The 144179-nt window shown below is 41.3% G+C and overlaps 3 protein-coding genes across 5 annotated transcripts; all 3 read right to left on the bottom strand.

Moving 5' to 3' along the window:
- Nucleotides 1-43166: 43166 nt before the first annotated feature.
- Nucleotides 43167-43733, bottom strand: LOC307069700 (intraflagellar transport-associated protein-like; the record flags this gene model as incomplete). The annotated part of the gene is made up of 1 exon (XM_079728051.1): nt 43167-43733. One exon carries the CDS (start codon nt 43731-43733, stop codon nt 43167-43169), a length of 567 nt encoding a protein of 188 aa, XP_079584177.1.
- A 7917-nt stretch (nt 43734-51650) lies between these two features.
- Nucleotides 51651-129197, bottom strand: TAF1 (TATA-box binding protein associated factor 1; the record flags this gene model as incomplete). Of its 3 annotated transcripts, XM_079726994.1 has the most annotated exons (39): nt 51651-51873; nt 54949-55126; nt 55722-55878; nt 56146-56247; nt 57059-57184; nt 60385-60501; nt 60843-60910; nt 84864-84948; nt 85027-85119; nt 86905-87027; nt 88347-88414; nt 91772-91949; nt 92242-92340; nt 92555-92663; nt 95783-95994; nt 97293-97458; nt 105168-105381; nt 107048-107226; nt 107808-107983; nt 108286-108405; nt 108584-108733; nt 113231-113311; nt 113962-114092; nt 114508-114649; nt 114818-115018; nt 116789-116893; nt 117122-117295; nt 117953-118126; nt 118244-118351; nt 118442-118569; nt 118933-119109; nt 120593-120800; nt 121154-121372; nt 121764-121982; nt 122675-122916; nt 124011-124130; nt 127678-127794; nt 127938-128052; nt 129063-129197. In XM_079726994.1, the coding sequence occupies 39 exons, from the start codon at nt 129180-129182 to the stop codon at nt 51651-51653; spliced, it is 5724 nt and encodes a 1907-aa protein (XP_079583120.1). The 3 variants fall into 3 exon arrangements, with proteins under 3 accessions (XP_079583120.1, XP_079583121.1, XP_079583122.1); XM_079726995.1 differs by lacking the exon at nt 56146-56247; XM_079726996.1 differs by lacking the exon at nt 56146-56247 and having other exon boundaries at nt 122675-122853; nt 129063-129182.
- A 6606-nt stretch (nt 129198-135803) lies between these two features.
- LOC307068908 (rho-related GTP-binding protein RhoG-like) lies at nt 135804-140824 on the bottom strand (the record flags this gene model as incomplete). Its single annotated transcript, XM_079727009.1, has 2 exons — nt 135804-136394; nt 140723-140824. The coding sequence occupies 2 exons, from the start codon at nt 140822-140824 to the stop codon at nt 135804-135806; spliced, it is 693 nt and encodes a 230-aa protein (XP_079583135.1).
- Between the last annotated feature and the right edge of the window lie 3355 nt (nt 140825-144179).

Genomic DNA, 144179 nt, shown 5'->3' with positions numbered 1-144179 from the left:
CACACTGTAAATAGAGTGAAGGCTGGGATCTAAAACATAAGCCTGGCTGTCATTCTCTTGCTTTAAATTTCATTACCTGCCACTTCCTATTTTGAAAAATGTTGCTATTACAACACGGAACCACTTGTAATTACTCCCCAGGCATGCACGCGCATACACACACACACACACAAACACACACACACACACACACCCCTTCTATCTCTTGGTTCCATGCCTTTGCTTGTGCTGTTCTCTCTAAAATGACTTTCCTTCCCCCTCTTCACTTGGCCACTACCTGCCTATCCTTTCAAATACACCAAGGGTGTGATAGGTGGTCTCTTCCTTGTTTCCATAATACCTTGTGCACACATCTATCACTGCACTTATGACAAGCCACTGTAATTGATATACACACACACACACACACACATACACACACACGTCCTCAATGCCTACCTTAGTGCTTGGCATTTGCATGCACACAAATGTTTGATAGCTGATTCATAAATTGATTGACTTAATTCAATTCAAACAACACTTCTTTGAAAATTGCTTTAAACCTTCTCATCTCCCTTCAGACCTCCCCTAAAGCAGTTAGTGGTTCCTTTCTCTGTGCACTTTGTACATTCCTCATTTTTTAAATCTAGGTAAAATTCACATAACACAAAATTAACCACTTTAAAGTGTACAATTCAGTGGCATATAGTATATTCAAAATGTTGTGTAACCATCACTTCTATCTAGTTCCAAAACATTTTCATCATCCCAGTGGGAAACCCCACACCCATTAAGCCGTCACTTCCCAGTCCTCCCGCCCGCCCCCTACCCCCCAGCCTCTGGCAACCACTAATCTTCTTTCCATCTCTATGGATTTATCTATTCTGGATATTTAATAAAAATGAAATCATACAATATATGACCTTTTATGCCTGTCTTTTTTCACATAGCATAATGTTTTCAAGCTTCATCCATGTACCATGCATCAGTACTTAATTTCTTTTTATGATTAAGTAAAATTTAATTGTATGGCTATATCACATTTTATTTATCCATTCATCCATTGATGGACAGTTCAGTTGTTTCTACTTTTTGGCTACTGTGAATAGTGCTGCTCTGAACAATTGTGTACAAGTTTTGGTTTAAATAACCGTTTTCGACTATTTTGAGTATATACCTAGGAGTGGAATTGCGGATCATACAGTAATTCTATTTTTAAAAAAGCTTTCTGAGGAACTGTCAAACTGTCTTCCATAGTGGCTGCACCATTTTACATTTCCACCAGCAATGTATGAGGGTTCCAATTTTCCCACATTCTTACCAGCACTTGTTATTTTCCTTTAAAAAAAGTATAGCCATCCTAGTGGGTGTAAAGTTGTATCTCATTGTGGGTTTGAGCTGCATTTCCCTAGTGACCAGTGATGTTGAACATCTTTTAATGTGTTTTTTGGCCATTTGTGTATCTTCTTTGGAGGAATGTCTAGTCAAGTCCTTTCTTCATTTATTTTAGTAGACAGTTTTTTTTAGTACAGTTTCAGGTTTACAGATTAGGCAGATATTACATAGAGTTCCATATACCCACCCCGCCCTCCTCTCCACCCCCATCCATTCCTACTCCTGCATGCAGTTTTCCCAATTATGAACATCCTGCAATAGTGTGATACATTTGTTACAATTAATGAACCAATATTGATACATTGTTATAAGATCTAATAGTTTATAGTTTACAGTAGGGTTCACTCTTTGTGCTGCATGTTCTATGGGCTTTGACAAATGTATGTGACACATCCACCATTACAGTATCATACAGTATTGTTTCACTGCCCTAAACCCCCCTGTGCTCCACCTATTCAACCCTCTCTCCCTTCTTCTCCAGAACCTCTGGCGACCACTGATATTTGTATTGTCTCCAGAGATACACTTTATTTTTTAGAGCAGTTTTACATTTGTAGAAAAACTAAGATGATAGTACAGAGAGTTCTCATATACCCACATCCATCCCTATTATTAACATCCTACATTAGTGTGATACATTTGTTACAATTAATGGACCAATATTGATATGTCATCATTAACCAAAGTCCACACTTTATTCAGGCTTCCTTAGGTTTTTATTGGTTTATTTACTTATTTATTTATTTATTTTTGGCTGCGTTGGGTCTTCATTGCTGCGCGGGCTTTCTCTAGTTGCGGCGGCGAGCGGGGGCTACTCTTCGTTGCAGCAGGTGGGCTTTTCATTGTGGTGGCTTCTCTTGTTGCGGAGCATGGGCTCTAGGCGCGCGGGCTTCAGTAGTTGTGGCACGTGGGCTCAGTAGTTGTGGCTCGCGGGCTCTAGAGCGTAGGCTCAGTAGTTGGGGCGCACAGGCTTAGGTGCTCCGCGGCATGTGGGATCTTCCCAGACCAGGGCTCAAACCTGTGTCCCCTGCATTGGCAGGTGGATTCATAGCCACTGTGCCACCAGGGAAGTCCCCAGACTTCCCTAGTTTTTACCTAATGTCCTTTTTCTGTTCCTGAATCCCATCCAGGATGCCACATCACATTTAGTCATCATGTCTTATCTTAGGCTCTTCTTGGTCGTGATAGTTTCTCAGACTTTTCTTGTTTTTGATGACCTTGATGGTTCTCAGAAGTGCTGGTCAACTATTTTGCAGAATGTCCCTCAATTGGTATTTTTCTGATGTTTTTCTCGTGGTTAGACTAGGATTATAGGTTTGGGGGAGAAGACTACAGAGGTAAAGTGCCATTTTCATTGCATCATAGCTGTGATACATAATATCAACACGATTTTCACTGTTGATGTTGAACTTGATCACCTGACTGAGGTAGCATTTGTCAGATTTCTCCACTATAAAGTTACTCCTTTCCCCCCTTTGCACATTGTACTCTTTGAAGGGAAGTCACTATGCATATCCAATCTTAAGAAATAGAGAGTAATGCTCCACCTCCTTGAGGGCAGAGTACCTACATAAATTATTTGAAATTCTTCTGCATGGGAGATTTGCCTCTTCTCTTCCACTTATTTACCTATTTATTCAGTCAATCGCTTATTTATGTCAGTATGGACATATATTCATTTATACTCTGCCCACTCTCACTTTTATGTTCAATCATTTTTACTTTCTTTTTATGCAGTTAACAGCAGTCTGGCATCAACCAACCAACCAACCAATAATAGTTCACTTGACAACGCTAGCACACTGTTCCTGACATTGGGAACCTTTCCTGGGACCTGAAGAATGGTTTCCTTCCAATCAGAGGCAATGATGGCCCTCTGTAAGTATGTACTGAAGTCGATCTTCCCCCTTGAGGAACAGATAAACGAGTTTGGGGAGTGCCTCCGTACACTTGTCAATGAAATGAGGACTTCCCAGACTGGATGGAGAAAATACTTTGAAGGATGTATCAGTCAGAGTTCAACCAGAGAGCCAGTAGAAGATACATATTAAGAGATTTATTGCAAGAAATAGGCTTACACAGTTGTGGGAGCTGGTTAGGCAAGTCCAAAACCTGTAGGGCAGTCCATCAAGAAGGGCAGGCCAGAACTCCTGAACAGGCTGGAGCTGCTGTTCACAGGAGGAATTTCTTCTTCATCAGGGAAGCCTCAGCTTAAGGCCTTTGAACTGACTGAATCAGGCCCACCCAGATTATCCAGGATAATCTCCCTTACTTAAAGCTAACTGCTTATGGACTTCAATCACATCTACAAAATACTTTCACAGCGATACCAAGATTAGTTCGATTCAGTAACTGGGGACTGTAGCCTAGCCAACTTGACACATCAAAAACCATCACAAAGGAGAAAGAGGAAGAGGTGAGAAGTGGAAGAGAAAAAGAAGAAGGGAAAGGAGAACAAGGAGGAGGGAGAGAAAGGGGGAGGGGAGAAAGAGGTGTAGGAAAAAGAGGAAAAGGAGAAGGAACATGCCAGGAGGTCAGCAGAGGGTTTCCATAACCAAGGTTATGACGAAAAGTAGAAAAATGTGAAAAGAAAAACAAGTTGAACCAGCCACATTACACCACTGATATGAAGCATTCTCCATGAAGGCTTTGCACAGACCCACTAGACAAGATGTTTTATCACATACTCCACAGAAGAAGAGGGAGGATTCTGCAAGTGGAAACAAAAGGAAGTGGAAACAGTTGCCCTTGGCAGCAGCAGCAGAGACTGTGGAAGTGGACGGCTTGCTGCCACAGTGTTCAAGAGATCACTGGAAAAAGCCTCCTCACGGCCAATCAAAAGTGATAGTGCCATAGTCTGATCTAGAAATTCCACTTCAAGAGATGCATTCTATATCTACTTATTCTATATATAGTCTATATATTTATTCTACATATATTCTATAAATATATGTTTGAAATGACACATGTAGAAAAATATTCACTGAAACGTTGTTTCCAACAGCAAAAAGTTGGAAGTAGCTGAAAAGTCTGCCAGTGGGAAACTGGTTAAATAAACTATGGTATAGCTAGCAGTGTAATACTACACATTTGCAAAAACAATGAGCAGCTCTCTATGGACTGACTTAGAAAGATCTTCAGGATATAGCGTGAAGTGAAAAAGGCAAGGTGCAAAACTGTGGGCATATTATGCCACAATTTGTGGTTTTTAAAAAGGAATATATGGATATAAGTGGATAAATGTATAGAATCTTTCTGGAAGAATATACAAGAAACTGATAACTGTAGTTGTCTCTAGGGAGAGCAAGTGAATTGGGGATAGAGGAAGAAGGGAAACTTACTCTTTATCACGTACATTTTGGGAGATTTTAATTCTTGTACTATACATTATATATACAAAAATTCAATATTGTATGCCAAGTAATGCTGAAAGGGGATGAGGTGCTGTCTTCCCACTGTGGATCTGGAGTATGTCATAGAATCTATCAAACTTTCTGACCTCTATCTGCTCAGAGGAGGCAAGTCACTTGCAAAGCAATTCTCTGCAGTGAGTGATGCTTGGGCAAAAGCTGAAGACCTTGGGAGCAAAAGGGGGCATTTCCATTTCTTCATCCAACTGGAAGAAGGGCTCTGGGAAGAGTGGGGAGGAGTTGACAGTGTTAGAGAAAGCAATTTGGGCTTTTGGAGCAAGCCTTAAGATATTAGAAAAACACGGTGTTCGCTACAGAGAGAGCACATTTCATGAGGGTTCGAGAGAGTATTTCCTTGGAGACATGCCAATCTGATCACATGAATTTTAAACAGAAAGCAAAGTAAGCGTTAGAAATATGTTCAAGTGAAATTAAAATCGGTTGTAATGGGGCACATTAAGAATGGTATTAAAAGAGAATGACAGGACTTCTCTGGTGGCGCAGTGGTTAAGAATCTGCCTGCCAGTGCAGGGGACAGGGGTTCGAACCCTGGTCCAGGAAGATCCCACATGCCGCGGAGCAACTAAGCCTGTGCGCCACAACTACTGAGCCTGCGCTCTAGAGCCCACGAGCCACAACTACTGAAGCCCGCACGCCTAGAGCCCATCCTCCGCAGCAAGAGAAGCCACCGCAACGAAGAGCAGCCCCCGCTCGCCCCAACTAGAGGAAGCCCACGCGGAGCAATGAAGACCCAATGCAGCCAAAGCAAAACAAAAAAAAGAATGACAGCAGAGGAGGTGTCACCACCTTTCTAAGACTGGAAAAGAGGTGAAAACTGATATTAGAGCCCCAGATGCTCTGTTTCCTCCACATACACCTGCAACCTGTTTTTGCCACCACTTGCTTTTCTCAGAGCCCTTTGCACTGTGCCTTCTGGAGCTCCTGCTCCAGGAGAAAGTAACCGCCCTACGCACTGGCTTTCTTTGCTGAGCTCTTCCTTCCAGCCCTTGTCTTAACTGATCGTGGCTTTCTCCTGAGGCTCCTGCTTTCCCTCTCCTCTCCAGAAGGAGACTGCCTCTTCTCTCACACTCTGACCACCACAAAGGTGAGGAGGAGTGGGGGGAATGAGGGAAGCTTTCTCCTTGCTCCCTGTTGCCAAGTCCACCACTCGTGGGTAAACCATTTCTGTTCCTTTGAGACTCGTGGCATCTGGATTTGTAACTGTCTACACAACCTTAAAACTATGATCCCAGCCTCCTTTATTCAGTAAGAAAGTTTGAATCTAGCTATCAGTTTTCTTTCCTACCCCATGTCATCAGCTAGACGACTCCAGAATTAATCTGGATGACCATCTGACTCCCTAGCTTCCCAATTTCTTGACTTTCTCAATTGCCTTCAAGAAAATACCCAAATTCCTTAGTATGGGGACTTCCCTGATGCTCCAGTGGTCAAGACTCCATGCTCCCAGTGCAGGGGGCCTAGATTCGATCCCTTGTTGGGGAACTAAGATCCCACATACCGCAACTACTGAGCCTGTGCGTTCTAGTGCCGCAACTAGAGAAGCCCACATACTGCAACGAAGAGCCTGTGTGCTGCAACGAAGACCCAGAGCAGCCAAAAAAAAAAAAATTCCTCAGTATGACAGACAGCATCCTTCAAATATAGTCACTGGTCTACTTTATTTTCTGGCATGGCTTCTTAGGTACTTTATATTACAGCTAGAAGAAATATTTTACGGTTCTCCAAAACCACTGTTAATTTATTCCTTCAGGCCCTTTGCCATCCTCCTCCTTCTTTCTGTAACGCCAGTTCCACCCCCACCTAGTTGGCCAGTTGAGCATCCATATGAATGACTCATTTAACAATCCAGCCTTCCAGTTCCTATTCTGCCTTTACTCCAGGAACTTTGATATCCATCCCATTTCAGCCTCCACTCACAGAGCCACATCCTGGGCTTCTTCATTGCCCAGAAAAATAGGACTTCTGAAATCTCACACCCCAGTCTCACAAAAAGCCAGAGGGGACTTCCACTTGTGGCCAAGATGGAATAATTTACCCTCCTGGCCCAAAGAACAACAACAAATGGACAGACTCTATTAAACAATAGTTTTCAGACACTGGACATCAGGTAGCACATGATAATGATCACAGAAAGAGGAGAAACAAACAAGCTGAGTGCCCTAGCTTGTCAGAAGAGAGTTTCTAGGCCACAGTGCAGAGGGGTGGAATCCAAGCAGAGCCTAGCAGCCTTTGTGAGCTGAGAAGACAGAGTTGGGAGTCCAGGAAGGCCAAGGTAGCTAAAACTCACAGGACAGAATACTAGAGAGAAGAGGGCTACACAGAGAGAAAGCTCTGGAGATATGCAGAGGATTCGCCTTGAGTCTTCCATCTGAGTACTGGTTAGTGAATACATGTAAAGAAACTACCTAAAGCTGGAGAAAGAACCACCTGAAAGGACTGGAGGGGAAAAATATTCAAAGCTTGGGATTTCCCTGGTGGTCCAGTGGGTAGGACTCCATGCTCCCAATGCTAGGGGGCCCAGGTTCAATCCCTGGTTGGGGAACTAAATCCCGTGTGCGTGCTACAACTAAGAGTCCACATGCCGCAACAGAGTAGTCCACATGCTGCAACTAAGAAGTCCGCATGCCACAACTAGGAGCCCACATGCTGCAACTAAGACCCGGCACAGCCTAAATAAATAAATAAATAAATATTTTTAAAAATATATTTAAAAAAAAGATTCAAAGCTCACACAGGGACCAGATAGTTTGCGTTCCCACAGCCTGAGTGGGAAAACTTCATAATTCACAAGACAGCGGGTAAAATACTGAGGAGGGTTTTGCCTCAGTAGTAGAGTGAAATTAGCCTGAGACTAAAAGGCTGCTTTGATTCTGGCTTTAGAAAAAAAAAGCTGAAAAGCTAGTCTCAAAAAGATCAAACTGTTTCCAAGTAACAACTTCCCAGAAAAAAGCTTTAAGTGCATCCATAGTAGTACAAAAATATCCAGCACCCAATAAGGTAAAATTCACAATGTCTGGCATCCAATATTGTTAAGATGACAATACTACCCAAGGCAATCTACAGATCAATTTAATCTGTATATTTTGCAGAAATAGAAAAACCCATCTTAAAATTCATGTGGAATCTCAAGGGGCCCCCAAAGAGCCAAAACAATCTTGAAAAAGAAGAACAAAGCTGGAGGTCTCACACTTCCTGGTTTCAAAATTTACTACAAAGCTACAGCAATCAAAACAGTGCAGTACTGGTATAAGGACAGACATGGACCAATGGAACAGAATAGAGAGCCCCAAAATAAACCCTCATATATATGGTCAGTTGATTTTTGACAAGGATGCCAAGACCATTCATTGGGAAAGGACAATCTCATTAATAAATGGTGTTGGTTCCCTCCCAGAGCTGGCTCTTCCCTGGGAGGGTGACTTCAGGGCTGGCCACACCCCTCCCCCCCATTCCCCATCCTCAGCTGAAGTTTGATGAATTGAAATTGGGCCTCTATGCTAACTGGTTTCCTTTATTCTCAATAAATGTTGGGCTTGGATTTTAAAAAAAGTGGGGCTGGGACAACTGGACATCCACATGCAAAAGAATGAAGTTATACCATTACCTTACACCATATACAAAAATTAACTCAACGTGGATCAAAGACCTAAACTCTAAAACCATTAGAAGACAACAACAACAAATTCAAAAATGGGTAAAGGGGGCTTCCCTGGTGGCGCAGTGGTTGAGAGTCCGCCTGCCGATGCAGGGGACACGGGTTCATGCCCCGGTCCGGGAAGATCCCACATGCCACGGAGCGGCTGGGCCCGTGAGCCATGGCCGCTGAGCCTGTGCATCCGGAGCCTGTGCTCCGCAATGGGAGAGGCCACAGCAGTGAGAGGCCCACGTACCGCACAAAAAAAAAAAAAATGGGTAAAGGACTTGAATAGGCGTTTCTCCAAAGAAGATATATAAATGGCCAACAAGCACATGAGATGATACTCAATAGCACTACCCATGAGAGAAATGCAAATCTAAATGACAATGAGATACCACTTCACATCCATTAGGAAGGCTATTATCAAAAAAAAAAAAAAAGGAAACTAACAAGTGTGGTCAAGAATGTGGAGAAATTAGAACCCTCGTGCATTACCGGTGGGAATGCAAAATTGTGCAACTGCTGTGGAAAACAGTTTGGCAGTTCCTCAAAAAGTTAAACATAGAATTACCATATAATCCAGCAATTCCACACCTAAGTACACACCCAAATGAATTGAAAACAGAGACTCAAATAGATACTTGTACACAAAATTATATCAGCATTATTCACGATGGCTAAAAGGTGGAAACAAATCAAGTGTCCATCAACAGATGAATGGGTAAATAATATGTGATATATACATACAATGGAATACTTTTCAGCCATAAAAAAGAATGAAAGGCTTCCCTGGTGGCGCAGTGGTTAAGAACCTGCCTGCCAACGCAGGGGACAAGGGTTCGAGCCCTGGTCCGGGAAGATACCACATGCCGCGGAGCAACTAAGCCTGTGCACCACAACTACGAGCCTGCACTCTAGAGCCCACGAGCCACAACTACTGAAGCCCGCGTGCCACAACTACTGAAGCCCGCACGCCTAGAGCCCGTGCTCTGCAACAAGAGAAGCCACCGCAATGAGAAGCCCGCGCACTGCAACCAAGAGGCGTCCCCACTCGCCGCAACTAGAGAAAGCCTGCGCACAGCAACGAAGACCCAATGCAGCCAAAAATAAAAATAAATAAAATAAATAAATTTATATTAAAAAAAGAATGAAGTTCTCATACATGATACAACATGGATAAATCTTGAAGACATTATGCCAAGTGAAAGAAGCCAATCACAGATGGACAAATACTGTATGATTCCAGTCATATGAGATACTCAGAGTAGTCAAATTCATAGAGACAGAAAGTAGAATAGAGGTTACCAGGCAAGGGGGAAGGAGGGAATAGGGGGTTATTGCTGAATGGGTACAAAGTTTCTGTTCGGGGTGATAAAGGGTACTGGAAATATTGGTGATGGATGCACAACATTGTGAATGTAGTTAATGCCAGTAAATTGTACACGTAAAAATGGTTAAAACAGCAAATTTTATGTATGCATGTTAACCACAATTAAAAAAAACACATGCCACAGCACATCATAATCACATTGTTTACAACCGGTGATGAAGAGAAAAATCTTAAAAGCAGCCAGAGAAAAAAGATATATGTTATGTATAGAGGAATAAAGATAAAAATGACAACAGGTTTCTCATGAGAAACGATGTAAACCAGAAGTCAGCTGAGCAACAAGTACTTAAAGAAAAAAAAACCTGCTAAGCTAAAATTCTATGCTCAGGGGCTATAAAAGGGTAGCATGAGCCATCCTGAGATGGAACTGCTCTGTGTTTTGACAGTGGTGGTGGTTGCACAAATCTACACATGTGATGAAACTGCACAGAACTAAAGACACACATACAAACACACAGGTTAGCATATGGAAAGCTGGTGCTATGATAAGGTCTATGAATTGTATCCATGTCAGTTTCCTGGTTGTGCAGTGCACTATAGTTATGCAAGATGTTTCCACTGGGAGAAACTGGGTGAAGGGTGTTGGGATCTCTGTATTACTTTTTTTTTTAACAACTGTCTGTGAAACTACAGTTAACTCAAATTAAGAAGTTAAAACAAAACCATACGTTTATTAAAAAATAAAACAAAGAAAGGAAAAAAAATTTAGAAAAGAAAAAAACCCAAACCATACATTTATCATCTCACTGTCTCCTATGGGTCAGGAAACTTGGCACTGCTTACCTAAGTTCTACAGGTCAGGGTCTCTCACAGGGCTTCAATCAAAGTGTCGGCCAGGACTGCATCCATCTCAAGATCTACTTTCACATTCACTCGGTGGTTGTTAGCAGGATTCAGTTCCTTGTGGGCTGTTGCACTGAGGGTCTCAGTTACTTGCCATTTTGGCCCCTCCACAAGGCAGCTCACAACATGGCAGCTGGTTTCCTTAAAGCAAGCAAGCAAGAGAGAGCAAGAGAGGGCCAGCCAGATGGAAGCCATGGTCTTTCGTAACTTAGTCTTAGAAGCAACGACCCATCACCTTTGCTGTATTCTATTTGTTAAGTCACAAGGTCCAGCCCACACTCAAGAGGAGGGGACTATACAAAGGCATGAATACCAGGAGGTGGGGATCACTGGAGGCCATCTATCTTCCACAGCAGCCAAAGAAAATACTTTAAAGGATGAATAATAAGGCCATTTGACCCACCAGATATAATTAAATGCATAGTAATTAAAAGTTTTATAGTGGTCTAGAAATAAACAGAAAGATTAAACAGAACGGAATAGAGTCCAGGAGACTCAAGCATTGCTAAGAGCAAAAAATTGGAAAATTAGATGTCTACCAGGGACTTCCCTGGCAGTCCAGTGGTTAAGACTCCACACTCTCAATGCAGGGGGCCTGGGTTTGATCCCTGGCCAGGGAACTAGATCTCACATGCATGCTGCAACTAAGAGTTCACAGGCCACAACTAAGACCCAGTGTAGCCAAATGAATAAATAAATAAATAAATAAATATTTTTTAAAAAGTGTCTATCAATAGGTTGTTAAAAAATAATGAGGCAGGGCTTCCCTGGTGGCGCAGTGGTTAAGAATCTGCCCGCAGGGGACACAGGTTCGAGCCCTGGTCTGGGAAGATCCCACATGCCATGGAGCAACGAAGCCTGTGTGCTACAACTACTGAGCCTGTGCTCTGGAGCCTGCGAGCCACAACTACTGAGCCCGCGTGCCTAGAGCCTGTGCTCTGCAACAAGAGAAGCCACCACAATGAGAAGCCCATGCACCGCAACGAAGAGTAGCCCCCACTTACCACAATTAGAGAAAGCCCGTGGGCAGCAACGAAGACCCAACACAGCCAAAGATAAATAAATAAATAAATAAATGTATAAAAAAAAATAATGAGGCAAACTGGAGAAATCTGAAAAAGATTACTGGGTTGCATCAATGTCAATATCCTGGTTATGATGTACTATACTATAGGCTTGCAAAATGTTACCATTGGGAGAAACTGGGCAAAATGTGCAAGAGATCACTGTTATTTGTTACATTTACCTCAATGAAAATGTCAATTAAGCACAGGGAGATCAGCTCGGTGCTTTGTGACCGCCTGGAGGGGTGGGATGGGGAGGGTGGGAGGGAGGGAGATGCATGAGGGAAGGGATGTGGGAACAGATGTATATGTATGACTGATTCACTTTGTTATAAAGCAGAAACTAATAAAAAAAATAAAAATAAAAAAAATAAAAAATAAAAAATTCCATCTTTAACAGCAAAAAAATAAAAAATAAAAAAGAATGAGGTGTGTGTGTGTAGAGAGACATTCACAATAATTAAGTGTAAAAAGAAATATACCTTCCATCTAACACACACACGTGTACACACACACTTCTAGATCCTCACATCCCCCTTGAGATACTGTCTCCTTTCTCTGCTCCCCTTAATAGTAAAACTCCTCAAGTATCTATACTCACTGTCTCCACTTCTCATCTCTGATTTTCTCTTAAACCAACTTTAACTAGGCTTTCACTACCACCACTCCACAGAAACTGTTCTTGTCAATAACACAATTACCTTCATTTTGTCAAATCCATTCTGCCTCAGTTCTCAGGCATCATCCTGCTGGAACTCTCAGCAGCATTTTATATAGCTGATCATGACTTACTATTTTTCTTACACTACTTTTCTTACTGAAGTATAGTTGATTTACGATGTTGTGTTAGTTTCTGGCATACAGCAATGTGATTCAGATATATATATATATGTTCTTTTCCTTATTCTTTTCCATTATGGTTTATTACAAGATATTGAATATAGTTCCCTGTACTATACAGTAGGTTATTGTTGTTTATCTATTTTACACATAGTAGTTTGTATCTGTTAATTCCAGACTCCTAATTTATCCCTCCCCCACCCTTTCCCCTTTGGTAGCCATAAGTCTGTTTTCTATGTCTGTGAGTCTATTTCTGTTTTGTAAATAAGTTCATTTGCATCATTTTTTTTAGCTTCCACATATAAGAGATATAATATGTTATTTGTCTTTCTCTGTCTGACCTACTTTACTTAGTAGGATAATCTCTAGATGACTTCCTTATTTTAAATTCTTTTTACTTGGCTTCTAGGAACTGTACTCCCATCCCTTAATTTTCTTCTTACTTCACAGTCTGTTCCTTCTTGGCTTCCTTTAATGAGTCCTCTGCATCTCCCTGGCCTCTGTATTTGTTGGAGGACCTCAAGATTCGGTCCTTTAATCTCTTCTCTTCTTTGCACTCAATTCTTAGGCCATCTCCCCTAATCCCATGGCTTTAAACACCATCTACATAGTGATGATTCCCAAATTCATATCTCTAGCCCCAACCACTCCCCTCAACTCCAGACTCATATAGCCAATTGCTTATTCAACATCTCCACTTGGTTGTCTAAATGGCACCTCAACCTAATATGTCAAAAACGGAACTCTATTTTTCCCTTCAAACCTTCTTTTCTCTCAATGTTCTCCATTTCACCAAATAGCATCTCCAGCCTTCCAGTCTCTCAGGCTTGGGAGTCATCCCTGACTCCTCTCTTTATTTCAAACCTCACATGCCATCGATCAGCAAACCCTGTTAGTTCTACCTTCAGAATACATCCCTACTTTTTTTTTTTTTTTTTTTTTTTGCGGTACGCGGGCCTCTCACTGTTGAGGCCTCTCCCGTTGCGGAGCACAGGCTCCGGACGCGCAGGCTCAGCGGCCACGGCTCACGGGCCCAGCCTCTCCGCGGCATGTGGGATCTTCCCGGACCGGGGCACGAACCCGTGTCCCCTGCATCGGCAGGCGGACTCTCAACCATTGCGCCACCAGGGAAGCCCCATCCCTACTTTTAACCACTTCTTACCATCTCTGTTACTACCAACCTTATCCAAGCCACCACCATCTCTTGCCTGGATTACTACAATCGCCTACTAATTAGTCTCCCTGCTTCCACCATTGCCCCCTAGTATTTACCACAAAGCCTAAGAGATCCCTTAAAAAACAGAAATAAAAATCATGTCACTCCAAGCCTTAAACCTTCTAATGGCTCCCCATGCCACAAGGAGTTACATAATCTGGCCCCTGGAAACCTCTCTGACCTCATTGCCTTCCACTCTCCCCTTGTTTACGCTGCAGCAGACATGATGGCCTCCTTGCTGTTCCTCTAACATGCCAAGCACCTCAACTGTCTCGGCATCCTTGTACTTGCTGTTCTCTCTGCCTGGAATGATCTTCCCCCAGATATCCACATGATTTATTTCCTCACTTCATTAAGTTCTCTGCTCAAATGTCACCCTCTCAGAAAGGCCTTCCCTGAACAGTCTAATAACTCACCCCCCCAACTCCCTCTCTATACCCTTACCTTACTTGTTTTCTCATGTACTTACCACCACCGTCCACATACAGTCATCCCTCAATATCCTCGGGGAGGCGGGGGGATTGGCTCCAGGACACCCCCCACACACACACCAAAATCCCTGGATGCTCAAGTCCCTTATTTGCATATAACCTATGCGCATCCTCCCACATACTTTATTTATTTATTATTTCTTTATTTGGCCGTGTTGGGTCTTAGTTGCGGCATATGGGATCTAGTTCCCTGACCAGGGATCGAACCCAGGCCCCCCTGCATTGGGAGTGCAGAGTCTTAGCCACTGGACCACCAGGGAAGTACCCCTCCCATATACTTTAAAGTTTATTTTGTTTTATTTTGTTCAGTGCTGTATTCCCAGCACTTAGATCACTGCCTGGCACAGAGTATTCACTCGCTCAATAAATATTTGTTGAATGAATAAATGAATTAATGATTTCTAGTTCTTAGATGAACAGTAACTACATAATTGAATAAATGTATCTCTGTACTCCAGGTCCCAGCATAGTACCCTGTACCTAGTTGGTATCAACAAATTTTTGTTGAATGAATGAAAGAAGCCTGTAAATGTGCTCCTATCTTACAAGTATTTAAAAAATCTTCTGATGATCCCATTTCTCCCTCTAGTTATTACTATTATTCTCCTTCCCTTCACAGCCTAGCTTTCTCACCTTCCAATCATTATTTCTTAGCCTAAAAATTTTTATGAAACGTATCACAAATACAAAACAATATATACATACTCTTACGATTTATTTAAATCATATATATAAATAATAAAATCATCTATGTGTGTGATGATTTAAAGAATAATAAAATGAACACTCATGTAACCCACCAATCAGCTTCAGAAACAGAACATTACCAGAGCTTCTGAAGCCCTCTGTATGCCCTTCTGTGTTGCATTCCTCTCCTTTCCCGCAACATATAACTGCCCGCAGGGATTTTGCTTTTCTTTATTGCTTTCTCACCTGTGTTTTTGAACTTTACATACATAGAATCATACCGTATGAACTTTTCTGAACTTGACCTTTCTGTAGATTGTGTTTGTGGGATTTATCCATGTTGATATTGTAGATGTAGGTATTCATTTTCACCAATGGGTAGTTTTCCATTTTATGATTATACTGCAATTCGTTGAGCCAAATGTCCTGCTGAAGGACATTTGAACTGTTTCCAGCTTTTTGCTATTAAGATCAGTGCTGCTATGAACACTCTTGAACTCTTGTACATATTTTCTGGTACATTTCTGCAAGAATCTTTCTAGTGTTCATAGCTGGGGTAGAATTGCTGAGTCAGAGAGTATGATCATGGGTACTTTTGAGTTCTTACTTGACTTCTCTGTTGCATTTTAAATACTGATTATTGGGAATTCCCTGGCGGTCCAGTGGTTAGAACTCTGTGCTTTCACTGCCAAGGGCCTGGGTTCAATCCTTGGTTGGGGAACTAAGATCCCACAAGCCTCACAGCCAGAAAAACCCAAAAAAAACATCTTCTGCTGGGAAAGAGAAAGAAAGAAAGAAAGGAAGGAAGGGAGGAAGGAAGGAAGAAAGGAAGGAAGGGAGGGAGGAAGGAAAAAAGAAAGAAGAAAGAGAAAGACTGATTATTCCTTCATTCCTCACATTCTCTTCCCCCTCTAAGTTCTGGATTACACACTTGCTGACTGTTCTTTTGCAATCACCTTGCTGACTCCCCTACCTTTGGTCACCCATTAAATGTTGGATCTTTTCCCCAGAGTTCTGCCCTTGGCCCTGATCTCATTTCCATAACTTCATCTGCCACCCATAGGCTAACGACACAACAACATGGCCTCTCTCCTAAGCTCCATTATTTCCAATTACTTCCTGAACATCTCCACTTGGATGTCTTACAGACGTCTCACCAAACATGACACAATTCCTTATCTACCTCAACCCAAAGCCTATTCCTTCTTTTAAGTTACTCCTCTATTATTCTCCACCCCCACCCCTAGCTGCCCAAGACAAAAACCTGGAAGAATTCCACTCTCCCGTTTGGTCATTATATTCCAATTTGCTTTACTCAAGTTGCAACACTTCGGTTCCTCCAATACACCAACCTCTTTTCTGCCTCAGAGCCATTGTTCTTGCTGTTCCCTCTACCTAGGATGGTCTTCCTGTGGCTCAGTGCAAGGCTAGCTCTTTCTCATCTTCAAGGCTTAGTGAAAATGTCACCTCCTCATTAGAGACTTCTGCTGTCTATCTTATCTAAAGTAGGTCCACAGCCACCCCAACCTGGCCACAATGACTAATATACCACCTTATTTTATTTCTAACAAACACAGTTTGTGTTTCTTTGTTTACTGTCTCTTTTCCACTCAGGTATAAATTTCATGAGAACAGAGATTTATTTCCATGTTTTTCACTGCTATGTCCACAGAGTCTAGAACAGGGCCTGGCACATAATAGGCACACTATAAAGATTTATTGACTGAGTCCTATAAGCCTCCTTATTTCTTGACCCTCTAACAATTAGTCACCAAGCATGGTTGAGTCTACCTCTTAAACATCTCCCAAATCTATGCCATCTACTCCAACCCGAATATCGTTGCTCTAGTTGAAGTCCACAACGCTTCTCACCTGAACAAATGCAACTGCCTTGTAACAGGTACCCTTTCCTCCAGCCTGGCCTCTTCTCTAACACATTCACTAGAGTGAAGCCAGAGTTAATCTCTTTAAAACCAAACCAAATCGAATCACATCCTTCACATTCTTCATTGTCCATCAAGATAAAGTCCAAATTCCTCACCGTGGTCTACAACCCCTTGTGGGATCTGTTTCATAATCTACTCTGCCTTCCCCACCTTTCCCCTACCCTCACTTTCCCTCCCCACAGGCCCAATGCTCCAATTCTGCTGGACTACTTGCGGCTCTGCAAACATTCGACGCTGATTCTAGGCTCTGGCTTTTGGATATGTACTATCTGTCTGGAATATCCTCACCCCAACTCACCTGCCAACCCTTCAGCAGCCATTCAAATTCAGCTCAAAGGTCTTTTGAACTGTAAAGCTTTTCTTCACCCTCATCACTGGCCCATAACTTGCAAAACTGATTACTTTTTCCTCTCAACTTTCCCTTTTCCTTTCACATGCTTCCACTGCATTGATCACACTGTACTGTACTCTTGGGTTTTGCTTCTCCTGTCAGTCTGGCTTCCTGTGATGCATCAGAGCAGATGCTGTATCATTCTTCTTTGTAACCTCAGTTGTCTCCTGTAGTAGGTGCTAGAACGGTCATTGAATGAATGAAAATAGGCAAAAACAACTTTTAAATAACATCTAAAGTTGACAATGTTGTAGTGAAATTAGTATGTTCACATAGGATGGGTACAAACTTTTGGAAAGCAATGTGACATTACATATCAAAACCCATAAATACCTTTGTAACAGATAAAAGTGGTTGCTTTGGGGAAAGTGAGTGGAGAAGAAAAGGGAAGTGTGGGTAGGGAAGTTGCTATTCATTATGAGCTCTTCTGATTTTTTGACTGTGTGCTACATAGATAGCAATTTTATAGAACTGTTTTTAACCACTGGCCTAATAATTCCACACTCACGAACTGATGCTAGAGAAACAATTCAACAGAAGTAAAAGCTATATGCGTGGGACTTCTCTGGTGGACCAGTGGTTAAGAATCCGCCTTCCAATGCAGGGGACACAGGTTCAATCCCTGGTCGGGGAACTAAGATCCCACATGCCACGGGGCAACTAAGTCCACGTGCTGCAACTACTGAGCCTGCACGCCACAACTAGAGAGCCTGTGCGCCGCAACTACTGAGCCCCCGTGCTCTGGAGCCCGCACGCCACAACTGGAGAGAAGCCCACATGCCTCAACGAAAGATCCTGTGTGCCGCAACTAAGACCCAACACAACCAATAAATAAATAAATAAATGCATACATACATATATAAAAAAGTAAAAGCTATATGTATGAAATGTTAATTGTTGAATTATCTAAAAATGGGAAATATTGGAAACAATCTAATGACATAATAATAGGGAAATGGTTAAATAAGTAATGGTAAATTCAATAAATTATTACACAGTCATTAAAAAATGGTATGTGCAAGTATGATCTAATCTTGGTATACATTATATATACACAAGTGTGTAAAGGCCTGGAAGCTAGCTATACACAAAACAAGTTAACGGTGATTTTCTTTGGTGGTGGGATTACAGGTTTGTATTTCCCTCTTTTTGTCTATCTATATTAATTTCTACAATGAACAATAATATTTAAATAATTATTATTTTTGTATTTTTTTTTAAATAGTAATTTTTAAAAGTTAAAAAAACATATTTTGTACACCATGACTGCTATCAGGTAAAATTATGCAACTACGGGAACAAAGACTGGGAGGTGATATGCAAAAATGAAAAGAGTTATTATGTTGGCATAGTAGGATTATAAATGACTTTTTTCTTGTAACAAAACTTATTTTCAACATTTTTATGATGAAAGTAATATATGTTTGTTATAGAAAATTCTCTATAGAAGAAAATTTTTTAATAAATTTCTTTTTTTTAATGAATTTTATTTATTTATTGCTGCATTGGGTCTTCGTTGCTGCACACAGGCTTTCTCTAGTTGCAGCGAGTAGGGGCTACCTTTGTTGCGGTGCACAGGCTTCTCATCGCGGTGGCTTCTCTTGTTGTGGAGCAGGGGCTCTAGGCACGCGGGCTTCAGTAGTTGTGGCATGCCAGCTCAGTAGCTGTGGCTCGTGGTCTCTCGAGCACAGGCTCAGTAGTTGCAGTGCAGTGGTTAAGAATCCGCCTGCCAATGCAGGGAACACGGGTTCGAGCCCTGGTCCGGGAAGATCCCACATGCCGTGGAGCAACTAAGCCCGCGTGCCTCAACTACTGAAGCCTGCGCGCCTAGAGCCCATGCTCCGCAACAAGAGAAGCCACCGCAATGAGAAGCCTGCACATCACAAGGAACAGTAGCCCCCGCTTGCTGCAACTAGAGAAAAGCCTGCGTGCAGCAACAAAGACCCAACGCAGCCAAAAATAAAATAAATACATTAAATTAAATAAAAAACCCATTCACTTTATAGCAGTACACCATATACACTCAATAAATATTTGTTAATCAATAAATATTAAAAAAACAAAAAACAAAAACACTGCACCACCAGGGAAGCCCAATGGAAAAATTTTAAAAATAAAATGAAAAACACTCTTCATCCCACTGTGCAGATATAAACAGTGTTACAATTTTCCTGTATTTCCTTCCAGACTTTTTCTATACTTATTTTTTTAACAAAAAATGTGGTCATACTTAATTTTGTATACTGTTTGTCTCACTTGACATTGTATCATGAGCATTGTTCCATGTCCCCTGTCCATCTTGTGGCTGTATCTTAATTTAATTCCATATTGTCGAACACTCATGGTTTCCATTTTTTTATTTTTTTGCCGTGCCACGTGGCTTGTGGGATCTCAGTTCTCTGACCAGGAAATGAACCCAGGCCACGGCAGTGAAAGCCTGGAATCCTAACCACTAGGCCACTGGGGAACTCCCTCCAATTTTTTATATTAAAAATAGAATGCTTCGATGAGTGTATTTTACATAAATCTTCATGTTCATCTCTGATTATTCCCTTAGGATAATTTTGTTTGTTTGTTTTGGTTTTTTTTGTGGTACGCGGGCCTCTCACTGTTGTGGCCTCTCCCGTCGCAGAGCACAGGCTCCGGACGCACAGGCTCAGCGGCCATGGCTCACGGGCCCAGCTGCTTCACGGCATGTGGGATCTTCCCGGACCGGGGCACGAACCCGCGTCCCCTACATCGGCAGGCGGACTCTCAACCACTATGCCACCAGGGAAGTCCCCTGTAGTTCTTCTATAGCAAAGTTGTCCCAAATTGCAATTCTCTGTTATTCCTGAATGAACCCATTTTTCTGGTAAAATAATTGGCTGTTTTATTTCTATGGTCAACACCTTCAATGGACTTTCATACAAAGCAGCCTTTCCCAACTTCCCTTTTTCCTCTGTAAAATAACATTCCTCCCCTTGGTCTCTGGAGTTGCCTATCGTTTGCTATAGTTGGCATGCCCTTAATTGCTATTCCTCTGCCATTCCTAAATAAACTCATATTGCTGGTTAAAAAAAAATGTAGGGGGCTTCCCTGGTGGCACAGTGGTTGAGAGTCCACCTGCTGATGCAGGGGACACGGGTTCGTGCCCCGGTCCGGGAAGATCCCACATGCCGCGGAGCGGCTGGGCCCGTGAGCCATGGCCGCTGAGCCTGCGTGTCTGGAGCCTGTGCTCCGCAACGGGAGAGGCCACAACAGTGAGAGGCCCGCGTACAGCAAAAAAAAAAAAAAAAAAAAAAAAAAATGTAAGGAGTCTATCAAAAGTTCATTACTTACTTTGGTGGTTTTAACTTATGTTCACAACTTCTTTGCTACTTCTTGCTCTAGGAGATGGAACTTAATTTCCCCTCATCTTGAGTGTGAACTAGATTCAGTGACTTGCTTCTAAGGAACAGTATGTGGAAAAGGAGAACTAGTAATTTTATAGTGGAGAAACCTGGCAGACAGCTCCTTAACCAAGTGATTAAGGTTAACATCAACAGTGATAAGTCATGCTGATATCCTGTGCACCACCTGGTATGATGTGAGAGAAAGGCACTTCACGCTGTGGTCTTCTTCGCCCACATGCATACCACCAGGATAATGAGAAAAATATCAGACAAACCCAAATTGAGGGCCATTCTACAAAATACTGGACCGATACTCTTCCAAAGCATCAAGGTCATGAGAGACAAGGAAAGACCAAGAAACTTTCACAGACTGGAGGAGACTAAAGAGACATAATGATTAAATGCAACATGGTATCCTGGATTGGATCCTGGAACAGAAAAAGGACGCAGGTGAAAAAACTAGTGAAATTTGAATAGAGTCTCTAGTTTGGTTAATAGAACTGTACCAATGCTAATTTCTTAGTTTTGATAAATGTACCAGATTAAGGTGTTAACATTAGGGGAAGTTAGATAAGGGTATAGGGGACCTGTCTGTACTATATTTGAAACTCCACTGTAAATCCAAAGTTCTTTCAACATAAAACTATTGAAGAAAAAAATATAATTTCTTATGTGGTAGGTACACATTTAATGGTCTTATGATTCTTTACATCTAGTACATCCATTATATTCTTTTTTAAAATTTTTTATTTTGAACAGTTTTATTTTTATTTATTTGGTTTAATTTTTATTTATTTGGCTGTGTTGGGTCTTCCTTGCTGCACGTGGGCTTTTAGTTGCAGAGAGTGGGGGCTACTCTTCATTGTGATGTGCGGGCTTCTCACTGCGGTGGCTTCTCTCATTGTGGAGCCTGTGGTAGTTGCAGCACGCAGGTGCTAGAGCACGCAAGCTTCAGTAGTTGCGGCGCGTGGGCTCTAGGGCACGTGGGCTTCAGTAGTTGTCGCTCGCGGGCTCTAGAGCGCAGGCTCAGTAGTTGTGGTGTACAGGCTTAGCTGCTCCGCAGCATGTGGTATCTTCCAGGACCAGGGATCAAACCCATGTCCCCTGTGTTGGCAGGCAGATTCTTAACCACTGCGCCACCAGGGAAGTCCCCACCCACTATGTTCTTTTTTTAAGTTTATTTTATTGAAGTATAGTTGATTTACAATGTTGTGTTAATTTCTGCTGTACAGCAAAGCAATTCAGCTATACAGATGTATACATTCTTTTTTATATTCTTTTCCATGATGGTCTATCACAGGATATTGAAGATAGTTCCCTGTGCTATACAGTAGGACCCTGTTTATCCATTCTCTATAGTTTGCATCTGCCAATCCCAAACTCCCAATCCCTCTCTCCCCTACCCCCCATTATATCCTTTTATACACATGAACTATTTTATAATTTAAAAACCAATATAGGAAAAATGTAAGGGATCTAAAACAAGCCATCTGTGGAAGGGACCTACAAAATTTTTAATACTCCAAATTCAATTAAGTTGATTTGGGGTAAGCACAGGATGGATTGTTCCAGTAGGTAAGAAGCTTTTATTTTAGCAAATATACGGGCTTTCTTTAGTTGCGTCGAGTGGGGGCTACTCTTCGTTGTGGTGCATGGGTCTCTCGTTGCAGTGGCTTCTCTTGTTGTGGAGCACAGGCTCTAGAGCGCAGGCTCAGCAGTTGTGGTGCTTGGACTTAGTTGCTCCGTGGCATGTGGAATCTTCCCAGACCAGGGCTCGAACCCGTGTCCCCTGCATTGACAGGTGGATTCTTAACCACTGTGCCACCAGGGAAGCCCTACTGAGCTCTATCTGACGAAATGGAATATTAACAGAACAAGGATAGTCTGCAAGTCATCAGATACAAGAGTCCAAGGTAGAGGCCAAAGTCATCAATATTCCCCAGCACTGTCTAGGAGGATGTTCTGGTATCAAATCCATGCCTATACAGAAGATGGGTACATGAGGTTATGACAGCTTGATCCCAGCCATTCAAATTGGCCCGTGTAACAACCAGATAATCGTGTGCCTCCTGATGTGATGCAACAGGAAGCACACACCATCAGTTATGAAACATCTTGTTCCTCCCCCTCCCTCGAAAATAAAAACATTCTGAACTTGACTCTAATCAAGCCTCCTGGTCTAACTTCCCGTTTACAGGATATACAGGGAATAGAAGACTATTGGGGATGCAGTCAGCCATACTGGGAGAAAGTCAAAGTGACCTGGTTTTCACAACAACAAATGCCACTAAAAAAAGAGAGAGAGGTGGAACTGTTAAAGATTAGAAAGGACTTAAAAGACGTGAACCAAATATAATGTTTGAATCCTGATTTCAACAAGCCAAATGTATACCTTTTTTTGAGACAATGGGGACATTTGTGTATAGATGGGGTATTAGATAGTATAAGGGGATTTTTTTTGGGGGGGCTGCGCCATGCAGTATGAGGGACCTTAGTTCCCTGACCAGGGATCGGACCCGTGCCCCCTGCAGTGGAAGCTCGGAGTCTTAACCACTAGACTGCCAGGAAAGTCCCGTGATTATTGTCATTTTTGGTATGTGATAAAGGTAGAGGAGTTTTTAAAGTTTTATCCGTAAGAGCTACATAATGAAGAATTTTCTGGCAAAATATGATCTCTGGGATTTACTTGAAAATACTACAGCACCTCTCCAAGAAAAGGGGGAGGGACAGATGAAAGAAGACTGGCAAAATGTTGATACTTGTTCAAGCTATATGAGGGGTTCATGAGGGTTCATTATACACCTCTACTTTTAAGTAAGTTTGGAATTTTCCATAGTAAAAATTTAAAGGTAAAATCCAACTTACTGCCCTGGTTCTGATTGTCTCCTCACTAAGCAACATTCTGATTACAATGTCTTCTCCTGTAGACTTGTCAACTAGCAGAGAATGTACTAATGAGCAAATATGGGTACTTGTCTATTTGTTAAATTTCTCATTGCTGATTAACAAATTAGTAAATGTTTATATATCAGTTTGCTTTAAGGTTTAGACACAGCTTCTGATTGGTGAGGCAGAGACCATGGGCTGGGATGAATGCTACCACTGGTCAACTAACTGGGTGGCCAACTGGTCTTCCCTGAGTGGACGGATTACCTCCCAACAGTTTTACATTCACTGTTTTACCAGCGTGCCGTGCTTTCCTACTTGAACTGCAACACTGGTAAATTGTGATTTAGGAACTGATGAGCTGTGGAATTAGAACAAGGAAAGAAGGTCCACCTCTCTTCTCCTACTCATTATTTGTAACAATAAAATGAGAGTTAACACATACTGAGTGCTTACTATGTGCCAGACATTATTCTAAGCACTTCACAATGTATTTTTCATTTAATCCTTACGATTATCCTACTACCCTACATTCACAGATGAGGAAACTTAACGCCCAGGGCGCTTGCCTAAAGAGCCATAGGAGTCTGACTTAAAAGGCATGTTCCTAGGCATTAGGACCTATTATCTTCATTGGAAAACACTGTCGTAAGTCATCTGGTTTATTTTGTAAATCACACACAGGAGCATCTCTGAACTGTCTCTAGGCTCTGAAGCAGCATATTACAGACTAGGCAAGTAAATATGTCCCTGGCAAAATGCACAAGGGTATCATATGTTGGAGAACAGAAGATTTTGTAATGAGTACTGGGGGGAGGGGACAGGGCAGTATAGCCTCTTTTACCTGTATATTGAGAGATTATCTTCTAAGTCTTGGGCACTACCTATGTTAAGACAGGACACCTAGGGAAAGCGCCAGGCTGTCCTCTTTACACAGCTCCCACTGAATCAAAAGCAGTTTAAGTGCTTGAAATTTTAATAATTAGAGGTTTGCATGGAAAAGCTTAGAATTTGTGTTATAAAATGAGGAGCCCTTGAAACTAGAAATTAATTGACTAAACGGGTACGTGAAATGTGTATAAATTGAATGGATGTATTACTATGTAATAACTTACTTCGAAATAATAATTTAAAAAATCATCATGCTAGGAAGGAGTCAAAGAGAACAACTTCTGATTTAGTTGCAAGAAATTTCTCGTCTTACCTTTCTAAAGAATTTATATTATATTTTCTGGCAAAAAAATTCTGCCCAGTCTGATATTTATTGCTCAGAGTTAGGAGAAGCCATACTTGCTTGGTGATCTGAGGGTTAAATCTCATAACTTACAATTTGATTCTAAAGTAAAAAAAAAAATGAAATGAGAAGCAAAACTTTTAAAACCCCAAGTTTTGGGAATTCCCTGGCTGTCCAGTGGTTAGGACTCGGCGCTTTCACTGCCTCAGCCCAAATTCAATCCCTGGTCAGGGAACTAAGATCCTGCAAGCCGCTGTGGCCAAGCTTTTATTCTAAACTTGAATTTCAGAAACACATCAAGTAACCTGGAAGAAAAGCTAAAATATTTAAATTACAAAAGTTAGTGGTGGACAAATTCTTACGCTTTTTTCATATCTGCAATAACTTGGCTATTTTACAGTACTTGGAGCTGTCTAGAGTCGTCAGATATTTGTGTTTTACTTTTATTTGACTGTGTCATAAAGAGTTGTTTATTTTAAATAAAGGAGAGTCAAGTAAACTGAAAAGTTGTTTTCTGGCCCTGCCAGAAAGGGAGATGAAGTCAATACATGGTTCTGAAGATTTCCCCTCTACCTGTGTAGATTCTCATCCATAATAGTGACTCACCAAGGCACTGATTTTCAGCCAAGGGGATAATAAAACTCTGGGTGAGAGTGGAAGCAACTCTCCATGTCGGGGGAGAAGACTAACAGGGAATGGGAGTTTGAAAACGTCTCTCAAGTAATTCTGACAAACCCTCCCTTCCTGAGGATTTCTACTTGGTCTGGAATATTTTGCAATTTCACATTAAGATCGAGGTTTCACTTTAAGGAGCTAGAATAACTTAAATTGGTCTGAATGTGTGAACTATTGTTTATTCAGAAGAGATAATAACCACAGCTAACATTTACTGGGTGTGAACCATGCGCCAGGCACTGTGCTGAGCACGTCATAGGCACTATCTCATTTAACTCTCACTACAACTCTGTCAGATAGCTGAGGAAGCAATGTTAGTTAATTGCTAGTAAGCTGTTATACATAAGTATACATGATACTTAAGCCTGTATTTCAAACCACCACACACTACACTGTTTCTAAGACACTTGGATCTGAAATGTGGGTTTTTGTTGAAAAATTTTTTTTCCTGTATGTGGGCCTCTCAATGTTGTGGCCTCTCCTGTTGCGGAGCACAGGCTCCGGACGTGCAGGCTCAACGGCCATGGCTCACGGGCCTAGCCGCTCCGCGGCATGTGGGATCTTCCCGGACCGGGACACGAACCCGTGTCCCCTGCATCGGCAGGCGGACTCTCAACCACTGCGCCACCAGGGAAGCCCCTGTTGAAATATTTTTTTCCTCACAGTCCACAAAGAGATTCTACTGGAATCTGGAGCTGGCAATCACAAGGTTGGAGAAAGTGAAACGACTGATAAATTTACCTCAAGAGAATGAAAAAGTGTTGTCCCAACTTTTCTCTCTATTGTAAATTGGCGATCGAGCCTGTAACTTGCTTATGATTTTGTCTAAAGATTTAGGAGTATTTAAATTATGCTCTATTGTTTGCAACTTAGACACCCTTGGTGAGAAAGTTACGTTAAACCTCAGACTATACTTCTTTTTAAATTACTCTCTTAACCAGGAGTCTAATAAGCACCTGATATTATATACAAACCTTATGTACACACCGCTATATTTAAAATAGATAACCAACAAAGACCTCCCGTATAGCACAGGGCACTCTGCTCAGTACTCTGTAATAGGGACTTCCCTGGTGGCACAGTGGTTAAGAATCCGCCTGCCAATACAGGGGACACGGGTTCAAGCCCTGGTCTGGGAAGTTCCCACATGCCGCAGAGCAACTCAGCCCGTGCGCCACAACTACTGAGCCTGCGCTCTAGAGCCCGCTAGCCACCACTACTGAACCGGTGTGCCACAACTACTGAACTCCGGACGCCTAGAGTCCATGCTCTGCAACAAGAGAAGCCACCGCAATGAGAAACCCGCGCACCACAATGAAGAGTGGCCCCCGCTCCGCTCGGCGCAACTAGAGAAAGCCCGCGCACAGCAACGAAGACCCAACGCAGCCAAAAAAAAAAAAGAAAAGAAAAAATAAATACTCTGTAATAACCTAAATGGGAAAATAACTTGAAAAAGAATAGATACGTGTATATGTATAACTATGTTGTACATCTGAAACGAACACAACATTGTTAATCAGCTATGCTCCACTATAAAATAAAAATTTAAAAAAAATTTTTTTTAATGAAAAAACTTGGGCTTCCCTGGTGGCGCAGTGGTTGAGAGTCCGCCTGCCGATGCAGGGGACACGGGTTCGTACCCCGGTCCGGGAAGATCCCACATGCCACGGAGCGGCTGGGACCGTGAGCCATGGCCGCTGAGCCTGCACGTCCGGAGCCTGTGCTCCGCGATGGGAGAGGCCACAATCAGTGAGAGGCCCGCGTACCGCAAAAAAAATAAAATAAAATAAAATAAAATAAAAAAACTTTATGTGTATTTATATCACAGCTTTTACTATATTTTCAAAATTGTCCATATCCCCAAACAGGGTAAGATCCATTATTTTAACCACTGTTTGATAGACTGAGAGCTGTTTGATAGAGAACAAAGGTAAAGGCTGAAAATTCCTCGTTGATAAGAAATCCATTAGTTTCAAATTTAAGTATTGAAGCCTACGAATTGTTGTAATATAATATCAGGGAAACTTCATCGAAGTGTCTAAATCAGGGATTGGGGAAGGACGGGGTGGGGGGTGGGGGGGTGGGGCAGGTCTTCCTATCACTTGGGAGGCTTTAAAAAAAACCCTCCTCCCAGACTCTGGTGACCTTCCCTACCACCAGAATCTAGAGCCACCCCGTGCCCCCTCTCCCAGAATCTAGAACATTTGTTTACTAATGAATGCTCATCTTAACTCCCAGTGTATTGGGGGAAGAAACAAAGAAACAAATAAGACTGGTTTAAACTCTTGCCTTCAGGGTCATAATATGTGCCCAGCACTATGCTGATGTTATTTTAAAAGACAGGCAGACTGTCAATATTTAGGATAAAGGAATTTAGGAAGTGAGTTGTCTAAAATAAACAGCTTCTAATATACTTTCTTCTGATACAGCTGTGAAAACTGAAGCAAAATATATCTGGCACCCTACCAACCTCCATTTTTCATTGATAAATTCTTTTTCCTTCCTAAGTATTTAACTATGTCTCTAGTTTTGGGAACTAGAGCAAATAAATGTGCTCCCAAGTTTTCCCATATAGCTGTTTCCTCCCTTTATAGTATTCCAGATTTCATAAGAAGGAAACACAGGAAAAATGAATAAATTTGTGATCATTGATATGACATACCCTTCACCTACTAAAATGTAATTTAATTCGGCTTACTCTGTTATTTGACCACTTCTTACAGTTAACTCAGTCAAATTTTTGGTTGATACAAGTTCTTATTTGTACTCTGTAAGTGAGAGAGTCACAAACACAGGATATAAGTACACATTTTTATTTTACCGTAAATCACGATGAGTGGGTATTTTTATTTTATTTTATTTTATTTATTTTTTTTTCCACAAGAGAATTTTATTTTTTTTATTTTATTAGTTTCTGCTTTATAACAAAGTGAATCAGTCATACATATACATCTGTTCCCACATCCCTTTCCTCATGCATCTCCCTCCCTCCCACCCTCCCCATCCCACCCCTCCAGGCGGTCACAAAGCAGGGAGCTGACCTCCCTGTGCTCTGCGGCTGCTTCAAGTGGGTATTTTTAAAAGTTAAAAAGCTATAATGTGCAGTTGATTGAAAACACTGCATTCTGAGACCCCAAAATGTGGAAAATCCAAACCTGTACAGGCAGTTTTAAATAAATGATTTTTAAAGTCTTACATCTATTTAAACCAACTTGCAGAATTTATAATTTATATGTAACTTAAGTTGTCAGTTTATATATGACATTTATAAATAATAGATTGAATGCATAACATTAAGGGTAACTTATTATTTTTAAAAACCTTGAATATTAAGTTATTACGAACCAAAAAGCAAAGGATAAATTTGTAATACTATATACCTGATAATTAAAATATTGTGATTCTATATTTCTTCTAAAGTACTTATGTTTACCAAAGGATTATTATGAATATTGTTGCTAGTATTATTTTAAGGACTGTCTGTATCAGAATTATAGATGTGCATGTTAAAAATGCACATTCCAAGCCCAGGAATTTAAATTTACAATAAGCAACCCCTATTCCCATTTTGATGCAATACTTGTTGAAGAACAGTGATGCCGAGCAGGAAACTCTGGGGCTCCTGGGCAGGGAGGCCTTTTTGTCCCCCATTTCTTGTAAGCAAGACTCCAGCCTCCATGACCTTCCCTGAGTTCCAAAGGGCAGACCTGAACAGTTGCTAATCAAGGGCCTGAGGCAAGACTAAAGGGACCAGAGAAGCTCAGGAGGTTAGGAGACCCTGCATACACCCTAATCTTGTCAGCAACCCCACCCTTTTGAAACTTTGCAGAAGAAAGAAGAATGCAAGACTGTTACTGCCTTGATCCTTATCACATACCTCTGACCACTACCCCTCACTATATAACCTCTCCCTATTCCCCAGTGAAGGGGGCACAGTTCTTGAGGTGCTAGCCTACTGTGTTCCCCTTTGCCTGGCAAAGAAAGCAAGCCACTCTTTCTCCTCCATAACACTGTCTCCATATTCCTGTTTGGCATTGCCGCACAGAGAGCCAAGATTTTGGCAACAAAATTGGGGGCTCGTCCAGGATTGACTCGTGGGCAGGAGGCCCCGTAGGGCCCTCGGCTTGATCTGTTGCTCAGGGATTTCTCTCCACGCCACCCTCCTCAGGGAGAGCAGAGGGTTGGAGGATTTCTCTGAGGCCAGATCGCCAGGGTTCCCCTGCCATAGGGCCCTGCCCCGATCACATCCAACCCGCCGTCTCAGCTGCAGAACTCCATGGCTGCGGCGGAGATGGGGGAGAGGTTGCCCTAGCAGCTGCCGAGGCTTTCTTTGCCTTGAGGACACCTTCCTTCTCCCTTCTCCGCATCAGCCCGGACACCTACTCTGAGAAAACATTAACTCTTGGAGGATTAGAAAGAGGGCGTTTGGTACGTCGCAACAAACCTGCCAGCAATTTGGTAAGTCCCCTGGAGTGCACACCATGGCCTTTTTGACTTTGTTCAGTTGGGGAACTTCGGTTCCAGTTTGGGGAGTGGGAGTTCTCCCTGTGAAGGGAAATTCCATTTGTAAGGCGCCGCTTCGGACAAAGGTCACAGGTCTAGTGGGACTGGGAAGTCATATGTGGGGCATTTTTGCCATTTGGTTTTTGATTTCTGGGCATCTCTTTGCTGTTTTTTTAAATTTTGAGTGTGGCTTCCAGCTGGCAAGGTTTGGGTTCCTTTGGTTACTTTGGTTTGAGCGCGCAGACATGTTACTAACTGCTCAAGCTAGAATGGGAAGCGCTTCCTCTAGGGTTCCACCCCCACCTGGGAGCCCCTTAGAACACTTTTTGAATGACTGGTCAACCTATAGCTATGATCCAATGACAAAGAAAAATGGCCTAAAAATGGGTCTCTTACAATTAGATCTTTATTGCCACAGGATGGGAAAATGGACTGAGGTTCCCTTATGTCCAGGACTTTCCCCTATAATTGAAAGCCTGAGGAATCAGAAAAACTCTCCTGGCTCAGGGAGGAAAACAAGCCTCCCCCACTTCTGCACCTTCCCTTACTCCTTCAGATTGTTCTGATAAGCCTTAGTAGACCCTGGAACGTGGAATATCGAGGTTCCCGGCTTGGCCAAAGATATCCAGCCGGTGATTATTAAGTAAAAGGGTTATATAGTATCTAAATATAAGGTACCAATTTCTGAAAAGTAGGGAAGATCCTCAAAAATTGTTTATAAATAGATTACCAAAATAGGAGGCCACTGGTCTGACTAAACTAACCATAGCTGATATTCAGAGCCTGATAGGAAGTCTGGAAGAGGCCTTCTCCCCTAAGCTAAATGAGGAAAAGTAAAACTTTCCAACATGGGTGAATGGGTATGTCAGTCCCTCAATATCATTGAGGTAGCCACCCAATTCTTTGAAAAAGAAAACAAAACTGTCCTTGTTTTACAAATGTAGTCTTTACCGGACCAGAGGTGTGGCTCCGAAAATAATCCAAAACCCACCAATCTCTTTTACCGCTCCCCAAACCTTCCGTATTTATCTTAAGAGGCTTATAAATATATATATATATATTTTTTTTTTTTTCTTTTTTCTTTTTTGCTGCACACGGGCCTCTCACTGTTGTGGCCTCTCCCGTTGCCGAGCACAGGCTCCGGACGCGGAGGCTCAGCAGCCATGGCTCACGGGCCCAGCGGCTCCGCGGCATGTGGGATCTTCCCAGACTGGGGCACGAACCCACGTCCCCTGCATCGGCAGGCAGACTCTCAACCACTGCGCCACCAGGGAAGCCCAAGAGGCTTATAAATATTAAACAAAAGGGAAACAAAGTCATCCTAGGAGGAACTTGCCTGTACCATTGAGATGCAAATGTCCTATCTGGTCTTCTCAGGAACACCTACCTCTGCCATCTTTTTAAACTGGAAATTTTAAAGAGGGTAAAGTAATTTAGAATTTGACTTGTCAAGGATAAATAGAAATCTTAAGTGTCTTTTCTTCTGTAAACACTAGTAAAAAGGGTTTAACCATCTAGATAGGTGACCTTGATGTGTTCCATCTGCTAGAAGCCCAATTTGAATCCAACCCCTTGTAACTGATGGCTTTTATGTTGTATCTGACTCAGGGCTGAAATTCGAATGGAAACTATGGGGCCTCTATGTTTGTTTGTGTGTTCGTAAGTGTCTATATGTGTGTTTTAGGTGTATGGTATTGCCAAAAATGAATTCATAAAAGAGCTCTACTTAGTTGGCTTTTTAAAAAATTAAGTGCTTATATAAATACTCAGAAATAGAAAATAATCTGGCTAGAATGAATTTCAGGTTCATGTCATCTGGAAAATATTCAGTACTAAACTGATATCTGGTATTGAAGGTGGTTTAAGCTTGTTTGTTTGATTAATATAGATATGTTAGAGTCATCAATGTCAAGTATAATACTTCTGTTGTACACCTAGGTTTACTAGAGATCAAATAAGACCTTATTCTGTATCTATTACAAATTTATCAACAAGAAAATGAACTCAATGGGAAAAAACTTTTAAGGAAAGTAAGATATGTGTTTTTAGTAAAAGAAGTTATGAAGGGCTTTCCTGGTGGCACAGTGGTTAAGAATCCACCTGCCAATGCAGGTGACACGGGTTCGAGCCCGGGTCCTGGAAGATCCCACATGCTGTGGAGCAACTAAGCCCGTGCGCCAAAAATACTGAGCCTGAGCTCTAGAGCCCTTGAGCCACAACGACTGAAGCCCGCATGCCTAGAGCCTGTGCTCCACAACAAGAGAAGCCACCACAATGAGAAGCCCACACACCTCAACGAAGAGTAGCCCCCGCTCCCACAACTACAGAAAGCCTGCACGTGGCAACGAAGACCCAACGCAGTCAAAAACAAATTAAATAAATTTTTTTAAAAAGCATTAAAAAATGTGTGAAGAATGAAAAATACTGAAAAGAATGATACATGATCAGGATTTTCTAAGACTGGACTAAATTTAGTTGGGTACATGGATTTCAATAGGAATGGGCTAGAACAAGACTGGATTTGGTTTCTCCCTCCAAAGTATTCTTTTCTTTTTTAAATCTTTATTGGAGTATAATTGCCTCACAATGGTGTGTTAGTTTCTGCTTTATAACAAAGTGAATCAGTAATACATATACATATGTTCCCATATCTCTTCCCTCTTGCGTCTCCCTCCCTCCCACCCTCCCTACCCCACCCCTCTAGGTGGTCACGAAGCACCAAGCTGATCTCCCTGTGCTATGGGCTGCTTCCCACTAGCTATCTATTTTACGTTTGGTAGTGTATATATATATGTCCATGCCTCTCTCTCGCAGCTTATCCTTCCCCCTCCCCATATTTTGTTTTTTACAGATATATGCCCAGGAGTGGAATTGCTGGGTCGTATGGTAGTTCTATTTTTAGTTTTCTGAGAAATATCCATACTGTTTTCCACAGTGGCCCTGAAACATCCCAAAGAGAGATACTAATCAGGTTCATTTGGTATGTTAAATTACATGGGAAGTATTGTCAAATGAGTAATAAATCTTCTTAGGTTATAATGTATGGTAAATGTTACTAATACAGATATTCTAGAAATTATATGGACTTCATAAAGATCTGATATGTCCTGGTAATAAAATGTTATCAGTCATAATTCTAGTTATTATCTTAAAATGTTGTATATCACAACAGTAACCAAGTTACTTTGTCAATTGCATTGTAATCAGATTTTAAACATGGCTTTTTGTTTGTTTGTTTCTTTGTTTGCTAAAGTATTTTTTTAATTAGTTTCTGCTTTATAACAAAGTGAATCAGTCATACATATACATCTGTTCCCACATCCCTTCCCTCATGCATCTCCCTCCCTCCCACCCTCCTCATCCAACCCCTCCAGGCGGTCACAAAGCACCGAGCTGATCTCCCTGTGCTATGCGGCTGCTTCCCACTATCTATCTACCTTACCTTTGGTAGTGTATATATGTCCATGCCTCTCTTTCGCTTTGTCACAGCTTACCCTTCCCCCTCCCCATATCCTCAAGTCCATTCTCTAGTGGGTCTGTGTCTTTATTCCCGTTTTACCCCTAGGTTTTTCATGACATATTTTTTTAAAATTCCATATATATGTGTTAGCATACAGTATTTGTCTTTCTCTTTCTGACTTACTTCACTCTGTAGGACAGACTCTAGGTCTATCCACCTCATTACAAATAGCTCAGTTTCGTTTCTTTTTATGGCTGAGTAATATTCCATTGTATATATGTGCCACATCTTCTTTATCCATTCATCTGATGATGGACACTTAGGTTGTTTCCAGCTCCGGGCTATTGTGAATAGAGCTGCAATGAACATTTTGGTACATGTCTCTTTTTGAATTATGGTTTTCTCAGGGTATATGCCAAGTAGTGGGATTGCTGGGTCATATGTTAGTTCTATTTTTAGTTTTTTAAGGAACCTCCATACTGTTCTCCATAGTGGCTGTACCAATTCACATTCCCACCAGCAGTGCAAGAGTGTTCCCTTTTCTCCACACCCTCTCCAGCATTTATTATTTTTTTAATTTATTTTTTATTTATTTGTTTTTTTAATTTTTTTTGCTTTATAACAAATTTAATCAGTTATACATAAACATATGTTCCCATATCCCCTCCCTTTTGCATCTCCCTCCCACCCTCCCTATCCCACCCCTCCAGGCGGTCACAGAGCACCGAGCTGATCTCCCTGTGCTATGCGGCTGCTTCCCACTAGCTATCTACCTTACCTTTGGTAGTGTATATATGTCCATGCCGCTCTTTCACTTTGTCACAGCTTCCAGCATTTATTGTTTCTAGATTTCTTGATGATGGCCATTCTGACTGGTGTGAGATGATATCTCATTGTAGTTTTGATTTGCATTTCTCTAATGATTAATGATGTTGAGCATTCTTTCATGTGTTTGTTGGCAGTCTGTATATCTTCTTTGGAGAAATGCCTATTTAAGTCTTCTGCCCATTTTTGGATTGGGTTGCTTGTTTTTTTGCTATTGAGCTGCATGAGCTGTTTATAAATTTTGGAGATTAATCCTTTGTCAGTTGCTTCATTTGCAAATATTTTCTCCCATTCTGAGGGTTGTCTTTTTGTCTTGTTTATGGTTTCCTTTGCTGTGCAAAAGCTTTGAAGTTTCATTAGGTCCCATGTGTTTATCTTTGTTTTTATTTCCATTTCTCTAGGAGGTGGGTCCAAAAGGATCTTGCTGTGATTTATGTCATAGAGTGTTCTGCCTATGTTTTCCTCTAAGAGTTTGATAGTTTCTGGCCTTACATTTAGGTCTTTAATCCATTTTGAGCTTATTTTTGTGTATGGTGTTAGGGAATGATCTAATCTCATACTTTTACATGTCCCTGTCCAGTTTTCCCAGCACCACTTATTGAAGAGGCTGTCCTTTCTCCACTGTACATTCCTGCCTCCTTTATCAAATATAAGTTGGCCATATGTGCGTGGGTTTATCTCTGGGCTTTCTATCCTGTTCCATTGATCTATCTTTCTGTTTTTATGCCAGTACCACACTGTCTTGATTACTGTAGCTTTGTAGTATAGTCTGAAGTCAGGGAGCCTGATTCCTCCAGCTCCATTTTTCGTTCTCAAGATTGCTTTGGCTATTCGGGGTCTTTTGTTTTTCCAAACAAATTTTGAAATTTTTTGTTCTAGTTCTGTGAAAAATGCCAGTGGTAGTTTGATAGGGACTGCATTGAATCTGTAGATTGCTTTGGGTAGTAGAGTCATTTTCACAATATTGATTCTTCCAATCCAGGAGCATGGTATATCTCTCCATCTATTTGTATCATCTTTCTTTCATCAGTGTCTTATAATTTTCTGCATACAGGTCCTTTGTCTCCTTAGGTAGGTTTATTCCTAGATATTTTATTCTTTTTGTTGCAGTGGTAAATGGGAGTGTTTTCTTGATTTCATTTTCAGATTTTTCATCATTAGTGTACAGGAATGCCAGAGATTTCTGTGCATTAACTTTGTATCCTGCTACTTTACCAAATTCATTGATTAGCTCTAGTAGTTTTCTGGTGGCATCTTTAGGATTCTCTACGTATAGTATCATGTCATCTGCAAACAGTGACAGCTTTACTTCTTCTTTTCCCATTTGGATTCCTTTTCTTTCTTTTTCTTCTCTGATTGCTGTGGCTAAAACTTCCAAAACTAGGTTGAATAAGAGTGGTGAGAGTGGGCAGCCTTGTCTTGTTCCTGATCTTAGTGGAAATGGTTTCAGTTTTTCACCATTGAGGACAATGTTGGCTGTGGGTTTGTCATATATGGCCTTTATTATGTGGAGGAAAGTTCCCTCTATGCCTACTTTCTGCAGGGTTTTTATCATAAATGGGTGTTGAATTTTGTCGAAAGCTTTCTCTGCATCTATTGAGATGATCATATGGTTTTTCTCCTTCAACTTGTTAATATGGTGTATCACATTGATTGATTTGCGTATACTGAAGAATCCTTGCATTCCTGGAATAAACCCCACTTGATCATGGTGTATGATCCTTTTAATGTGCTGTTGGATTCTGTTTGCTAGTATTTTGTTGAGGATTTTTGCATCTATGTTCATCAGTGATATTGGCCTGTAGTTTTCTTTCTTTGTGACATCCTTGCCTCGTTTTGGTATCAAGGTGATGGTGGCCTCGTAGAATGAGTTTGGGAGTGTTCCTTCCTCTGATATTGTTTGGAAGAGTTTGAGAAGGATGGGTGTTAGCTCTTCTCTAAATGTTTGATCGAATTCGCCTGTGAAGCCATCTGGTCCTGGGCTTTTGTTTGTTGGAAGATTTTTAATCACAGTTTCAATTTCAGTGCTTGTGATTGGTCTATTCATATTTTCTATTTCTTCCTGATTCAGTCTTGGCAGGTTGTGCATGTCTAAGAATTTGTCCATTTCTTCCAGGTTGTCCATTTTATTGGCATAGAGTTGCTTGTAGTAATCTCTCATGATCTTTTGTATTTCTGCAGTGTCAGTTGTTACTTCTCCTTTTTCATTTCTAATTCTATTGATTTGAGTCTTCTCCCTTTTTTTCTTGATGAGTCTGGCTAATGGTTTGTCAATTTTGTTTATCTTCTCAAAGAACCAGCTTTTAGTTTGGTTGATCTTTGCTATCGTTTCCTTCATTTCTTTTTCATTTATTTCTGATCTGATCTTTATGATTTCTTTCCTTCTGCTAACTTTGGGGGGTTTTTGTTCTTCTTTCTCTAATTGCTTTAGGTGCAGGGTCAGGTTGTTTACTCGAGATGTTTCCTGTTTCTTAAGGTGGGATTGTATTGCTATAAACTTCCCCCTTAGAACTGCTTTTGCTGCGTCCCATAGGTTTTGGGTCGTCGTGTCTCCATTGTCATTTGTTTCTAGGTATTTTTTAATTTCCTCTTTGATTTCTTCAATGATCACTTCGTTATTGAGTAGTGTATTGTTTAGCCTCCATGTGTTTGTATTTTTTACAGATCTTTTCCTGTAATTGATGTCTAGTCTCATAGCATTGTGGTCGGAAAAGATACTTGATACAATTTCAATTTTCTTAAATTTACCAAGGCTTGATTTGTGACCCAAGATAGGATCTATCCTGGAGAATGTTCCATGAGCACTTGAGAAAAATGTGTATTCTGTTGTTTTTGGATGGAATGTCCTATAAATATCAACTAAGTCCATCTTGTTTAATGTATCATTTAAAGCTTGTGTTTCCTTATTTCATTTCATTTTGGATGATCTGTCCATTGGTGAAAGTGGGGTGTTAAAGTCCCCTACTATGATTGTGTTACTGTCGATTTCCCCTTTTATGGCTGTTAGTATTTGCCTTATGTATTGAGGTGCTCCTATGTTGGGTGCATAAATATTTACAATTGTTATATCTTCTTCTTGGATCGATCCCTTTATCATTATGTAGTGTCCTTCTTTGTCTCTTCTAATAGTCTTTATTTTAAAGTCTATTTTGTCTAAGAATTGCTACTCCAGCTTTCTTTTGATTTCCATTTGCATGGAATATCTTTTTCCATCCCCTTACTTTCAATCTGTATGTGTCTCTAGGTCTGAAGTGGGTCTCTTGTAGACAGCATATATATGGGTCTTGTTTTTGTATCCATTCAGCCACTCTGTGTCTTTTGGTGGGAGCATTTAGTCCATTTACATTTAAGGTAATTATTGATATGTATGTTCCTATTCCCATTTCCTTAATTGCTTTGGGTTCGTTATTGTAGGTACATTCCTTCTGTTGTGTTTCTTGCCTAGAGAAGTTCCTTTAGCATTTGTTGTAAAGCTGGTTTGGTGGTGCTGAACTCTCTCAGCTTTTGCTTGTCTGTAAACGTTTTAATTTCTCCATCAAATCTGAATGAGATCCTTGCTGGGTAGAGTAATCTTGGTTGCAGGTTTCTCTCCTTCATCACTTTAGTTATGTCCTGCCACTCCCTTCTGGCTTGTAGAGTTTCTGCTGAGAGATCAGCTGTTATCCTGATGGGGATTCCCTTGTGTGTTATTTGTTGCTTTTCCCTTGCTGCTTTTAATATGATTTCTTTGTGTTTAATTTTTGACAGTTTGATTAATATGTGTCTTGGCATATTTCTCCTTGGATTTATTCTGTATGGGACTCTCTGTACCTCCTGGACTTGATTAACTATTTCCTTTCCCATATTAGGGAAGTTTTCAACTATAATCTCTTCAAATATTTTCTCAGTCCCTTTCTTTTTCTCTTCTTCTTCTGGAAGCCCTATAATTCGAATGTTGGTGCGTTTAATGTTGTCCCAGAGGTCTCTGAGACTGTCCTCTGTTCTTTTCATTCTTTTTTCTTTATTTTGCTCTGCATCACTTATTTCCACTATTTTATCTTCCACCTCACTTATCCGTTCTTCTGCCTCAGTTATTCTGCTATTGATCCCATCTAGAGTATTCTTCATTTCATTTATTGTGTTTTTAATTGATGCTTGATTCACCTTTAGTTCTTCTAGGTCCTTGTTAACTGTTTCTTGCATTTTGTCTATTCTATTTCCAAGATTTTGGATCTTGGAAATAGAATCTTGGATCAGCTTTACTATCATTATTCTGAATTCTTTTTCAGGTAGACTGCCTATTACCTCTTCATTTGTTAGGTCTGGTAGATTTTTATCTTGCTCCTTCACCTGCTGTTTTTCTGTCTTCTCATTTTGCTTATGTTACTGTGTTTGGGGTCTCCTTTTTGCAGGCTGCAGATTCGTAGTTCCCGTTGTTTTTGGTGTCTGTCCCCAGTGGCTAAGGATGTTTCAGTAGGTTGTGTAGGCTTCCTGGTGGGGGGGACTAATGCCTGTGTTCCGGTGGTTGAGGCTCGATCTTGTCTTTCTGGTGGATGGGTCCACGTCTGGTGGTGTGTTTTGGTGTGCCTGTGGCCTTACGTTTTTAGGTAGCTTCTCTGCTAATGGGTGGGGTTGTGTTCCTGCCTTTCTAGTTGCTTGGCATAGGGTGACCAGCACTGTAGCTTGCTGGTCGTTGACTGAAGCTGGGTGCTGGTGTTGAGATGGAGATCTCTGGGAGATTTTCGCTGCTTGATATTATGTGGAGCTGGGAGGTCTCTTGTGGACCCGTGTCCTGAAGTTGGCTCTCCCACTTCAGAGGCACAGCACTGACTCCTGGCTGCAGCACCAAGAGCCTCTCATCCACCCGGCTCAGAATAACAGGGAAAAAAAGTAGAAAGAAAGAATTAGTCGAAGAAAGAAAGAGAGGGGGAAAGAAAGGAAGAAGGGAAGGAAGGAAGGAAGAAAGAGAGACAGGAGGGAGGGAGGGAGGAAGGATGGAAAGAAAGAAAGGAGGGAGGGAGGAATGAAAGCAAAAGGAAGAGTGAATGGAAGAAGGGAGGGAGGGAGGGAGGAACGAACGAAAGAAAGAAAGACAGGAGGGAGGGAGGGAGGAAGGAAAGAAAAAGAAAGTGGGAAGAAGAAGGGTGGGAGGGAGGGAGGGAGGAAAGAAAAAGAAAGAAGGAAAGGAGGAGCGGAGGGAGGGAGGGAGGAAGGGAAGGTAGGAAAAAAAAGAAAGAGCAGGTAAAGTAAAATAGAATAAAGTATGAAATATAGTAGCGTTATTAAAATTAAAAAGTAATTATTGAAAAAAAAAACGGACAGATAGAACCCTGGGACATATGGTGGAAGCAAAGCTATACAGAGAGAATCTTACACAGAAGATTACACATACACATTCACTAAAAGAGAGCAGGGGGAAAAATCAAAAATCTTGCTCTCCAAGTCCACCTCCTCAATTTGGGATAATTCGTTGTAAAAAGAGGAAAAGGGCGAGAAGTCTGAAATCTTGCTGTCTAAGTCCACCTCCTTAATTTGGGATAATTCGTTGTAAAAAGAGGAAAAGGGGGGAAAGTCTTAAATCTTGTCCTCAAAGTCCACTTCCTCAATTTGGGATGATTCGCTGTCCATTTATGCACTCCACAGACGCAGGGCACATCAAATGGACCGTGGAGCTTTAATCCGCTGTCTCTGAGGCTGCACAGAGAGATTTCCCTGTCTCTGCTCTCACAGCTCCCGGGTCTCAGCCTTGGACCTGGCCCCGCCTCTGCGCGTAGGTCGCCGGAGGGCGTCCGTTCTTCGCTCAGACAGGACGGGTTTAAAGGAGCCGCTGATTCGGGGGCTCTGGCTCACTCAGGCAGAGGGGAGGGAGGGGCGCGCAGTGTGGGGCGGGCCTGCGGCGGCAGAGGCCGGCGTGACGTTGCACCAGACCGAGGCGCTCCGTGCGCTTTCCTGGGAAAACCGTCCCCGGGTCCCGGGACCCCGGCAGTGGCGGGGTGCACAGGCCCCCCGGAAGGCGGGGCGGACAGTGACCCGCGCTTGCACACAGGCCCCGCAGCGGCGGAGGCAGCTGCAGCCCCAGCGTCCCACGCCCGTCTCCGGGGTCCGCGCCTTTAGCCTGTCTCCGGCGCTTCCCCAAGTAGCCCTCTTAATGCCCTCTCCTCGCGCACCAGGAAACAAAAGGGAAAAAAGCCTCTTGCCTCTTCGGCAGCTCCAGACCCTTTCCCCGGACTCCCTCCGGGCTAGCCGTGCTGCACTAACCCCTTCAGGCTCTCTTCCTGCCGCCAGCCCCAGTCCTCTCCCTGCGCTCCGACTGAAAGCCGATACCCGAGCCTCAGCTCCCAGCCCCGCCCGCCCCGGCGGCCAAGCAGACAAGCCTTTCGGGCTGGTGTGTGCCTGAGGGCACCGATCCTCTGTGCCGGAATCTCTCCGCTTTGCCCTCCACACCCCTGTTGCTGTGCTCTCCTCCGCTACTCCGAAGCTTTCCCCCTCCGCCACCTGCAGTCTCCGCCCGCGAAAGGGCTTGTAGTGTGTGGAAACCTTTCCTCCTTCACGGCTCCCTCCCACCGGTGCAGGTCCCGTCCCTATCCTATTGTCTCTGTTTATTCTTTTTTTCTTTTGCCCTACCCAGGTATGTGGGGAGTTTCTTGCCTTTTGGGGGGTTTGAGGTCTTCTGTCAGCGTTCAGTAGGTGTTCTGTAGGAGTTGTTCCACGTGTTGTTGAATTTCTGATGTATCTGTGGGGAGGAAGGTGATCTCCGCGTCTTACTCTTCCGCCATCTTCCTCCGGGGCTCCCATGGCCTTTTTTTTTTTTTTTTTTAAACATCTTTATTGGAGTATAATTGCTTTACAATGGTGTGTTAGTTTCTGCTTTATAACAAAGTGAATCAGTTATACATATACACGTATGTTCCCATATCTCTGCCCTCTTGCGTCTCCCTCCCTCCCACCCTCCCTATCCCACCCCTCGAGGTGGTCACAAAGCACCCAGCTGATCTCCCTGTGCTACGTGGCTGCTTCCCACTAGCTATCTATTTTACGTTTGGTAGTGTATATATGTCCATGTCACTCTCTCACTTTGTCACAGCTTACCCTTCCCCCTCCCCATATCCTCAAGTCCATTCTCTAGTGGGTCTGTGTCTTTATTCCTGTCTTACCCCTAGGCTCTTCATGACTTTTTTTTTCTTAGATTCCATATATATGTGTTAGCATACGGTATTTGTTTTTCTCTTTCTGACTTACTTCACTCTGTATGACAGACTCTAGGTCCATCCACCTCACTACAAATAACTCAATTTCGTTTCTTTTTATGGCTGAGTAATATTCCATTGTATATATGTGCCACATCTTCTTTATCCTTTCATCCGATGATGGACACTTAGGTTGCTTCCATCTCCTGGCTATTGTAAATAGCGCTGCAATAAACATTTTGGTACATGACTCTTTTTGAATTATGGTTTTCTCAGGGTATGTGCCCAAATCAAAACTACAATGAGATATCATCTCACACCGGTCAGAATGGCCAACGTCAAAAAATCTAGAAACAAATGCTGGAGAGGGTGTGGAGAACAGGGAACACTCTTGCACTGCTGGTGGGAATGTAATTTGATACAGCCACTATGGAGAACAGTATGGAGGTTCTTTAACAAACGTGCCTTAAGTCTTTTGTCATTATAGACACTTACGGTTTCAATCTAATGCCTTTGCAAAAAATGCTTCCCCTTCAAGATTTATAGAAAGGACTTTTGGATATATACAAGTTTCTGACTTTCAGACCATAATGATGAACTGGGTAAGAAATTGAAGAATTCTAATGAAAAACCTGATGGCCTCATAAAGCTGTTAACCAAAAAAGGGTTAGTTATATAGGATGGAGTGAACTGGCGAATATGGTTATTTTTATGGTTTCTATCTGAAAAAATTACCGGTTTAAATCTGTGTTTTCCAGGTATAAGGAAACCTTCCCCTCAAATTCACTGTAACTTACAGAAATTTGGTAAATTATACTTTTTTGTAAACAGAATTGAAACATTTATCTTATCTCTCTATCTGCTCCCTCCAGAGATTGGAAACTCTTAGGTTCCCTGCAGCTTTATCAGATAAATTAGGAAGGCTACCTCACTAGTGGTTACAGAAATCCCAAGGTATTTTGGAGACCTCAAAAAGGGAGAAATTCACCTACATCTGTTAGGCAAAAATCTGTGATAAGCCCTTGGCGTGACTTTCCTAGCCCTGAGAGGTCCTTTAAAAGTGCAGTCTGAGACTCCTTATAAGAGTTTCAGCAAGTAGGGCTTCCCTGGTGGCGCAGTGGTTGAGAGTCCGCCTGCTGATGCAGGGGACACGGGTTCGTGCCCCGGTCCGGGAAGATCCCACGTACCACGGAGCGGCTAGGCCCGTGAGCCATGGCTGCTGAGCCTGCACGTCGGAGCACAGGCTCCGCAAGGGGAGAGGCCACAACAGTGAGAGGCCTGCGTACCGCAAAAAAAAAAAAAAAAAAAAAAGAAAAAGAAAAGTTTCAGCAAGTAAAAAGTCTATATGATCAATTACAGTTATATAATAAATCATCAAACCAAGTTTATTGAGACCACACTTATTTTGCAATCCATTGATTCTTAATTTGGTTACATTTAGTAGAAAAGAGGGTAATTTTAGAGAGAAAAAGATTTTTCAATAAATGTTCAATCCCAGTTTTTTTTTTTTATAGTAGGTATATATTTTATGCTAATGTTGCTCGAATAAGAACAAGATAAAAATAAACACGAAGATGTCTTGGTGGATCAGTCCCGGGGTTTCTCTAAGTCTGTGCTCTTTTTCTTTTGCTCTTTGATGGCATCTATCTCTGCAGGAGTGAACTTGGGGGTTAGAATCACAGCATCATAATCAAATTCTTCATCAAGTGAGAACAGCCGAACTTCACCTCCGACTATCTTTGTTTGTCTGCTCCTTTTCCAGTGGGCCTTGGCTTCACTCCAGAGGTAAGAGGCTGGGCCACAGAAGGAATGTAAGAAGGAACACTCATGCTCATGTCCTGCTCCACCTCTCCTGGAAGCAGCAGCAAATTCGTTTGGGGCTTAATGTCTTCATCCAAGTCCAAATCTTCTAAATCAAGGAAGTTGTCTACCTTCACCTTTCCTGCCTGATTCAGATCACCTTGAAAGGAACTGCCAACTTTTTGGCCTTCATCCATCACTATCTGTTCCTCTTCTGAACACTGTGATGAAGTACGAAGAAAGATGGCTTTATTGCTGAGATGGTGATCGTTTGGTTCATTTCTCTGAGTAAATTTTACTGAAGGAAAATTGTTTTCTGAAGAATTGGTTCCAAAGGCTCCTCTTTTGGTCACATTATCTTTTGAAAGATGAGCGAAAGTGCTCAGAAATTCTTCATATGTTTGCTCATGACAATTAACAAACTTATCCAAGACTTCTTCAATATGCCGATCTTCATCCATCACCTCCAGTTCTGGTATCTGGCAGGCATTCCTATTCATGAAGCCACATTCTCTCTCCTTCGCTAGTTTTACGTCTTGGCTCCCATCTAGTCACTTCGCATTTTCGGCGTCTTTATTCACAGACTCCTCTCGCGGAGCCACAGAGACAAACTCCCCAGCTTTTTTTTTTTTTTTTTTTTTTTAAATCCCAGTTTTGTTAATGATTTGTAATTACTAAGTCTCATCCCTCACATAGTTCTTTGCTGTTATGTTAAATTAATTTAAAGCTTAATTGAATTATTAAAGGATACTCTAAGCTTGTTTCTGAAGCTTATCTCAGTAATTTCTTTGGATGAAGATCAGATGCCCCATGACCTGCAACCAGGGCATTATGCATACTGGAGAAGTTATAATGGACAGGAGGACCCTTTTCAGGTACTCTTAACTAGCTTATGCACAGCGAAACTGAAGGGAATTGACTCTTCGATTAATTTCCACTCACAAAGGGCCCCTGCACTGGAGTGGCCCATAGAGAGGATGGCTGACCTCAAAATCACCTCAAAACAATGATCCAACAAAGGAGAAACTACACGCACACCAGGGCGAGAAGACGACGACATCAGAAGTAGACAGCTTGCCCGAGATCCTCGACCTGGCTCATCTCCCTCTCACCTGGAAGCTGTCTTACATCCCTTCAAAGGGGGAGACGGGGTGCTGCTGAAGTATCAAAAAGAGCAATGACCTGAGCAGCAGAAGCAGCCTGAAGAAAAAAATGAAAGGGATCTTATCTTAGGACGTTCTTCTTACTACTCACACCTCTCTAAAATTAGATAGAGTAAAACCGTGGGTACATCATACCAGAGTAAGAAGATTATCAGCTATTGACCAGCCAAGCCTGCCTACAGCCAGCACAGACTCCTGCGAAGCAGACATCTCACCCTTTGGGAAACTTTAAGTATTTGTTCCGACAAGTGGAATGAAAGTTCTGTTTTCTTATCCTTTCTCATACCTTCTACCTATAGATTCATATGCTGATTCTTTCAATAATTCTAACTGCTAGACATGTGGTCAGCTTCCTATTTCTGGGTCTTCAGGATTGCCTTGATAGGTTTTCCCCATAGAGGGAATGGTTTGGAAACAACTGGCTACAATAAGTCTCTCTGAAGTGCTGGTTCCAGACTGGGCTTCAGACTTACTCCCCTGAATTCCCAAGGAAATGAGATCTGTTCTGTCTACTCAAGTTCTAGTTGTCACTCCTCTTACTTCTAACTGGGTCTGCTACACCAAAATGGCAAAACAAAGGACTGAGATCTTAATCACATAAGACTCAGGATCCAGGACTTGGAACTCAAATATTTCTAATTCGTTATCTATTCCCCCAAATTTAGGCAGGAATACGCCCCAGCTCAGCAAGAAGTAGTTAAAGCTGTTGTCGCCCCGTTCCCTAAAAGATTTGGGGAAAGATACAGCTGAAGTGGGGATGAAAACCAAGTCCCCCTAAAGCTGAGCTCCTCTGCCTAACATCTCTACCCAAAACGATTGTTCCCTTTTCTTGTCCAACATCTGTTCTCCTCAAGATTGAGGAATATCAAAGAAAAGGGAGGGACCAATGCTGAGCAGGGCCCTCTGGGGCTCCTGGGCCGGGAGGCCTTTTTGTCCCCCATTTCTTGTAAGCAAGACTCCAGCCTCCATGACCTTCCCTGAGTTCCAAAGGGCAGACCTGAACAGTTGCTAATCAAGGGAGGAGCAGCCACAAAACCACCTGAGGCAAGATTAAAGTGACCAGAGAAGCTCAGGAAATTAGTAGGAGACCCTGCACACACCCTAATCTTGTCAGCAACCCCACCCTTTTGAAACTGCAGAAGAAAGAAGAATGCAAGACTGTTACTGCCTTGATCCTTATCACATACCTCTGACCACTACCCCTGACTATACAACTTCTCCCTATTCCCCAGTGAAGGGGGGCACAGTTCTTGAGGTGCTAGCCTACTGTGTTCCCCTTTGCCTGGCAAAGAAAGCAAGCCACTCTTTCTTTCTCCTCCATCACTCTGTCTCCATATTTCTGTTTGGCACTGGTGCACAGAGAGCTAAGATTTTGGCAACAACAGCTGATACAGAGGATAGCATTAATTTGGGAATGTTGCTGAATCAGGGTTTCCCAAACTTCTCAGATAAGAATCACTTGGAGGGAATTCCCTGGCAGTCCAATGGTTAGGATTCCGTACTTTCACTGCCAAGGGCACGGGTTCAATCCCTGTTCGGGGAACTAATATCCCACAAGCTGTGTGGCGTGGCCAAAAAAAAAAAAAAATCACTTGGGCCATCTGTAAAATATACACACCACCAGTCTTCCCCAGACATTCTGACTCAAGAAGTTTGAACTGGGGCCTGGGAATCAGTACAAGTACACCAGTGGTTTATCTTCAAAGTCAGGGGGAAACAAATCAGATTATTATATTTAGGCAAATATTTGCACTATAATACCGAAGACCCTGGAATTGCCAAAGGAGATTAAACTACCAATAGGAAGAAATTTGTCTATTTTTACACTGATATGGAACCGGTGTTTTGGAAACACAATCCTGAGGTTACCTTCTCAGGCTCCAACCCCACTCCCACTGAAAAATTTCCCACTACTTTTAGAATATAGACAAAACTCCTTACCATGGTCCACAATGCCCAGAGTCATGGTTTCCTTCCTACTGCTTCTCTATATCCAATACCCATCTTTCTGGTCTTAATTTAAAGATGGCCCTTCTCTAGGCCAAGGCTAATCTCTTCTACCCTTGGTGCTCCTGAGGAAGTTTCCTCATTTGTAAAATGGGAATAATATTGATCTCATAGATGGTTCAGGATTAAATGAGGTCAGGTAAGAAGAGCTCTCTGCACAGAGAGGCTGGCACAGTGAATGACAGCTATTATTTAATCAAATCAAGCTCTGTTTCTACTTCACATTCAATTCAATTCTTAAACCCACTTGCCATCTGGTTTCTGCATCCACCATTCCAAAGAAACTATTTTCATTAGGCTCACCAACTGCCAAGTCCAAATGACATATTTCAGTCCTTATCTGACTAACCTTTCTGCAAATACTGGACATTGCTGACCATTCCATCCTCTGAAATTCTCCTTTGGCGTCCCCAAAAACTGTATCCGTTTTCCTCATACTTCTCTGGCCAGTCTTTTAAAGTACCTTTTGTGGTTCCTTCAAATTAAAAAAAAATGTTTTATCACAGTAATACATGCATATTTATACGCCAATGAGAGCTACTCAGCAAGGTCTTCCTTGACCATTAAGTTAGAACCCTCACCCCATACCCTCTCACATCACTTTGTTTTGTCTTCGGAGTACTTCTCTCACTCTCATTCACTCGTTTGTCTTCCTCCCCCACTAGATCCTAAACTCTCTGAGGGAAGGGGGTATGTTTTATTCACTGCTGTATTCAGAGCACAAAGAATAATGCCTGGCACCCACCAGGCTCAATCAGCATTTGACTAACTGACTGAAATATCCCCCACATTTAATCAATCACTTGTAGATTCTACCTCCTCAATTCTCTCAAATCTTTGCCCACTGTTCTTGTTTCACAACTGACTCATATCTTGCTTAAATGACTGCCACAACCATCTCCAGTCCTATAGTCCATAGCCCAAATTGCAGCTAAAGTGATCCAAATCCTTCAGTAGATTCCTACTGCCTTTAGGATTATGTCCAGATTCTTTAGCAAAGCATATAGAGCTCTCCATGATCTGGACCCTGGCTAATTCTAGTTTCAGCTTTTGCCAGCCCCTTCCATATGCACCATGCTCTAACCATCCCTAACTATTTATAGTCACATGCAAACTGCTTTACCTTTTCTGCTTCTACACCATGACAGCTGTGTTGCTGAGGACCTTTGGAAAAAAATCACACAATAAAGTAAATCGGTACCATTTTAGATAAACAGACTTTAACCACATTTGTGCATTGAACACCTATAACAATCCTTTTATGGATCCCATGTCAGCTCCAGCTCCCATTTCCCTCATGACCATTAAAAAAAAAATACCAAGAAACACTTCAACATTAATAGAAGGGTTTACAGTGAAAAGAATGTGCCCCTCCCCAACCCTACCTCACTCCTAGAGGTGTTAACAGTTTGAAGCGCAACATGCCAAATCTTCTCTGTGAATATGCAAATATGGATTTACATTCCTTTTGTCTCCTAAACAAGTGAAATTAAATGCCACCTACTATTCTAAGACTTACTTCTTCAAGAATATCTTTCCATATTAGCACATATAGATTTTCCTCATTCTTTTTCAACAGTTGCATATTTTTTGACTGGACGTACCATAATTCAACCTCTCTGCTACTAATGGACATTTAGCAGGTTTCCCGTTTTTCATTCTCTCAGCAGTTCAACACTTATTCGAGCTCCCATCCCATTTTCACTTTTCTCACAAGGATGATTTTACCTATTCCACAGAGGAAACTGACGCTATGAAGTGTGAATTCCTCCAACTTTCTATCTCCCTCATCTATAGGCCGATCTGTAACTCCAACTCCGTCCTTCCTTTGTCTGGGGGGCGGGGGGAGAATCTCTTCTCCTATAAGAGAAAATGCTATCTATGCTAACATTCCTTCCTGTTTTCACAGAGGTCTTTCCAACAATTATCTTCTCTTGCTTTTTTCCAACCCCTCCTTCTCTATTGCTTTCTCCCTTAAGCCTACATAAGCGTACTTATTTATCTTCCATCTTTTTTTTTTTTTAACTTTTGGCTGCGCTGCACAGGCGCCACATGCAGGATCTTAATTCCCTGACCAGGAATCAAACCTGCGGCCCCTGCAGTGGAGGCGCAGAGTCTTAACCACTGGACAGCCAGGGAAGTCCCTATTTTTCTTCCATCTTAAGACTCTCTCCCTCTTTTATTCCTCACAGCCTAGCTTCTTGAAAGAGTAGTCTATGATCTCTCTTGTCACTTCCTCATCTTCCATCTGTCCCTCACCCTCCTGCTTGGCTGGCTTCTATTCTCACTCTCTTGCTAGCTAAGGTCACCAGGGACCTCCTAGTTGCCAAACCCAAAGGCTCTCAGGCTTTATTTTACTGTTCTGTGGTATATATGCTAAGTATTTTTCTTTTTTCCTTTAAAACTCCTTCCTTGGTTTAAGAAATATCATTCTTCAAGTTTTCCTTCTATTTCTGACCACCCCTAAAAATTGGTCTATACCAGCATTCTGCCCTCCATACTCTTCTGACTCTACACAGGCTTCCTGTGTGATTTCACCTACTCCCAAGTTTGCACAAATCCTAAGCTTTCTACCTATCATAGTTTAAACACACAGGCTCCCAAGCGAACTTAGCTATTTCTCCTACCTTCCACCCTCAATCTGTTCAGTGAGTGGCCATCACCATTTACCCAATCACCTAAGTCAGAAACCTAGATTCCACTTTTCTTTTTAACTTTCCATTATCCAATCAGTCACCAAGAGGTACCTCTCATTTCACCCCTACTGCCAATGCCTCAGCCAATTTAATTTCATTTCACCCCTACTGCCAATTGCCTCAGCCAGTTTAAGTCTCCATCATCTCTCATCTGGCATCACCCCTCCCCAGCCCATCCATTTTTCACACTGTGCCAGTGATCTAAGATGAGCATTTGATCCTGAGCCTTGTAATCACTACACTACATATGTTTCCTATATTCCATCCATCCAGAACTATTTGTTGTTCCATGAACAGACCATGTACTTTCATGCCCCTAAGCATTCTGTTCCCTCTGCCTAGAATACTGCCAGGAGGACCCCGGCAAAGTCCTCCCTACTCTTCATGATCTATCTGAAGGGTTCCCCTCTATGAAGGCTTCTTATCCTTACTTCATAAGCAGAGTTGGTAACTCCTTATCACCATGAAACTTTGTAAATATTTATTGAAATGATCATTTCTTATTAAACTTATTTATATTTATGTGTCTACCACTCATTCTAGACCTTAAGTGCCCTGCCATCAGAAACTGTATCTTAACGTCTGTATCAGCATCTAGCAGACTACTTGATAAAAACAGGTGGCTCGATAAATGCTGAATGAATGAATGAATACCATGTACCCATCCAATCAAGCTAAACCAAAATTCTGGAAGCCACCTTTCATTCTTCCTTCTCTACTCCCAAATGCCAATTGGTCATCAAGTCCTGTTGAGTCTATCCCCTAAACAGCTCTCAAATTCATCCCCCTCCTCGCCATCTTAATGCCACAGCCCTAGTTCAGGCTCCACTACCCCATACTTGAACTAGATTTGCCCCCCCTCCAAACCACTCTCCGCACTAGTGCTGGAATTTTAAAAATTTTTTTTATTACAAAAATAATACATTCTTGTAAAAAATTCAAATACAGAAATAAAAGCACAATACCCCACCCAGTATACACACAAGCACATAGCCCCCTCCCCTCCAATCCCACTCCCCAGAGGTTATCACTGTGAACAGTTTTGTGTATATCCTTTCAGACCTTTTCCTTTGCATATACACACATATAAAAACACATATAAATACACACACATGGGTTTTGTCATTTATAAAAACGGTATCACACTTGTTACATGATTGTTCAATTTTTCTTCATTTCATATACAGAAAATTTCTAAAACACAAATCTGATTATATCACTCCACTAGAGCGCCTCATTTGTCATAATATGAATTCACATGCGTTAGCATCAAATTCAAAGCTTTTGACGATATGCTTCCTATCCATCTTTCAGTCTCATCTCTAGCCATTCCAGCATTTGAGGGACTCGAACATAAACCACCTTAAATCCTTTCTGGAACAAGGCAGGTACAAACAAACAAACAAACAAACTAGAAACACACTCTGCCATTTCTGGAGTTCGGCCTTTTCACTTCATGTTACACTCTGCCTGGACTTTTCCATCTGGCAAGCTCCTACTAATTCTTCAACAATCAGCTTAAAAATTACCTCTAGGAAGACTTCCCTGACTTTTTCAGACATGATCACTCTTCTATTTTCCCCTATACTTTAGATCTAGCTTCTTAATTGCACTTATCTCACAGTACTGTAATGATTTATTAACATGTCTTGAATTCCACTCCCCCTCCCCCAACTGGATGGTGATATTGTTCAGTGAAAGGAATGCATCTTATTTAATTTTGCATCCCAACGTTTTGATGGAAATGCTTACCATGGAGCAGATGCTCAGTAACGAATCTGTTGAGGATTTTATGATTCTAGGAACATTTGCTGAGTACCTACTCTCACAGAACCATATCCTAAGCATGAAAAGAAACAGAAGACACAGTCTTTGCCCTAAGGAACTTACCATTTCCCTACCATTTCCCCTGGGGGGGAGGGACAGAACACATTTACATGGCGACATATTTCTGACATATAGGCTGTTTCAAAGATTTATAGTTATTTGCCTCCAATCCATTTAGGAACAAGGCATTGTATAATCAAATAAATAATAAAATAATGGGCAGTTCAGTTTGTCCAAGAGGTTTATGCTTTTAGTGTGGCATAGAGTCCACCAGAATCCAATTCTCTGTCCCAGCAGAGGGGCTGTCCCTGTTCCAGCCAGCAAATTAGAAAACTGAGATGATACCATGCTTGGAAATTTTCTAATACATCAAGAGGACATAAAGTTATTAGTTCTTTCATGATTTCTCTTCTTTCCCCAGGAAAGAATGATACTAAGGGCAATAAATGGAGTTAAAGGGGGCACTGGAGAAGAAGATTACTCTCTGTTAGTGGTAGGGGGAAGGGGGTTGCTTGATTTTAAATCAAAGGGTGGCACTGCCCCAGGAAGATCAGGAGAGGTGATTTTTTATCACTTACTTACTTACTAATTTTTAAAGGCTACGGTATTAGTTAATCTGGTGATTTCAAGATCAGACACTGTACAAATATAAACAAATGGGGGAAAGGTGAACCACCTAGGCTAGAGAACAGGGAAGGCTGACCAAGGAGGCCCAAAGGAAGCCTCATTCATCAGAGTCCAAGTCACTGTCCCCAGCAATGGAGTGGAAATCCTCACTGTCCTCCTCGTCCTCTGACAGGTGGACCTGGCTTAGTACGCTCGGCCCAGAGCGCTGCTCTTCCTCCTCCTCATCTTCTTCCTCCTCTGATACCTCATACCCACCGATGCTGCTGAAGCTTGTGTCTTGGGTGTTCGACTTGGGATCAGGCTCCTCATAGCTCCCATAACTGAGAAGAGAAACATGTCATCTCTCAAGCTCGGACACCATCCTCTAGCTGACCAGTCCCGTTTTTGGTGCCACCAAGGGATCAGCCCATCTCACCTCCCCTGGACACTAAAATGACGGTTCTGGACTGTTCTACAGGTCCCTGAGAGAAAAATGATCCTATTCAAAAACATCAACTTGCCAACTTCATATATGCAAGAATCTGAATGAAAGAAACTCCCCTACACCTGAACAACACACTGCCAGCTTACATGACCATAAATGCTCTGAGAGCCTCATAGTTTCGTCTGCCACTTACAGCTTCACTCATCTACATATCCAATTAGTCAACAGTCCTGAAGATTCTACCTTTTCAATATATCTTGTCTCTACCCCCTCCTTTCCAGCCCTATTCTGCCTGCCTTGGCTTAGTCCTTTGTGATCCCTGGCCGTCTGCACCACTGAAATCAGTCTTCATGCCTCCAGTCTTGCTCTCCCCCAATTAATTCTTCACATTTCTGCCAGAGTGCTGTTTATTTTTGTTTGTTTGTTTATTCTTAATTTTACTTAAAAAAAAAAACCACAAGTAATGCACGTTCACTGGTTAAAAAAAAATTAGAATATACACCAGAAGGGGCTTCCCTGGTGGCACAGTCGTTAAGAATCCGCCTGCCAATGCAGAGGACACGGGCTCGAGCCCTGGTCCAGGAAGATCCCACATGCCGTGGAGCGACTCAGCCCGTGCGCCACAGCTACTGAGCCTGTGCTCTAGAGCCCGCAAGCCACAACTACTGAAGCCCGTGTGCCACAACTACTGAAGCCCACGTGCCTAGAGCCTGTGCTCTGCAACGAGAAGCCACCACAATGAGAAGCCTGCATCCCACAACAAAGAGTAGCCCCCGCTCACTGCAACTAGAGAAAGCCCGCGTGCACCAGCGAAGACCCAATGCAGCCAAAAATTAAATAAATGAATAAATAAATTAAAAAAAAAGAATATACACCTGAAAAAAAGAAAAAAAAAAAACCACCAATAACGCTACCACCCAGAGATGATCTTTTGGTATATGACCTTCTAAATTTTTTTCTATGCACTTCACTTTGATGCTTAAACATTTTCTTTTTATTTACAAAATTGGAATACTCTACATACTCTTCAGGAATCTGCTTTTTCACTAATGTTTATAATGAACATCTTTCCATGTCAATAAACATACATCTATAGCATCATTTTAATAGCTGCATGGTATTCCACTGTATGGCTGTAACAGGATTTATTTCACAGTGTCTCACTAGAACATTTAAGCTGTCTTCAATTTTCCCACTATTAGAAACAATGCTGTGATAAACATCCTTGTACAAACATCTTGATGAAGGTATTTTATTGTTCCCATGGAATAACTTCCTAGATATGGAATGTGGGGGCCAAAGGGGATGCACGTGTTTTAAGCTTCTGATTTATAATGATAAATTGCTGTATCTCTCTCACCTACCCCTTTCAATTTACATTACCAACCAGTCATTTCAGAATGTCTTTTTCCTCATGCCTTTTCCAACACTGGGCATTATCATTTATTTTAATCTTTGCCCATCTTATAGGTAAAAATTGTATTTCATTGTTTTATTGCATTTCTTTGATTCTTAGGGAAGCTAATTTTTCATATATTTATTGGCCATTTGCATTTCTTTTGTAAACTGTTAATTCATGGCTTTTGCCCATCTTTCTTTTGGGGCACAGAGCAACCTTTCCAAAATACAGGTATGATCATACTATGCTCATTCAATGTCTGCCCCAAATTTTCAGACCCTTCATGACTTGGTCCTTACCTACTTCTTTAAACTGTCTCTATTACACGGATCATGATCAAAACCTCCAGCCACACTGAGCTACTTGCATTCTCTAGAAGTGTTTCATGTTTCTGTGTCATCATACATGCTGTTCTTAGTCTCTGGAATGTCCTTCCCTTTCTTTTTCATTTAGCTGATTCCTATTCTGATTCAGCTCAGTTTCTCTAACCAGCTCCCCTACTCCACTCCTACCCAAGTCCCCCAAAAATCCTGTTGTTGCCTATCACAGCACTTTTCTTGTTACACTGTGATCATCATCTGTTTGCCTGTTTTAGATTTCCCACTAGACTGAACTCCTTGAAGCAAGGACAACATCCTTGCTTTTGTACTTGTAAATATTTGCTGATGAACAGACTCTTAACTGCTTGCTGGATACCTGTGGCTTAGATGTATCTTATGTACCTTAAATCCAACACATCCACAGACAAGTTCATTTTTTGCCTCCTTTCCCACTCCATCTAATACCTGTTTTTCCTCTTGCTTCTCTCAGTGACATTCCCATTCATTATATATCTAATCTCCTTACCTCCTGAATCCAATTGATCTACCCTCTGAACAGCTCTTGAATATGTCCCTTCCCTTTCTTCCACTCCTAACAGATTCTAGCTGAATTCCTTATCACTGCCCTAGAGTTATTTAAGACAAAAATTTGATGTTACTTTCTTTTCCTTAAAGTGATGATTCCCATTAACCACAATCCAAATGTCTTAGCATACCAGTTAAGGTCCTCTACAGTATAATCCCTTGCTACTTCTAGAGTCACAACGCCCAGCAACCTCCCTTCTGTCTGGAATTTACTTTGCTATATTTCTGTGCCTTTGAACATACTGTTCCATCTCTAAGGATCTCCTTACCTGCTGCCACTTATCTACTTAGTAGACTCCTATTCATCCTTTAAGGCCCAGTTCAAATGTTCCCTCATCTGTGACACTTTCCCTGATTACTCCAAGCAGAGCGAGATACTCCCTCCTCAATGGTGACTTGGCACTTTGTACTTAACCTATGCTACGTAGCTCTTATCACACTGTATTTGTAATAATTTTGTTGTATCAGTCTCTTCCACTAGACTGTGAGCTCCTCAAGGGCAGGATATGTCTTGCTCCTCTGTGTATCCCCAAGGGCCTAGCACAGTGCCTGGCCCTAGTAGGTGCTCAGGAAATGTTTGATGGATGAAAGTAATCTGATGCTGGGCCCTCTGACATCATAGCTGGGCACTGATGCCACAGCCCTGTAGCGTGTTGCTACCGATTACCTGATGTTGCTATCCTCCAAACCATGAGAAGCCTCCCCACCGTCTCCCTCATAGGACATCATGCTTTCTTCATTTTCCATGCCCATCCTTGTGTTCTCCTGAAGCATGCGGGGCTGTTTGGGTCTTATCCCACCAGATTCCACATCAGAGTCACTTCCACTTTCACTCAGCTGGATAGCTGTGAAAAGAGACAGATCCTGAGATAAGTTTGACAAAGAATTAACATCTTTGGCTTAGTCTTCCAGAACTAGTTAATCCCATGCATCTACAGAGGCATCTTGCCTGGACTCCTCACCTCAGAGGACTGCCTAGGGTCAACATTGACAAGATCTGTAGTTTGGAAAGAGAATTAAAAAATCATTTCCTTTTTCCATTTCAGTGCTATCTATCTGTTCTTTCCCCCCCCCCCCATCATCTCCTCCTATACTCATCCCCTGCCATTGCCACTAATCCACAAAAAAATCCCAAAGCAGGATCTTTTTTCTTCATTTTCCTTCCCTATTGCCACATATAACACTTCTATCTCATTTTTATCAAGTATTCAAATCAAAACTGCTGCTTTGGCATTGCCTTTTTGACTGTCATCTTTTGTACCTCCTGTGTTGTATTTTTTCACCTCTTCTAAGACTAATGAATTTGATCAGCCTATGAGTGAGTGCTCAGTACCCTGAGGTCTATTAATGGGACTTCAATAAAAGAGCAGTTTCTGGTAACAGCATATGTAGCCCAGAGCTTCCTCCCAAGTCCTGAGGGTGCCACGGTGAGCTACGTACCAGAGAAAGGGTTATCTCCTTCTTCATCACTCCCGGCATCTTCCTCATCATCTTCTCCTTCAGACATAAGCAAATCCTCATACAGGACACTGGCTTGAGGCTGTTGCACAGTTCCCTCCTCTTCATCTGCAAGATCACCGTCTACATCTTCACCTTCCTAAATGAGACCAGTTGAGGACAAAAGTCCCATTAATCGACCAAGTAAAAGACCAGAAGCCACCACCAGCCGCACCCCCCCTTGCTGCCTTACAAGAAGTTACATAATTTTGGTGGATAGATTTGTTTAGCTGGTTCTTAAAGTCAGATTGGGCCTCACTATGGAGACCTTCTGATAGCGCCTGGGGATTTGGCCTGTCCTGTACTACTGGGGCTCCTACCATATAAGGGTATAATGTAACCATAAGCTTTCTGTAAGCATACTCACTGGGGCTGGAGTCTTAGGTTTCCCATCCTCCTCCTCATCATCATACCCTTCAATATCTACATCAGAGTCTTCCTCGCCCAGCCTACCTCGGCCCTGGCGCATCTGAGTAAGGAACACAAATAGCACATCATTGAGGGACGTGCCAGTAGGAGGAGTTAACCAAGGGCTCTCACTCAGGACCGATGCTCCTCCCTGATATCCCAGCCAACCCCACAGCTAGTGGGGGCTGTTTACACAGCTCAAGCCATGTGCATTTTCCCCCATTCATTCTTTGGAAATCACAGGTAGGGTTAAAAAAAAAAACAACCCAAAGAACAGGAAGGCCTCGGTCTACTATTACTGTATCATCACAAGGAGACTCCTCCTTTCTAAACCAAGCTTTCCCTAGCTTGTGTTGGACTCTTTGGGACAGAAAAACCCTCCTGGATTTTGCACTCTCCAGTGGAACCCTGACTGAGATCAGCTGATACAATTTCTGGCTTCAGAACAGGAGTATCTGCTGATACCTCTAGAAAAGGCCAACTTAAAAAACTTAGTTTTAAAAATAACTTTAATTTAGATAACTCATATACAGTAAAGTAGCGGGGCAATTATTTTGAACTCTGTCTCTGAATGCAGTTGGTCTTTCTAGTCACCTGTCAGGTTGCTGTGATGCCTCACACATTTTTCACACTTGTACCTTCCCTTAAGTTCTGCTGTGCCTGACTCTGCCCATGGTGACAGACAGAAGACAATGCCAGTCATGCGACCTGCCACCGTCCCACCTTGAAATCACATTTCCAGGCCTTCATTGCCAGGGCCAAGGGGTCCAATCATCGTCCTTGACACATGTCCACACATCACCACCATCACTCCCCCATCCCCTACTCCCAAGCATACTACCAATCTCACAAAGAGAAAAAGAATATCCTACCTGTGTCACCTGCTTTTCTGGAGTGGCAGTGGGAATATCCAGGACAGACATATTGCTCTCATCTTGAAATACAGAGGCATCTCGAGACATACTGAGGGATGTGTTGGTATCATACAAATCAGGAGGCTGTGGCACAAATCATACAACTTAGCTTCTATTTAGTAAAGGGAGCAAGAAATACAGAGGACTCCCCTTTAGAGCATTCACTGCAGAAAAAGGTCATGCAGAGCAATCCATTTAAAGAGAAAACATAGTTTTGACATAGTTTTATGGACAGGTTTTTGGGAATCTCACAAATGTTGCTCATTCTAGTAGAGAGGCATCTGATGTATATGATCAGAAGCCTGAAGCAGAAAAGCATCAAAGCTATGGGACAATTCTATGTCCTAACTGCCTTTATGGTCAATAATCTAATTTCTTCTAAGCCTTGTCTTATTGTTTTTAGCCCCAGGGCTTCATACCAGTGCCATTTGGATTGTTTGGTTTAGAGACATCTAATAGAAAATGGGATAAAGAAATTTCAGTTCCAACCAGAGCATGGAATGGGGTAAGAGCTTATGAGCTCACCAGAGGATGCTACGAGGCAAAATGGCATGGTGAAAAACCATGGACTTCGGAGTAAACCGCCCTGGGTTTGAGTCCTGGCTCTACCATTTGCTAGCTGAGTAACTTTAACAAATTACTTCATTTCTCTAAGCCTTGATTTCCTCAACTGTGAAACACGGATGATAATGTCTACCTCACAAGGTTGTTTGGGAGAATTAAGAGATGTGTATATGCTCCTTACCCAATGCTTGGTAGTCAACAAATTATAGCTTCCTTCCTTCTTCCCTCTCCTGAAGAGAACAGGGATTTAACAAATCGACTATTCAGTGAAAGGAGGGCAGGAGGGACTAAAAAAGAACAGGCTGGAAAAGTAGGAAAGCATTCTCTAAAAAGCTGGCTGAGGGTAGAAATATTATGTGGCTATTAAAAAATGTTTTCAAAGACTATTTAATGAAATAAAAGGCTCATGATATAATGTGAAACGAAAACAAGACAAAATCATAATGACCAATTTCACTTTAAAAATGTGTCTAGAAACGTACACGTACACGTACACGCATTACAGATTTGAAACACACCAAAATGTTCACAGTGGTTGGTTCTTTCTGACTGGTGGACTTGATTTTAGGTAACTTATTTATTCTGTATATTTTCCAATGTGTCCCAATGAACATGTTACTTTTATCAACAAAAAACCCACATGTGTTACTTTGTTGTTGGTTTTGTTGTTGTTGTTTTTAAAGCAAACAAACAAGGCTGATTGGGAACAGGGTTTTGGAGAAAGAGAGGCAAAACAGAATTCAAAGCATTACACTGCAAATAAACTAGTTGTGGAACAGAAGAAGAGAAAATCAGGGAATGAAACGCTATGTGGGAAAATGTAAAGCAAGCAATTTTAGAGAAAATGTTAAGCTGAATGTATGGTGCAATACAAGCTGGGTAGAAATAGTTGAGTGAAAATACATTATTGATTACCACCATTTAGAGCTGGAAGTAAAGTACGATTTCTGTCATGTTTCTACACAACAAAATTGTATTACGACAGGTTAAACTTACACAAACACACTTTAATAACATTTGGGTTTGAGAGTAGTAATGAGTAAGGACAATCACTCATGCGCATCTTCCTCAGGTTTAGAAATAATGCACTGGGCTTACTAATTTAAAACGTGTATATATGAGTGAAGGCAATGATCAGAGAGTGAACTGGAATAATGAAGAGGCAATACCTACACCCTACTCCTCATAGGAGATCCTCTTAACTGCACAAAACAACAGCTACTGCTCCAGAGGAAGAACAGTTGCCAGGTTTTCCTCCACCATTTGAGATAGTGTGGGAGAGGAAGGGAAGAAAGGAAGATGGCTTCTGGGTCTAAGGCTCTGACTCACCAAACGGTTAGCCTTAGGCTGTCACAGAGCAGAGCAAACCACACTCCACTCAGTAGTTAGACTCTCCTGGGGAATGATGGCTAAAACCCAGGCTTTAACTTACCACAAAGGGTCTTGTGGAAGCTGTGGGCCTATTAGCAAATAGGACCTTCCTGGGCAACATCACTCACCCAAGCCCCCTTGACCCAATCTGCCCACACACTCCAAGAGCCCTTCCTTGTTCTGGGCCTGGAAGAAGTATCTTAGGGCTCTTTATACTTGGCCCCTCAGTGGCCTAGGTTTTGGGGTGAAAGAGAGAGTAAAAGATAGATAAGGAGAGTGCATGAATGAGATATAGACAGCAATTATCCAACAGAGATCACACAGGTTGCATTATTAGTTCAGAGTGAAACCTGAGCAGAATGGAAAAACGTTTTCCAGTGGGAATTGGGAGAAATATGCATTAGAATATTTGTTTAAATTTGAAAGGGCCTCTGAGAACCCTGTAGGTGACTTTCATACAGATAAGGAAATAAACATTTCCTGAATGTCTACTATGTGCTGGGCAAATGACCTTGTTTAATGTCTACAACAATCTTGAAAAGTACATTTTAGAGAAACGGAAACTGGATTAGAGGGGTTAAGTTAACTTCCCAAGTTCACAAAGCTAGATAGCAGCAGAGCTAAGACTCAAACCCAGGACTGTTTTATACCAACCTTCATGTACTTTCCACTTTACCATAGTGCCTCCAATACAGTTATATTCTGGTAAGTCTTATTTTTCAAATATACCAGCCCTCTAAGAGTATAGTATAGGTGAAAGAGACTCAGTATATTCAAGGGTCAGATCAGAAAGACTAAAAATTTATTAATCTTGCTCTCTAGTCTTTGACATGAAAATTTAAGAACATTATAAAACATTACCTGTCTTCATTTACGGGGAGAGCGAGTCAATCCAGGAAAATGGGTGACATCTGAGCTACACTGAGATATCTCAGAGGGAATGAGTAATCAGGCATCTATAAGGCACAGGAACAATGTGGCCCATGTCTATACTCTAGGGTTGTCCTAGAACCCCAATGCATGAGGCAAGGGAGCCCCAGAGACTTGATCAAGAGAATGCCTCTGGCCATGGTAGTCAGGAATCTGGTATTCCTAAATACTGCCTAAACAACTAAGACCCCACCCCGTTCATTCATCCCATATCTGTCTCTTCTGGATTCAACAAGGCTACCAAGACCCACGGCCCTCACTCACCTTAGCCTTTGAGAAGACAAGAAAGCACACGAAAGGCATATGAAGAGGAAGGACAGAGAAGAAGGGTATCTCAGTAAATACATCTGTTAACATGCTCCCAAGTTCCCAAACCAAAAAGAAAACTGTAAGAGGAGGCTTCTAGTCCTCAGACTCACCTGAGGTGTGTAAGGCCCTGGGGTCATTGGGTCCAAGCTTTCTAATTCTGCTTCCTCCAAAGCTGCTTCTTTGGCTGTGCAAATATCCTTCTCAAGTTGAGTCAAATGCTCATCATACTGAGAAATAAAAGAAAATTAGTGAATTCATTCAACATTTGTTTTAGACACTGGGGACACAAAAGTTGTAAAAAGAGCAAATGAAAATCCCTTTGAGGAGCTTCTATTCTAGTGGCAGGACACACATGGTAATTAAAGTAAATAATTACATAGTTTATTAAAAACATTTAGTGCTAGGTAAGAAAATACAGCAGGGAAGGAAATAAGGGATGTGGGTTGAGGTTTGGGGTGGGCTATTACATTTTAAAACAGGATAGGCAGAGAAGGCCTCCTCATCACTCTAGGGAACAAAGGGATTCCAGAAAGCTAGATCCTAAGGGGACCTCCTCTTTACCACTTACCTCAGTCAATGTCTGGTAACAGACGTTCACAATCTCCTGAGCAGTCTTGGTATACTGACTTTCAGGCCCTAAAAATGAAAAGAGAATGCCATTACCTTTGCAGACTTCAGTTCCAGAAATTTACATTCTGTCACCAGCGGTAGTGTCCCATTATCCTAGATCCAAAGAATCATGCTTCAGCTTTAACTTGAACTCTTGCTCTACTTTTGGAGGTGGAAAATTTCAAACACATACAAAAACAGAGACACTAATAAAATGAACTCCCATGTACCCATTACTCAGTGTCAATGATTATCAATACATGGTCAATCCTGTTTCATTTACACCAACTTTGACACTTCCCAAATTATTCTGAAGCAAATTCCAGCGTTTCATTTCATCCATAAAATGTTCAGTATGTGTCTTTAAGGACTCTTTAAAAAAATAACTATGCATGATACTATAATGGTAGATACATGTCACTATAAATCTGTCAAAACCCATAGAATGTACAATACCCAGAGTGAACCCTAATATAAACTATGGACTTTGGGTGATAATGATGTGTCAATGTAGGTTCACTGATTGTAACAAATGTACCACCTTAGTGGGGGATGTTGATAACAGGGGAGGCTGAGCATGTGTAGGGGCACAGGGTATATGGGAACTCTCTGTACCTTCTGCTCAATTTTGCTCTAAACTGCTCTAAAAAATAAAGTCTATTTAAAAAAAACAAACTGTATTACACCTGAAATAGTTAACAATAATTCTTTAATATTATTAAACAGCCAGTCAACATTCAAATTTCCCCAACTGTTTTACAAATGTTCTTTTACATTTGATTTTTTGGAATCATAATCCAAATAAGGTCCACACACTGCATTTGACTGATGTGTCTCTTTAAGATACTTTAATCTATTAGGTGATTCTTAACCAAACTACAAAGCTCCCCATACAGTTTTTGTCACAAGTTGCAAACTGGTGGCTTGGTCAATCCAATTTTATTTGGCTCACAAAAAAAATCAGTTCAGGTGGTGATCGTTTCATAATGTGCAGAAATGTCAAATCATTGTATTGTACACCTAGAACTAACATACTGTTGTAGGTCAATTATACTTCAATTAAAAGAAAATCACTTCAGTTTGTGAAAATGGATTGAGCTGTGCACTCATAATACATACACTTTTCTGTATGTAAACTATACCTCAATAAAAAGTTTAAAAAAAATCTTAGTTGGCAACATTCAACAATCAAGAGATTTCATATAAAAACCCAAATGTCTAGCTTCTCTTAAAGAAGTAAAAGATGTGGCAACACAGGGTTAGCATTCTCATAATGCACCAATGGGGTGGATCTGAGTAGCAGCTGTCCCTTTTAGATAAGGCATGTGTTTCCCAGGTTACCTTGGTCCCTACCAGGTCTGCTTAACTCATTTACGCCTGGACCATGAAGGCATCTGAGTTTTTATTCCCTGCCTTAAGTGCTTTATAATATTCTTTAACATACTGTTCATTCACCTACTCATTCATAAAACATTTTTGAGTACCTTCTAGGCGCCAGGCACTAGACACAGAAAGGAGTAAGATATAGACCATATCCTCAAGAAGTTATGGTCTAACACAGTGAGATAGACTATAAACAAATGGGGCAATACAATGCAGTGAAAAAATCTATACAGGGCTCAGTAGAGGCATAGAGGAGGAAGTGGCCAATTCTAGGATGTAAGAAGGAAAGCAGAATTAGGACAGGCTTCACAGAGGAGGTGATGCTTGAATTAAATCTACTATTTATCAGGATGTAAAGGATAAAAAATATACCACATGTGAAGTTTTCGTGCCATAATTACTCTGATTATTGTAAGCTACTATACAAGTAAATAAGTCTCCTTCAGTTAAAATCTCTCACAAGCATAGGTCATCTGTTCATTCATTCATTCATTCATTTATGGCTGCGCTGGGTCTTCGTTGCTGCACGCAGGCTTTCTCTAGTTGCGGCGGGGGGCTGCTCTCTTCCTTGCGGTGCGCAGGCTTCTCATTGCCGTGGCTTCTCTTGTTGCGGAGCACGAGCTCTAGGCGCGCGGGCTTCAGTAACTGTGGCACTCGGGCTCAGTAGTTGTGGCTTGTGGGCTCTAGAGCGCAGGCTCAGTAGTTGTGGCACACAGGCTTAGTTGCTCCGTGGCATGTGGGATCTTCCTGGACTAGGGCACGAACCCGCGTCCCCTGCATTGGCAGGCGGATTCTTAACCACTGAGCCACCAGGGAAGTCCCAGGTCATCTATTTTTTATAAAAGATAAGTAAGCTGTGTCCTCACACAAGCTGACTGTGCCAAACACAAACCAGAAAGAAAACGCAGTCAACCAAAAGATATTCAGGACATGTATAAAGACAGCCAGAGCTGGCTCACAGTCAAGAATAGCTTGAGTGATAAGAAGACCGAAGCTGAAGTTTCTGAGTTCTAATCTTCTAGGGCCACCAGTAGGTTGGTCCTCAAAGTACTGATGGAGACAGACTGCAACAGTTATCAGACAAGCTTTCATGCTGATAGAAATGCATGATGTTAGAGAAAACAGGCTGCATACAGGTTAGAGCCCTCCTTCACCAAGCCAGTACAACATCAGCTTATTGCAGTATCCTGGCTCTTATACCTACCTACCTGACTCATCGCTCAAATTCCAGCCTATAGAATAAGAATTCAGCTCTTCAGTTTTGAAACCTAAACATAAACCAACCCTTTCAATATCTCAGTGCTCTCATAATACAAGGAAAAATTAGTTTTATACGTTTGCAAAGTTTTCTCTTACTTTAAACCATTTAAAAGATGTGACCTCTTCGTCGCCCATTTTCTTTGCAACACACAGCTCTAAAGAAATACCCACGGGCTTCCCTGGTGGCGCAGTGGTTAAGAATCCGCCTGCCAATTCAGGGGACACAGGTTCGAGCCCTGGTCCAGGAAGATCCCACATGTCGCGGAGCAACTAAGCCCGTGCGCCACAACTACTGAGCCTGAGCTCTAGAGCCTGCAAGCCACAACTACTGAAGCCCGTGCGCCTAGAGCCCATGCTCCGTAACAAGAGAAGCCACCACAATGAGAAGCCCACGCACCACAACAAAGAGTAGCCCCCACTCGCTGCAACTAGAGAGAGCCTGTGTGCAGCAACGAAGACCCAATGCAGCCAAATAAATAAATAAATTTGTATTAAAAGAACCCCTAAAAAATTTTTAAAAATCCCCACTAATAAAGCCCCCAGAATATAAAAAAATACTTACTTATATAGCTGAGATACTTCTCTGTGTGTGTGTTTTGATTACTAGCTGTGTCTGTTCTCAGTTTTTGACAGTCCATGCTCTCAAGAGCTACAAGGGTTTCAGCTATTTAACTCTATTACTCTACTATATGCAAAGTGGCACTGAAGTATAATATTTTGGATGAAAGATGGTGCTGGAGTTGACAAACCACTGTTAACACCACCAAAAAAGGATAAAAATGCACAGATATTTTCTTAACCCTACCTATATATACCAGAAATTCTTTATTTGTTTGTTTGTTTGTTTATTTATTTATTTATGGCTGCACTGGGTCTTTGTTGCTGCACACGGGCGGTGAGCGGGGGCTACTCTTTGTTGTGGTGCGTGGACTTCTCATTGCGGTGGCTTCTCCTTGCGGAGCACGGGCTCTAGGCACGCAGGCTTCAGTAGTTGTGGCACGTGGGCTCAGTAGTTGTGGCTCACGAGCTCTAGAGCACAGGCTCAGCAGCTGTGGCACACGGGCTTAGCTGCTCCACGGCATGTGGGGTCTTCCTGGACCAGGGCTTGAACCCATGTCCCCTGCATTTGCAGGCGGATTCTCAACCACTGTGCCACCAGGAAAGTCCCTGTACCAGAAATTCTTGAATGGAGTGGTAATGAGAGAGATCCATGAACCTCCTGAAACTGTAAACAGAATTCTGTATATAATACATATTTTTCTGAGGAGAAGATCCATAGTTTTCCATCAGATTCTCAAAGGGGTCCATAACCATCTCCATAATGCTAAAAATATTGCTCTATATTCTGCAGCAATCAGGTGCTTACTAAAAGTAGGATGATCAGGGCTTCCCTGGTGGTGCAATGGTTGAGAATCCGCCTGCCAATGCAGGGGACATGGGTTCAAGCCCTGGTCCAGGAAGACCCCACATGCCGCGGAGCAGCTAAGCCCATGCGCCACAACTACTGAGCCCGTGTGCCACAACTACTGAAGCCTGCGTGCCTAGAACCTGTGCTCTGCAACGAGAAGCCACCGCAATGAGAAGCCCGCGCACCGCAATGAAGAGCAGCCCCCGCTCGCCGCAACTAGAGAAAGCCTGCGCACAGCAATGAAGACTCAACGCAGCCAAAAATAAATAAATAAATAAATAAATAAACAAGCAAACAAATAAAAGTAGGATGATCAGCTTTAAGTTTCACAGCTTAGGAAGAAAAGAGTCATCCAGTGAAAAGACATACACAGACAACAGGGCCTCTGCGGGAATAATAAAGATACTGTGGCTATTGTGGGGGGAAAAAGAGGAGGCAGAAACTGAATTCCAATTTCCCAGTCCCTGAGAAAATCAGAATTTATGAAGAGTAATTTCCAGGATGACATGAAAATGAATGTGAAAGATAAAACTGTCTATGAATTATCACTGTGCCCTACAGGAGAACAAGTGACCCATTTGCAAAAAGAAATGTTTTTCTGAATATATTTTGTTTTTCTTCTCTCCTTATTTAGTAAATCATGGCAAAGCAACTGCAAATATCAAAGAAATATATTTATATTTATACTTTGCCTCATTCATAAGGATTGGCAGTAGCCTACAGAATCACATGTAATTCAAATCAAATGTCCTTAAATAGTGATAATTCCAATGACAGCTTTGGAAAGTTGATATTCCACCAAAATCAAAGAAAATTCCTTTTGTCATTTCTAAGTTAATCTTCCTCTTTAGTAATGTCAGGAGAAGAGAAGAAAGTTACAAGCTTTGTGGTTCTAGTTAGAGAGGGAAAACAAGTATTATTGCTATCTAAAAGGTTTCAGAGAAAAATACCAGTTGAGTCGGTGAGCAGTCCTGTGCAACCAAGAGAAGAGGGTTTGTGATCACTCCTAAGCTCCTATTTCCTTTGAGAACATTTCCACAAATACTAAAAATAACCTTCCTCCTAAGAAGATGAGCACTGTGCCAAAACAAGCATACATTATTATCCTGACAGTGAACGGTGTGGGGGATATGCATGTGTTGCAATGTGAATCATTAAAATTAAAAAATAAAATCTCAGTAGCAGTAGAAAGCTTTAAAAAAAATCAGTGCCAGATTTAAAAAGAAAAAAAGGAAAAATCTGCACAGCTAATTCCTAAAGAAATTAGAATTACTAAATTCAATTATGCATAGTCCACAGATCCCCAAAAAGATGAGCTTGGGCTCTCCCAATTCTTAGATATTTATCTCAAACTAGGTCCAGAAAAGGTAAAAAGAGAAGTGAATCTAACCTTTCAGACTGTAGCTAGGCTCTTTACATTAGGAATGACGTAGATAAAATGCAAATTAAGATGTTTAGTTTCCAAGATAAGAGGTTTGAGCTCTCAAACCACTGTAACAGAACTTTACTCAGAATCTGGACTAGAAACTCAAGAAGCTAGAAAATCCAGAGGGGAACTGGGGTAATAAATCTCACTGGGCATGGGTAGGATTTACATTCAGGACCTACCTCATAAAAGTCCCAAAGAATGTTAAAATACTTTTTTCCCCCAAATGGACCATTCCATTTAGCAACTTAGAAAATACACACATAGGGCTTCCCTGGTGGCGCAGTGGTTGAGAGTCCGCCTGCCGATGCAGGGGACACGGGTTCGTGCCCCGGTCCGGGAGGATCCCACATGCCGCGGAGCGGCTGGGCCCGTGAGCCATGGCCGCTGGGCCTGTGCGTCCGGAGCCTGTGCTCCACAACGGGAGAGGCCACAACAGTGAGAGGCCCACGTACAGAAAAAAACAAAAACAAAAAAACAAACAAACAAAATACACATATAGCCTTAGCTAAACACACTCATCTCATATTTCTACAACAATTAGAAAAATAACAATACAGACAATTCAAAACACCTTTTCTTGTAGAATAAAATTTATAACAGCCTAACTCTTCATTTTTAAGTACTTACTGGAAGCCAGGTATAGTGCTAGGCTCTGATGATACAAAGATACAAAAATAAACAGAACAAAACAAACAAAAAACAAGAGATAAGTCCTTGTCCTTGATGCCCTTTCACAGCTTCATGGAAGATAAATATACACAAACTCGTAACTTCAATAACATACCAAGCACTAAGGGATCATAGAGAAAGTAGCAAATGTGTCAGAGAATGAGGCAGTGTTAAAGAACAAACACTTCTTTGAAACTGTTTTCATCAGGTCAACAGTGATATGCTTAACTGCCAAATCCACTCAACATTTTTCAGACTCAACCCTAGAAGTGCTATGTTACATATGCAATTGACGTTCACTTCTTTTCCTTGAAATTCTCTAAGCCCGAGCTTCTACAGCACCACTCTTCACTTATTCTTGGTACTGCACCTCTTTCTTTGGCCGTTAGTTCATTCAGCAGATATTTACTGAGTGTTTACTATGTGCCAAGAATTATCCTACACACTGGGGATAGGAGACAGACATGGTTCCTGCCTCCATGGAGCTTATAGCAATCACTTATTAGATTTAGGCCATTTTTCTTTCTGTGCCCATTTTTCTTTCTATACTCTTCACCTAACTCTACATGATGCCAACTGTAATAGCTTATATAGAATAAACATGGGGAAGTTAACATTGATTTATATCCTTCATGGTAATAAGGTTTTGTTTTGTTTCTCCTGGCACCACAGAAAATACACTGCCTTGACAATACATTACAGAAACTCCCAGGCTGACAGAAAGCCTATTTTTCTATATCTCCTTTTTCTTTTAATAAATAGTAATTTTTATTTTCCCAAATGCTGTTTTTGGAAATGTGGGCTTTGTTGTGTAGCCTTAGCACTTTCTGGTGCATATTTGTTTTCTAGCATATTATAATATCTCACTCACCGTAAGTACAGGACTTTCAGTGAGATGATGCCTTGTAACAGATTGCTATATCACTATTTACTAGCTCAATACAGTACATAAGAGAAAAGGGCTAGTAACTTATGGACATCTTATGTCTATTCCCTATCAAACTTAAGCAGATAATGAATTCTTGAACAACAAACAAGTATTCTCACAGAAATGAAATGTCAAAAGACAATTATCACTGGGCAATCTCCCTCTACTTCAGCCACAGTATTTATTTATATATACATACACACACACACACACACACATTTTATTGAGGTATAGTTGATTTATATATTAGCTTCAGGTGTACAGCATAGTAATTCAAAATCTTTATGGATTATACTCCATTTAATTATAAAATATTGGCTGTATTCCCTGTGCCATACAATATATCATTGTACCCTTTTTATACATAGTAGCAGCCACAGTATTTTTTTTTAATTGAAGTAGTTGAGTTACAATGTTGTGATAGTTTCAGGTGTACAGCAAAGTGATTCCATTATACATCTATATATATCTATTCTTTTCAGATTCTTTTTCATTATAGATTATTGTAAGATATTGAATATAGTTCCCTGTACTATACAGTAGGTCCTTGTTGATTATCTATTTTATATACAGTCGTGTGTATCTGTTAATCCCAAACTCCTAATTTATCCCTCCCCCCACCTTCCCCCTTTGGTAATTGTAAATTTGTTTTCTATGTCTGTGAGTCTATTTCTGTTTTGTATCATTTTTTTAGATTCCACAAAAAAGTGATATCATACGATATTTGTCTTTCTCTGTCTGACTTACTACATCTAGTATGATAATCTCCAGGTCCATCCCACGTTGCTACAAATGGCATTACTTCATTCTTTTTTATGGCTGAGTAATATTCAACTGTATGTATGTATGTGTGTATATATATATTACATCTTCTTTACCCATTCATCTGTTGATGGACATTGCTTCCATGTCTCAGCTATTATAAACAGTGCTGCTATAAACATTGGGATGCATGTATCTTTTTTTTTTTCTTGCCATGCCATGCAGCATATGGGATCTTAGTTCCCCAATAAGGGATTGAACTCGTGCTCCCTTCAGTGGAAGCATGGAGTCTTAACCACTGGACCACCAGGGAAGTCCCCTTGCACGTATCTTTTTGAATTAGAGTTTTCATCTTTTCCAGATTAAATGCCCAGGAGCGGAATTGCTGGATCATATGGTAACTCTATTTTTAGATTTTTTAAAGGAACCTCCATACTGTTCTCCATAGCAAGCAGCCACAGTATTTTTAAAAGCAAAGTAGAAGTCCAATTTAGATTTCTTTTCCAGAAACATTCAAAATGATATTCAGTTCACTCTTTTGCCTTTTTGAGCCACATACGAACAGATTTTACTTAAACAATATCACATACTTAGATGAATGAAAAATTGTCCATAATACAATGTCAACTGAAAAAAGAAAAAGTATATGGTGTGTACAGAAAAAGGCCCAGAATGCTTCACACCAAAACTAACACTACTCTGGAGAATGGGATGGATAAAGGGGAAGGACAGGGAGATTTTTCCTTTGCACTATATACAATTCTATATGGTTTGATTTTTCTTAATGCACATGTAATTTTTTATGATGAAAAATTTTAGTTTAAGTTATATACTTGAATTTTACAGAAATAATTTGGCAAAGATTTTAAAACACTGATAATCTCCAGTGTTGGACAGGCTGTAGGGAAACAGGCATTCTCCTTCACTGTTATTTTTATTATAAACAGGTACAGCCCTTTTGGAACACAATTTTAGAACATCTATCAAAATTTCCTACAAAAATATTCCTACAAATGTGCAAGGATATCAATTATGATATATACATATTTATGCTATAGAATACATTAAAAAGAATGATAGAGATCTCTATGTACTAACAATAAGACAGGATCAGTAAAGCTGTCAATTCTCCCCAAATTGATCTATAGGTTTAACTCAATTCCTATCAAAATCTCAGCAAGACTTTTTTGTAGATATAGACAAGATTCTTCTAAAATTTACGTGGAAAGGCAAAAGAATAAGAAAACAATTTAGGAAAAAAATAAAGTGAAAGGAATCACTCTACCTGATGATAAGACTTACTACATAGCTACAGTAATCACAGCAATGTGCAGAGGGACAGATACATAGGTCAGCGGAACAAAGTAAACCCAGAAAGAGACCCACACATTTAACTGATTTTTTACAAAGGTGCTCACAGCAACTCACTGGAGTAAGTCTTCTCAACAAACAATAATAGAACAATTGGACATCCACAGGCAAAAAGAAAATGAACCTCAACCTAAATCTCATGCCATATATACAAATAAATTCAAAATGGATCATGGGGCTTCCCTGGTGGCACAGTGGTTAAGAATCTGCCTGCCAGTGCAGGGGACATGGGTTCAAGCCCTGGTCAGGGAAGTTCCCACATGCCGTGGAGCAACTAAGCCCGTGCGCCACAACTACTGAGCCTGCGCTCTAGAGCCTGTGAGTCACAACTACTGAGCCCACGTGCCACAACTACTGAAGCCCATGTGCCTAGAGCTTGTGCTCTGCAACAAGAGAAGCCACCGCAATGAGAAGCCCGTGCACTGCAACAAAGAGTAGCCCCCGCTCGCCACAACTAGAAAAAGCCCGCGTGCAGCAATGAAGACCCAAGGCAGCCAAAAATAAATAGATTAATTTAAAAAAATGGATCATGGATTTAAATGTACAACAATAAGAGAAAACCTTTGTGACCTTGGGTTAAGCAAAGACTTCTTAGAGACATACCGGAAGCACAGTCCAAAAAGAAAAAAATTGATAAATTGGATTTCATCAAAATTAAACATTTATGCTCTTCCAAAGTTACTGTCAAAAGACTGAAAAGAAAAGACACAGGTTAGAAAAAAATCTTTGTAAATCATATATCTACGGACTTCCTGGTGGTGCAGTGGTTAAGAATCTGCCTGTCAATGCAGGGGACACGGGTTCGAGCCCTGGTCCGGGAAGACCCCACATGCCACGAAGCAACTAAGCCCATGCACCACAACTACGGAGCCCGCGTGCCACAACTACTGAAGCCCGCGTGCTGCAACTACTGAAGCCCGTGAGCCTAGAGCCTGTGCTCCACCAACAAGAGAAGCCACTGCAACGAGAAGCCCACGCACCGTAACGAAAGAGTAGCCCCCGCTTGCCGCAACTAGAGAAAGCCCACAAGAAGCAACGCAGACCCAACGCAGCCAAAAAAAAAAAAAATCATGTATCTAATAAAAGACGTACCTAGAATATATAAAGAACCCTCAAAACTCATTAATCATAAGAAAACAACGCAATTAAAACCAGGGCAAATGAACAGACACTTCACCAAAGAAAATATATGGATGGCAAATAATCACATGAAAAAACGTTTAAAATCAACAGCCATTAGGGGAATGCAAAGTAAAAACACAATGAGATAGATGAATGGATACAATTTTTAAAAATAGTGGTAATACTAAATACTGCAGAGAAACGATGATTCATAATTGTTGGTGGGAATGCAAAATGGTACGGGCACTCTGGAAGAGTACAGCAGTTTCTCACAAAACCACACATACATCTACCATCATATTCTTAAGCATTTATCCCAGAGAAATGAAAATTTATATTCACACAAAATCCTGTATACTAATGTTCACAGCAGCTTTATTCATAAGCAAAATACTGGAAAACTGAATGTTTTTCAATGACTGAATGGTGGAACAAACTCTACTGAGATGGAACACTACTCAACAATTCAAAAAATGAACTACTGGGCTTCCCTAGTGGCGCAGTGGTTGAGAGTCCGTCCGCCTGCTGATGCAGGGGACATGGGTTCATGCCCCGGTCCGGGAAGATCCCACATGCCGCGGAGCGGCTGGGCCTGCGAGCCACGGCCGCTGGGCCTGCGTGTCCGGAGCCTGTGCTCCGCAGCGGGAGAGGCCACAACAGTGAGAGGCCCGTGTACTGCAAAAAACAAAAACAAAAACAAAAACAAAAACAAAAACTACTGACACATACAATAATTTTGATGGATCTCAAGAGAATTATATTTAGTGAAAAAAATCAATCTCAAAAATATTATATTATTCTTTATATAACATGCTCAAGTTTCAAAACTATAGAGATGGAGAAGAGCAAAGAGGTTGCCAGGGAACAAGGAGAACGGTGGGTGCATGTGGAGGGACATGGATGCAAAGGGGTAGCGTCAGGGAGTTCTTTTGTGATGACAGACCAGTTCTAAACCTTGATGGTGGTGGTGGTGTGATGGCATAAAACTGCATAGAACTATACACATGCACAAATGAATATAGATTTTTTTAAAGGTGCAATCTGAATAAGGTCTGTAATCTAGTTAATGGTAATGCATCAATATCAATTTCCTGATTTTGATATTGAACCACAGCTATGTAAGATGTCACCATTGGAGGAAGGTGGGTGAAGGGTATATAGGACTCTACACTAATTTTGTAATTTCTTGAGTCTAAAATTATTTCAAAATGGAAGCTTAAAAAAGAGGATCAGGATATATTCATGAGCAAAGAGAGCAAATTACAGAATAATTATCTATAAAAATGACAATTTTTGTAAAAAAAAAAACCCAAAAGTTACAAACTATTTATGTGTAATTACTTAACATGTTTTGTATAAGTACAGAAAAAAGTACAGACGGGGCTTCCCTGGTGGCGCAGTGGTTGAGAGTCCACCTGCCGATGCAGGGGACACGGGTTTGTGCCCCGGTCCGGGAGAATCCCACATGCCGCGGAGTGGCTGGGCCCGTGAGCCATGGCCACTGAGCCTGCGCATCCGGAGCCTGTGCTCCGCAACGCGAGAGGCCACAACAGTGAGAGGCCCGCGTACGGCCAAAAAAAAAATATATATATATATATATATGTAGACGGATATACACCAAACTGTTACCTCTAGGGAATAAAACTATGGGAGATAGGAGTGGGAGGGCAGGAACAAGCTTTTTTTTTTTCAGGAGAAGGATGGATTTACCACTTGCAGCAAGTAAGGAGAACACTGAGGATCTTTCCCAAAGCAGTGTCTCCGGAAGAAGCTTTAATATTTAATTCTATCTATTTCTGTATTGTTTGACCTTTTTGTAAGTATGAATTAATAAAGAGGTCTATCTGACAGGAATGTGAATGATAGGTTAGAAAGAGATAAGTCTAAAGGCTGGGACACTGGCCAGGTGACTACTTATTTTAATAATCTAGGCAAAATATAATGAGGGTTTTAGTGATATGCTGGAAGTTGGGGATTTATTCAAGGGAAAGAATCAAAAATAACTCTGAGGTTTCCAGATGTAGCTACTCAGTGACGCTAGTACCCCATTCAACCCAGATTGGAAACAGTAAAGGAGTGAGTCAAGTAAAGGACAGAGGGAGAAAACTGGAATAGAGAAAGATTGGAAGAACACTCAGTTTGAAGCATGTTTCAAGTTCCACTGGGACATCCAACAGGAAATGTTCAGCAGGTGGTTGGGATATATATAGATCTTTCCCCAGAATAGAGTTGAGAGTCATCAGGGAAGAGGTAGTAATTAAAGTTGTAGGAACAGGCAGAAGAACATTGAGTAAAGGAGATTAAAAAGGAATGGTCAAAGAGGTAGGAGGAAAGTAAGAGCTGAAAGTTGTTATGAAGCCAATCATACTACAGTTTCAAGGAAGAAATGGTCAGTAATGTCAAATACTGGGGTGAAGTCAAGATAAGGACTTGAAAAGTGCCCACTATACCAGGCAATTATGTAATACTGTTCACTTGGTATGCCGGGCAGGGTAGAACCAGATTAAAGCTAAGTGAGGCATGAATGGCAGGTAAGGAACAGGAGAGAGACGTTACATATTCGTTTAAAAAAAAAAAAAGAAAAGAAAAAAAAAGAAATCCTCATCCATGCTACAACATGGATGGTTGAACCTTGGAAACATTATGCAAAGTGAAATACAAGCCAGACACAAAAGGACAAATATTCTATGTACTGTATGATTCCATTCATATGAGGTACCTAGAAGAGGCAAATTCACAGACAGAAAGTAGAATAGCGGTTACCAAGAACCGGGGGAATGGGAGAATGTGGTTACTGTTTAATGGGTACTGAGTTTCTGTCTGGGATGATGAAAAGGTTCTGGAAATGGATAGTGGTGATGGTTGCACAACACTGTGAGTGTACTTAATGCCACTGAATTGTAAACTTAAAAATGGTTTAAAAAGGTAAATTTTTATGTTGTGTAGATTTTACCATTTTTACGATCAAAAGAGATTTTATTCTCCTCAATGATGTGAGAGACTTAACCTGTATGTAGGAATACTTATACCTTGGCCCCAATCTAAGGAGAGTCATTGACAGAAAAAAAGAAAACCTTAATATTTATTAATGGCCAAACTTACAGAGTAGTCTCAAGGACAGACTTAGAAACTAGTATACAGAAATACTTTAAGCATTATATTAACCTATGAACAATACTATGCTTCAAACTGATTGAAACCTTTAGATTTAATAATCACTTTGGGGGCGGGGAGCACATGTACAACAGTAGCAAAACTTTTAAATCAACTAGGAATAGGGACTTCCCTGGTGGTGCAGTGCTTAAGAATCCGCCTGCCAATGCAGGGGAAAGGGGTTCGATCCCTGGTCCAGGAAGATTCCACATGCCGTGGAGCAACTAAGCCCGTGCGCCACGACTACTGAGCCCACGCACCGCAACTACTGAAGCCCACGCGCCTAGAGCCCGTGCTCTGCAACGAGAGAAGCCACTGCAATGAGAAGTCCGCGCACCGCAATGAAGAGTAGCCCCTGCTCGCTGCAACTAGAGAAAGCCCACGTGCAGCAACGAAGACCCAATGCAGCCAAAATTTAAATTAATTAATTAATTAATTAATTAACTAGGGAAAAACTCAACAAGAAAAATGTAGATGCTCAACAGCAACAAAAACTATAAAACATATAGAAATCATCAAAAGATGCCTAGAAATTATACAAAAAACCTAGAAGTCTTTGTTGCGGGGAGTAAAAGAAAATTTGAATAAATGAAGAAACATGAGACCCTAGATGAAGAAACGTATTATTATAAAGATATACACTCTCTTCAAATTAACCCACAAATTAAAATGTCAATATTATCTACCTACCTATCTATCTATCTATTTATGGACAAGATAGAATCTAATAAAAACGATCCTAGAGTGTATTTAGGATACTTGGGTGAAGACAGTCTAGCAGAGGAATTTAAAATGATAAAGTCTGAATGATGATCACAGTGATACTATCTGGTGGTAACAGTGCAGACTGGATAAACAAACACATAAAACAAAATAGAAAGCTCCAAAATAGGTTCAAGAATATATATAAGAACTTAGTATATGATAAAGGTGGTATTTTGTACTAATGTAGAAAAGGATAGACTATTCCATAAATACAACTTGAACACTTTGGCTAATCCTTTGGAAGAGAAAATAAGTTAGATATTTACTTTATACCTTAGATCCTATTTTTAAAAATCAATAAACATTCAAACGTTTAAAATGTTATATGTATTAGAAAAAAATACAGTTGGGTATCTTGGGGGTAGGGAAGGTCTCTTAAACAATTATACCAAAGATAGAAATCATAAAGGCAAAGACTGATAAATGTAACTACATAAAAATGAAGTTTCTATATGTCAAAAATACCATAAACCTAAAAGACCTCTGGGCATGATAGAGTAACTGCTATTGGACTAGTCTTCCCACTGTAACCAGAAAACTGGAAAAAACACATGAAACAACTGTTTCCAACCAGGAAGTATAGGACTGTGATTCTTGAGAGAAAGGAAATAAAGGAAGTGAGCCCTATAATTGTCCTTGGCTTTCTGCCGAACCCAAGAAAAGCACAGCAGTCTCGCTAAGCCATAGAGCCAGACAGTGGAGTCTGAGGAGGCTAAAACAGCTGTAAACTGCAGGACAGATCTGGAGAGAAGAGAACTCCACAGAAAAATAACCTAAGATCTTCAGAAAGGCTCTCTTGAGTCTTCAGCTGAATACTAAGCTGCACATGTACATGACGAAACTCCGGAAAGAGTCCTATAAGCAGAACAACTATTAGAGCTCACACAGGGTTGGGAATTACTCAAACAAAAGTGTAGGAAAAAACTACTCTAGAGATTTTTTGGGTAAATTTATTTTTTATCTAATCTAGATTGTAGGGTCCCACTGAGCATTCTAAAATGTCAGGAGCTCAGAGTTTATGATATATCATCTACTTATCGTAGGTAAGATGGCTTCTTCTTGGGGTTGACTTTTTGGTTTGAAGAACACCGGAGGAGGAACTTGCTAGGAAATTCTTTGGGAAAAGGGCTTTCGTCATGAATAGCTCGGCATCATCTATTGGTACAGACTATGCAGTTTACCTTAAATTTACATCAAACATTAAGTATTAAGGCCTCTGCCAACGATTTAAGACTTTGTGGCTTTGTTAAGACCAGTAAAAAATGTGGGCTGTGTTTTTCAGACAGGATTTCTTTATCTGTATGACTCTCTCACTGACATGGAATGTTGTGTGCCTTTTAAGACTAGTGCAAATAGTTCCAATCCCAAGTTTTAGGTTTCCTTGATTATTAACGTTCCTTCAAATGTAAGTTGAACATGAACAGAGGCTGAGATTGATTCAGTACCTATGTGGTATCTGGAAGGCCTAAAGGCCTAAACTCCAATATCAGTGTGCAGTCCATCACCACTACCTCAAGTACAAGACTGTGTCCTCCAATGTGTACTGCATACTTCCAGATGCAGTTTCATCTGGAGTACTACTTATCTTCCACTTGTTGCCCGATGATAACCTTAGTGTTAAGCATTCTAGCTATGTACAATATAGCTCATGTGTCATATACATGATTATACAGGATAAGTCAATGAAAGTATATAAAATGCTATGGAAATGCGCCACTGTGCAGTGTGATATTTATTATGTGTGAAGGATCTGAATGGAAAGAGTCAAAATAATGTTAACTAGAGATACCATTCTACTAATTTTGGTTAGTAAATTTTTTTGAAATAAAAATTTTAAAGCAGGGAATAGATTCCACATGGATTTTGTTAATTATATATATATATATATATATATATATATATATTTTTTTTTTTGCAGTACGCGGGCCTCTCACCGCTGCAGCCTCTCCCGCTGCGGAGCACAGGCTCCGGACGCGCAGGCTCAGCAGCCATGGCCCACGGGCCCATGGGCCCAGCTGCTCTGCGGCACGTGGGATCCTCCCGGACCGGGGCACAAACCCGTGTCCCCTGCATTGGCAGGCGGACTGCCAACCACTGCGCCACCAGGGAAGCCCCTGCTACTGTTAATCAGAAACAGAGGCAGGTTCGTATCTGGCCAAACCAACACAGTTTTAAACAAAAGTATTATTTTGTGCATAGTACCTGATGGTAGGAAACATCTCATATGTGCCTTCAACTCCATGATGGGTGTCCTTTTAGTATAAAAAATGTGACATTTCAAAAAAAAATGTGACATTTCTTATCTCATGACACCATTTACCCTTACAGCCCTATTCAGAGGTTACTTACACTCTCACCCACTGATTAAGGATGGGGGGAAGACAGCCTTCTAGGCTGTCCACTGCTGCTACCAAATTATTATTTATTTCCCCTTGGGGAAAAGAAAAAAAATCCCTCCTACTTTGAGGCTTGTTCTCTACTATGCCAGAGGTTGAAAACCAGCTGCCTTGGAGCCAGATTTGGCCTGCAGATAGATGTTTTTATTTGGCTTGCACAATTAAAAAAATTTTTTTTAACTATTTGCAAATATGTAAAAATTGGGAAATGTTATACACACACAAATCCAGATTTTCAGCTTCTCTTGAAAAATTAAGATACCTAGTGACACTGTATACTCATCTCCTTAGGAAAACAATCAGATGTAGTAAAGTACAAGCCTCTTTAGATGGAATATGTACTCTTCCAGTTTACCACAACCCACACCTGGCCGACCTCACTCATTTACATTACTTGCCTGGCCCCTATAGGCCACTTGAGTCTGAGATCTTTGCTCTTCACCTTTACTCACCATCATTAACCTACTCACATTCACCAAGGACTTGCACACCTGGCACAATCTTCTTGGCTCCAAATCCCTCCCCATCATGGTGGGTTACTCTAACGTTCACGTGTACCACCCATCCAAAATCCTTGCAAATCCTCATGCCAATGGTTCGCACCTCCACTCCAGCCAAACATATACACGACTATATCCAGAATGTTCTTTACTAAAAACTGCTTCACCTCTGAAAGTTTCAATGTCAATATCCTACACTTCCTTATCACAGCCTTGTATCTGTCCAGTTTTTTCATTCTCTCTCTCTGATCTCAAGGAAACTTGCATCCCCATTAACTCCTGTCTCTATCAAGCCTCTCCTGGCTTTAGTTCAAAAACTAAGGCAATGTGTAGCAGTATACTGAAGAAAGCTATAGGATCACTGTCATTTATCTTTCTTCATCAGCAGTTTTACTTGAAGATGGAGGTGAGGGTGGGGGAGGATATAAAATAATTTGGTAAGAAATTTGCAACATGTTAAAGTACAAAGAGATTTCGCCTAATACAAAATCAGTATAAATTTAAAAGATAAAACATGAATTGCCGAAGAAATTTCAAGCTTTTGTAGAGCTGCTTTGGGATACTCCCCCCAAACTAGAGGCTATGTAGTCATAATCCTCTGCTATAAAGGGACCTTTGGTGACAAAGTCTGAGAAGCTCAACGATCAACTTTTTTTTTCTTGCTAACACTGTCAATTCCCGATCTTTGCAACACATCCAGAAACAAAATCCCAATCCTGAATCAATTCTACCATCTGCCTTGTTTCCTCATGTGGTTTGATGAGCACTGACAAGTTACCCAACTGTGCCAATTGATGCTGTTATAAAAATGAATGATCTCCAACTTCAGCTGGACCCTCAAAGGCTGCTCAACATTTCTGAAATGTCTCTAAGTCAGCTCCTTTTCAAATTTCCTACAACAGATAATTCAAACCCTTATCTACATTTCTCTTCAAATTCTCTCTCCCACCACCTCACCCACTCTTAGCAAAAGATCCCATTTGCTACTTTGCAGAGAAAATGAGAGGCTACTGGGCAGGAACTTTCTCAATGTTTATATTCCCATTCTCATAGGGATCCTATCTTATATTCTTAATTTTCTTCTCTTTCACCTATACAAACATCCCCTCTGTCCAACTGCCTTCGTCCCCTCCGAAACATTGATTACAGTCTTCCGTCTTCCCTTCACGGGCAAATTTCAGTCTCCACTTAATTCTCACTCATTTATATCCTCTGTAGTCTGGCTTTTGATTCTACCACTGCATTGAAATAGCTCTTCTAATGACCGTTCTCTTTGGTCTTCTCCGTAGCACTTGACCTGTTGGCCATTTTCCTCTTCTCTTGGTTTCCAGGACATCACTCTCTTCTGGTTTTCCTTCTTTCATTCTGGTCACCCCTCAGTATTCTCCACCTGATCCCTTAAATGTTGATTTGGTATTTGTTGAGTATATTCTCATCCTACATTCTCTCTTAACAGTGGTTCTTAACTTTTTTGGGTCACATACAACTTTGGTAATATGATAAAGCTATGGTCTGAAAAACATACAACCATATTTCACCTACAGCATCAGGGGGTTCAAGGAATGCACCCTACTCCCTATTTGAGCTCATCTACTTATATTTTTATATGCTGATGATTTGAAAAAAATATCCATATGTACAAATAGTACAGACTTCTCTTCTGAGCTTTGGACCCCTATATAGCTAACTACCTACTGAAAGTCTTCACTTGGATGTCCTACCTTAATACAATATAGCCCAAATTGAACTCTACCACATTTCTCCAAAACCACTCCTCCTATATTTCCTATTATAGTCATCCCTCTGTATCCACAGGTTCTGCAACCATGGAAATCAACCAACTGTAGGTCGAAAATATTTGCAAAAAAAAATTCCAGAAAGTTCCAAAGAGCAAAACTTGGTTTTTCTGCACACTGGCAACTATCTACATTGTATTTATAACTACTTACACAGCATTTACATTGTATTGGGTATTGTAGGTAATCTAGAGATGATTTATTAAAGTATATGGGAGGATGTATGTAGGTTATATGCAAATACTATGCCATTTTATATAAGTGACTTGAGCATCTGCAGACTTTGGTATCCATGGGAGTCACGGAACCAATCCCCTGCAGATATCGAGGGACAGCTGTATTAGTCAATGGCGCCGCCAGTTTGCCCAAGTCAGAATTCTGAATGTCATCTGACTTAGCCATCCTTCCAAAAAATGGAAATTTCTTTATTTTTAATTACAAAAGTATTTCATGCTCAATTAAAAAAATTCAAACACCTAAGTACAAAAAAGTATAAAGTGAAGATTATCCTCCACCTCTCCCTTTAGTAATTCTACTCTGTGACAACAATTGAACAAAATAGTGACTGAGCCCTTTAGATGGGGGATGTGCTCTCCAGTTCATCCAGTCCTACTGAGCCTGTTTACTCATTTATGTTACCTGTCTGGCCTCCATAGGATCTGAATTTGCAACTCCTGTAAATACTGTTGAGTGATCTAGTTTTCAACAGTACATATCCTGGATATATTTTGATATCAGCATATGTAAGGTACAGCTTTATTTGTTAGCTAATCTACCATTCTGATGGCTAAACAGTATTCCATCATATAGATGTACCATAATTTAACTAATTTCCTACTGTTGGATATTTAGAATGCTCCTATATTTTTGCAATTACAAACAATGTTGCAATTACAAACATATGTACATTTGTACGTATGCCTTTGCAAACCTGTGTGGAGTATTCCTTTGAGATGAACTTGCTTAGTCAAAGGGAATACACATTTATAGTCCTCTAAAAAGTCTGTACTGATTTATGTTCTCACCAAGAGCATAAGAGTACTTGGCATCATTTTGAATTCTCCCTGTCTTTTACCCATACTCTCAACTTCCAACCATTTATGAAGGTATCAATCCTACTTCCTCAGTATCTCTACCATCTGTCCCCATCTTTCCATTCTTATTGCTACTTAACTTAGTTCAAGCTCTCAGTACTTTTAACTTGGACTGTTGTCAATAGTTTCTTTACTGGTCTCCATATTTCATGTCCCCTCCTATCTATTCTTCAGGTAGCTTCCAGAATGATCTTACTAAAATACCTGTTATGGTGGTCTGTCCTTTTAAAGGCATACTAGGCCTTTCATGACTTGGCCCCATCTAACTTTAAAAACTAATCTCTTAACACCAAAACTAGCTCCCACTTTGCACCCTAGCCAAACTCAACTATTTGCACTGCCCTATCCAAGGCACTCTCATCTTTTTAGCATTTGCACTATCTACCTGGAACTTCTTCCCCACCCTTCTCCACTTGACTATTTGCTTGGCACAGCAGGTGCTCACTAAAGAATTAGCTACAATAATCGTCATTCTTCAAAATTTAGCTCAAAAATCACCTCCTCATGAAAGAGTTTCCTGCCTTCCATACCAGTAGAAAACTTGGAAAACATACAAAAGATGAAAATGAAGACAACTGTAACCTTACATCTCAGAAATAATCACTTATCACCAGCACGTCTTTTTTCTATGTATCTTTTCTTAAAAGCATAACTGAGATGACATAAAGTTATGTTCTGCTTTTCTCACTTAACATTCTAAGCACTTTTGTCATTAGCTTGTTTTTTTTTTTTTTCCTTTTGCGGTACACGGGCCTCTCACTGTCGTGGCCTCTCCCGTTGCAGAGCACAGGCTCCGGACGTGCAGGCTCCGAGGCCATGGCCCACAGGCCCAGCCGCTCCGCGGCATGCGGGATCCTCCCGGACCGGGGCACGAACCCGTGTCCCCTGCATCGGCAGGCGGACTCCCAACCACTGCGCCACCAGGGAAGCCCTAGCTTGTTTTTTTTTTAACACCTTCATTGGAGTATAATTGCTTTACAATGGTGTGTTAGTTTCTGTTTTATAACAGAAAAATATGGAACGCTTCATGAATTTGTGTGTCATCCTTGCACACGGGCCATGCTAATCTTCACTGTATCGTTCCAATTTTAGTATATGTGCTGCCGAAGTGAGCACTGTCATTAGTTTTTAAAATAAGCTTTCAGTCTTTACACAGCAATCCATCATACAGGTGGCACAATAACTAGTCATTCCCTTTACATTAACCGTTCAGGTTATTTCTAATTAATATAAATGACATTATCATGAACAGCTTTGTCTGTATCTCTGATTAGGATAGATTATCCTACCACGTGCTAAGCACTTACATGCATTATTTTATTTAATCCTCACGATAGCCCTCTGAGGAGGGTATTATTATTTTCCCCATTTTACAGAAAAGAAAGCAGAGTCTAAGTTACTTGTCCAAAGTCACAGTGCTATGAAGTGGTGGGGCCAAAATTCAAATTCAAGTCTACCTGACTATAAAGTCTGTTCACTTAACGATTTTTAAGTCTCAATGCTGTCAAAGAGCTTTCTAAAAATGTCTAACAATGTTACACTGCCAACAGCATATGTGAGAGTAACTGTCTCACTAGCATATTGAATACTTCCATTAAAAAAGAAATTTAAAAAAAAGAGAAATTGAGCTCATCTAATAGGCAAAAAAATGGTCTGTTTCAATTTGCATTTCTTTGATTACTAGGTACAAGTGAATTTTCATTTTCATTTGGTATTTTTGTCTTCTGTGATTTGTCCATCTGCCCTCTTCTCATTTCAATTAGCATCTTCTGGGTTTTTCTTGTTGCCTTACATAAGCTCCTCATAAATCTGCCCTCTATCTTCAGGCAGCCATTACCAGGCCAAGCATCCTCTCTGTAACACTCCAGCTTGCTTATTACTTGTTATACTCATTTTTAGACACCTGTGAGCCTGCCAACTTCTATTACCAGAATTTTGGCTGATTAGCTTTAGGTGTTTTCAGGAGACAATAATGGAGAAATAAATGACCTGACAGAGGTCATTTCCACTTTCCAATCAGCAATAAGAAGGGCACAAGGGACAACGCAGATTCTTTTAACGCAACCCAGACGGAACAAAAATGGAAGGCTCATCTCCTACAACTTCTCTCTCTTTTTTAAATTTATTTATTTTATTTATTTATTTTTGGCTGTGTTGGGTCTTCGCTGCTGCGTGCGGGCTTTTCTCTAGTTGCGGCGAGCGGGGGCTACTCTTCATTGCGGTGTGCGGGCTTCTCATTGCAGTGGCTTCTCTTGTTGCAGAGCACGGGCTCTAGGCGTGTGGGCTTCAGTAGCTGTGGCTCACGGACTCTAGAGCACAGGCTCAGTAGTTGTGGCGCACGGGCTTAGTTGCTCCGCGGCATGTGGGATCTTCCCGGACCAGGGATCAAACCCGTGTTCCCTGCGTCGGCAGGCAGATTCTCAACCACTGCGCCACCAGGGAAGCCCTCCTACCACTTCTCTTAATGAAATATATAGGTTCTAGTCAAGTACAGTTCCTTGAACTTACCCTGTTCTTTCATTCCTCCATGATATTCTATTCTCTATACCCAGAATACCCATTTCCTCATCTGTCGTTCTGGTTGTCCCCTCCGTCACCTCCTCTTTCTAATTCTCTGTCCCTTCTATCTGGCAAACTTAGCAGCCACACTACTTGGGTTCCTGAATATTGTGGAGAAAAGTCATACAATCAGGTGGATTTTTAGCTGAGACCTCAGCATGCTAGGCAATTCTCTCAAATGCCCTTAGCTCCCTCTTCTGTTTTGCTTCAGGAGTTATTTGGGATTGTCATTTTGCTGCCTAATTCTTTCAACGTTTTTCCATTTAGGATAATGTAAAAGCTCTTAAGTATGACATATGGCATACACTAGGCCCTCTTATGATCTGACACCTGTCTACTTCTCTATATGTAACCAGTCTCCATCAACATGTACACTTAACTGCAACCCCAGTAACTTGTTTCTTAAACCCAAGATGTAATTTCAGGTCTCTGTGCCTTCATATATTGCTGTTCTCCCTGCCTAGAGCGCTTTCTCCTCATTTTTTGGTTAGCAAACTCCATATCCTTTAGAACTCAGCTTAAGAAAACTCTCTTCCCACTCTGATTTAGATACCCTGTTTCTGTTTTCCTTTGGCACTCTGTGAATGCATCTAGCGTAATACTTAAGTTCTGTAATTTTTTTTTCTGTTTTCCCAACTAAACTATAACCAATTTGGAGGCAGAAAACATATCTAATTTGACTTTATATTTGTAACATCTATCAGTGCCAGCACGTATTAGGTGCTCAACTGATGCTTACTTAAGTGAGCCATTCAAAACTGAACTGTATTAACTTGTTTATGAAGCCTTCCCTAACCCTTAGGTGAAGGTGTCCTTCCTCTCCTCTAGGGCACTTTGTACATCCTTCTAATATAGCCCTTGCCAAGCTGCATTTTAACTGTTTCTCTTCGTTGACTTGAGGACAATGATGTCTTTCCCACTGGTAGATTAAGTAGCTAGCACAGCACCTGAGATACATTATGCAATCATTTCATATATTGAGCAAAAACTCCATGCTCTGAGGAAGCACACCATGGTCTATATTTAACACATTTCCCTAAGCTCCATCTAAGGGCCTGGGGCATAGGTGAGTTTTTACATCTCATGGAAAGCAGTGATGGGCCAAAGTAATATCCAGTTGATTTTCATTCTCATCTCATTTTTCGGTGCTTTCCAAAGTTTAGAAATTAAATATACGTTGTTTTTTCATCATTAAACGTTATTAGCAAACTTTACAGAACACACTAAAGTACGTGCCTGTTTTTAAAAAAATGGAGAGTAAGTCACATGACTGATTCTACTGACTATCATGGCTCAAGGCTGCTTTATGCACTTAAATTTTAATAATGCTAACTAATGTTGGATGGATATATTGATGGAAAGAGAAAAAAAGGAGAAATACCCACCATTGTATTTAACACTGTTGGCCAGAATAAGGTTGACATCGTCTAGAAAGCTCTCCCGACTCTGATACTTGTGCTTGGAGATATTCTGTGATTAAAAGAATCGGGGATTCAGATACACAAAGTTACTTGATTCCCAAAAGACATTTTAGACCAAATCACTCACCTTACGTATGGTCTCTAAATCCATTGGACTGACAATCACTTTGTAATAATCTGGAACAAACTTCTTATTAACTGGGTGATGAAATGGCCAAGACTAGCAAAAAGAAAGCATGAGAAATTAAATGGAAACCATTCTTTATACCAGAGATTCTCAAACTTCACTGGGTCACAAATTCTTAAGACTCCGACAAAAGCTATGGACCCTTTTCCCAGAAAGACACATAATCATACAAAACTATGCATATGATTTAAGGGGATTCCTTTATGGATTCATGTGCCCTGGTAGGGTAAGGACCCCTGCTCTATATTCACAATTAAAATCTCTCATTCCCTTGTCCCATGCAGAAGATTTATAGCAGGGGTCCCCAACCCCTGGGCCATGGACCGGTACCGGCCCGTGGCCTGTCAGAAACCGGGCCGCACAGCAAGAGGTGAGCGGCGGGCAGGCGAGTGAGCGAGTGAAGCTTCATCTGTATTTACAGCCACTCCCCATCGCTCACATTATCGCCCGAGCTCGACTCCTGTCAGATCAGCAGTGGCATTAGATTCTCACAGGAGCGTGAACCCTACTGTGAACTGCGCATGCGTGGAATCTAGGTTGCGTGCTCCTTATAAGAACCTAATGCCTGATGATCTGAGGTGGAGCTGAGGTGATGATGCTAGTGCTGGGGAGTGGCTGCAAATACAGATTAGCAGATGATAATTAATGATAATTAGCAGAGAGGTTTGACTGCACAGAGACCATAATAAATCAATTGCTTGCAGACGCATATCAAAACCCTATCAGTGAATGGCAAGTGAAAACAAGCTCAGGCCTCCCACTGATTCTGCATCATGGTGAGTTGTGTAATTATTTCATTATACATTACAATGTAATAATAATAGAAATAAAGTGCACAATAAACGTAATGTGCTTGAATCATCCTGAAACCATCCCCCACCCACCATCCGTGGAAAAATTGTCTTCCACGAAACCGGTCCCTGGTGCCAAAAAGATTGGGGACCGCTGGTTTATAGCGTAACTGCATCCACAACATATGCCTACAACACAAAAGGAAACTCAGTTCAGAATTCCCTAGGGAGGATCATTACAACAAAATGATACATAGAATCAACATGGTACTCCTGCCATAAAGTTGCAAGACAAAAAATGAAACAAAAAACAACAAACGCGGGACTTCCCTGGTGGCACAGTGGTTAAGAATCCGCCTGCCAATGCAGGGGACATGGGTTCGAGCCCTGGTCTGGGAAGATCCCACATGCCTTGGAGCAACTAAGCTCGTGACCCACAAGTACTGAGCATGCACTCTAGGGCCTGCGTGCCACAACTACTGAGCCCATGTGCCGCAACTACTGAAGCCCGCACGCCTAGAGCCTGTGCTCCACAAGAGAAGCCACCGCAATGAGAAGCCTGCACACTGCAACGAAGAGCAGCCCCCGCTCACCGCAACTAGAGAAAGCCCGCGCACAGCAACAAAGACCCAACGCAGCCAAAAATAAATACATTAAAAAAAAGAAAAGAAAAGACAACGAATGCTGGGTAATTATCAAACTCTCATTTGTTAAGAAGCACCTCTAAATCCAAAACCTCCCATTACCTGGCATCCTAATTTCTCTCCAGGGCTATTCAGGAGCATTAAAATACTGAATGTCAACAACAGGTATAAAGAACCTCTCTATATCACAGATTCCTGGCCTCTTTGATTTCAATGATAATGCACTCATAGAGCAAAAAGGTTTCTTTTTAAAATTATATACCAGTCTGAACTGACAAACACCACACTCCAGACTCCCAAACATACATACACATGCACACATCCTTTCACCCTTTCCTCTCCCCTGTCCTATCTTCACAATATTTAACACACAGACCACTTACATCTGGAACTGCCATCATTTTCTGGGTGACAATGTTGTCCAGAATAAAAGAAAATGCCACTTGGTCATCATCATCCAGCAAGGGGTTGATAGCTTTCTCTAAACGAGCCAATTTGTCTTCTTTCTGACATGAAACAAAGCAAAGGAAAGGCAGAGGTTTCCCTGAGGTATAATCACCATAGAGTATTAAGGATAATTTAAGGTTCAGTTGTCTATTTCCCTTGTCCCAAAAAGTCTAACTTTGAATTGTGGCCTATTCAGTTCCAGACAAAAAGTCCAGATAAGAGAAATAATATTCCAGTAAAAGGATCAAAAGAGATGTACTGGGCTTCCCTGGTGGCGCAGTGGTTCAGAGTCCACCTGCCGATGTAGGGGACACAGGTTCGTGCCCTGGTCCGGGAAGATCCCACGTGCCGTGGAGCGGCTGGGCCCGTGAGGCATGGCCGCTGAGCCTGTGCGTCCGGAGCCTGTGCTCCACAACAGGAGAGGCCACAACAGTGAGAGGCCCACGTACCACAAAAAAAAAAACAAAAAAAAAAAGTAAAAAGAGATGTACTGACCAATTCCTTTAGGTATTCTATCTTCTATTCTTGTAGATCATCAAAAATACACATCATTGGGCATCAACAGCTTAGCTCCCACAACAAAAACATCTTCACCAAATTAAGTTTTAATATCAGACTGCTTTTGTCGTAAAACTGTTGCTGAAAACACTGAACACATTATTGTTGAGTAGTGACTTTTGTGTAAGGGAATCTAACCCAATAAATTGATTTTAGACTGTACTAGGAAAAAATTTGTGTGTCAACTGCTCCATATCCTCATCCAATAAAACTCAGTCTTTTGTTTTTTTAAGTCTTTTTAAATTTTAGCCTTCTAAGGGAGGTATGCAGTGTTAACTAATCATGGCTTAAATTTGTATCTCCCCAATGATCAATCAAATTGAGAATCTTTTCATGTTTACTGGCCATTCGGTTATCCTCTTTTATGAAATTTCTACTTCAATATTAACATCACCATACTTATATTTTTTAAGCCTATTAAGGTGCCATTTTTTTTGTTGTTAAGAAGATGAAATACAGATAGATTATCTTTTAAAAATTAAAATTTCTCCCTGCCAAAACAGTCTCTTAGCTTCAGCTGACTTCCTGGGAAGTCAATTTCCTAAGAGTTATGTGGATTTTATATTTTAGTCGTAGCCCTACTGTTTAATAGCCATGATGCCCAAGACAAATTAGTTTCTTCTATGGACCTCGGTTTTTCCATCTACAAAAGGGAGGGATTAGACTACATGATTTCTAAGGTCCCCTCCATACTCTAACATACAAAAGACCTGCTACTCTCTCATTTCTCTACTCTTCCTTCTGTTACATTCCCTACTTCCTCAATACTGGTACCTGCCAGCTTCATTCTACTGCTTTTCCCTCATTTTAAATGTCTTACCTCTTTAAGTTTTTCATCACAGAGATCCAGCATGGATTGAGAGATCTGGGTCAATGAGTGCTTCGGCCCTAGATTACAGAGGAACAATAAGAGATGGGGCCACTAAAAATGGGAGGCAAAGAGCTACCAACACATCTCCAGACTTTTAACTCATTTAGTTAATCACCTAATATGTGCCAGGCACCAGCCTAGCTGCTGGGTTAGACAGATGTATCAGTCTTATCTCCATTTTTCAGTGCCTAACACATAGCAGATGCACAATATGGATGAATACTAACTAATTTTAACTCTCTCCCTTATTTGTGTATATCCATACATAGCGGTACTACTGTTGATACTGCTGCCTTTAATACCTTGAAAATAAAACTATGGATGGGGAATGACAATTTGTTTAAGGATGTCTAAGGAGACCAATGAATGATTTATAATCTTTCCATACTCAGCATACAAAATTTGTGACTGCAATTTTTGTTTGCAGAACTCATGGTTTGTGATGTCCACCCAACATACGGCTAATCCAAAGCCTTTGTCAGAAAAGAATCTCCACCCCACCTCAGACTATTACTTTAGTTTCCCTGAAATCCGTAACAAGAGCTTCACAGAATCCTCCAACTATCTCCTACATTCCCTGCTTATGGCTACCCTAATTTAAGCTCATCATAAGGATAGTGAAAACATTTTCATGTAAAAAAACAGTAATTCTGGCTACTTCCTTTCAGTATACTTTCTTATCTTCCTCTGTCAATTCTTTCGTGTAAGTGCTCCCCAGAGCCTAAAACTCAGCTCTTTTCTCAACTACTTATTAATTAATTAGCAGCGATTTGTTTATTCAACAACTGTTTAATGACTGTCTGTGATGTATTCAATGTTGAGAATAAAGGGAACATGAGACACAGTCCCTACCTTAGAGAGTTCTTGGTTTAGTCAAAGAAAATGATATGAAAATAAAGCATTGCACGACAGGGTGTAAGTGCTTGAAGTATCTACAGATGAAATGATATGACGTCTGGAAATACAGGCTAAACAATGAACAAGACTGGCCATATATGCTGGTGATTGTGGAAATGGGTGAATAGGTGCACTGAAGTTTATTTACTTTCTCTCTACTTCTGTATATGCCTAACAATTTCCATAATAAAGTTTTTAAAAAGTGAGTGTAGGGCTCCCCTGGTGGTGCAGTGGTTGAGAGTCTGCCTGCCGATGCAGGGGACACAGGTTCGTGCCCCAGTCCAGGAAGATCCCACATGCCGCGGAGCAGCTAGGCCCGTGAGCCATGGCCGCTGAGCCTGCGCGTCCGGAGCCTGTGCTCCGCAACGGGAGAGGCCACAACAGTGAGAGGCCGCGTACCAAAAAAAAAAAAAAGAAAAGAAAAGTGAGGGTAAGTGCAAATAGAGGAATACACTGATTACTATGAACTATGGAGGGGTTGCAACGTGTTTTAAGTTGTTTTACAACAATTAAATCTGAGTACCAGGGAGGAGTAGGGAAGGCTTGTTGTGAATGACAATCGAGCAGTGTTATTAAACAAGAGAAGTCTATCTGGTAGACAGTAGGGCTGAAAAACATTCCAGAGGGAGGAAAAAGTATGCAAAAACATGTTAAGTAAGCAAATTCATGGAAACATGAAACAATACATTTCACAACAGGAATCCCAAGTAGTTTGGTACAACTGGAATACAGGTAGGTATGTGTGGAGGAGAAATAGGAAATGGAACTTGGAAAGGCAAGAAGGGACATATTACAATGGTCTCACAGGAGATACAAAGGCACTGGAGATTTTAAGCTAGAGAGTAATTTTTCAAATTTGTGTATCAGAAAAAAATACCCTGTCAACAGTGTGAAGAATTAAGGCAAGCAGCAGAGAGAAAGTCTGGAAGCTATTGCAAGAGGTCAAACAAGAGACGACAAGGGCTTCAACTAAGATAGTAGCAATGGAGACCAAAAGGAAGGTGATGTATTTCAGCAAAATTTAGAAGGTACAATTTATGCAACTTAGTGATCTATGAGTATAGGGCAGGGAGAGTGGAATAACAATGGCCAACATTTCTAGGTTGTACAACTAGATGGACAGCAATACTAGCAATGGTGGCACTACTACTATTATCACCATTATCAGCATTTGGGTATGAGGAAGAAGGAAGACTGAGTTAGAGGGGGATGTGGAGAAAGTCATAACTTAAGTTTCCAAATTTTTACGAACACTGCCACCTAAATGACCCACAAGTACCTCAAGCTCTGTATTTTCAAAGTCAACTCTTACCTTCCCATTCCCCTTCCAAGCTGATTTTTGTTTATGCATTTATCCTTGTCACCTTGAATGACAGTTGGGACTAATAAATTTCTTCTTCCTCTGTATGTGTCTAGTACTCTGCTAGGCCCTCGGAATACAAAGATGAATAGTTTCTCTAGGTCACAAAGTGATGGGAAAATCGGATATATAAACAATTATATGTAACACATAAGAGCCATAAAACTTGATTTAATTGTGCTAGGGGGGGCACAGAGGATTGAAAAAAATGGGTAACTTTGGGCAATCTGAATAAGTCTTCATGAAGAGATGATATGAGTTGGTCTGGAAATATGAATGGAAATGGAATAAAGGGCACTCTGCGGACAAAGACTGTACAAAGACATGAAGACATGGTATAGGATATTTAGTTAAATACAACACTGAGCATAGCCGGAGTCTCTATCTATATTAGGTCTGGGAGCCAGTCTCTGGAGATGAGACTAGATAAATGGGTCAGGCCTGCCTGTGAAACATATTAAAATCTAGGTACTACTATTGTCCCATGTGTACAGGTAAGAAAACTGAAGAGGCTATGAGAGGTTAAATAAGTTGTCTAAGGTAACTCAATTAGTAAGTGGCAGAGCCATAGTTCATACTCTATCTGTAACCTTAATCCCTACACTAAGGATAGAACTGGAAACTAGAAAACTTTATCCTCTACATGCAGAAGCTATACTGTTTCTTGAACTCTTTAAGACTCAGAAAACAGATTTCTTCCTCCTTGCCTTTCCAGCTTTTGAGCAAAGTAGACATATAACAGCCCCTCTAACAGATTTGTAGACCAAATCAAAGACAAATATAGTCAACAAGCATATACTCTGCGGGGGTTCCATCCACACTGAATGCCTCACCCTTCTACTTATTTAGGCTCACTCCTATCTCCCACTGCTTCTCATGCAATTGTTTCAACAGATTTTCTAAATTCTCTAGAGGATACATAAAAAAGTGGGAATAAAAAGAAGCAACACTTATTAAATGATTAAAATGTACATTACCTGATTTTCATAACCCCCAAATGCACTAATACATTGTAGGTCCCTTCAGTCAGCCCAATCTAGTCTAAATTTAGGACTAGTAAGGGATAAATAAGGATCTGAAAGGTGACCTTTGCAGTCAAAGAACAGGTGATTCTTACCATTGTAGGTTGCACTATTTTTCACAATTAGCTCCAAATGCTCTCTGAACTCTTCCCGAGATGGGTAAAGGCGTTTACGCACATTTTCACGGAGCGTTTGTAAGTCCATTGGTCGGGTGATAATTTTGTAGTAGTCCTTTACAACCTTTGCATTGACTGGAGTGTGGAAAGGGTACGTCTGTGCAAACAAGAGCCAGCACCATCCATGAGCAAAGAACAATTGCCAGACCAATTCCTGAAGACTTTCTCACACCTTACCTGTCTCTACCTGGCCATCAACTCTCAAAGGAAATCTCTCTAGATGGAGCAGGTCTGTTTCCTCTACTAAACTGTTAAAAAATAAATGAAAAACTATATCCCAAAGAATTAGGAGTTCCAGGTCCCTAGGACTATACTCTACTGCCATCTATCTGAAATCACACAGAACAGCCTTGCCATCCATACTGTAGGTCTGAATGCAATGAACTCACATTTGGAAGATCTCTCATGTCATTGATGATAGACTCCAAAATGGATGACAATGTCACCATGGGGTCTGTCCGGCGCCGGTGAATGGACTTATGAGGTCTCTAAGGAAAAACAAGAAATCAGAATGCTTCTTTAGATTAAAAAAATAATAAACACAATACATATATATTTTGGAAACCCTGTAATGAACAGTACATGTAATTCTCAGGGCAAGGCCAAAGGGAGAATCTAAGGCTATATCAGGGCCATGGCTTAGAGGGCTGGGGAATGAATGAGAACCCTATGTGGTCAGAAAGCAGCAATGCCAATACTCACATTCAAATAGTCACAGTGAACAGTGGTTCCAACTCGCCGTTTCTTCTTGGGAGGAAGTTGCTGCTTAGGGAACTTGAGAACCAGAGATTTTCTGCGAACCTCATCTGCACTGCAATAAATAACACTTTCATAGTGTGCAGTCCCTATTTCTAGTCCCCAGAAAAAAAAGCAACTACAATGAAGAAGTCCGAGGTACCTGAGCATGAGCCTGGGGAGGAAAAAGCCAAACCAAAGGCCAGACATCCACATTCTAAGGCTCAGATCAGGCAAGGCCTCATAGGATCTCCAAATTAATAAAGAACTAGGCAAGCCACAACTTCACCTCAGTTTCCTATTTGGAAGATAAGGCAACTAGGCTAAAGGAATTTCAAGAATCCTCCCAGCTCCAACATTCTATCTTTGGGTTAAAGGGCTAGGAAATTTAACTCACTCAGAATAGAAACAAGGAAGAAATTAAAGCAGGTTTGAAAAGAAAAACTAATTTGAGTCTCCCTCAATCATTAAAAGCCCATCCACCTTTTTCCTTTCCATCATATGGGATCAAGATACTACATTTTCCTTTTCTAATGTGCTTCAAAACATGCCTACTATAGATATTGATAAATTAAATTAACGAGGATGGAAAACAACCCTCAAATCTAAACAGAAACAGATGAATATAACTGCATATCAAATTAATTAAAAATCATATACTCAAAAAAGAATTCAAATATATTTTGAATGGAATACCCTGACTGTACAACTTCAGTGGCACATAATCCAAGGACAACTAATTACAGAAAACACCTTGAACCTACTGTACAGATTTGTTGTTGGTAGTAGTATTGGTATTGTAATTCTCAAACTATTTTGTACATATCATAGGATAGAGCAAGATGTTGGGAACCAAAGAAAGGATACAAATATGAAACGGAGGAAGATAAGGAAGCTGTAGATACAATTTGAATTGGAGGTATTGATATGAAGTTGTGATTTACAATATATGTATATTTCCTAGTTCTGTCTACTAAGAGCCTAGAAGCAATGACATCTCAGTGGCAATGAGCATACCTAACACCTAGATATTGGTTTCTAAATACCATTCCCCAATAAAAGGAACCAGGACTCTCTGAGAAATGGCTGATTCTGGGTCTGGGACAGGGAAATTTCAAGGACAGCCTGGAACATCTCGTGCCAAAAAGCAAAGAAGTTTTCAAAATTTATAGGGTCATTTCAAAAGGACACAGGTCAGGCTTGAAGGGATCAAATTTGGGACAATCTGGCCATCAAAATTAATAATGATGTTAATAGATTTTAATATATTAAAGTTTCCAAAAGAAAGAATTTCAGAATCTATAGTAATACCCAAACAAAAAAGGGAGGGGGAAGCTCTTTACAGAATGCCAGTTAACGCAGAAAGAATGAAAAGAATTAGAAAAACCACCATTAAGCAACCCCCAGTGTAATAACTGAGTTATCAGGTAATGATCATCAATGGATGTTAAAACTATTGAGAGAAAGATTGTTAGCAGGATAGACCGCAGTCCCTAGCGACACCTTGAAGGCAGCCTCTGAGCAGAGGACCCAGCTGAGCTGTGCCCAGACTCCTGACCCACAGAAACTGTGAGATAATAAATATATGTTGTTTCAAGCTACTGGGAAAAAAAAAGGGGCTTCCCTGGTGGTGCAGTGGTTAAGAATCCGTCTGTCAATGCAGGGGACACGGGTTTGATCCCTGGTCCGGGAAGATCCCACATGCTGCAGAGCAACTAAGCCCACGAGCCACAACTACTACTGAGCCTGCACGCCACAACTATTGAAGCCCACGCACCCTAGAGCCCACGTGTCACAAGTACTGAGCCCACATGCTGCAACTACTGAAGCCTGCATGCCTAGAGCCCGTGCTCCGCAATAAGAGAAGCCACTGCAACAAGAAGCCCACACACCGCAATGAAGAGTAGCCCCCACTTGCCACAACTAGAGAAAGCCCACGTGCAGCAATGGAGACACAACACAGCCAAAAAAAAAAAATTTTAAAAAAACCCAGGATATTCACCCACATATTAATTACAATGGGAAAAACATATCTTTATTATAGAGGAATCTGGGGATTAACACTTTAATAAGATAATCAAAATACTAAGAAAACCTGACGTTATCTGCTTCCTGATGTGGTGCAGTAAGTACATAATACCACCTATGTTGTAATCTTGCCAAAGACATTTACTCTGAATATAATCAATGCGAAAACAGACAAATCCAGAATGTGGAATATTTTATGAGACCACTGGCCTGGGCTCTTCAAAACATTCAAAGTCATGAAAACCAAAAAAGTGGGGAGGACAGTTCTAGATTAAGAGAGACTCAAAATACTTAAATGTCTGAACTGGAATTGGATCCTGAAGGGGGGTGAGGGGCAGGCAATAAAGGACATTGAGACAACTGGGGAAATTTAAATAAGGACTGAATATTAGATCCTACTGAATTAATGTTAATTTTCTTACGTGTAGTAATAGTATCATGTTTGCCACATCTTTATTCTTAGGAGATGTGTGCTAAAGAATCTGAGTGAAATGCCATGATGCCTAAAACTTCCAAATGTTTCATCAGAAAGAAAATGTTTTAGATATATAAAGATGAAACAAATGTGACAAACGTTAACAGCTGGTGAATTAAGAGGAACAACAAACTTAATTATTCCTTCAGCTTTTCTGTAGGTTTGCAATTTTCAAACTAAAAATTTAGGGAAGAATTTTTTTTTATTTAAAAACTTTTCTACTTGCTTATCAAATTCTCTGAGGGCAAGAGACAGATAAGTATAAGCACAGTTTGTCTCCTTAATCTTTTTGGATGGTCCATTATCAGAACATCTGAGATCAGGGACCTTACAAATATTACAAGTGCCTGAAAGTAGAATAGGAAGAGCATCTACTATATGCCAGGCACTATACTACATTTTTTATACAGTCTCCCTCATTTTACCTTCATAGCTACCGTCGTAAGGGTGATTTTATTTTGTAAATAAGGAAACGAAGACTCAGAAAAGTTAGGTAGCATGCCCAAGGGCAAGTGGTGGAGCTTAATGAGTGCTTCACAAGACTAATTTTCATTACTGGCAACAATTAGTGAGGAAAATCCATCAAAGTTTCTATGTCCTCAGTCCCACTTCAGAGAACACATCACATCCACCCCTGCCACCCATCGATACCACCAACCTCCAACAGATCTCTCCCACCTGCTATCTCTTACCTCTCAATTAGCTGTTTCCCTAAGACAATCTTGGTCCCTTCAACCTTGATAAGTTCTTCATTATCATTATGAATGACTGTCTTTTCCAACTCTTCCTCCTGCTCCTCTGTCATGGCAACAGGGTTGGAAGGTGGAGCATTTGTTTGATAATAAAGGGGGCAAAATTTGTTTGTTCTCATGTGCCCAATGGCACCACAAGCCCCACATTTCAGCTGCAAAAGGAAAAGTATCAACATGTCAGAGGTAAGCAGGCTTCTTCATGTGAGCTTTAAGAAATATATAGAAGGCAGACAAGAAACAAAGGCAGGCCCAGAACTTTTATTCTAACAGAATCGTTATACGCCTTTCAACCAGAAGGCACTAGACAAAAGTGCATGTATGGAAATGACACATTAAAAACAAAATGAAATCCAGAGACCGAACATTACTTTAAAAACCAAGTGAGGGAGAAAACGGAGAGGATTTCTATCCCCAATTCAAGTTGTAAACTATGAAAATATTAAATATGCATAAGAAAGGCTATTGGAAGCCCAAGGCTGCATGCAGCCTCAGAGGCAGCCAGCATGGGTGTATTCCCAGCCTCAAGGAAAAGGCTTAATAATACCAAGTCTCCGGGAATTCCCTGGTGGTCCAGTGGTTAGGACTCTGTGCTCTCATTGCAGAGGGCCTGGGTTCAACCCCTGGTCAGGGAACTAAGATCCCACAAGCCATGCAGTGTGGCACAAAACCCAAAAAACAAAAAAACCAATCTCCATCTTACTTTTGCAACTGCCCTCAGTTTCATCTGTAAAATGGATCAATACTGCATCATACAACACTTATATAATATCACACAGAAGAAACATTAAAATACGTAATGACCTCAGTACATGTTAATAGCAGTTCACATTTGTTGAGAATTTTACAGTTTATAAAGTGCTTCTCATGCATTATATACTTTAATACAACACCAGTGTGAGATAGGTATCATTTTATAGAAGAGAAAACAGGTTTGGAGAGGTTACGGTCACAAAGCTACTAAATGGCAGAACGAGAACCTGAACCCAGATCTTCTGTTTCCAAGTCCATGGCTCTTTCCACTGTACCACAGTTGCCTCATTTTGTGATGCACGTTACAGTTACACTGCACAGTAATATCTGGAATCCCACCTAAATTATGCAAAGCAACCTGTATTGTATGTTTTTTTCTGTTGCTTCTTTTAATACATGCAATTTAAAAACAAGATGTGTTCACATATGTACATACATGTACATGTTAAAAAAAATCCACCACACCTATCTCAACTCACAGAGAATATTTCCAATGGATGAAGTATAAATGACACCCAATGACACCAGATCAAGTCTGGTGTTGTCAGTACCAGTCACAATAGTACTAATAACACCCAAGTGGCCACATCAATTCAAACTAGTTTTCCACAATACTGCCCTCATTCCCAATAAGGGAGGATGCCAAAAGCTAAGGGAAAAGGTATGCTTTCCTAGTTATGATCACACCACATATACTTACTTTTAGGTCAGGACGCTCCTTCATTTTTTTGGGCTTCTTCTCAGGAGGACCCTTAAGCTTCTCCTTTTCCTGGTTTCGCTTAAGCCGCCTCAGTTGCTCTTGAATTCTCCGCCGTTCTTTTCGCATCTCTTCTCGATGCTGCTCATCAAAAAGGGCAAATTTACGACTAAATAATGGGGAAAAAAATCACAGATCCATAAGCAAACTTAAACCAAGAAGACTGTCCTGATAGCAAACATCTCAGAACTAAAGTAATCCATCAAGAATGAAACAAAAGGGGCTACCTGGCATCCCCATCTATCCTGCTCATCATTCTTCCACGTGCAGAGAGGCACCTCTCTCAGAATGAGAAGCCCTGAGGAGTCCCTAAGATTTTTGCCAACCAACCAATGAAAACACAAAGGACCCAGTGGAACTAAAAACATGCCTTTATTTTGCAGCAAATTTGGAATTCTCCCTGTGATTTGGCTTTGTTCAAACCCAAAGTTCTAAAGGCAAAATGGTTGCCAATTAACACAGACTTCCAGGGACAACTGTGCAGAATCCTGTCACTAAAACTCAAGCAACAGGAGGAACCAAGATGGCGGAGTAGAAGGATGTGCTCTCACTCCTTCTTGTGAGAACACCAGAATCACAACTAGCTGCTGTTGGACAATCATCGACAGGAAGACACTGGAACTCACCAAAAAATATACCCCACATCCAAAGACAAAGAAGAAGCCACAATGAGATGGCAGGAGGGGCACAATCACAGTAAAATCAAATCCCATAACTGGTGGGTGGGTGACTCACAGACTGGCAAACACTTATACCACAGAAGTCCACCCACTGGAGTGAAGGTTCTGAGCCCCATGTCAGGCTTCCCAACCTGGGGGTCCAGCAATGGGAGGAGGAATTCCTAGAGAATCAGACTTTGAAGCCTAGTGGGAATTGACTGCAGGACTTCGACAGGACTGGGGAAAACAGAGACTCCACTCTTGGACGGCACACACAAAGTAGTGTGCGCATCGGGACCCGGGGAAGGAGAAGTGACCCCAGGGGAAACCGAACCAGACCTACCTGCTAGTGTTGGAGAGTCTCCTGCAGAGGCGGGGGGGGGGGGGGGGGGGGGCGGGCGTGGCTCACCGTGGGGACAAGGACACTGGCAGAAGAAGTTCTGGGAAGTACTCCTTAGTGTGAGCCTTCCCCCCAGAGTCTGTCATTAGCCCCACCAAAGAGCCCAGGTAGGTTCCAGTGTTGGGTTGCCTCAGGCCAAACAACCAACAGGGAGTGAACCCAGCCCCACCCATCAACAGTCAAGTGGATTAAAGTTTTACTGAGCTCTGCCCACCAGAGCAACAGTCAGCTCTACCCACCAACAGTCCCTCCCATCAAGCCTCTTAGATAGCCTCATCCACCAGAAGGCAGACAGCAGAAGAAGGAAGAACTACAATCCTGCAGCCTGTGGAACAAAAACCACATTCAGAGAAAGATAGACAAGATGAAAGGGCAGACGGCTATATACCAGATGAAGGAACAAGATAAAACCCCAGAAAAACAACTAAATGAAGTGGAGATAGGTAACCTTCCAGAAAAAGAATTCAGAATAATGATAGTGAAGATGATCCAGGACCTCGAAGAAAGAATGGAGGCAAAGATCGAGAAGATGCAAGAAATGTTTAACAAAGACCTAGAAGAATTAAAGAACAAACAAACAGAGATGAACAATACAATAACTGAAATGAAAACTACACTAGAAGGAATCAATAGCAGAATAACGTATAAGTGATCTGGAAAACAGAATGGTGGAATTAACTGCTGCGGAACAGACTAAAGAAAAAAGAATGAAAAGAAATGACGACAGCCTAAGAGACATCTGGGACAACATTAAACGCAACAACATTCACATTATAGGGGTCCCAGAAGGAGAAGAGAGAGAGAAAGGACCCGAGAAAATATCTGAAGAGATTATAGTGGAAAACTTCCCTAATATGTGAAAGGAAATAGCCACCCAAGTCCAGGAAGCACAGAGAGTCCCATACAGGATAAACCCAAGAGGACACACACCGAGATACACAGTAATCAAACTGGCAAAAATTAAAGACAAAGAAAAATTATTGAAAGCAGCAAGGGAAAAACGACAAATAACATACAAGGGAATTCCCATAAGGTTAACAGCTGATTTCTTAGCAGAAACTCTACAAGCCAGAAGGGAGTGGCATGCTATACTTAAAGTGATGAAAGGGAAGAACCTACAGCCAAGATTACTCTACCCAGCAAGGATCTCATTCAGATTCGATGGAGAAATCAAAAGCTTTATAGACAAGCAAAAGCTAAGAGAATTCAGCACCACCAAACCAGCTCTACAACAAATGCTAAAGGAACTTCTCCAAGTGGGAAACACAAGAGAAGAAAAGGACCTACAAAAACAAACCCAAAACAATTAAGAAAATGGTCATAGGAACATACATATGGATAATTACCTTAAACGTGAATGGATTAAATGCTCGAACTAAAAGACACAGGCTTGCTGAATGGATACAAAAACAAGACCCATATATACATACTGTCTAGAAGAGACCCACTTCAGACCTAGGGACACATACAGACTGAAAGTGAGGGGATGGCAAAAGATATTCCATGCAAATGGAAATCAAAAGAAAGCTGGAGTAGCTAACTCATACCAGAAAAAATAGACTTTAAAATAAAGAATGTTACCAGAGACAAGGAAGGACACTACATAATGATCAAGGGATCAATCCAAGAAGAAGATATAACAATTATAAATATATATGCGCCCAACATAGGAGCACCTCAATACATAAGGCAACTGCTAACAGCTATAAAAGAGGAAATCAACAGTAACACAATAATAGTGGGGGACTTTAACACCTCACTTACACCAATGGACAGATCATCCAAAATGAAAATAAACAAAGAAACAGAAGCTTTAAATAACACAACAGACTAGATAGATTTAATTGATATTTAGAGGACATTCCATCCAAAAACAGCAGACTACACTTTCTTCTCAAGTGTGCACAGAACATTCTCCAGGATAGATCACATCTTGGGTCACAAATCAAGCCTCAGTAAATTTAAGAAAATTGAAATCATATCAGGCATCTTTACTGACCACAACACTATGAGATTAGAAATGAATTACAGGGAAAAAAACGTAAAAAACACAAACACACGGAGGCTAAACAATACATTACTAAATAACCAAGAGATCACTGAAGAAATCAAAGAGGAAATCAAAAAATACCTAGACACAAATGACAGTGAAAACATGACGATCCAAAACCTATGGGATGCAGCAAAAGCAGTTCTAAGGGGGAAGTTTATAGCTATACAAGCCCACCTCCAGAAACAAGAAAAATCTCAAGTAAACAATCTAACCTTACACCTAAAGGAACTAGAGAAAGAAGAACAAACAAAACCCAAAATAAGCAGAAGGAAAGAAATCATAAAGAGCAGAGCAGAAATAAATGAAAAAGAAATGAAGGAAACGATAGCAAAGATCAATAAAACTAAAAGCTGGTTCTTTGAGAAGATAAACAAAATTGATAAACTATTAGCCAGACTCATCAAGAAAAAGAGGGAGAGGACTCAAATCAATAAAATTAGAAATGAAAAAGGAGAAGTTACAACAGACACTGCAGAAATACAAAGCATCCTGAGAGACTACTACAAGCAACTCTATGCCAATAAAATGGACAACCTGGAAGAAATGGACAAATTCTTAGAAAGGTATAAGCTTCCAAGACTGAACCAGGAAGAAATAGAAAATATGAACAGACCAATCACAAGTAATGCAATTGAAACTGTGATTAAAAATCTTCCAAGAGGGCCTCCCTGGTGGCGCAGTGGTTGAGAGTCCGCCTGCCGATGCAGGGGATACAGGTTCGTGCCCCGGTCTGGGAGGATCCCATATGCCGCGGAGCGGCTGGGCCCGTGAGCCATGGCCGCTGGGCCTGCGTGTCGGGAGCCTGTGCTCCGCAACGGGAGAGGCCACAACAGTGAGAGGCCCGCATACCGCAAAGAAAAAAAAAAAAAAAAAAAAAAAATCTTCCAAGAAACAAAAGTCCAGGACCAGATGGCTTCACAGGTGACTTCTATCAAACATTTAGAGAAGAGCTAACACCTATCCTTCTCAAACTCTTCCAAAAAATTGCAGAGGAAGGAACACTCCCAAACTCATTCTATGAGGTCACCATCAACCTGATACCAAAACCAGACAAAGATACTACAAAAAAAGAAAATTACAGACCAATATCGCTGATGAATATAGATGCAAAAATCCTCAACAAAAGACTAGCAAACAGAATCCAACAAGACATTAAAAGGATCATACACCATGATCAAGTGGGATTTATCCCAGGGATGCAAGGATTCTTCAATCAATGTGATACATCGTATTAACAAACTGAAGAATAAAAACCATATGATCATCTCAATAGATGCAGAAAAAGCTTTTGACAAAAGTCAACACCCATTTATGATAAAAACTCTCCAGAAAGTGGGCATAGAGGGAACCTACCTTGACATAATAAAGCCCACATACGACAAACCCACAGCAAACATTCTCAGTGGTGAAAAACTGAAAGCATTTCCTGTAAGATCAGGAACGAGACAAGCATGCCCACTCTCACCACTATTATTCAACATAGTTTTGGAAGTCCTAGCTATGGCAATCACAGAAGAAAAAGAAATAAAAGGAATACAAACTGGAAAAGAAGAAGTAAAACTGTCACTGTTTGCAGATGACATGATACTATACCTACTATACATGATACTATACTATACATGATACTATACATATACAAGAATCCTAAAGATGCCACCAGAAAACTACTAGAGCTAATCAACGAATCTGGTAAAGTTGCAGGATACAAAATTAATGCACAGAAATCTTTTGCATTCCTATACACTAATGATGAAAAATCTGAAAGAGAAATTATGGAAACACTCCCATTTACCACTGCAACAAAAAGAATAAAATACCTAGGAATAAACCTACCTAGGGAGACAAAAGACCTGTATGCAGAAAACTATAAGACACTGATGAAAGAAATTAAAGATGATACCAACAGATGGAGAGATATACCATGTTCTTGGGTTGGCAGAATCAATATTGTGAAAATGACTATACTACCCAAAGCAACCTACAGATTCAATGCAATCCCTATCAAATTACCAATGGCATTTTTTACGGAACTAGAACAAATCATCTTAAAATTTGTATGGAGATACAAAAGACACCGAATAGCCAAAGCAATCTTGAGGGAAAAAAACAGAGCTGGAGGAATCAGACATCCTGACTTCAGACTATACTACAAAGCTACAGTAATCAAGACAATATGGTACTGGCACAAAAACAGAAACAAAGATCAACGGAACAAGACAGAAAGCCCAGAGATAAACCCACGCACCTATGGTCAACTCATCTATGACAAAGGAGGCAAAGATATACAATGGAGAAAAGACAGTCTCTTCAATAAGTGGTGCCGGGAAAACTGGACAACTACATGTAAAAGAATGAAATTAGAACACTCCCTAACACCATACACAAAAATAAACTCCAAATGGATTCGAGACCTAAATCTAAGACCAGACACTATAAATCCCTTAGAGGAAAACATGGGAAGAAACACTCTTTGACATAAATCACAGAAAGATCTTTTTTCATCCACCTCCTAATGGAAATAAAAACAAAAATAAACAAATAGGACCTAAAGAAACTTCCAAGCTTTTGCACAGCAAAGGAAACCATAAACAAGACAAAAAGACAACCCTCAGAATGGGAGAAAATATTTGCAAATGAATCAACAGGCAAAGGATTAATCTCCAAAATATATAAACAGCTCATGCAGCTCAATATTAAAGAAACAAACAACCCAATCCCAAAGTGGGCAGAAGACCTAAATAGACATTTCTCCAAAGAAGACATACAGAGGGCCAAGAAGCACATGAAAAGCTGCTCAACATCGCTAGTTATTAGAGAAATGCAAATCAAAACTACAACGAGGTATCACCTCACACCAGTTACAATGGGCATCATCAGAAAATCTACAAACAACAAATGCTGGAGAGGGTGTGGAGAAAAGGGAACCCTCTTGCACTGTTGGTGGGAATGTAAATTGATACAGCCACTATGGAGAACAGTATGGAGGTTCCTTAAAAAACGAAAACTAGAATTACCATATGATCTAGCAATCCCACTACTGGGAATATACCCAGAGAAAACCATAATTCAAAAAGACACATGCACCCCAATGTTCATTGCAGCACTATTTACAATAGCCAGGTCATGGAAGCAACCTAAATGCCCATCGACAGACGAATGGATAAAGAAGTTTTGTTACATATATACAATGGAATGTTACTCAGCCATAAAAAGGAACGAAATTGAGTCATTTGTTGAGACGTGGATGGATCTAGAGACTGTCATACAGAGTGAAGTAAGTGAGAAAGACAAATATCGTATATTAACACATGTATGTGGAACCTAGAAAAATGGTACAGATGAACCGGTTTGCAGGGCAGAAGTTAAGACACAGACAAACAAATTAACCAAAAAAACAACTAATACTAAACTTTCTTTGGGTTATTTGTATGGACATACGTTAATATAAATGTTTCAGACATTACATGAAATTTCTAAAAATCTTATATGTTCCGGTATAATGTTATAAGTCATAGTTCTAGTTATTATTTTAAAATGTGTATCTCAGAAACAACGAAATTTCCTTGTCAATTGCGTTATTATGAACTTCCATCAAATCTTTAACCGTGGTCATTTTTAAGTCTTTTGTCATTTACAGACAGTTCTGGACGTACTCTGATGCTTTTGCAAAAATGTTCCTATAAAAGTTTTTCATCTTCAAGGAATTCATGGAAAAGACTCTGACAAGTACAGGTTTCTGGTAACTGACTATACTGCTGAACTGAATGAATAAGCATTTTCAGAACTCTAATGGAAAACTGATGAATTCATAAAAGTGCTACCAAAAGATCAAGATGGGGCTTCCCTGGTGGCGCAGTGGTTAAGAATCTGCCTGCCAATGCAAGGGACATGGGTTCAAGCCCTGGCCTGGGAAGATCCCACATGCCACGGAGCAACTAAGCCTGTGTGCCACAACTACTGAGCCTGAGTTCTAGAGCCCACGAGCCACAACTACTGAGCCCACGTGCTACAACTACTGAAGCCCGCGCGCCTAGAGCCCGTGCTCCGCAACAAGAGAAGCCACAACAATGAGAAGCCCATGCACCGCGATGAAGAGTAGCCCCCGCTCGCGGCAACTAGAGAAAGCCTGCGTGCAGCAACAAAAACCCAATGCAGCCATAAATAAATAAGCAAACAAATAAATATTGAAAAAAAATCAAGATGAAAAAAATTAATTACATGGGACTGAGTGAACTGATGAGGATGATTATAATTTTTGTGACTTTATTTGAATAAAAAAAAAATCCACACACCCCCCCCCCCAAAAAAAATCCCACAAGGACTGAGAGGCAAAAAAATATACAAATCAATTTTCACTGCAAAGTAAAGGAGCTGTTACAGTGGAGGATTACTGGACTGAATGTCAATACTATGACATAGTATGAGTGTGTTTCGTGTTCGGTAATTGCAATCATTGTTGCTTTTGTTGTGGTCATCCATTTACAATGCTTGGTGTCAGTTTATTTATCTCTTGTAAAAATAAAATACAGTGTGTGTGTGTGTGTGTGTGTGTGTGTGTGTGTAAATAAAGAATATTCAAAAAATAAAAAATCTTTAAAAATTTAAGAATAAAAAACATAAAAAACTCAAGCATCCACCCTCACTCCCTTCCCCATCATTATCATTCTCCTTATCGCACTGGAAAGTGGGGAGGGAGTCAAACTCACATGAATTCCTCATCTTTTGTGGTCCGTATACGCACATAGGCATCAATGACAGCTGGCTTTCGGACGGTCTCACAGCGAACATATTCTTTCCCCTCTTCATCGCGAAATGTGCGACCAATCTTGAGACAACGGCCAGTGGCAGAAGAGTTTAGGCTAGTCACAGAAGCTGTGTCATCATCTCTGTGATTGTTTCCTGATGCTGCTGAGCCTGCTGCTGCAAGGCAGAAAAAGGTTTCCACAAATTCCCCCTACCACCCAAATGGCCATTTTCTTGGGGTTGAGTGGAGACCCTGAAGCTCAACATGCCACAGAACTATGTTTCTACAGAAAGCATCAGTCACCACCAGCCCCAAGGATACACTGAGTTGTCCTTTCCTGACTTCATTTTACCATTGTCAAGTTCTCATTTTTGTAAGTACAAAAAGTTCTGAAAGGATCTCAAAGAAACACGTTTGTTATATAGGGGACAGAAGAACAGTAGCTGTATTCTGATTCCTCTGAACAAAAGCACAAGAAGAAAGTCCAAGCAGGAAGCAGTTGATGGTCACATTATAGAAAAGCACCCAAGCACCCAGGGGAAAAAGATGGCACCACAGAAAAAAATCCAGAGTCTCAAGGTCTAGAGTATGCTTCTCAGACTATTAATATGAACGAATAGGAATCATCTGAGGATCTTGTTAAAATACAGATTCTAATTCAGTAGGTTTGGGGTGAGACCTGAGATGCTGCATTTCTAACAAGCTCCCATGTGATGTAGATACTGCTGGTCCAGGACCACACTCGAGGAAAGGCTTTATCACATCTTTACAAAGTAGCCAGAACAACAGAATTACACAAAGCTTTTAGAGAGAGGAAACAAAGGAAAGACTACTGTGAGTGAAAATAGTCATTTAAACCTTCATCTTCAGCCTTTATCCTCTCTCTCAGTATCTACACCCAAGTTTTCAATTGCCTACTTGACATCTATACTGGGAGTATCATGGGGACCTCAAACACCACGTATTACACCTTTCCTTCTTAAACCTGCTTCTTTTTCTGAAATTTACTACTTTAATCAATGGTACCACCATCTTTCTAGCAAGCAAGAGTGAAATCTTAAGGTCCCTTTGATTTTTCTCTTTTCATTCCCAGTGACCAAATCCCAAACTAGTTTAGGCCTTTCTCATCCTCACCGTCAACTTATGCAATTTTGGGTTGGTGATTTTAAACTTTTTAGGGTCTATGACTCCTTTAAGAATCTTCTGAAAGCCATGGATTTTCTTAGAAAAGGCACATTTGCACAGAATTGTACATGTGATTTCAGAGGGTTCATTAACAACCCCCCAATTCATCCACAGATTCTGTATTAAAAACTCTTACCCTCTAGGATGAATGCACAGAAAACTCAATTGATGTATAGCACTGATAGCCCTGGCTTGGCCAGGCCAAATACAGACAGAGGCAGTAGTGGACTGGCAACATCTCTTCAATTTGTGCCCCACAGACAAACCTAGAGTCCAGTTTGCAGAATCTCTCTACCTCATCAACAGGCTTTTCTACACTCATCCCCTACTTCTTCTGCCTCCAGCTTTACCTCAGTTATTAGCGTGGTTATTTACTTTTTCTTTTTTTTTTTTTTTTTTTTTTTTTTTGCAGTACGCAGGCCTCTCACTGTTGTGGCCTCTCCCGTTGCGGAGCACAGGCTCCGCACGCGCAGGCTCAGCGGCCATGGCTCACGGGCCCAGCCGCTCCGCGGCATGTGGGATCTTCTCGGGCCAGGGCACGAACCCGTGTCCCCTGCATCGGCAGGCAGACTCTCAACCACTGCGCCACCAGGGAAGCCCATTTACACTTTCTTGATCTTTCTTTTTCTTATCTGTCTGTGAAGTCACTACCCTCACCCAGTAGCATCCGCTGCAGTTCCTTCCGCTCCTGCTCCTCCCGCTCACGTGACAGCTGAGAGCTTGTTTTCTTATTCTGCAACATGTTCTCGATGTTCTTTCCCATCTCCTCAAAGTCACTGTCTTCAGCTGAGCTGCTATCTGTGTCAGTTGATAAGATTTCAGTTGATGACAAAACCCTAAAAAGAAAAAACGTTAAGAAGAGGGAATCATAAACGTGTAGAAACAACTGAAGAAATACAGTTTTAGTTTAGGCAAAAGTAGGAAATTGAGAAATCAACCTTAAAAAAGAAATATTCAAAATCCACTAAGACATGGGACCCTGAACAGAGAAGCTCTACAAAGTTTTCCCAGAAATTTAGTCACAAGGCAAGTTCAAAATATGAAATAGTACTACAACTCTTTCCCAATTCCTGGAAAAAGCCTGAGAAACAAATCAGTACACTGGTCATTTTTAATAGGGCATAACCATCCTCTAACCACTAAGCCTACTGTTGCCTATCACCACTATAATGGCTGCCAGGCCCAAGTAGGCCACAAAAGTTGCCATGGAACCTAGCACTTCTTGCCATTCAAAACCTTTGCCAAGCTGCTTTGAAGGGAGTAGGTCCTCTAGCAGTATTATGAATAGACACCACCCTGAAATCTCAGATACCTGACCACCAGTCACTTTATTAGGTGACCTTCTCTTCACTATAAAATAATGTCTGGGACCCCCAGCTTTCCAGCCTGGATTTTCTACAGCACTAAAACAACACACTTGTTCTGCAGGTCAAAGATGCGCTGACATTCCTCTTTGTAACGCTCTTGATGCTCAGCCACAGAAAACCTTGATCCACGGGCAAATTTACTCATGGGCCCCTCTCCAGAGCGGGCCTGTTCTGTTGACATTGTGCGTACTACATCGATCACTTCCCAGCGGGATAACTTTTTTATCTATAAGAGACACACACACACACAAATCATTCAGGGATTTCAAAGGACAAACCAGGATACATGGTTAGAGTTAGACCAAAAATAAAAAATAAAATAAAAAACAACAACAACAATGAAATCACCCAAAGCAGGTTAAACAGAAAGCTTTGGGAAAGCTAACTCCTGAAAAACTATCTAAGATCCAGTTTACCACAACCTACCCTACAAAATTCTCCAGATTAGTTCCTAACATCCGCCTCCAAGCTTTTCCCTCTCTATACAAAGCCCCTAGGAGCCTGTAAGTCTTCCTCTTCCACACCCACCTCTTCCTCAGGCACGCCAAATTTACGTAGAAGTTGCTTGGCATTTTTCAGTGAAAGGCGACGGAGGTCTGCATCTGTTCCTGTCACTGTCTTCTTCACTGGCTGAGGCTCCTTATCATCCTACCTCAGAAACAAAACAAGAGAGAACACTAGTAAGTTGAATTCTTTATAGTAGGCATTTAAGTCATCCTGTCAACATTTTAATGGCTTTCCAGATCCCCACCCATTCATCTGCATTCCTTAACCTCTATTTCTTCCTCCCTTGATTTTTAACCTCTAGAAATTCAGACAGTCTCACCTTCTGCTGTGTTGGTTTGTTTGGAATCTTCACATAGGAGAATCCTTCACCACACCCTGTGGGATCTGCCACCCCCGTCACCTCCAGGAGACACTTGCCCTTCATGGCAGCAATGAAGGCCCTTGTGGTGTTCCAAGGAGCAGTGCGAACCTGAGGTAGAGAAAAATATTCAAAGGGTGGTGGGAAACATTTGCTCTATGTCTAGCCATACTTAGAAGGTGGGGATAATTACAATAATGTACAATTTGATGCTTTCTTAAACTGCCTACAGAGATCAATAGTTACATAAAGCTGCCCAGTACTCAGCCTGCTGTTCTTTCCTATGGTACTTAAATCATGATAATAAATAGAGGCCAAGACCTCAGTCAGTGTAAGTAGGAATATGTGGAAAAGTGGTACCTTCAGCCCCATATCCCTTGGGTTTGACTGAGAGTTCTCAAAGACAGTGTTGCCCCCACTCTCACGATGCTCAAAGAGCTAAGTTAGATTGATGACCACATTTGACTGTCCGATTGCTCAAACGCCTTCTTGAGAATGACTCTCACAATTAGATGATAAGCATGCTTTACAAAAGCACTGGCCCCAATCCCAGTAGCAATAAATTAAAGTGTATTCTACCTCTGCCACTGGTTTGGTCAAAAAGGCCTGTCCTCTCCTGGGACCCTGAATAGTGTTCATCGACCCCATTAAATAATCAGGCAGTTAAGACAAGGGGAATGTGCTTGTCCAAACAGACCAGTCAAGAGTATAAATTATTAGCTAGAATGAGGCCAATTCTCTACTCGAGATTCAATCTTGAAGGCCATTCAACAGAATCTTTAATTTTGGAAATTCTTAAGACATCCACTCATTGTTAACTCCAACCTCAAAAGAATAGTACAACAATGCTTCTTTAGTCACTCTGCCTGACCTCACTGACAATCATTCACTCATTTAACAAATATTTATGGAATATCTACCACATGTCAAGCACTACTTTCTCAAGGACCTCATATTAGTGAGAGAGAGACAAATAAACCAACAAATTCAATACTGCATCATCAGTGCCATGATAGCAAAGTAAAAAGTGCTGTATGTACACAAAGAAGGAAAGGATGGTGATCCAATCTGAATGAAGGGTGGGAGTGAGGGCAAGAGTTGGGGAAAGCTTCCAGGAGAATATAACTTGTAGATGAAGGTCAGATGACAGAGGAGTGGAGAGAAAACATTCTAGGCAGAAGGAATAGCAGTTGCAAAATCCCAGAAGAGAGCAGAAAGAAATTAAGGGAACTGAATGAACTTCAGTATGTTTGGAGCTTACAGTATAAGATGGGCAGTGACAGATGAGAGGAGGTGATAGTTGTATTACAATACAAGACCAAAATCATGCAGAGCCTTATGAATCATGTTAAGGATTTCTTCCTACAAGAAATGAGGACCCAAAGGAAGTCTTTGGGCAAGAGAGTGATATGACCAAATTTTTGTTTTAAAAGATCATTTAATTTTTTGACAAATGGTACTAGAATAACTGGACGTCCATATGCAAAAAAATGAACCTTAGGGCTTCCCTGCTGGCGCAGTGGTTGAGAGTCTGCCTGCCGATGCAGGGGACACTGGTTCGTGCCCCGGTCCGGGAAGATCCCACATGCCGCGGGGCGGCTAGGCCCGTGAGCCATGGCCTCTGGGCCTGCGCGCCCGGAGCCTGTGCTCCGCAATGGGAGAGGCCACAACAGTGAGAGGCCCGTGTACCACACACACAAAAAAAAGAACCTTAATCTACACCTTGCACCCTAAACAAAAATTAACTCAAAATGGATCTAACCATAAGATCTAAAACAATAAAACCTTTAGAAGAAAATATAAGAAAAAAACTTTGCAACCCTGAGTTAGATTAAAATATCTTACATATAACACCAAAACCACAAGCAACAAAGGAGAAGATTTACAAGTTAGACTTCAGCTCTTCATAAGACACTGCTAAGACAATTAAAACACAAGCCTCAGATTGGGAGAAAAATCTTTGTAAATCACATACCTGGATAAGGAACTCGGACCTAGAATACATAAAGAACTCTCAAAACTTTAGAAGAAAACAAACAACGAATTAAAAATAAAAATGGGCAAAAGAGATACAGACCCTCAACCAAAGAAGATAACTGGATGATAAATAAGCACATAGAAAGATGCTCAACATCTTTAGCTATCAGGGAAATGCAAATTAAAACTGCAATGACAGACCACTTCACACCCACTATAGGCGGGCAATAATAATAATAGTAATAATAATAAATAGAAAATAACAAGTGTTGATAAGGATGTTGGAAAACTGGAACCCTCATACACTGCTAGTAGGAATGTAGATGGTGCAGCCACTGTGGAAAAGTCTGGCAGTTCCTCCAAAGGTAAAACAGAGTTACCATACAACCCAGCAATTTCACTTCTAGGTATTTACCCACCCCACAAAATGTATGTCCATATAAAGATTTATACATGGATATTTAAAGCACCTTTATTCATAATAGCCAAAAACTGGGAACAACCAAAATGCCCTTTGACAGGTGATTAAACAAACTGTGGTACATCCATACTGTAGTATACTACACAGCAATAAAAGGAACAAACTATTAATACACACAACCACCTGGATGAATCTCAACATAATTAGAGTGAAGAACACAGACAAGAAAAAATTTATACTTTCAACAAATGGTGCTGGGAAAATAGAATACCCACGTACAAAATAACAAAGGTGGACCTTTACTTTACACCATATACAAAAATTAACTCAAAATGGGACAAACACCAAAATGTAAGAACTAACGATGTAAAACTCTTAGAAGAAAAAATAGGGGAAAAGCTTCCCGACACTGGATTTGGCAATGATCTCCTGGATATGGAACCAAAAGCACAAGCGACAAAAGTAAAATTAGGTAAACTGGACTACATCAAAATTTAAAATTTCTCAGCAACAAAGGACACAACCGAGTGAAAGGCAACCTATGGAATGGGAGAAAATATTTGCATAACATATATCTGAAAAGAGGTTAACACCCAGAATATATAAACTCCTGCAACTCAACCACAAAAAGCAAACAACACAATTCAAAAATGGGCAAAGGGCTTGAACAGACATTTCTCAAAATAAGGCATACAAACGGCCAACAAGCACATGTAAAGACACTAATCATCAGGGAAATGCAAATCAAAACCACACTAAGATACCACCTCACATCCATTGAGATAGCTATTTATCAAAAAAACAATAAATAACAAATGCTGACAAAAGTGTGGGGATGCTGGAACTCTTATACACCATTGAGAGGAATGTAAAACAGTGCAGATGCTTTGAAAAACATTATGGAGGTTCCTCAAAAAACTACTGATAAAAATAGAATTACCGTATGATCCAGTAATTCCATTTCTGGGTATATATGGAAAAGAATTGGAAGTAAGGTCTTGAAGAGATAGCTGCACACCCATATTCATAGCAGCACTATTCACTACAGCCAAGAGGTGGAAACAATGCAAATGTCCATAAATGGATGAATGGATAACCAAAATAATACTCCATGATATACGTGTGTGTGTGCATATATATCACAGAATATTATTCAGCCTTAAAAAGGAAGGAAGGGCTTCCCTGGTGGTGCAGTGGTTAAGAATCTGCCTGCCAATGCAGGGGACATGGGTTCGAGCCCTGGTCCGGGAAGATCCCACATGCCGTGGAGCAACTAAGCCCGTGCGCCACAACTACTGAGCCTGCGCTCTAGAGCCCATGCGCCACAACTACTGAAGCCTGCGTGCCTAGAGCCACAAGAGAAGCCACCGCAATGAGAAGCCCGCGCTCCGCAACGAAGAGTAGCCCCCGCTCGCCACAACTAGAGAAAGCCCGCGTGCGGCAACAAAGACCCAACACAGCCAAAGATAATAAAAAACAAAACAAAAACTCTCTAAAAAAAAAAAAAAGGAAGGAAATTCTGACACATGCTACAACCTGAATGAACCGTAAGAATATCATCCCAGATGAAATAAATCAGTGATATAAAAACAAATACTGTATGATTCACTTAGGTGAAGTACCTAAAGTAGTAAAATTCATAGGGAATTCATAGGGACAGAAAGTAAAATGGTGGTTGCCAGGGGCTGGGGTAGGGAAAAACGGGGAATTACTGTTTAATGGGTAATAGAGTTTCAGTTTTGCGAGATGAAAAGAGTTCTGGAGATTGGTTGTATAACAATGTGAATGTACTTAACACTACTGAATGCACACTTAAAGGTTAAGATGGTAAATTTTGTGTTACATGTATTTTACCACAATTAAAAAAAAAGAGTACATCTAACTGTATGATTCCATTTATCTAAAATTCTAAAAAGTGCAAACTCATCTATAGTGACAGGAAGCACATCAGTGGTTGTCAAGGGACAGGGAGGGTAGAGAGAAGGGAGGAGAGTGGAAAGGGATTTCAAAGAGGCACGAAGAAACTTGTGGGGGTGACAGATACACTCATTATCTTGTCACGACAATTTCACAGGTATAAACATACAACAAAACGTACCAAATAGCACACTTTAGATATGTGCCGTTTATTGTATGTCGATCGTCTCAATAAAGCTGTTTTTTTTAAAAAAAGGATAAATGGGATGTACTAATAAAGATTAAAGCCGTACCTCATCATCAATCTTCATCTGGAAATCTTCCTCATTTTCCTCTTCTGGAGCAAAAAAGGACTTCTCACCATAGCCAGCATCCTGGGAAAGGACACATCCATGCGTAAGACAAAGCACAAGTTTCACTGAATACCAAGTACAGAACACCAAAGCCCATTTTGCATACAGAATGGATTCTGTAAAGTCTTAGGCGTACCTATCACCATTCTACATCCTTAGGCTAATACATGTGGATAGATAAGGCCCATAAGGAAGCGGAATAGAGATGCTCATTAACTCAGTGGGACAGAGTTGTGCTATCTCACCCCAGCTAGATCTTTCCTATTTTGGCCTGATAAGGACATTATGCTTCTCTAAACCACATGTCCAGCACCATCATCATCTCTGCCCACCTGGAAGGCTATGGAAAACAACTAAGAAGTACTTTCCCTGCTAACACACCTGTCTTACAAAGAACAGAGATTAAAACCACCACCCAAATGAATGAGCGACCATTTTCAAAGCAAAACAATATGGCCTAAGTCCCTCACTAAGCCTTCCCACTGGTATTTAACTACAGTGCAGTTTACCCCAGAACTGATGTACACAGAGTACATCATACAGTTTGACTTTATAAACAGTTGGTAATAATCTAGTAACCATCATTCGTAAGCCAGTGAGAAAAGTCTTCATCCTCATCTCTCTGAAAAAAACCCATAGGCATAAGTAGTGCCTAAGAGGAAGGTATTCACCTTCAGCCGCTGCTCTGCCGCTATCATGCTATAATAAGCGCAGCACTGCTCTGGAGACACCATAGCCCTGATCTCCTCCTCAGTCGGCAAACGAAAATCAGACTTCAGCACCCACCAGTTTGAGTCCATGCCTAGAAAAGATAGAGAAAATGAGACCATTCTGAATTCCAAAGGCCCTTTCATTGACAGCAACAGGGATAGCAAAACAAGACTGAACTAGGCAATGTCCTAGAAGGTATCAGGCCTAGCCACAGTTAGCCTGACTGTCCGGCAAAGAAAAGCCCTGCTGCTAGGTTTCCTACATCTCATGTAAGACATCCAACAATCACACTGAATTTCCTGACAGGCAAGATTAAATAGCAAAAAAAAAAAAAAAAAATTAAATAGTAATCAGAGCCTCCATAATTAGAAGATTGGCTACCTCCTTTTGATGACTTTATTTTTTTTTCTACTTTATTAACTGTATGTTTATCCTTTTAACTGGAAGCCCTAATTCCTTTCTTGGAGAGAGGCAGAGAGGACATATAATCAGTCACAACTGATGACCTGTGCGTTTGAAGTCAGCGCAGAGCTTTAGCCTCTTCCGGATGCTGCTTTCTGAATGGGAAGGAAAGGCTTTTTTTATATCTTCCATTCGGATCCGCCGTGGCCGATCTTTACTCTTCCAGAACAGGCGGTAAATAAAAACCTGCCCAACAAACCGAATTTTTTTTATTTGGCAAAGTAAGGATAAAAGTCCTCCCCAGGGCCCCTTCCCCTGTTATCCCCTATGTGTTTTGATCTTTCCTGGTATGCCCCCAAATCCACATATCCTTTTATGTACACCCAGACCCCCTCCCTATCCTCTCATCCTTACCTGGAGAAAGTCTCGAATATGTGTATTGGCCCTTTTGGAGTTGGGCCCAGGAACTTCAGACAAGGGGCACTGCTGTCCAACCACAAAAATATCCACTAATTCCCGAATATAGTAACCTTGTCTTGTGCGAATGATAAGGAAGTCAGTTTCTGGCATCTTATGAAGATAAATTGGAGCACGAAAAAGATTGTTCTCAAATGCCTAACAAAAATAAAAACACAAAAGTTATATACAGAAAAACCCTGGAAATTTAGTAAACTAATGAGAAAGGAAAATCAAGCTTGTTTGCTCTCTATCCCCATTATGCCATCTAAGGTCTATCGAATAACGTAAACAAATTATAACATGGAATATCAAATGAGATTAGACAGATAATTTTTTACCCACTGGCTACCTTTAAGAGTCAGTAGTAGGGAAACTACAGGATTTGGATTCAGATGACACTGGCTCTGCTACTCACTGTACGATGTCAGATAAATTACTTAATATCTATGAGCTTAATTTTCCTCATCTACAAAATGGAGATATTTGTAACACCTATACCTCACACGATTGCTATAAAGATTACATATGAAAATCACTTTATAAACTAACAAGTACCATACTATTACCCTAGACCTAGCATAGCCCTTGACATAATATGTGAGATCAAAACATTTGTTAAGTAAATTAATAAAAAAATAAAACAACAAAAACAACTAATGAATTAGAAAGTGTGCTAGAAAAGACAGACTAAACATGCAGGACAGAAACATTTGAGCTTGTTTAAGTAGCAGCCAGATGAGGATCAACTATCACGAGAACCTGTGATTCTAAGGAAAGACTTCTCAAAAAAATCAGAAAAGTAGAAAGAGGGAGGATCTTCGATAGGTGTGGAAAGAAAATTCTAAATGTGAAAAAGAGTTACAGGGGAAGGTAAAAAAGGATCTCTCTGAGAGACTACAAAAGTAGCCACAAAAGAAGGGGATGGACTGGTAGAAAATCTCAATAGAAAGTTACAGGGATAGGAACTCCAGGAACAATATGAAGGTGATACTCAAAATCTGGTGGGAAATGGATTACAGATGTAAAGGATAAAAAAACAGTGTGCTTGGTAGATGCTTTAAGAGAATAAGCAATAGAAGCAATGGAATAAAGTAGGTACAAGAGCAGGTAAAATGGTTAAGATTGCCAAGAGAAATGAAGTGGGGCGGGAGTGGGGGGGAAACAAGGTAGAAGAGTGCTAAAGATTTCCTCACATCATTTGTGGACCTCTGGACGTTCCCTTAACAAAATATGTAAAAGCTAGGTTACCAGAGGGCATCTCTATACCCATCAGAACAAAGAGGGGAAAAAACCATTTCACTACAGCTGGGGACTGTAAGTAGCACAGTTCAGGGTGGTTCAATACTCAAAATGACCACGACTAATATAATTAAAACATACCCATCTTACACATACAAATTAAACATTCATAAATTAACTATAGTAAATTTTTTAAAGATTTTTTTTAATGTGGACCATTTTTAAAGCCTTTATTGAATTTGTTACAATATTGCTTCTGTTTTATGTTTTGGTTTTTTGGCCCCGAGGCATGTGGGATCTTAGCTCCCCAACCAGGGATTGAACCTGCACCCCCTGCATTGGAAGGTGAAGTCTTAACCACTGGACCACCAGGGAAGTCCCTATAGTAAATTATTAATCCCAGGTTGACTTCCCTATGCCACCCAGATGTTTCTGGACTTCTTACCACTATGTATTTTCAAAAAACTATTTCAAATTTAACTTACTGAATAACATAATAAGGAGCCAGTTTCAATAAAAAGATGCAAAAAATTTTGGATTATAATCATTTTTAGTTTATATTGCTCTTTCCCATACTTGATGTATAAATAGTATCTCAATCAACTAGAATTGGTCCTTTCTGGGCTGACTAGCTCCTCATCTATCAATTTCCTTAGGGAAGAGTTACAACAGGAAATAATTCCTTACCTGCAGTAACTGTCCAGGATGGAGTGAGCCTAGAAAAGGAGATGTATGGCAGTAAACAGTTTCTCCATATTTACAATCTGGGGCTCCAGGATCTTTTCCGGGTTTCTATAAGGAATGCAGCAGACCCAGTTACTATCCCAGAATATAATCAATAAGCCTACACAAAATATTCCATGAGCATAGCATTCTTCTAATAGTACTACCTGCAAAATGGATATCATTCCTTTCTCCCAATAAATTTCTAGTATAAAATAACAAAATACACGTTCACATATGATCACTGATATTTAACTACAGCTATGCTACCAACAAAGATTTTCTGAGCAAACTCACCCGCTTATAGTAGTTTTTAATCTTGGTTGCCATGCCAACCTGCATCATTAATGGTCCATTTTCCTCACTATATTCTGCAAGAATAAGATCTCCATCTTTGCCTGTGAGGTCCTGAGGTGTGCGCATGAAAAACATCTCTCCACCACCTGAAGCTTGCCTCTCTTGTTCTCTCATCTGCCGAGAACAGACAATACAGTACAGCTACTGACAGGACAATAATTACAGAGTGATGTTATTCATTGAGACATCAAAAACTTTTACTTGCCTTTTTTTTCCAATTTCATTGCAAAAATTTTCAAACATAAAGTCAAAACTATGAACACCTATTATCCCACCGCTTAGATGTAACTTTATATTTTGCCATATTTGTTTTATCTGTAACTATCTCTCAATAGATTTTGCTGAACCATTTTTCAAAGTTGCAGTTATCATGGCACTTTACTGCATTTTCACATGCATATCCCAAGAATAAGGACATTCTCCTAAATAACCACAATAACATTCTATCACATCTAAAAAAATAAATAATTTCCTAGTATCATCTAATATCCAGTCCATCTCCCCCGTTTGTACTCCAATGTCTTTTTTTTTTTGCGGTATGCGGGCTTCTCACTGTTGTGGCCTCTCCGCGGAGCACAGGCTCCGCACGCGCAGGCTCAGTGGTCATGGCTCACAGGCCCAGCCGCTCCGCGGCATGTGGGATCTTCCCAGACCGGGGCACGAACCCGTGTCCCCTGCATCGGCAGGCAGACTCTCAACCACTGCGCCACAAGGGAAGCCCCTCCAATGTCTTTTATAGCTGTTTTTTTTCTAACCAAGATTCAATCATACCTTAGCCTTCTTTTTGATGTGCTTTAGCAAGGGCTGGACTGAGTGGGGACCTGGCTGAGATAGTGCCCCAAAAGAGTACTTCTTCAGAGGTGGGCGATGGAACTGCCGTAGTTTAATGGGCCCCATGTGGGTGGGAAAGAAGGGCTGCCGTAATTCCACAGCAGGAATTGAGTGCTAAGACAGAAATATAAGGGTTCAAATTAAACTCCAGCCTAGGCAAGATTTACCCATATCCTCCATCAGAAGAAAGCAGTGGTTCCCATTCACCACAGAAAAAAATGCTACTTTTACCTGGATAATATTTCCTCCAAAGGTGCCTCGAAGACCCTGTTGCTTAGGGTAGTAATATTCATCATTGGAGAGATTCCATGGATCTTTCACTTCTGGCTGAGACATGTTCTAATGATAGATCAAACCTTAGTCAGACTATCCTTCTCCATTACCTTTCTTCGTTCTTCTAAACACCAAACCCCTTTTCCCTTCACAGACCTGCTGTGGTTCCTCCTTGATGACTCCTGTTTTCCCTAACAGAATTCGACTCTTCTTCAGAGATGATTCCTTCTTACTCTCCTTGGAGGGGGAGTTAGAAGTAGCCTCTTCCTTTTCATCTGGAATTTCTAAGGAAACAAAAATCACCGTGGAGTTATCCTTGAAGATTCACCTTTCCTAATGACACCTTTGCAATTCCTAACCAGATTTCTCATCCTTCTCCAGACCACTTCCAGTCCATAATCAACTCCAACCGAACTACACTCCTGACATCTCCAAGGTACTACTTTCCAACATTCCTACCTTATGAGTTGCCCCTGAACAATACACAAATACTAGAAACTGACAGCCACAACTTTGCTGTCTCAAACTGCTATCAAGAAGCTTCTAGTCTTGACCTTCCCAACCCTTCCGATTTGCTCTTGCCCCTGACATTAGCAGAGCAGGCTGTCAATTATGCAGGATAAACACTGACCCAGCCAGTACCATACCCAAAATGAGGTTCTCATCATTGGGATCAAGTGTCAAAACAGGAGGCTCCAAGAGCCGGGGCATGGCCTGGGCGTCCCAAATGATATTGTCCTCCCAGCGTCCATACACTAACTCCTCATTGTCAATGGGAAAAATGGAGTACCAAGGTTTGTCATCATCCAGGGTTGCTGCAAAACCTAGTCAAAACACGAGGAAACAATAACAAACAAAACATTTATGCCCCCTTCAATTCTAGCAAAGGGAAAAGGAGCAAATCCTAGTAGTTACTCATGTGGCTACTGAAAAGGAACCTAGTGGATACAGTATATTTTAAAAAATGTTGCAGACAAAAATGTTCACTGCAATGTTTTTTTATGATAGTCAAAATTTAAACAGCTAAGTGTTTAATAATGGAGTGATTAAATAAATTATGGTAATAAATGATATGGTAAAATATGCTAACAATAAATGTAGTAAAATATATTATATTTAAAATACAGTAATTATTGGTAAGTTATGAAAACATCCATGTATGACTGCTATGTAACTAATAAAGTGTTTAGATAGATGGGAACGAAAAAGAAAAAAAACTATTTCTTAGATTTAAAAGACATTTTTGGTTTTCCTCTGAATTATAAAAGAAATCCAGGTTAACTCAATAAAATTTGGAAAATACAGGAAAGGTATAAAGAAAACTGCAAAGCTGTTTGTGATCTTACAAACTAGAAGGAACCACTGGGAATCCCACAGTATATTCCCTTTTAGTAAACTTTCTGTTTGTATAGTGTTTTTTTCTTTTTCACTTATGCAAACAGGGCATCAAGTATGCCACATCATATCTGGGTTTTTTTTTCCTTTTAAAATGAGTTTCCCATGTCATTAAACATTGATAATCTCTAGATGGTAGGATTACCAGTGATCTTTGGCACTGTAGTGTACCTTCAAAGTTTTCTACATTAAGCATAGCATACCTTTTTTTGAGTGTCCACGTCTATTTAAGGAGGAAAAAAGCAAATTCTAGAATGATAAAGATAAACAGCCTTTGAAAACAAAAGTAGACTGTAAAGAAAAAAGCATTGTTACAGTTCAGAAAGATCTTTTTTTTTTTTAATTTTATTTATTTATTTATGGCTGTGTTGGGTGTTCGTTTCTGTGCGAGGGCTTTCTCTAGTTGCGGCAAGTGGGCGCCGCTCCTCATCGCGGTGCCCGGGCCTCTCACTATCGCGGCCTCTCTTGTTGCGGAGCACAGGCTCCAGACATGCAGGCTCAGTAATTGTGGCTCACGGGGCTAGCTGCTCCGCGGCATGTGGGATCTTCCCAGACCAGGGCTCGAACCCATGTCCCCTGCATTGGCAGGCAGATTCTCAACCACTGCACCACCCGGGAAGCCCCCCAGAAAGATCTTTAATTTCAAAGTAGTTTTCACATTTTTCTAATGAGAACCAGGAAGCACCCCAGAAAGATCTTTAATTTCAAAGTAGTTTTCACATTTTTCTAATGAGAAATCAGAGTCCAACCTAGCTCATTAACAGTGTAAAAAAAAAACATTAAAGACTAGAATCAGGGCTCAGATTCAAAACACTTCACTGTCCCTCAGCAGCCAAGATCACAGCTAAGCCTACTTAAGATGACTGAGATGAAGGACAGTTTGTGCTGGACACTGTGGGCATAGATGCACACCTTGTTGAACATTGTAAGCCATGGCATTCCTAGTCATGCTGGAAGGAAGCCAGCCGGCCAAGCTTGCACGCTGTGGTTTTGTCCCTTTGTGTTTGACATCCTCTCCATCCCAGATGATATCATCCTCCCAATGCAGCTGTGTCACCATCAGGAAGTTTTCATCAGCCAGAAGATCAGTGCCACTGCTTTCCTCAAGTTTCCTGAAGTCCTACACAAGTAGAAGAGGAACAACAAATCCCTGAATGGTCACTCATCAGAGTTCCCACTCCAAATGCCACAACCGATACATCAAATGTGGTCCCTGACTTGAGAGAAGAACCTGATAACAAAGGGGTATCTGCCTCCTCCCCCTCCTAGTCTGGCGCAGCACTCATCTCACAAACAGAACCCTTGCAGTGGGGCCAAGTTGCCAGGGTGATATACCACACCAAACAAAAGGCTTGGACACCTCAATCTCCCACCAAGGAAACCCTACCCAGTGTCTCCCCAGTTGAAAAGTGAAGTAAAACTGATAGGGCTCTGGGCACAGTGATTCCTTTCTTACACACCAGTGTTACTTACCTCCATCATTCTACATTTCATCACAGGTTCAAGTTCCATCTTTCTCAGTTTGAAGCCATAGTCAAACCCACTGCCATCTTCAGGAACACCTAGCATATCATACCACAGTCTAGCAGGACCATAACGCCACTCAGCCACTCTTGGTTTGGTGTCTGTCACTTTATCTGTATCTCCAGTTGACTGGGAAAACTTGGACTCCACAGGAGCCATCATTGTGATCTGTAACAGAATAAAGTAGAAGGGGAGGAAGATATCCTGATCCCAGATGCCCTAAGGCTACAGGGAGTTAACAGGCAGGAGGGGAACTTAGAGGAGCCATAACAATGAATCTTGAACAGGACTGGAGTTCGAATGTAAACAATGCAGGTATATCATGGCATACTCTATCATTCAACTTTCCTACTCATCAGTGTATCACCATCTGCCTGCCCCCAATACTTTTCTATTACAACAGGGAAGGGACAGCCACTGGGATTGAAATTATGATTACTTAATAATAATCAGCACAGGACACTGCCTGTTAAGGTATTATTTTCAATTTAGACATAAGCTAGGGAGAACTCATTTGTTCCCCTCTTAGGTCTTAATTCCAGATCTCTACTTTGCCTACTTCATCATCAGAGAGACACTGCTCTGGAGGTGGTGGTGGAGCGTAGTCATAGTTCCACAAAGATTTCTGGTTGACTTCTGATTCTACTGAGCACTCCATCTCCTGGATCTGCTCTTCCTGTATTAGTTCACGGTGCTTCTTCTTCCTCTTTCTCCGAGCACTCCGCCAAACAGATGGGACATTCTTCCCTGGTCCAAAAAGACGTAGGAAGCGTAACACCTAGAACACAAAACATGCTTCTATGTCAGAGACTCAATGTCAGATAGGAAAACCAGTAGCTCTGAGTCTGGAAACTCCCTTGGGGATTCTACTCAACTGTGAGGGAGGGATCAAGAAATGCTGAACTCGGACTTATAACATCTGCCAAGAAAGTAAAGTGTTCCTTAATAATTTGGATTAGTTCTTTTAAAACAGAAAGGACAATTTCTAATGAGAACTATATAAATCACTGTACTATCAATGCACAAAACTTAAAAAAAGGAAACCTTTAGATTCTACCCATTCCATATTCAGTATCTTAACAACACAACTCAGTATCTGCAAGAGGGCAGTGGTTTGCAATGTGGACATTCTCCATAGAAAGTACATTCCCGGGCTTCCCTGGTGGCGCAGTGGTTGAGAATCTGCCTGCTAATGCAGGGGACACGAGTTTGAGCCCTGGTCTGGGAAGATCCCACATGCCGCAGAGCAATTAGGCCCGTGGGCCACAACTACTGAGCCTGCGCGTCTGGAGCCTGTGCTCTGCAACAAGAGAGGCCGCGACAGTGAGAGGCCCGCGCACCACGATGAAGGGTGGCCCCCGCTTGCCACGACTAGAGAAAGCCCTCGCGCAGAAACGAAGATCCAACACAGCAAAAATAAATTAATTAATTAATAAACTCCTACCCCAAACATCTAAAAAAAAAAAGTACCTTCCCAGGACGAAATTCTGGGAAAAGTTCTGTGACACTCGGCAACAGCTTGGTGGCATCATGCTGCATAATCCCAGCCAATGGTAGGGTCAGCTTTCCATCCTCTGATTCTGCCTGTGTTGCTTCCTGAGGTCCCATCTCAGATTCTGAGTCAGAGGAACTACTGAAGTCCACTTTCTCTGAGGCCAAAGAGGAAGGGGCAATGATGGAGGGCAAGATGATGCCTTCTCCATCCTCAGACACTGCAACAAGGAAGAGAAACCCCTTTGGCATGTAACTGTGAGCGTATTTCCTCAAATTCAGCCAACACCCACTCTAGGCTTAAGCATGGCTCAATGGCAGGGGATACAGTTCCAAGCACCCAGATTACTAGTAGGCAACCCAGAAAACTCATTCCAACTCATTATCTCCCACCATCCCCAACTCACCTTGTACCTGGTACCCTGGGGTTGTGATGAGAGAAAACAAACACTATTACTACATTTACTACTTTCTGTAAGTATATTAGGTTAAAGAAATGTGACCAATAGAAAAATTACATAACACTTTTATACCAGTCAGGCCTTATGTCTGATTCAGGGACCCATAAACTGGAGAGATTTTTTAAGTCCACAGGATAACAATGAAATTATTTAGCATAAAATAAGATGTATGCCACAAAGTTACCAAATGCTACTTAGCCTGCAGACTAAAAAGGAAATGGCTTAAAACTCTAATAGGAGACACTTAGGTTGACATAAGCCTCAAAATACAGGAGATCAAAAGACACTGCTCTTCCCCAATCTTCTAGCCTAGAACAGGGTTACTTACTGCTGTTGCAGACATAGGAATAGGTGAGATGATCATTAAAGACCCTGCCTTTGAAATCTCTGATTCTGACAGCTGGCTCTAAATGATTTATACACATTCTAGATGCCTTCCTATTTAATCATTTCTTTTAAAGAGAGTCATCTAAACAGGTAGTTTCCAAATACCAGTACAGATCAGTTGCATCAGAAATTACTTGGGGGAATTCTCTGAAATCCCTGAGCTCTACCTCAGATCTTCTGAATCAGATTCTCAGATTTTTAAAAGACTCGAGGTGATTCTGATGGGCAGCCAGATTTGAGAACCACACTGACCTACTTTTTCTTGAGCGCTTGTTAAAATACTGTTGTCAAATGTTTTAAAAATAAAATTTCCCTTTAATACTGAAATTTGAAAATTGTATGAATCACTTCTAGAAGTTGCGTCCTTTCCTAGCAGCTTAATTTTAATAGCTCACTATGAGCATGCCAAAAATTTGGACCAGGAATGGAACTTGCTCCTTAGACAAAAATAGACAGTCTCTACTTACCACCAGTAATAGCATCCTGGTCCTTATCCTTCTTCATTGGTCCTGGGGGTGGAGGTGGAGGAGGCATCAACTTGCAATCAATGTCTTCACAATCAGCATCATAGTCATCCTCATCATAATCTAATAAAACCAAGAAAGTGATCTCCTCAATATCCAGAATGTCACACAACAGCCTTGAGCTCCCTTGTCGTTCAAGAATTTAAAGCACCACATGAAGAACTAGGCAGATGCCTTGAGAACACACAAGAGATGCAGCTTCTGCCTTCAGAAAGAGATGACACCATATCGCCAAGTGCTGTTAACACCATGTATATCTCACACAGGAATTTAGGAAGCTCCCAAGAACTGTTTAAAACCTTCGCTCCTTCTCCTGGTCAAACCCTGTTCCTTTATTTTCATGCTACTCAATCTCATAACTGAATTTAACATTCTTCTTTCCTCTGTCAGCTTAAGACTGGACTTTTTTCTCACCTCCCAAGTCTCTGACACATTTTTTTCTGTCTACCTTCTGTAGTCTGTTATTCTTTTCACTACCCTTTAACCAGTGGCATCACTGAATACTTAGTCCTGAACACTCTGCTTTTATTCCTCTATACACTCTCCATTCCCTTTCTAAAGAATCACCTTTATCCAGACTAAACTCAAATCTGTTTGTTAAGTCTTGCCCTGACTTAGCCCCTCTACAATTGCATTGCATGTTCTGCTGCCTGAAGAGCTTTTCCATTCATATATTCAACAACCGCGTTCCGTATCACACTGAAATATCCTTCAACTCTTTTAAATTCCCTTTTGTTACTATCAATACCTCCTCCATCCTCATTTTCCCAGCTTATGATTTTAGCCTCCTGTCTCCTTCATCAATCTCTTACCCCCAACACACCTTTTCCAATCAATCATTAATAGTAGTCATTACAGCAACTTCTATTCACTGAGCTCCCATTATGTGCCATGTACATTTAGCTATTTTATCTATAATCCTCCCAATAATGCTACAGAGTAGGAATTATTCTGAGATACAGAAGCGAAGTGACTTAGGGTCATACAGTTTTAAGTGACAAGGTCAGAATTCAAGCCTGGTTTAACAACAAAGTGTCTTTCCAACACGCTTCCTCACTCACCAAGTCCTACCGATGTTTTATCAGCAACTCTCAAGTCTGACCCTGCCTATAATTTTCCACAATTGTCACCCTACTCCAGACCTTGATAACTTTTGATAACTTTACATCTAGCCCACAAGAACTGTCTCCAAGTTAGTCTGCCCCTTCACCCTTTTTCTAATCAAAGCCCCAAAGCAACAAGCATCACTTTTCATTTTCACTTAGGAAGGAAAGACAACTAACATTTATGGAGCATCCACCATGACACTGTTCTATGTAGGTGTTTTCATACCATGTGATAATGAACTTGAATTCCCACCAAAGTCCTATTAATGAGGTAGGTATTAATACACTTATTGCAGAAAGAAAACTGACAGATTATTACAAATGAGAAATCCAAGCCTCAGAGACTGAGCAACTTTCCCGGGGTCAAACTAAATATGGAGGTGGGACTTGAACCTATGACATTCTGACTCCAAAGTCCATCTTCTTTTCATTATACCATCCTGCTTCTTACTCAACAATCTATATCAGTTTACAATTCTTTATGGCAGCAAACCCCAAGTAATGCGTACATAAAGGTGCTGTCAAGTTGCTCTATGGTTGGTTCTTACTATTTGGTGTATGTTTTCCACTCCTTCCAAGAAAACCTGCTGGCCAATTCCCCCCACACTACTTGCTTATTTCTATCTCCAAACCTTTATGCAAGCCATGTTTACAAACCACAATACCCTGCTGCGTCCTCTTCATCAAACCTTATCTTTCAAAATTTTGCTCAAAATTCACCTCCATGAAGCCTCTTCCAATGACCTCCATCTACTTCTAATTATTCCAAAGAAACACCCTTATCAGTCAAGCCGTGTGAAGGGGCCAATGCCAGGGAAGGAGGAAGCTAAGGGTATAGATGAAGGTACCCTCAGAGGACAAGAGAACTTGGAAATGAGCTTCCCACAGTACTGAGACTCTATCAAATACAGCATCCTCCTTTTCCAGGAGGCCAGCTCACACAACCCAACTAAGAACCCCCACCTATCCTCTTGCTTACCATCCCTAGCCAAGACAACAAATCCAAAACTGAAAACTACAACAAGCCCTGAAAAATCAGATCTGCTACCACCTCCCCCTCAGCCTAAGTCAGGGTGCTCAAACAAATAGTTATGCTACTTGACTTAGCTAGTCTGGCAGCCCTTCAAAATTAAGTATAACACTCTATACAGAAATATGAGGTGGCAACTGGTTTATGTCTTCTTATTATGAATAATTATGTTTTGCATTCATTTATCTCACCTTCCCCAAATGATAACAATATCCCTGAAAGTAAGGTCTGTATCTTCTATTTTTCTAGGTTACTTCTTGTGCATGTGGTGCAGTTAATTCTCTTTATATAAGAAGCACCCAGGGCTTCCCTGGTGGCGCAGTGGTTGGGAGTCCGCCTGCCGATGCAGGGGACACGGGTTCGTGCCCCGGTCTGGGAGGATCCCACATGCCGCGGAGCGGCTGGGCCCGTGAGCCATGGCCGTTGAGCCTGTGCCCCGCAGGGGGAGAGGCCACAGCAGTGAGAGGCCCGCGTAACAAAAAAAAAAAAAAAAAAAAGAAGCACCCAAATATATTAACTGGCTCTGAAGAAACTAAGTTCAGCTCTTTACTAAGGTTTTATCTATACTTCTCAGCAGCCTGAAATCTAATTCAAAGAGGTGGATAATGAATAAACAGTGAACAACTTCATACAAAAGTCCCAAACAGTGAAAGGTAGTATAGGGCAGTGGAAAGAATGAACTAGGATCAGTAAGTCTAGGTTCCAGACCACAAAGCCGAGCTCCTCAAAAATCAGAAAATGGATTTTATTATCTTTGTACTTTACTATCACAGTTTATAACACATAACGGGTGCTCAATGCCTAATAAACTGAAATGCTGAATTAGTCAAGGTCTGCCACTAGTAACTACAGAACTTTTGATAAAGTTCCACATTTTATTAAAGTTTTCTGAAGTTCCAGGTTTCCATATCTATGATGAGCTTAAGAATAAATAATCACTAAAACCCTCAAACTCTGACATTTTGATTCTGTAATGTAGCACCTTATACCAGGAGGAAAACCTATGTTGTGAGCAAGCATTAAGCGCACTGTGTCGGCATACAGGTAGTGAGTGATTAACGGAAGCTGAGCCGATAAATACATGTGCTCGTTTATATACAACACAGCATACTTAATCTTTCTTGAACTACCAATTCCTTGAGGGCAAAGACTGAGTTTTAATAGCATCTAAAACAGTACTGTGAACCCCATAGGTACTCAAATACCAGATGATAAGGAGAAAAGAATTATCATCCTTATCTGGCATTCACCAAGAATTTGGGACTAACCAGTATGAGGAATAAAAGCCTGAGTATAGTAACGCTGCCCCAGAACACAAAAGAGGACAGCAGCTACTTGGAACTGAGCTGACAAAGGGAGAGAAGCAAAGACATAAAGAGCAGAAACAATGACAGAAAGCTTGGATAGAAACAAACTGGACTACACAGCAAGAAAATGTACTGGAGTGCTCTTACTGATGGCACCAAAGAATCACCTGCATGGCAAAGGGGCTGCAAGGTCCCCTTTGTTTGCTGGTATCTTCGGCTTTCATCTTCTGCTACTTCATTAATGTCTGAATAGTCCACAGCATCTTCTGTACTCCTGATCCATCCTATAAATAAAAGGGGGGGGGGGGGTAGATCTAAACAAAGAGCAAGAAACTTTCACTCCCTTAGATAATTCCCATTGAAAAGTACATGTACAGTAAGTGGCTAGCCTCCTCCCCCACCTTACTCCCCATGACCCAGACTTCACCTTCATCATTTACCAGGGCACCATCAATCCCAATCAATTCTTCATTTGCTGTGAGTTCAGTGATCAGGGTGCCCAGACCCAAAGCCCCCAGGCCTGCCAGGTGCTTCTTACACTCCTGAAAAAGAGACAGCACCAGAATCAAAGACAATACCTAAACCTAAGTTTCCCACACCACAAGGCTTATTTCCCAGATCCACGACAAAGCTATAAATCCATCTGAAAAACGACTCGGCAGCGTGCTAAAAGCAGCGTCACATCCGAGAACTGTCAAGTACATCTTCCACTAAACTCCACATTGATCAACACATCATGTCCAATTTCATCACCATCCTTTAAACTAATGTAAGGAAAGATTATTCAAGGAACCCCCCCCCCACCAAGACTAAATAAATGGAACAGCAGTTGCCTGAATAAAGGCTAAGGAAACTGAGGTCATTCTGATCAGAGAAAGCAAGGCAAGAACTTTACTGCTGTCATTACTGTGTGTTGCAGAGAATGAGGAATATTGGTCAGTATTTTCTCCGTGAGGAGACGAACTTAAATGAAGATAGGTGAGTGTCAGGCACAAGAAACTATTTCATGAATGTCAGTGAACGGTGGGAAAACTATGTAAGAAGTGCACTGGGACCAGAAGGGGTCTGCCCTGGATGGTTTGAACACTGGCTGTTCTAAGAACTGGGACCTGAACCACGTGATTTGGTGCAGGTCCTGTCCTCTCGCTCTAGAGCCACCTCTAGTCAGCGATGGCACAAACGCAGTTTCAAGAATCTCCAAGGTTCTCGTAGCAAAGGTTTGAAAGCACTCTCACTAGGTTAAGCTGCTATTTTTCCATCTATCTAGCTCCAAAGCCACCCATATCAGCGCCGCTGACGTCCCAGAGCTTGCCTACTCTTCTCTCGTCTCCACCATCGCCCAAACTGAGGCCCCTCGCTCTCCGTTACTGCACAATCTACTAGCATGGCAACCGCTTCTCTGGTCCCCTTCGCGTACATTAAGTGCGCCCTCTCACTGGGGGAGGGCCGCATCGCCCTCTTTTTCCGGTTCCTAAGACCACTCAACTCTCCTCACTCCACCTTTTCCTTAGCCGATCCACCCCCAGCCCTATCCCCACGCCCACCCCCTCACATCATCCAAGACGCTTTCCCCCTCCAGCTGCCCGGCTCCATTGATGTTGCCGAAAAGGAAACCGGTTAAAGAAAATGGGCCGCCTCCAGCGGAATCTTCATCGCTGTCCGTGTCTGACATGATGGCGGCAGCCCTGCTGGCAGCCGCTTTGGAGAACAAATCCCAGTCTGGCCCCATGTGCCGGAAACAACGTCGCCCAGAAGTGATTCTCATAGTTCAGTGACTCTACCAGCCCCTACCGGATGCGGAATAAAGAAAAAGAGAACCGGAAAGGCCGCCAGTCCTACGAGAAAGGAGAATTGTATAACTAACTCCAGGAGGCTTTTGATTGGAACACGTGACGAGGAGGCTGGATCTGTGAAAAGAGGTTATCCGGTCCCGCCCCCTTCCGCTTATCTAAGCAGGAGCTGTCTCAGTGCACGGGGGGGGGAGAGCGTGCTTCCTAGGTCACGTGATCTACGTCCTACGTAACCACGCCACAGGACACGGAAGTAAAGATTAGGACCGGTTTTTCTTGTCTGTGTTGTCTCCTCCTGTACTGTTTCGTTCCAAAGAGAAACTGGCAGTGTGCCAAAGGTACCTTTGCAGTTAGTTGTTTTGAATTGACATTTACCCTTAGAAATGGATTTCTTCCCCCCCTTTTTTTTTCGGGAAATGTGAAAGTAAAAGATAAGTAAAACGAACAGGCGACCCTTCACCTAGATTCACAGTTTTAACATTTTGCTAGGTTTTTTTTCCTGAACCATTTAAAAGTGGGTTACAGATATCGTGATTCTTCACCCCCAAAAATACTTTTTTCTACACAACCACAATACCATTTGCACATATTTAAAACTTAACATTAATTCAATATCATTTAACATACAGTCCGTATTTAAATTTCCTCAATTGTCCTAATTGGAGCATTTTACATTTCAATCCGGGATCCACTCGAGGTTCATGCACTGTATTTGTTTATCTCCCTTTAGTCTCTCAATCCAGAATCCACCAGCATTTTTCTTTGTGTTGCATGACACTACGTATTTGGAAGAATCCAGGGAAGTTGTCTTGACAATATTCTATATGCTGAATTCGTCTAATCTTTTCTTCAAAGTGATTCCGGTTAAATATCTTACCGGTCATCAGAAGGCACAATGTCAGGTTGTCCCAATGTTGGTGATGCTAAATTTGATCACTTCAAAAAAGTGGTGTCCACCAGATCTCTCCATCGCAATGGCACATTTTTCCTTTTGTATTAGTAAATAACCTATGGGGTGGTACTTTGAAATTCTGTGAATATTCTGTTCCCTATCGCCCTTGCACCCAAAGGTTTTAGCATCCGTCGATGATCCTTGCCTGAATCATATTGGAAGAGTGCAAAAGGGTGATTTTTCTAATTCTTATTTCCTTCTACATTTATTAACTGGACTTATTCAGTAAAGAACTTTCCCTTTTCTTATCTCCTTTCTTGTATTTTTATTTTAATGTGTTACAATCTAACACCATCATTATCCTTTTTGATCCTCAAACTGTTACAAATTTGTCCAATGGTTACCACTTCACTCTGGCTCCTGTGTCCTTTTGACATGACCCATGACCCCAATTAGTCTTTGAGCACTTCCTTGCTTTTTGGCACAAGATGTTCCAGGCTCACTCTGTGCATTCCCTGTCCTGGATCTGATATAAGCCATTTCTCCAAGGAGCCCTGGTTCCTTTTAGTGGGGAATGGTGTTTAGAAACTGGGGCATCGGGGCTTCCCTGGTGGTCCAGCGGCTAAGCCTCCGCCCTCCCAATGCAGAGGGCCCAGGTTCAATCCACATGCGGCAACTAAGAGTTCGCGTGCTGCAGCTAAAGATCCCGCACGCCGCAACTGAGACCCGCCACAGCCAAATAAATAAATAAATATTTTTTTAAAAAAACAAAACTGGGGCATCATTGCTTGTAGGCCCTTTCAGTGGAGAGAGAGAAAAAATTTTAAATGAATGAGTTTATACTAATACCTTCGATTCAAATCTAATACCACAGGGTTCTCCCTCGCCGTTCCCCATTTCATATTTGTATCTTGCTTCTCTTACAATGAAAACTCTGGTTCCTAACACCAATATATTACTCTTTTCAGAATTACAAACCAATACCACTACCAACAATTAACCTAAGTTCAGAAGTTCTTTGCAGTTTTCTGTCCTTAGACTATATCCTATTAAAAATTACGTGAATCTTTTTTTCCTCTGTGGAGTTGTTTCCGTTTGTATTCAACTTTAGGATTTGCTTTTATTGTCCTTTTTAATAAAAAGGATAAAAATTTTATAAAATTTTTATTTTTATTTATTTTTTTTTTTTGCGGTACGCGGGCCTCTCACTGTTGTGGCCTCTCCCGTAGCGGAGCACAGGCTCCGGACGCGCAGGCTCAGCGGCCATGGCTCACGGGCCCAGCCGCCCCGCGGCATGTGGGATCTTCCCAGACCGGGGCACGAACCCGTGTCCCCTGCATCGGCAGGCAGACTCTCAACCACTGCGCCACCAGGGAAGCCCTAAAATTTTTATTTTTAAAAAATGTAAACTTTTACATGGTTCAAAGTCAAAACTATATAAAAAGCTATTTCCAGAGAAGTCTTGTTCCCATGCCTATGCTCTCTGCCCCATTGTCACCCACTCCCTGTAACCATTTTCATTAATTTCTGGTTTATCCTTCCTGTGTTTATTATCTTTTTCAATTGAGGCGTAATTGACATTAACATATTAGTTTCAGATGTACAGCATGATTCACTATTTGTATTTCCTGTTTCTTTTTGCAAATATATGCAAATGAGTATGTTCTTATCTCTTCTTTTTCATTATATACCCATGTATTGTTTGATTCCGTTTATATGAAATGTTCAGAAAAGACAAAGATTAGTGGTTGCCTAGGGCTGGGGGTGGGAACGGGGATTAACGCATGAGGGATCTCTGGGGTGATGGAAGTGTTCTCAAACTTAATTTTGGTGATGGTTGCATGACTCAGTAAATTTACTAAAAATCATTAAATTGTACACTTGAAACAGTTGAATTGTACAGTATGTAAATTATACCTCAATAAAGCTGTTTTTAAAAAAACAAAAAACATGGTTTTGCACTTCTTTACTCGTGCACTTACTAGTGTACCAGCGCTATTTACAGTTGCCAGCCAGGATGTGGGGTGGGGTTCTTTGTGGTTTTTTGGGGGTGGGAGGAGATCGAACCCACTCTCTCAGCAGTGAAGGCACAGAGTCCTAGCCACTGGACCACCCACCAGGGAATTCCCTAGTTCATTTTTATAACAAACGGGAAGGAGATTTTTCTGATATAACTGGAAGAGGCAAAAAATATTAAATGATATATCTTATCTTCACAACCCAGCCCCTAGCAGTCAAGCCTGTAACACAGTAGGAGCTTGATAATTGTTTACTGAATGTAGTGTAATAAGTGAGGAAAATCACCAACAGGGCACTAACTGGTCTGTCATTATTGAAAACCAGGAAATGAAGCTAAATCCTGGGGATGAATAGGTAGGGGGTGGGCAGGAACTAGACAATCAATGTTCGCAGGGCAGACAGTTCCTTACCCTGATTATCTGATGTAGAGAAATAAGCACAGCTACACATAGGTGCCATGTGCAATATGACAATTATAGTTATTTCATCCTTTGCAAGCTGAAAAGCATTTAGAAACCACTCAAAGCAAAGGGGTGGTGGTGAGGAATTGCTTTTTTAGAAAGCAATGGACCCAGTAAAATCAGAAAAGTTTATTACCATTCCTTATGAATAATTTAAAAGTGATATTAGCATGTTAGTCTTCATACAAATTCCTTTCAAGTATAAAAACCAAGATGTCAGTGTATGCTTAAGACTATTAAATCAGACCAATACAAAACCACTCTCTCAGACTTGTGGATCACACCTCCATTTATTAGAGGACACAAATTTGCCCAAACCAAACCCAGGCTTACATTTGGGAATTTGCCAAGGCAAAGGGAGAGCAGGAGGCACTATTAAATTAAAAGCCAACTTAAAAGATTTCAGTAGCTAAATAGAAAGTTCCCAGAGACCCAGGTGACAGCCATGTTTCTAACCCCTTTGAACCATGAAGTCCTGTGAGCACCCAAGGTGGCATCAATCAGAACATCCTGAGACTGGAATACACTTTCATTTGGCTGCCTTTGGGAAAACCCAGTGACTCTACCCAAGGGCAGTGGGCACAGTGCCCAGAAGCCAGTTGACTTCTACGGTGGCCACGTTACTGTAACAGCAGCCCCACTTTCCAAAGTGCTACTGGGCCTTAGTTGAGGAGATCCACCCTCACCCTCTTCCAGTTGACTCACTTCTCATATAGAATCCCTGCCACCCCCAGGAGGCCCTGAGTCACACACTGGAAAATAGATACAGTACATTGGACCTGAGATAGAAGGCAAGCGCTGGACAACAGTATTCATCCTGGATCCTCCACAGCTTTAGACAATCAGCAGTGTAGAAATATACACCAATGAAGTACTATGTGAAGTGGAGGGTACAGTCATGAAGGAAAAAGAAAACAAAACACTAGTCCAACGTGAGGGAAAGGGCGACCAGAAGAAAAGGAGGAAGAATAGAGAATTTACATAATCATTTTTAGAAAATATTTATTTATTTATTTTGGCTGCACCGGGTCTTAGTTGAGGCAGGCAGGCTTCTTAGTTGTGGCAGGCGGGATCTAGTTCCCCGACCAGGGACCAAACCTGGGCCCCCTGCATCGGCAGCGCAGAGTCTTACCCACTGGACCACCAGGGAAGCCCCCCTACATAACCTTTTATCTTCTATCAATACTTGATATTTGACCTCCAGGTTCCAGGTTCTCCGAGAGTAGGGCTGCCAGATTTAGCAAATAAAAATACAGGATGCCCCATTATATTTGAATTTCAGATAAACAGCAAATAATTTTTTAGTGTAAGCGTGTCCCAAATATTGCATGGAACACACTTATACTAAACAATTATGGTATTTTATCTGGCAACCCTATCCAGGAGGTTCAGTTAGCCTGAGGTTACTCTGATCATATCCCGTCAAAGAGCAACAGCAAGATGATCACAGAGTGAAGCTCAGGCATTCCACCCACCCCATGGGGAGGTATGTGTTCCTTTCAGCTCCATTTCCCAAACTCTCAAAAATCCCATGCTATTCTGGCAGGGTGAGGATATGTGCACGGTGGAGTTGTCAACCACTATTTGCCAGGTAGAGAAGTTAAGGTTTCCTTCCATATCAAATGAAGAAGGTCAAAAATACAGCTAGGGAGAAGGAGCAGCAGGCCCTCTAGGATATGGAATCTGAATCCTTCCACCCCAAGAGAAGGCTGAGCAACTCCAGCAACACCACCGGTGACAAGGGCGACGACAGCCCTGCGGCCTGGAAACCCAACGTACCCCAGCTCTCTTGGAGCAACCTCAAAAGGCACACAGGGCTGAACACACACACAGGGAGATACACAGAGGCGGGAGGAACAGGAAGAGAGCAAGGTAGTCTTTATAGTGACTCAGAGGAATGACAGCAGAAGAGAAGTATCAGAGGGAATCACAGAACCCCCTGACAGTGACTGGCAGGACATTTTATTTCGTTGGTCGTTTCATTGGTTTTATTTAGGGGGTTAATCTTCAGTGGTCTTTCCTTCAAGCGGAAGGATGATGAGAGAAAAAAGAGCCACACAGAAGCCTCAGAGACACAGCTCTTCAGAGGGACTGTTCATTACACATCACCATGCCTACTGTGCTAGCAGAATCCAAGAGCAGATCTGAACATCAGATCCCACAGCCAATACACTATCGTGACTAAGTGCCAAACCCACCTCCTGAGGATGGAAGAGGAACCAATAACAAGGCCATGGCTGGTAAACATTCCTGTCAAAGGCATGAAGAGGGAAACAGCACAAAGAACAGGACCACATTATGCTTTTTTCAGTCTCTACCATGAGCATTCCCAGTCCCTTGTAATCCAGCATCTCTGAAACTGTGTTCCCAGAGATGTTAATAGGTGTTGCATGGGGCCAAAAAACAAAAGTTCAGTGAAATAAGTTTGGGAAATATTGCATACTTATTAAGTTATAACTTCCTGCAGTAGAAGAGGAAACTATCCGGCATTATTTAAATCACTGGTCCCTGCCTTATTTGACCAGAGAACCCTTTTAAGAAACATCTATTACCATCTCACAGAACTCCAGAAATGCTGCTTAACCATTATTGCAAAAATATCTCCTCTCAAGAATGGAAAGAGCATGTCAACATTGGGAACACCTAGGAATCACACATAAGATGGTTTCCAAATATTAGTGTATCAGAAAGCTTAAGGCAATGATTTGAAAACTTGTAGAACCTTGTCCTTCTGTGAGGCACTTGCTCAACGGTAAATACAGCCAGGAACGCTGAAATTAGATTTCAAACAGCCAAGCAAAAGCCTACAAACAACAGTGCTAGGCTGCTCTGCTTAGTCGTGGCCTGGCCAGGACAGAAAAGAACGGCACTTGGTGGCATCTCCTCTTACCACTTCGACAGGAGAGACACACACACTCTCACTCTCTCAAACGTCCTCCAAAAGGTTCAGACCAAACTTCAAAGCAGCCAAGTGCAAACTAGCCTCTCCTTGTTCCTCCAAAAGCTGAATAACCTGGAGTCTAGGGTTTCCAGGGGAAGAGATAAGTGGCTCACGCTGGCACTGTTAAATGCTGTCAAAGGAATTCCCCCTTATTCTCCTTAGGTGCAGTCTCCAAGCAGCACCCCAAAAGCTATAAGAGGACACACTTCTTGCTGTTCTTCTTTGTGGCAGGGTAAAGCACAGCCCGGACAGCTTCTGAAAATACCTCATGGACCCCATCCTGCATCAGGGCTGAACATTCCAGATACTTCACAGCCCCCACCTGTTTAGCCAGGGAAGTGCCTTGCTGAGGAGTTGTGGGCACTAGGCTCTGTTCCTTCAGCTTCTTCACTGTCTCAATGTCACTTCGCAGGTCCCTCTTGGTGCCTACCAGCAAAACAGGTACATTGGGGCAATGATGGGAGACCTCTGGGTACCACTTATGCCTCACATTGGCATAAGAAGATGGGTTGCCAATGGAAAAACAAATGACGAAGATATTGGTCTGGGGGTAGGAGAGTGTTCGCAGTCGGTCATACTCCTCTTGGCCAGCTGTGTCCCACAGGTTCAGGCTGACGATCTGGCCGTCCACAGATGTCTGGGCACTATAGTTGTCAAAGACAGTAGGGATATACTCCTCGGGAAAGGCGTTTGTTGTGTAACTGATGAGGAGGCAGGTCTTACCTACAGCCCCATCTCCCACAACCACACATTTAATTGTCTGCATTCTTCCCTTGGAGTCCTACGGACAAGAGAGAAAGAAAGAATGTTCACAGACGTCTGGTTAATTTAGGGAGCCTAAGCCATATAAACATTTCTCTCTGAGGAGAAAGAAAGGAGGTGAGACCCCCCCACACCGCCACCGCCACTTGCCTGGCCTCTTAACACTATGGAAGAGTCAGCTGCGAAAGGTTGCAGAGGGCAAGAATTCTTACCATGGAGTCCATGGACTGCTAGAGGATAAGCTTCAGTAGATTCTAGAAGCCACCTCTGCAGTTGTGTGCAATATTATGTGCATAAGGAAATTTTTCTGGAAAGAAGATCCAAAGCTGTCATCAGACTCTCAAAAAGGACTGTGAGCCCAACAAGATAGGTATTTATGTTGCAGTATCGTCATAAGGTCTGCATATACAATATCAAAGGTTCTAAAATATAGCAGATGCTAAATAAATGTTAACTAATTAAAAAACAAAAAAAAAATGGTATAGAAAGAAGGTTCCCAAGGTTGAAACGAAAGGAAACACGTCTTTTACTTTGGGTCTGTGGCTATAGACTCAGCAAAGTCTATAAAACTCAGCACTGTTTTCTCTTCCTGAAAAACAGTGACATCATAATATTGGAGAGAAAGGTAGGCCAGTCAGACTCAGCCATATAGAGAAGTGGCTGAGTCCAGACTCTGAAGTCAGACCTCCTGGAGTCGAAAACTAGTCCTCTCTTTTCCTAAGCTTTGTGAAACTCGGGCAAGTTTTTAACCTGAAGCTTACATGAAAGAATGCATGTGCTGTACTTATTAGTGCCTGCCACATAGGAAGTACTCATTAAGTGTTAGAAGCTACTATGACTTCACAGAAATTACTAATGTGCCGGGGAAGGCAAAAGTTCTATAATGTGAGTACAATGCTAGACAAACCAGGGGGTCTCACCCCTTCCGACCTTATCTGAGTAAAACTACAGGTCATAACACCACTATATTCTCGTCAATTTCTTCATGAATCAAGTATTTGCGAGTTAATGGTACAACACAGATGATCCCCAAGGAGCATGTTTACTATGAGCTCCCATGTCTGTATCCCCTTATTAATATTCTGTCAATGCCCTACTGTGTCAGTGCCTCCACAGCACTCCATTTTCTTTAGCTTCTTAACTAGTACCCTAGTTTCAGACCCGATCCTCACAGCATTAACTTCAAGTGTCCAAACATGGAGGAAAGGGGACACATTATCATATGTATTTGATTATGGGAAAAAAATTTGAGAATCAATTAGTTTCTCACCTTGGGAGTGTGGGGGAATAGACACATTCCCCCACCCTGCTGTTTTATTAGCTAAGGTCTACATTAGGTCCATATCGTAGACAAAAACCAGACAAAACAAAACAGCTCACTTTGGGTCAAGGTAAAAAAAAGTTGGCCTTCTCAGCATGCTTCGCACAGGCCCACTAGGGGTAGCTCTCTCCTCACACAGCCAGCTCTGCCCAGTGAGGCGTTCCACCTAGAAGCCTTCCTTTCTTTGGCACAGGTCCCACAGCTAAAAGTCCAGAGCCTGATTCAGCTCTAGTAGGCAATCATCCCAGAAGACTCACTGACCATAGCTGTCTTTTTCCATCTAGGAATACGCATGAGGATCAAACACACAAGGTCAATGGAAACAGGGCAAAGTCACCACCACACTCCTTGAGAATAGCCTTCCTTGATTTTCCCAGTTTGGATTAATTTCTTTTGCCTTTGATAGCAATCACTGCCTGTACAACTCATCTTCCCAGCTGCCTCTAGGTATCATCCGGTGTCTCTGCTCAAAGTGACAATAGTGCATCTGAGGGAGTTGCTGAACCAGAGCAAAACTCTTGGGCACAAAGACCATTTTGCATCCCAAGTTCAGCTCCTCACCTCTATAACTAGGAAGAGCCATCTACACTCTTTTCTACTTGTTTACGTCTACCAGTACTCCTGGTATATATAATAAATACCAGACCTACATGATGAAATGCACCTAGAACATGCCAGGTCTGAACAAAACCAAAACATCCTCACCTATAGCAAACTCTCAAAGAAAGGGAAGGTTCAGCAGAAGCGGGGTGGGGGGGGGCTGCTTTGTACAGTTGACTCATTCATTCAGCACACATATTCATTATACGATTTTCTCTGCTTGTGTGTATATTTGAAACTCTCCATATTTAACAAGTTTAAAAATAAGACTAACAAATATAATCCAAAAGAATTGAAGACAGGATCTCAAAGAGATAATCGCCCACCCATGTTCATTGCATCATTATTCACAATAGCCAAGAGGTGGAAGCAGCCTAAATGTCCATCGATGGATAATGGATAAAGAAGAAGAAAAAAAAAAAATATATATATATATATATATATATATATATATATAAAATTCAGCCTTAAAAAGTAAAAGGAAATCTTTTCATACACTACAACATGGATGAACCTTGAAGACATTATGCTAAGGGAAATAAGCCAGTCACAAAAAGCCAAATATTGCATGATTCCACTTATATGAGGTATATGAGGTATCTAGAATAGTCAAATTCATAGAAACAGAAAGTAGAATGGTAGTTGCCAGGGGCAGGGGGAGGGGGAAATGGGTAGTTGTTTAAGGGGTATAGACTTTCAGTTTTTCAAGATAAAAAAATTCTAAAGATCTATCGCACAAAAATGTGCATATAGTTACTGTTACTGTACTGTACACATTAAAATGGTTAAAAATACTAAAAATAAAAATAATACTTTTTAAAGGGCTGGGAACTCTGAGAGAAGGCTAGGAGTTACAAGAGAGAGGCAAATATTCTGTTTATCACCAATATGAGAAAAGCTTGTTTCGTTCAGCTCCATCATCCAGCACAATGCTGTCCGGTTACAGATCACCCACAGCTTTTCCCTTATCACCACCACTATCCACACACTCTCCCAGGCACTACTATGCACAATGCACTGCTAGGAGAGACTCAAAAAAGGGGTTAAAAAAAAAAGAACGATGATAGAAGTTTATAGTCTTAGGGTAAACGCAGGACTTCTATAAAAAGGTAAACAATAATACACAGTAAAGCATGGTCCAGAGAAAAATAAGTTGCTATGAGGAAACAAGGGGAAATTAAAAACTGAGAGCCTGTTACAGGCATTGTGTAAAATACTCTCACATATCTTATTTAAGCTTCATAGTAGCACTGTAAAGTAGACATCACCTCAGCTCAGAGATCATTAAATATGCCTCTAGGATTGGAAATTGGAAGAGGCCTGGAGCTGCAGAGACCAACACCTCAGAAGGCATTCACTTTTAACCTTGGAATTACAGTTTCTTCTAAATCTTCCATTCTCATCTGACAAAGCATCCTTCTTCACATGTACGTTTCCCAGCAGTCACTTTTCTCCTAGGTTAGAGGCACAACATAAAAGAACCCATAACTGGACTTCCCTGGTGGCGCAGTGGTTAAGAATCCGCCTGCCAATGCAGGGGCACGGGTTCGCTGGTCCGGGAAGATCCCACGTGCCGCGGAGCAACTAAGCCGGTGTGCCACAACTGCTGAAGCCGGAGCGCCTAGAGCCCGTGCTCCGCAACAAGAGAAGCCACTGCAATGAGAAGCCCGCGCACCCCAACTAAGAGCAGCCCCCGCTCCCGCAACTAGAGAAAGACCGTGCGCAGCAACGAAGACCCAACGCAGCCAAAAATAAATAAATTTTTTAAAAAGACCCAGTAGCAGTAAAGACAAGAATGCAGCTCAGAGTATTACTATTTCTAGCACATTCTCCCCCCGAGTCTCACCCTTTCCAAAAGTCAAACCCACTTGAAATCACTCCAACTTTCTGAAACTAAAACAATTCAGCAGAAGACCCTCATTTTTACTTACTACTTTCTGCAACTTAGTTATCTACTAAATCTGGGAAGCTTTTTCACATTGAAGACTGACTTTTTGGTTCAAGTCCAGTCAAAGACACCCCAGGGCAAAGGAAGCCATGTGAACACTCCCCAACCCGGAGCCAGGGGAGACTATCCTGCGCTTGGAAACTTAACCCGAGAGGCAATTCTAGTGACCCATCGATAGCCACCGCAAGCCCGCTCGGCCCTTCCCTCACATCCTTTCCACCGAGGGTCCTTGGTTCTGGGACTTCAGATGGACTCGTGAGCCTGGGACAGAGAGGTGCCTCACGTCGGATTCACAAATAGGAAGAGCTGGCTCGATCTCCCCCGCTATACATACAACTCATCCCACTCTCAAATCCCTTCCATCCAAGGAGTGGCTCATATACTAAGGTAACCGTCCCGGGGATGGGGAGACTCGAGGAGAAAAGAGCGGATCAGGGGGCCGCCTGGTGGGGGGGGGGGGGTTCTCCATAAGGATTACCCAGCAAAGTAGTCGTCCTCCCGCGCTGTTGTACCGCAGCTGGCAGAGCCTCCCAGGCGTCCCTCGCTGGGCTGGGCAGGCTCGGCGGGCTCGGCGCCACATCCGGGCAGCTACCGAGTCCCGCCCCCGTCGTCGGACGCAGTCTCCACCCGGTGCCCCGCGACCTCCTGGGAAATGGAGTTCTAGCCCCCGCCGCGTGCTCTGCAAGTCACTGGCTTCTAAACTACACCTTTGGGTAATCAAGGATCTCCGGGGTCCCAGTTCCTCGGTTCGGAGGTCCCCGAGCTTCACATTTCCCGTGACAAAGTGAGGCCGCCTCCTCCTCCCCAGACCGCTGTTTTCTCCTCAAGACAAATATTAACATAAAGAGGCAGTCAGGGAACTGAAAAAGTGTTAGTAAAAACGGAGGCGATAAAAGAAAATGTGGTAGTGAGTTAAGGTAGCTGTCACCATATATTAGTTTGCATTTTCTAGAGTTTTATATAAATGAAATCATACAGTATGCACTCTTTTTTTTAACAGCTTTATTGAGATATAAATTCACATACCATACAATTCACTCACTTAAATTGTACAATTAAATAGTTTTTTATATATTACATTATTAATTTTTTAAAATAGTGGTAAATATATATAACAAAATTTGCCATTTCAACCATTTTTAACTGTACAATCCAGTGGTGTTAAGTACATTCGCAATGTTGTGGAACCATCACCCTTGTCTATTTCTGAAACTTTTTCATCACCCCAAATAGAAACTTTGTACCCACTAGGCAATAGCTGCTCATTCCCCTCTTCCCACCACCCCTGAAAACCAACCTCTAATCTACTTTCTGTCTCCATGAATTCGACTTTTCTAGCTACTATTCATCTATTGCTGGACATTTGGGTTGTTTTCAACTTTTGACTATTGTGAATAATGCTGCAATGAACACTGGTGTACAAGAATATGGTTTTGTTGATTTTTCTCTATTTTTTGTTTTCTATCTCACTGATTTCCACTTTGATCTTCATTATTTTTGTTCTTTGAGTTTTACTTGCTCTTCTTTTTACTGAAGTGAAAGCTCAAGTTATTGTTTTGAGACTTCCTTCTGTTCTGATATAGGTGTTTAGTGCTTAAAAATTACCCTGTAACTATTGTTTCAGCAGAATGTCATGAATTATATAGTGTGGTTTCATTTTCATTCAGTTCAAAATATGTTCTAATTTCTTTTTTGATTTCTTCTTTGTCCCATGTGTTGTCTAGAAGTGGATTATTTAGTTTTCAAATATTTGAGGATTTTCCAGAGATGTTTCTGTTATTGACAGGTAATTTAAATTCCATTATTCATATTTTGTGTGACTTGAATCCTTTCAAATTCATTGAGACTTGTTTTGTGGCCTAGAATATAGCCTATCCTGGTAAATACTCCATGCACACTTGAAAAGAATGTGTATTTTGCTGCTATTGGGTGGACTGTTCTATAAATGTCAACCAGGTCAATTTGGTTGATAGTGTTATTTACTTCTACTATATCCTTGCTCATTTTATGCCTACTCGTTCTATCAGTTATTAAGAGTATTGAAATCTCTGACTTGAATTGTGGATTTGTTTATTTCTCTTTGCAAGTTTATCAGTTTTTGATTCATGGATTTTTTTTTTTTTTTTTTTGGCCGTGCCACGCAGCATGTGGGATCTTAGTTCCCAGACCAGGGACTGAACCCGCATCCCCTGCAGTGGAAGTGCAGAGTCATAACCACTGGACCACCAGGGAAGTCCATGATTCACGTATTTTGTAGGTCTTATACTAGATGCACAAGCGTTTAGAATTGTTATGTCCTCTTCATTAATTGACCCCTCTATCATTATGAAATTACCTTCTTTATTCATGGTATCTTTGCTCTGAAATCTACTTTGTCCAATATTAATATAGCCCCTCCAGCTTTCTTTTGACTAGTGTTATCATGGTACATTTTTTTTACATACTTTTACTTTTAACCTATTTGTGTCTTTGTATTTAAGGAGTATTTTTTGTAGGCAGCATACGGTTGGGTCCTGCTTTTTTTACCCAATCTGATCATCTTTACCCTGTAACTGGGGTGTTTAGACCATCTACATTTAACGTGATCGTTGATTTGTGATTGTTAGGTTTGAGTCTGTCATCTTGCTATTTGTTTTCTATTTGCCCCATCTCTTCTTTGTTCCTTTTTCCTCCTTCTTTTGGATTAATCAATATTATTTTTATTCCATTTTATCTCCTTTGTTGGCTTATTGGCTATAACCCCCCCTTTTTTTTTTTTGACCACATCAAGCGGCATGTGGGATCTTAGTTCCCCAACCAGGGATCAAGCTCACGCCCCCTGCATTGGAAGCATGGAGTCTTAACCACTGGACCACCGGGGAAGTCCCTAGCTATACCTCTTTGTTTTTTTATTTTAGTGGTTGCTTAAAGGTTGATAGTGTACATCTATAAGTTATCAGTCTACCTTTAAGTGTTTATTATACAACTTCACAAAGAGTATAAGAACCTTACATTATTACACTTCCATTCTCTCTTCCTGGACCACTCGTCATGCATTCTACTTTTTTTTTTTTTTTTTTTTTTTTATACATTTTATTTTTGGCTGCGTTGGGTCTTCATTGCGGCGCGCGGGCCTCTCATTGCAGTGGCTTCTCTTATGGCGGAGCACGGCGCGCGGGCTTCAGTAGTTGTGGCGCACGGGCTTAGTTGCTCCGCGGCATGTGGGATCTGCCCGGGCCAGGGCTCGAACCCGTGTCCCCTGCGTTGGCAGGCGGATTCTTAACCACTGCGCCACCAGGGAAGCCCCATGCATTCTACTTTTATCTCATGATACATTGTTATTATTTTTGTTTAAACAGTTACTTTTTTTAATTTTATTTTTTTTGGCTGCATTGGGTCTTCATTGCTGTGCTCGGGCTTTCTCTAGTTGCAGCAAGCCAGTGCTACTCTTCATTGCGGTGCATGGGCTTCTCATTGTGGTGGCTTCTCTTGTTGTGGAGCACAGGCTCTAGGCGCCCTGGCTTCAGTAGTTGTGGCACGCAGGCTCAGTAGTTGTGACTCGCGGACTCTAGAGAGCAGGCTCAGTAGTTGTGGTGCACAGGCTTCGTTGCTCCGCAGCATGTGGGATCTTCCCCGACCAGGGCTTGAACCCGTGTCCCCTGCATTGGCAGGCGGATTCTTAACCACTGTGCCACCAGGGAAGCCCTAAATAGTTACTTTTTAATACTGCATTATTTAGAGCAGTTTCAGGGTCACAGAAAAATTGAGCAGAAGGTAGAGAGTTCCCATGATATGTCTGTTACAATCAACAAACCTACATTGGCACATCATTATCATCCAAAGTCCACAGTTTACCTTAGGATTTATTCTTGGAGTTGTGCATTCTACGAGTTTTAACAAACGTATTCACCATTATAGTATTATACAGAATAGTTTCACTGCCCTAAAAATCCTCT

This window comes from Hyperoodon ampullatus, assembly GCF_949752795.1.
Source record: "Hyperoodon ampullatus genome assembly, chromosome: X".
Classification (NCBI taxonomy): domain Eukaryota; kingdom Metazoa; phylum Chordata; class Mammalia; order Artiodactyla; family Ziphiidae; genus Hyperoodon; species Hyperoodon ampullatus.
The sequence above is the reverse complement of the archived record's forward strand: the minus strand, read 5'-3'. Positions and strand labels throughout refer to the sequence as shown.